Genomic DNA, 143305 nt, shown 5'->3' on the forward strand with positions numbered 1-143305 from the left:
TTACGCACTACGGTACTGAGTTGCATATCTATATATAAGATATCTATGCTCTAACCCTAACCCTCGCTGATTGCAGTTTCAGCAAACCTTTTTCCGCAGTTTCCGCTAACTTTTACCCTAACCATAGAGTGATCTACGCTCTAACCCTCGCTGATCACAGTTTCCGCAAACATTTTTCCGCAATTTCCGCTTACCCTAACTCTAACCATAGAGTAATCTATGCTCTAACCCTAACCCTCGCTGATCGCAGTTTCCACAAACATTTTCCCGCAGTTTCGCAAGTTCCGCTAACCACCGTTTCCGCTAACCCTCGAGTTTGTTTCAAATTGTTTGGGGAAACTCCGATCAGCGACTTCGGCTTTGTGCTATTAAAATGCGATCAGCGACTTCGGCTTTTTTTAATTTTTTCTCTCAATGTTTTCAGGGTACGAACTGACTGTACGAATGGTTCAAGGTACGAACTAGGTTGCACCCGCTGAAAGTCCTGTCAGCTAACCAACTTACGTGACAGGCAGGCTTTCGCGCCAGAGAGCGGGCAATTCAGCAACAAAGTTTCAAACAAAGAGACGGAACTAGGGCAGAAAGTTACGCGCACGCGCTACAGCTACTAAATGCAATGAAAAATATACAATTACCAAAACAATCTAGACTTGTCTAGACAGTCCCAATTTGATTCTAAAAATTATTCCAGATTCCAGATATTTTTTTTCCCTACTAGACAGTTCGTTTTGATTCCAGATCTGGAATCAATTATTCCAATCTGACATCCCTGCTGGCAGACTTGTAGTATCTTTTTCAACACCTTTTCCTCTTTCCGCCTAAAACAATCATCCGTCAATTAGTGCGAAGCATAAATGCGATCTGACCTACTTTCGATAAATCTTAAATAAATTATAATCTGCAATACGTAGCACTTAAATTTTACATGCATCGGATTCAGCATTAAATTACCTTTCCAGAGATGTGCACCAATAGGTGAGAATCTGGTAGGAACTCCCAGCAGAACGGTTGAAAGATGGAGGATATATCGACATAAAATCAAGAAAATAATGCAATTTTTGCTTCATTTTATTGCAATTTTTGCATAATTGAAACCTCTCAAATAAGTCTAAAAAAACGATAATCTGCAACACGTGCCACCATAGTTATGGTGCCACTTAAATTTTACATGCATCGGATTCAGTATTAAATTACATTTTCAGGGACGTGCAACAAAAGATTATTAAAAAAAGTGTCAATCTGGTGTCAATTATGCAAAAATTGCATTATTTAGTTGATTATCTTCAATATATCCTCCATGTTTGAACCGTTCTCTGGGAGTTCCTACCAAATGTCCACCTGCTGATGCACATCCCTGGAAAGGTAGCCTAATTTAATACTGAATCCGATGCATGTAAAATTTAAGTAGCACGTGTTGTGGATTATAGTTTTATTTGAGATTTATTGGAGAGGTTTCAATTATGCAAAAATTGCATTATATTCTTGATTATCTTCAATACCGTAAGATGGGGTGGATAGGAACAATTTGGAGGTATTTTGTAATGCTGTTTTGAAATTACCGACTTAACCAATACCACAATAGTTCCAAAATGTGTACATCAACACTAGGTATACGTGTAACAACCAGATTAGTTGGAAAGTAACTACGTTTAGAAAGCAGAGACAAATAAGTGATGTTCCTATTCACCCCACACTTCGGGGTGAAAAGGAACGCTTTTGCTTTTTAAGTATTTGTTCCTATAAAACCCAACTGATGTTGCTAAAAGAAACATGCTTCGACTTGTGGCTTATAATCTACAATATGACAACCGCATGTGGGAGTTGTGGAGCAACTAATGCACACATAATTGCATTTAAACGAAGTTTTATTGTTACTCAAGAAATAAGTTCATGCAGTCAATCAATCAATATCAGAGTTCAAAATCTCCAAACGGAATCGAGTTCTGGTACAGCGAATATGCCCCTTTTCCTGACCAGTGGATTTTCCTTTTGACATCTGAAAAAGGATAAACGAGGATGTCTTCGTCTTTCGGCCACTTCCAATGGAAGCCGCTTTTTACCATAGATTTAATTAAGCAGCCTTCGCTTTCCACAGCTATGATCTGGCCAGGAAAAACCTCCCCTTCATAATTAAAAATTACATAATCTCCTGCCGCATTTATCTCAACAATATCATCCTCCTCAAAATCGTCCACTTCTGTTGATTGGGTGTTAATACAAGTTTGTGCCGGTGACACACCTTGATCAGAACATGAAGGAACATCGGCCGTTCCTACACTTCTTCCGGGTTCCACAGTTAGCCGTTTCCGTTTTTGAGCTTTGTGTTGCGCATTAGCTTTGTAACGCATTCCTTCCAATACTGAAATTAAGGTATCATCCACTGCAGAAAACGAATCTCCATCATTTGGTTCGGTACCGGTACTGCGATGTGGAAGTGAGGAAAGAGCCCTGTCTTCATTTAAAGGATAAATTCCACACTTTTCAAAACCAGACTTCAGATTTGACGCAGCATTGTTATACACATCGTTGTGCAACGTATTTAGGAGGGAAGGGAATGAATCCTTAGAAAGGCCAGCCGAACCTTTGCAGTTGCGCTTTTCTTTCTCCAGTATTTTCCTCCAGGAACGTTTAAGAGTCCGAAAAAAGGAAACATCAAGAGGTTGGAGGATGTGGGTGGAATTTGGTGGCAAGAATGCAAACGCAATGTAGTTTTCTTCGCACTGTTTTATGACTTCAGCAGACAAGTGAGAACTTAAGTTGTCTCCGATCATTATTTTTTTCCCTTCCAGATTTTTCAGATACGGAAGCGCAATGCTCACAAACCAGTCCTCAAAGGTTTGCATTTCGAACCATCCTGAACTAGAGCGATTATATCGAGCACCGGATGGCCCTCCAACTGTCCACGATTCATACAAATGAACTGCTTTGTAGCAAACGTATGGCGGAAGCAAAGTGCCGTCTGCACAGCCAGCGTACATTATCGATATTGATGATTTGCTATGATCCATGATTCTTTCTGGATATTTGATGCCTCGCTTAGTGATGACCTTTTTTCTCCCTGGGTCATTGCTTAAGTTGGTCTCATCGTAATTCACGATGTTGGCTGGTGGAATGCCAGCAATCGACACTGCAAGATTAGAAAAATATGTCTTGACAATGGCAGGCGACAACGATGCTCTTGAAGGCTTTATGTTTTGACAAATCCGATAAGACACAATCTCACGATTTCTTTTAACAAATGAATCGGCCCAATCTTTGCTTGGCAAATTGTTTTTGAAACGTGGAATAGAAACACCACGTCTGTCTAGATGTCCTTTTACCATGAATCTGATGTCGAAGTTGTCCAAAGGAAAGCCCCATGTAGCACACGTAGCTACTCTTTGTGCCATATATGTCTCCAACTCTTGATCTAAGGCAGTTTGCCCCCCTTGAGTCTTCATTTTGGGATTGTTGGCTCTTCTGCAAAGGACTGCAATCGGAATCCCATATTTTTTTGAGCATGAGCGAAAGGACATTCCACGACGGTGATCTGCCAGAGCTTGATTGATTGCTTCTGGAGTATGTTTCTTGTATGTTTTTCCTCGAGGATCCGATTTATATGTTCGTGGCATGTTCTTTTGGCGTGTTCCTATTCTCCCCGAAAATTTCGAAAATTTGTCTGAAAAAAATGAAATCCATGAGCACAAAATTTTGTTAGGATTTTAATTGAAAATTACCATGAAGCGTAAACTACTTACTATGGCCGAGGTCTTTGGCAATATGAAAGTTCTCCACCTCTGCTCAACATCGTCAGGGAATAGAAGTTTTTCACGGTTGCAAAAAACACTCCAAAAAGTTTCAAGAAAAAATCTCTGCTCAGCAGTAAGTCTGTCGAAGTACAGATCAAACACTTGTGCTATTCTACACTCTATATAATGCCTAACCAAAATAACATGCGAGCCTGCAAAAATATATAAACAGATATAAGGAAATATGCAAAATATTCTAAGTCTAAAATTTGTTCCTATTCACTCCCATGTTCCTATTCCCCCCGTTTTACGGTAGGCTACATCTTCCATCTTTCAACCGTTCTGCTCGGAGTTCCTACCAAATGCCCACCTATTGATGCACATCCATGGAAAAGTAATTTAACACTGAATCCGATGCATGTAAAATTTTGGTGGCACGTGTTGCTGATTATAATTTAAGATATCAAAAGTAGGTCAGATGGCATTTTATGCCTCGCACTTATTCACGGATGACTTTTTTTAGCGGAAAAAGGAAAAATTATTCTGCCAGATTGACGGTGGTTTTTCAAGCGCTATTTATGCATATCTTCAACCATTTAATTATGCCATCTTTTCTTTTTGTAGGTGCTAAATTTTTGTGTTTACTTTGTAGTTTCTACATGCTGGCGCCAGCAAAGAAAAAATAAATAAATACAATTAAATTGAATTGAATATTGTTGAGCTGAATGTTAAATAAATTTTAACAGGCAACTTTGTTCTTCTGACATCATAGTGTTGCCAGATAATAAAATTATATGAAATTTAAACAAGGTCGTTTTGAAAGTAATACTGATTGATCGAAAGAATGCTTGTCATACAACTAAAAAAAAACTTTTTGAAATTTTATTCTTGGAAGTTGTGCATGCTTGTAGGAAATTGTATTTAAACAGTTGGTATAAGACCAATCATCAATATTGACAAAGTGAATTTTCTATTTTCTGAAGTGTGATTGTCTGTGAAGTATTCCATGCACTTGATTTTGTGTAATGATAAAGTAGCTATGTGAGAAATTTGGTATTTTTTTAGGTTTGGCGTGGCCGAGATTGCTTTATCTGAAAAACTTTTTATTTTTAACACATCTTGGTTCGATTAAGGTTGATGCACAAATATGGAAAATTTTTCGAAATTTTTAGGGTATAGAAATACAATGGTGAGCTTCCGGCAACACCGATTCATCTCACAAGTCTTAAAAAGTTCAGAAATCAGACTTGCATTGATTGATTGATTGATTGATTGAATCTTTATCCTCGGACTGGGAAAGCTTCTTGCAGAGCTTAATCCTGGCAGTTTCGCATACTTGTAGAGGCTTTGAATCACTGACGCAGGCCCGGTCACCGAGATTGACAGAGTGAAGCTTTCGTTTGTTGAAGTCTTGTTGCCGGGGAACTATTCCATCCATTAGATGCCGCTGAATAGAGAGCAGTCCTTAACGTGCGTTGCTCAAGCGCACACCCCGAGAGTCGAACCAGCGCCGCTTGAGTTGGTTTTAGTGAGATTCTTAGTAATTTTGTCTAGAAATGTTAGTTGGAAGTGAATAGGTCATTGCAGTGTGGCAGCTGGTGATCATTTGTAATGAAGGGGCTACAATCTTAGTTCGATTTGTGTATTGACTGGTAATGATCCTAAGAGTGAGAGAGAGAAACCATTTATTTTGTCTGTTGCAACAATTGTACGGTACAATTATACACAATACGAATAAAATAGTACGGTACCATAGCTACGATATCTAAATACCACAACAGACAGGAAGCAGCGAAAGACTATATCAGTCATTGAGTCAGCTGCTTTCCAGTTTTTGTTGTGACAAATGTCAAGCATTGGCAAATTACGTTGAAACAAGACCAGATTGGAAAGTTTGAACATTGCGCGGGGGAGAAGAGTTTTAGCTGCTGCATTTGCGCGGCTGTCAACATCAAAGGCTGGAAATTGCGCGGTTGTCAATATCAAACGCTGGAAATTGCGCGTTTGAAAATTATTCACAAGAACGTAAAGAGAACGCTTACTGAAACCTTAACTTTGCAATTGCAATGCTGTCCTTCCTCGCTGAGCTTCTTTTGGAAATAGCATAACAGCTCAATAACTGCGCTAATCTTGACCACTGTATCTATAATCCCACGGACCACGGTAGGCACTTTAACCTTTAACATAATCCACTGGTCGACGCAATCATGCGTGACATATGACATCACTGATGTTGGTAGCGCTATCATGCGTGACATGACTGATTTGTGCGGAAGCTACTGTGACAACTTGTTGTGTAGGTGCATTTTTTGGTTTTCTCATAGGTTACTACGACATTTTTTGATATCTGAATAAGGCTAAAAAAGCTAAAAGTTCGGAAAAGCATTCAATTCTAACCTTAAATCAATAAAAATAACCAGCCCTAATCAACTTCGACTACCGTTGCGACCGTGCCAAATTTTTTTTTTTCAACTCAATAACTTACTTCGGTCACAAGCACGTTTTTAACGTTCGCGTTTTGTCGCTTTTACCTTTTTCTCGACCTTTGCTATGTTGATGTGTATTGTTTTGATATGATGGTCAGAAATAAAAACAACTGAACTGAACTGAACTGAACCGTACTTCCTTTTAGTCAAGTATATTTCGTAATTCTGTTCTTGATCTGGTAAACACGAGTGTTGTAGGAGCACGTCACTACTTTGCACTCCAAAGGCGATGGATAGAAACGAAACAAAGGCTATCACAAGCAAACAAAAGGCCAGGCTTAAAAAACTGTGTGAAAGGATGCCAAGCTAGCTTAGGCTACTAAAATATATCTTTTAAGTTTGGTTTGGAAAACAAGTTGCCTGAAAATTTTTACTTTCCACAAAAATTTTTTCTTCGGGATTGTGTTATTTTTTTGGAAGGTGCTTCGCGGTCCTAGAAAATTGTCTCGCGGACCCCAAAAGGACCGCGGACCCCAGTTTGAGAACCACTGGTATAACGTAAGCTGTGACTTGATTTAACGTGCCATAGGAGCAAGGCATGAGATGGGAGGCATATTTTGGGATGGAAGATCCAAGGATAGAATGGAAGATTTGGATGATGGGATGGAAGAAGGTCTTCCATCCTCATTCCATCATTTATTTTTAATCTAGGCTACGTATCATGGCACAAAACAATTTTTAACTTAAATGCGTAAAATTTTGATATGATGGTCAGAAATAAAAACAACTGAACTGAACTTTCTATCCAAAACTAAATTTTGTTTCTTGAAAACAATGAAATTTTTCCTGTTTTTTTTAACAACGCGACCGACGACCGTTAGGCGTTGCAGTAGAAAACATTATTTCGCACGTAATTTCATTGCGGTTCGGTAATTTAAATGTGCTGCAGCGCTCTTGCATGATTCGACCAGTGCGCAAGACATGGGGCTACATAAAAATATTAAGAATGGCGTGCACAGTAACTTACAGTTTTTTTTTAATATTGAGCAGTGTGTAAGGGCATAGCTAGGGGCCCGCCCCCCAATCCAACAACTCTATGAGCGATATATTGCAACTTTTGTACATTTTGGACAAATTTTTCAATAAATTGCGGCTAATTGAATTCACTTTAACAATGATTTAGCTGATTACGAAGTAAAACCAATATTATTTAACATCATGCCAATTTTGAGGAAAAATTTTGACATTGTTGGTTCAAAAATGACTACCAAAAAGGGCTATTTTTGGTCAAAAATAGTCAAAATGTTCGGGGGAGACAAATTTTGCTTGGCATCTGTACTTCAAACTTTGCCCCCCCCCCCAATCGAAAATCCTGGCTACGCCAATGGCAGTTTTGTAGCAAAGGGTTACTATAATAAAACAGGCTACAATAGGTTTAATTACGTGCTCTTCAATCTCATAATTACAAAACATAATACACGAAAGAATTTATTTACATTGCCAGACCCGGCATTATGACTTGCAAATTTACGTTCACATAAATGCACTGTTAAATATCATATTCATCATATTATAACTTACTGCGTCTGGTTACACTGTAATTGTAGGCTAACTGGTAGAGTATAGTACGGTAATGAAATTAGTAGCCTACAGTCTGTACACAGGGAGACCACAATAATAGCAAAAAATTTATGTCTAATGTTATTTAAACACTCAAGAGCCAGATATGAAGGCGGCAGGGTAGGCTATTCATGTTTTGCATCGATAAATCCTGGTAGGCATCATCCACGTTGTTTGAATCAGGCGGTGATAACTTCTTTAGTGGTTTTGTTGGTGATTTCGATAAATCAATGAATGCCGGATTGGATTTGGATGTTGCATGTTGCTGTTTTCGGGTTTGTTACTTTCCTAAAAAGTGGAAGTAGACACGAAATCATTAACCGAATCAGCCGCGACATGTAATCAATCTCCTAAAAAGTTGTTATCATTATAGCCTATACTATTATACAAGATACATTCTATAAATCTATAAGTTACAGTTATACGTTGGTCGTCGAGTTATTGTATTACTGTTACTGTAAAATTCGTGAATGTTACATAAATTGTCTTGTTTCTCTGAGTTTGTCCTGTTCAAAAAAACAGTTTGCGCTGCGGGGTAGAAAATGATGGTTCGGCACAGACTAAAAAATATTTGTTAGCAACAAGGCTAAGCTAAAACAAAGTTGAAATCAGAAACATAGTTTGACCACACTTCAGCAGAAAAACGTACGGCATTTTACCAGACTTAGGCTAAGCCTACTTGGAAGTGAGGGTACGTTGATAAGCCTTCAACGCCTCTTTTGCTAGCGGGCTGTGTTCTGAGACAATTTGTCCGTTGAGACATTGCAATTCTTGTGAACAGAACCAATGTGTGCTTTTGATGTTGAAGTATTGAATCTTCCCAACCAAAATTTACTTTTGTTTTGCTCAAAGCAAACTATAAGCAAAAGGACATCAACGTTTTTTCATGTCCGCTTTTCGTTCTTTTTTTACTTACTCCTCCACAGGGCTGCGATTTTTGCCTTTTTCGGTGACGAGGTCACTCGACACGCGCCATCACTATTCGACAAACGCCATGCGTTACGGAAAAAAAAAAAAAAAAAAACGAAAAAAAAAATAAAAAGGAAAAAAAAGCGAGAGAGGACTAAACGTCGTCAGGTCGAGGAACAATCGGGGGGTGGGGGGCATCACGTGATGCAATCATAAGAGTGCTGACTTACGTAAACTTTCTTGCGCCAGGTAGCCTACTTCAAAGCAAGGTCTAAAAGCGACGCTTCACACGAGAAACTCCCAAGGCGTCAGCGCCGCCATTTTGAACACTGCGGGAGAATGCTTTGATCGAAGTTGCAACGCCTGGCATTAAACATTTCGCAACACACGTTTCGTGCTATTTGACACAACGGGTTTCTTTTATAGATGAAATAACCTAGGCTACGTTGAGTTGTGAACGTCTATGCCAGTTTGTATTTCGCCGTTTGAACCAATTAACAATATTGCTCTGGTAAAATGGCTGTTGGATACTTGCTATGAAAGTTATTCACATGTAGAAAACAACCTAGTTTCCGACCAGGCGTTCAGAAATACAGATGAAAAAAGCCGCTATTTTTATGGAAAGGAGTTCTCTCCCAGAACATTTTGAACACTGCGGAAAAATGCTTTGATCGAAGTTCTAACGCCTGCCATCAAACATTTCGCCACACACGTTTCGTGCTATTCGACACAACGGTTTTCTTTTATAGATAAAATAACCGAAGTAGGCTACTTTTAGTTGTCAACGTGTTTGGAAGTTTCTGCAGACGTTGAATCGAAAAAACGAGACGCGAAAAATATACTAGAGTAGTCTATCACGACCACACTGTTTGATTTATTGTGATGTAATAATACCAAAAGTAGCGATACGCACGCTGTTACGTTAAATCACGTTAAATAACTCAGGGGGAAAAAGTAAGTTAATTTTGAGTTGATTCAACGTTCGAGTCAGCACAAATCTATTTAATTTTCCTGGCGGGTTACATTGCTTACCCAAACAGCAAAAATCATCATTTTTACATTGATTCAACGTCTACAGACGTGAAGTCAATGCAAAAATAACGAATTTTGGTGCCTGCGTAACAATGCCCAAGAAGAAATTTACGTTTGTTTTACATTAATTCGACATCTAGTGACGTTGAATTATCATAAAATAACGTTAATTGTTCAACCGGGTACCGGTAACAAATTAATATCTCACTGCGAGATGATTGCCTCGATTTACGTTTACACTAACATAATTTCGGCACAATTGCGATACTTCGAGCAAACACGAGTCTGTTTGATAAAGAACTAGCTGTCAGAATCGGAATCATCAGATGCTGTATCGGAGGATGAGGTTGTCGCGTCGTCACTGGAATACTTGAAGACGCAAAACTGCCCGTTCATGAACGCGCGATGCCATATGATCAGAAGCATTATTTTACTGCCAAAGAACCATTTATGATATAGAATTTTGTACTACTTTCATCACTGGACCCCGTAGCTTTTCTAATTCCGATTTGTTTCCGTCATAAAATTCTTTACAAATTTTTCAAAATACCACACTAACTTTTCCTTCTGTTTGATAATAGCAGAAAAATTCCACTTTTTAACTGTATCTTCTTTCACCATGATTTATATTCGCAACGACACCGGTAAACAATAAGCATTCGATGAAAGAATAACTTTTGCGTAACAATAAGCCAGTATTTATAAGGTTGCAAACTTTTTACAGTTCACAAGAGCATTGTCAGCGCATAAAATAGCTTGCGTGATGCTCTGGGCTACCACCGTGTAACACGCGATGAAGAAGCGCATAAAATTTCGTTTGATTAAACATTAAAGCATACGACAATTGTCGCCGCAATCCAAGGTGTGTTGATTTGGTAATGTTTTTGCCGTCGTAGATGGAAGCTAATTTCGAGGGCTGTATACATGTCCGGTAGGTACATAACTTAGTGCTTGATACTCCTTTGCAATCACTCAACCAGCATGCGATTAAAAACTTAGAGTAAGTGACTTTGATACCACACAACTTGTGTGGTACGGTAACTCGCTGCCAAACGCTTATAATATAACTCTTGTGACGTCATATTACTATTCGACAAACAAGCGTAAAATTTTTGGTCGTTCGACAAGAAAGAAAAAATCGCAGCCCTGCTCCTCCACAAATATCCTGTTTTGATCGCCTTTTAAGAATAAGTACGTCTGAAAAATATGAAAATCATTAAATAACGACACCAGATTGTCAATGGGTAGCCATCATAGGCGTAAATTCCGGAGAGAGGACAATTGAAAAACTTCAAGATACTAGGCCTATTCATGATACTGACTCAGTCTGTGTACAGTATCTATGCTGTAGGCCTAGGCTATAGGCCTACACAGCCTAGCTAGCTCTATTATTATGACAGCATAATAGGTTAGCATAGGCTAGGCTATAACTAACTTTTCTAAACCGGAAGGATACCACTAGCCTAAGCTTATCATGCCTAACTGTAGCCTACGTCGAAGAGAGAGAGAGAAACCTTTTATTTTGTCTGTTGCGACAATAGTAGCCTACGGTACAATTATACACAATACGAATAAAATAGTATGATACCATAGCTATCTAAATACCACAACAGACAGGAAGCAGCGAAAGACTATACCATTCATCGAGTCAGCTGCTTCCCAGTTCAGTAAACTTTGTCATTGCTACTCAAGTTCAACTGTAAATCAACGGATTACCTAATTTTAACTAAAAGAATTGAGAACTAACTCACTCACTGTACTCACGTCCAATTCCCAAAATGGCGAAAATAGAAATCAATCGACAGAAAGGCGAGAATGGGAAAGGGAGTGAGAGGGAGTTCCTGGTGGCGAGTGACGACGGAAACCAGCTGATCATCGTTATTCCAATCATTTTTAGAACTTTTAAAAGGGAATGTTAATAATATTTTCTTTAAAAGTGCTAAAAACAACAATTCCCTTTTTAAGACAAAATTTCCTTGTAAAATTGTTAAAAATCCTTCCGATCTTCATTTCCTTTTTTTATCTTTCGAAGCGTTGAAAAATCCCAATTTCGGGATAAAATCCTTCAAAGTGGAAGCACTGCAGGGGTGGGCAATTTTTGTTGTTACGTCACATAAGGTGAAACAATGGAACATAAATTGTTGATTTTCTCGATTCAACAAAAACTCACGAGTGGTTTTTGCATAAAACGATAGAATTGTTGCGATTATTTAGTTGCATTCTCGCGGCTGGCCGGAGTGATTTTGCGCGGCTGAGGTTGTGATTTTTAGTGAATTGCGCGGCTGCGCTTGTGATTTTTTGTGAATTGCGCGGCTGACACCGCGGCTGGAAATTGAAGTGCGCGGGGGATTTATCCCCCGCGCAGGCCAAACTTTCCAATGTGGAAACAAGATAGGCTGATGTTCAGTAATATTAATGAAAGAAAAGAAATCATGTGCTGCTGCGATCCTCAAGTGAAGTCCTGTGGTTTTATTCAAATATAAAATTTATTCCGGGTGATTAAAAATAGGAAAAACTTTTGAAATCAATAAACTCTTGTAGCAAGGGCGTTTAAACTTCAGTGCAACCAAGACAAGTTCAAGCCAATAAATAGTACAAGGCTACGAGTAAAAACATTTTCAGTAACAGTATTACAAAACAAAAATAATCACAATTTTAAAAAAGGTATAGGCCTATTGTTTTGTCATGAAAGAAATGGCTGAGTGACTCTCAGTGTGACCAGTTAGGCTGCATGAAACTAGCGCAATGTGACCGTATAATGTGACAAAGAAATTGAATAGAATGTAAATGAGAAATAATTGAGTGTAACCAAATAACACAATAGGTCAATATTGTTTTCTTCAGACGAAATTTAACAAATCAAATCAAGGCAACGTATCATTACAATACAAAGTTTGAACCCAAAATAACAATTTTTGTCATTTTTCCACTGACAAAGCAACAAAATTTAAATTCAATTAAAAAAAAATCAAACACTTTGCATTGAAATAAAAGCAAGAAGAGAGAAGTTCTTTTATTTGCATCAACAGCACATGTGGAAAAAACAATACAAGATTACAATGTGAACTAGGTTGTTTTGATGTTTGCTGATGATGATGGGAGTGGCAGAAGGACCGAACTGGTCATCAAGTCTGCCACACCCGTGTGGTGTCATAACTTATTTGACATGGAACGGTGTCGGAGTTGAACGCAAATATATATTGTATACATTACAACATAAAAAACAATACACACACGAAATTTAACAGTATAATACAATATAAAACAGGAATACAAGAAGTGATGCAGAAATACAAAATGGCATAGGCTATACCGTACATACAACACAGCATACCGGTAAGACAAAAGCGAATATACAGTAATTAGCGAGATACGGTGAGAATAAGTAAAAATAGTTTGATGGCACTATATCAGTTACTTATTCCCAGACATTAAGTGCAGTTTTAATTTTTTAGAAAACATACTAATTGTTTGAATTTTTCTTAGCTATTCCGGTAATTTGTTCCAAGTGTTTGTTCCAAGAAATTTAATTGAGCGTTGGCCAAGCTTTGTATGCATTCTTGGTTTAAAAAGTATATATAATATATCTTTCATAGCACCTCTGGTATTATAGTTATGAGTTTCGTTACTAGGACGAAAGTACTCAGAAAAAATTGCTGGTTGATTTCCTTTATTGCTTTTATAAACAAACTTACATACTTTTATTAAAAACATGTCTTCGACTTGTAGCAAGTTGCTTTTATTGAACAGAGATTTGGTGGGAATTCTGTCCTTAATCTTGGTGAAGTTTAAACAGCGAATGATGCGATTGTGTACCAGATTTAAAGGATACAGTTCCGTTTTGGACGCACGACCCCAACAGATGATACCATACATTAGGTGGGAGTGAACTAGAGCATAGTAAACTGCTCTTAATGTCTGGGAATTTACGCACTTTCTTAGTCGATATAGAGCACCACAGCTTTGAGAAAGTTTTGTTGAGATTGTATTGATGTGCTGTTTCTATGATAACGACTCATCAAATGTTATTCCTAAGTATTTGTAGGTGTTTGTGCGTTGCAAACTGGTATTTTGAAAAGTTATTTCTAGATTTGAATTTTCTCGGACAAACTTTGACCCAAACAACATGTATTTGGTTTTGCTTACATTAATTGTTAACTTGTTTGTATGCATCCAGTTTTGAATCATTAGGAGGTTAGAATTCACTTTTTCTTGCAATCTACTAGGGCTTTTATCCTTAATACATAGTAGTGTATCATCAGCAAACAAACGAGTCTCAAATTCAGAAGCGTGATTAAGGTCATTAATGTAGATAATGAACAACAGTGGACCAAGAACTGAGTCTTGGAGTACACCACATTTGATTTCTTCATACAGTATGTAGAATTTGTAGTACCAATCTGCACAAACTGGTAACGGTGATTTAAGTAAGACTTTAATAAATTATAGGCATTTCCTCTGATGCCATAATAAGCTAGTTTCTTTAAAAGGATTTCGTGGTCAACGGTGTCAAATGCTTTGGCAAGATCAATAAAGATACTACATGTAGTAAAACCATCATCGCAATTTTGTAGTAGTTGTTCATAGATATCCGTAGCAGCTAATGTGGTTAAATGTCCACCTCTGAAACCAAACTGTTGTTGGGACAAAACATTGAATTTTTCAAAAGAAAAAACAAAAGAAAAAAAGCATTTTTGTCGATTTAAGTGCGATTGATCCAAACTTGTCTGGCAGCCCTGCTTACAAACTGACTAGGCTTGATTGTTGGCCAACGTTCTATTTTTATATCAAAAACTAAGTAATTCATCATTATAAACTCTTGCGCTGGTTTAATTAAATTGATTTATACCGATACAACACACACTAATCCAGAAAAGTTTAAAAAACAACTGAATTTAATACAAAAAATTTTAGGACAAACTTTTAACCGATTTGATAATGGGCAGCAAACAAGATGTTACACAATAGAATGTAAAACAATTAATCCACATGGCTTACTAATCGTTGTTTGATAAATTTTCTATCGTACTGTACTTCAATTGCTTCACTGGATAATAATTTACTTTCCTCATCCCTATTCTTTGAAAGCTGAGGCTGGCGAGTCAATTGCTTGTTTGCTACATGCGGCAACCGCAGACTTGGATTCTTGATATAGGTTTCTTTGAATTGTTCTGTCTTTGCGAATTCTTTATCAATTTTGAAAATTTTTGGACTGAAATGATTACAATTAAATTCCTTTCTTAATTAGTCTAAAATGAGCTATTCTTCAGGCCTAAGTTTTTCTTTAATCCAATTTATATATTTAGACCTGGAGAGCAAAATCTTTGCTGCTTACCCAGGCCTTAAAACTCGTGTTTTTTTCCGGCAGCCATTGTGGCCTACCGAGAGCTCCTTCTCGGCGGCCAAATCTGCGTGCTTGGAGGCCAAATTACAATAACGATAGCACAAGTAAATAGCATTAAACTTGCAACAATGTTAAAATGATCACTTAGCGTTGTTGAAGTCTGGGCGACGTCCTGCAATAGAATCGTTGTACCACGCATTAAATGCTTTATCCAGATTGTAATCCGGTATTGCGGGACCATCTACCGGTAACGACCCTAAATTGTTTTAACTGCTCGCAGCTCAGTAAATTGTTTCAACTGCATACCGCCTTTCATAAAACCTGACCATATCTTCCGTTATGATGTCACCATTGAGGGTGTGAAGTCACTAACCCACAGCGTTCTCAACTATGAAGACATGTGTTTTACCCATGGATGTCAACTAACCTAGTTCTCCTTTTTAACAACGATTCAATGTCTGACAACATTAAATCGATATAAAAACAACAATATTGCCAGCCGATGTAAATTAGCACTTCGGATTAACACTTCGTTAAAATAAACATCGGGAATTGCAAACAAGACTTACAGCGCTGGTGGTCGCAGCTGGATATATTCAATATCATACAACAGTAGTGACTATGATGCGCTGACCTAATTCTGCGTCACTCTTTGATACTACATATTTTCGATATTTAATCCACGATCATTCTATTGCGAAATTAAATAATTGGCTAGAAGAAACTGGCGGCCAAACTTGGCCGACGGAGAAGGTAGCACCGGCGGTCATTCAAGCACTACTTAGCGGCCATGGCCGCCGGCTGCTTTAAGGCTTGCTTACCTCTGTTCTGGAAAGTGAGTAAAAGTTTTAAAATATGTGAGTTTTAAAATATGTGCAAAAAAATTGGTAAACTGTTAAGTAGCCTATAGCTTAGCTATAAAACACTGTCATTAGCCTACGTTACGTTGCCAATGCTACTACAGCTAGAAAATTCCAACGCAATTGCGCCCCACTGTCTTGCTTCTTTTCTGTGACGGCAGGCTACATCACAATGAGCAAAAGTCATTCATAGGGGCTGTCATGCAATATTGCCCACAATTCACGTTTTAATTGAAACAACACATTTTCGAATAGCGAAAGAAAGAAAACATATATATATAGATAGAGTTAGCCAAACAACAATAATAAATCGGCAGTCTAGCATTGAGAGAAAGAAAGTGAAGTTCGGTTTGAAATGTTTGGGAAAACTCCGATCAGCGACTTGTTGTAGGTGCTGATGGTTAACGATAAAAAAGCTCAAAGAGTAGCCTATCAGTCCACATTAGCAAATTACACTGCAATCAACTCTATTAGAGTTAATATAATTAATTTAATTATATGTAAGCTAGTGCTAATAATAAAATAGCAGTCTAGCATTGAGAGAAAGAAAGTGAAGTTCAGTTAACTTTGAAATGTTTGCGGAAACTCTGATCACTGACTTCAGTTTTGTTCTATTTTTTTCTTGATCTTTTTAGGGTACGAAATGAGGGTACAAAGTGTTCAGGGTACGAAATAGGTTGCACCCCTTAAACTCACAAATATCGAGCAAAGTTGTGCTGTTTTACTTAACATTAGATAGGATTTGGTTAGGGATTTCAGATTTTATGTAATTTAAAACAATTGATACGTTCAAGTAGCATGCTATTAACTGTTTTTGTCTAATACTGCGATTACATTATTTGTTCTAATAGGTCTGTTTAACCATAGGTTGTAAGAATTTTTATAAACAATTTCAGTCTTTCAAACTACAGTATTGAAATTTTAGTTTCAGGAAAAACGTAAGGCCTGTATATAGTTGTTCTTTAACTGTGTTTCCATTCTTATCTTCCAGTGGTGTGGAAGCACACATTTCAACTTAACAAGTTTGGCATGGATAAGCCAACATCCTGCGATTATATAAGTGGCAAGGCCTTCTTGTTCTCATCAAACAAGAGTTTTGAAATTTCAATCAAATATATTTTTTTAATAATTTTTTTTATTGTTGGCGTCACGACACAAGATACAAACTTTCAAAAACATTATGCCAATGAATGGGCAGTGGAAGTCGAAGGAGGCGATACTATTGCTGATGAGATAGCACTTACACATGGATTTATAAATCATGGAAAAGTATGTTTCTTAATTTCATTTGAGAGTCAGTCCTGTTACTCCACGCAACAAACAGTTTACCAGCCTCATTTTTGTAATCACTCAAACTACAAAAATGAGGCTGGTAAACTGTTTGTTGCGTTGAGTAACAGGACTGATTTAATGATAAGAGACAGTCAACCGCCTCAAGTGGACAGTTTGCTGGGTTGGTTCACAAAAGCAGAAAAGTTTTATTAAGTCAATTTCATTTGAGAGTGTAGAATATTAAATACCATTAATATTTCACATGGTGCATTACTTGCAAGTATTTGTTATAGCCTATGTAACATACCGTATTTATCCGTGTATAAGTCGCAAAATTTTGCACCAAATCTTGCCCAAAAAGGTTGAGGTGCGACTTATACACGAGGGTGCGACTTATACACAAGGTTCTGAACTTCTGACAAACGAATGCTACAGATCGCGTGTTAGCGCTGCTATTAAGCGTTTATATTTTGCATGCAAGGATTGCGAGCATCGCATTAACATGCATCGCATGAGCATCGCATTAACATGCATCGCATGAATTTTAACGCGAACATCTCGCATGTGAGGTTGAAGGCTTTTAAAATTTTGATTGTTGTTTTTCAATAAAATTTGCTAAAAAAAATTTTGTACAAATATTTGAGCCAAATTTTGGGGTGCGACTTATATATACACGGATGCGACTTGTACATGAATAAATACGGTAGTAGGAATTTTAGTTGATAACTTTTACATTTTTTGTGTTTGGAGCTTGGAGAAGACGTGGTCTAGTAAACTGTATTTCTGTTTTTAAATAACATTTTTTACAAGTTCTTGAAAATTACCAGCCACCAGACCAGAGAAATACACCACCAGACAAGATTTAAAAGTTGATAGGCCTAGTTTACTTTTTAACTCTTGTTGATATTTTTGATATATAGGCTACCAAATTTCAGAAAAAACAAGAAATGTATATACTTTTTAGAAACTTCCTACTTAGATATATATTTTTAGAACATAGAGTAATAGGCTAATTGAAAATGATATATAGGTATAATATAGTATATTTTAAATGTATATATATAATATACTTGAAAATATTGTAAATTTGACTGCGTAGTTCAAAGTTTATCATTTTTTGTACAGTGTCATAAAACAAATTTTACTTTTATACCTACTTGATTTTGTGTAATTAGTTATAGCATGGGAAGAACACTTTATTGAATAGAATATAGAATTATGTATAAATCTATCCGCTATATATTTATACGAGTAGAATACATATCTACAATTATTTACTCTTTCCAGATTTTAAAGAATGAAAATTTTTATATCTTTTCTCATCCGAAGTTAAGAAAGCGGTCCATTCACCATAGCTCAGAGCATCACAGTAATCTCGCAAGACAATCACAGGTTCATTTCTTTCAATTGTTAAAGTTTCTGTTAAAGTTTCTTAAAATTTACCTTGGTCTGTAATGTCAAACTATATATAACTTATTAACATATATATATATATATATAAAAGGGAAATAAATAATTATCACCAATATTGTAACAGTTCATTTTAAAATTAAAGTTTTATCACTCTTGATATCTTGACATTGTTTTGTGTTGCTTGTAAGTTATTTAAAATGACTACCAGCAGTGTAAAAAACAAATATTGTACAAGGTAAGGTATGAAGTAAATAAAAGAATTAAAAAAAAGCTTTTCTGATATTGGTGAAATGGGTTTGCTTGGTTTTTATGATCTTTGCTTAGTTATATTGCTTAGTGTACATCTTTTGTTTAGTGTATAGATCTTTTGCAGTTTAGTGTATAGATCTTTTGCTTAGTGTATATACCACTTGTTCTTGGCATTATTATTCTTTAAATGTGTTAATTATTTGATTATCATATATATATAATTAAAGGTTGCTGCTGCTGGTGTGTTATTATTTGCTTCACAAAATCATTATTAGTGCTATATTATTACCATGATGTCAAATGGATGAACAAACATTGAAAATGTAGATAGAGTGTAGTATAGTATCCATGAATAATTTCTTGAGTTTGTTTTTGAATCATAATGATGTCATTGCCTAGAAAGGATCTTGTTTTGTGATTGTTGGTTGTGGTGATCGTTGTACAGTAATTAAGACTTCTCTTGCTTTAAGAGATGTATCACAGAAAGTAATTTCTCCTTATTTTGGTTTAAAGAGTTGTGTTAATTGTGGTATTTGTAGCAAAACAAAAGATTACAGCATTTTTAAGCTTTCAAAAACATGAGACAAGAATACTCGACAAAGGTGAGATAAAGAAATCTTTGATGTGTTTATTTCATCTTGTTGCTATCATGTCTCATGTTTTTAACTGATAAATGAAAAAGTGAGTAATCTCCTACCATGAGGTTTAACATTTCTGGCTTCAAAACCCACAAAGTAATCACTTTTTGCTTGCCACTACATTTTGTAAATGCGTGTTAAAATGTTGCCATTGTAGAACCCAGTCATTAAGAATAAACTGCAGTGCAGTCCGGTTGCTGGTTTATATCTCAAAATTGTATTATTTGAATTTAATGCTGAAGAAGTTCATATTCCTTGTGTTGTGTTGGTCACATTACATTTATTGCTTTTTACAAAGTTATTTGAGTTCAAAGGCAACTACTGTATATACTTGCAATAGCTCAACTGCAGTGAATTCCTTGAATTCATATTTTTTTGTTTATTCAAATTCTCATCGTACAACACCAGGCAGTAGCAACAGCCAAAAACTTGTTGAAACATCAAACCACTTTGGAGAAGTCACGAATACAGTTTGTTGAAATGCTTCCGGTTTTTCATTTTTGCTTTTTTTGACAGACGTATTTGGAGTTGAAACCAGGGCTTTGGAGCCGGTATAAAAATGAAACTGCTCCAGCTCCAGAGCTCTTTCATACCACTACTCCGGCTCCAACTCCATTACCGTATTTTCTCGATTAATATACGACTTCATTAACAGTGGCCCTCGATCAGTAATCACCCCTAATTTAAAGTACCGGTATTACGAAATAACAGACGCACAACAATTATCCAACAATTAAAATACCAGCCAACAAGTATCAATTTTGTAATGGATTGCTGTTAAACTATATGAAATCAACCAACAGCAATGGCATCTCATAAAATTAATTGAAGCTGGAGCTGTCCGTTAAAAACTGGATCCAGCTCCACCTGAATTATACATACAGCTCCAGCTCCGTTTGAAAAAGCAAAGCTTCGAGGCGAGGGTCCAGCTCCAAAGCTCTGGTCGAAATCACTGACGTCCTTAACTATGGTGATTCAACTTTTAAAAAAAAAGTGGCGCAAAACCACAATTAATCAATTTTTATGGGATTGATTTGTCAAACTAAGCACTAAAGCAGAACAGTCGTGACTTGTATGTGGATTTGTTCTTTTAGACCGGAAGTTAGCCATTTTCTTTCAATCATTAGCTGAATGTAGCTCAAGTATAAAAGCATACAACTGTGACAATGTGACATTACAGTTGAAACTTACGTAAACAAAGGAAACATCCTAGTTTTATTATTGTTAAACCAGGTCTGGTTAACATACACCCCAAACTGTGCCACGGTTGATATCAATAGAATCACTTAGGCTCTGTTACGTCATGGGACTTGAGCTGACGTTGATTTTGGTTGCCTAGGAGTCTTTTGTTTGCACAAGTTGACAACTGATTTGTTAGATTAGGAAGTTCATATCTTTATTTTTGATATACAAATACAAGAGCCTACCTGTTACCCAAAGCAAGTGAAATTTCATTAAGTGCTGAAAAAAGAGCCGTACAATATCTTCTATAAACTTGTCTAAATTGCTTTTTTCAAAGACTACAGTACCCGGTATATGCAAAATATTTGCATGAAACCTCAACAAATAGGAAAAGGTCCTTTCTATTTGGTCAAAGTAAAATTAAATAGGTGTTTTTAAGTTCAAATTAAGACGACCCATGGCCACCTGGAGATGCGGCCTGATTTGTCACATTTTGCCAATTTTGATTACAGCTACTGCTAGTGCTTGACTGACATTTTTTGAGATGTTTTTACTTTTTGCGGTTTTCTAATGACATAAAACTTTTTTGTTGCCTTGGGGAAGCAGTAGCAAATGAGAAAAAGTAAGTTGAAAAACGCAAAATCAAACTGTTATTGAAAATTAACAGTCTGACTAAAATCTTCGAAATCAAAATTTTCTTTGTTTTTCAACATGTGAGAATGTTAAAACCTATTGTGTCATCTGGGGAAAAGAATAAAGAAAGCGTAAAAATCTAATTTTTAGAAAAATTTATTTAAACGTTCGCCCAAAGTTAGAAAAACCTGGAAATTTCTGCAAAATGTGACAAATCAGGCCGTATCTTTAGGTGGCCATGGACGACCCAATGCAGTAATTCCTTGCTTTCGTCATTTTATGGTAGTTCAGTTTGGAGAAAAGACTTTCAAACAAAGGAATGAGTTTACTGTTTGGCTGATACTTAATTTCAAAAAAGGTTTAATACTATGCCCACACACGGCATGGGTGACTACTAACACCTGTTTTGACCATGCTCAGAACGCTGGCTTTTGAAAAGCATTGAAGTGAAGGCTGTGTACTGTATATCCATTTACCGACACCGTACTTTTTCTTTTTACGTGTCATATTATGGGAATGTAGGCTATACACTATACAGTATTGACAAAGTGAGTAACTGAGTAGTTCTTACGGGACAGTAAACTTCAGGCCTTAAAACTCGTGTTTTTTTTCCGGCAGCCATCGTGGCCTACCTAGAGCTCCTTCTCTGCGGCCAAATCTGCGTGCTTGGAGGCCAAAATACAATAATGATAGCACAAGTAAATAGCATTAAACTTGCAACAATGTTAAAATGATCACTTAGCGTTGTTAAAGTCTGGGCGACGTCCTGCAATAGAATCGTTGTACCACGCATTAAATGCTTTATCGGGATTGTAATCCGGTATTGCGGGACCATCTAACGACCCTAAATTGTTTTAACTGCTCGCAGCTCAGTAAATAGTTTCAACTGCATACCGCCTTTCATAAAACCTGACCATTTATTCCGTTATGATGTCACCATTGAGGGTGTGAAGTCACTAACCCACAGCGTTCTCAACTATGAAGACACGTGTTTTCCCCTCGGATGTCAACTAACCTAGTTCTCCTTTTTAACAACGATTCAATGTCCGACAACATTGAATCGATATAAAAACGACAATATTGCCAGCCGATGTAAATTAGCACTTCGGATTAACACTTCGTTAAAATAAACATCGGGAATTGCAAACAAGACTAACAGCGCTGGTGATCGCAGCTGGATATATTCAATACAACAGTAGTGACTATGATGCGCTGACCTAATTCTGCGTCACTCTTTGATACTACATATTTTCGACATTTAATCCACGATCATTCTATTGCGAAATTAAATAATTGGCTAGAAGAAACTGGCGGCCAAACTTGGCCGACGGAGGAGGTAGCACCGGCGGTCATTCAAGCACTACTTAGCGGCCATGGCCGCCGGCTGCTTTAAGGCTTGAACTTGTAAACGGTCTTAAGCAAATGCTCGTGCAAAGAAACGTTTGTTGCATGTAATGTGTTTCTCCATTATGGAATTTTGTATGTCAATATGAACAATAATTTTAATCAACAGGTGAGATGGGTTGAGCAACAAGTGATCAAGAGAAGAGTAAAAAGAGACTTGACATATGACCCCACCCATGCTCCAAACGATCCTACCTGGTCAGACATGTGGTATCTGGTGAGTAGGTTACAGTAGACGCAACCTCTATCGCATTCTATTGTCGCAATGTTTATAAATGTACTCCTGCGTTGCATCATTCAACGTTGTGAGACCGTGTTTGAAGAGGATTTTTGAAATGAAGCTTACACAATCTACATCACCCACTCGTCGAAGAGTACCTGCTTTTCAATGTGAAATTGCTTTGTGTTTTAGTCACAATTTCGACTTGTTAAAGTGGCTACCATTAAGATCCTTCTTGCACTCAGTTCAGTTGCAGAAAAAAAAATAATATTAGCAGAGGGTGGGAATCGAACCCACGAGATCGAAATTACTACTCCTCTGCCCTAACCATTAGGCAACGGTGGTTGTGGTGAAGCATTCAGTTAAACTTCTTTGTATCAAAATTTTTCGATCAGAATATCACGTGTCGAGTCGCATGACTGAAATCAGCTGAATCGCGAATGAACATGTCACGCATGATTGCGTACTTTTTCGACGAGTGGGTAATGTTAAAGTGCCTACCTCTCTTGACAACTCGAGTGTGACTTGTTTGCATCTACGTGTGACCTTTGTGTTTATATGTGTTGCTTTAATGAAAAAGTAATGTTTCACACAATTTCAAATTAAATGAAACTATTCTGAGCAGTTTGAAATCGTCTTCATTAACATTTCTTCGTGAATCAATTAATTATTTATAAGCGTGTTCATATAATTTTTCTGTATTTGTGTGTACTTGCCATGCAGGTCGTAACGCAGTGACACTGGTAGCATTTATTAGACTATGATTGGCGTGCTGATAAAATGCAGTTCACTTTTGGCTGTTTTAAAATTAATGCAGTAAAGTCGGTCTTACAATAATGTTAGCATTTCTTGGCATTGATCCTCTGTCAGATCAAATTGTTATGCCGGTAGACATAATCCGTCCTGTTACATTGATTTAATGTCTTCAGACGTTGAATCAATGTAACAATAACAAATTTTGCTTGCCGCCATCGTACTTGTTCCCAGCCATCAAAACTGCCTTTTTACATCGTTCTAACGTCGCTAGATGTAAAAGCGGCAGCTTTGCTTGCTAGGCTACTGTTCGAGCCCTACGGTACTTTTTGTCGCTTTTATTTCACGATTGCGTTTTATGCAGCTTCCAGCCACCCATCCAAACATGAAGGTTGTGGAGGCCTGGCAGGAAGGCTACACTGGGAAGAACGTATCCGTCACTATCCTTGACGATGGCATAGAACACTCCCATCCTGATTTGAATCAAAACTACGTAAATAGCCGTTGTTGCAATGTAGCTTTGTTGATAGTGCATTTGTTGTATGTTACAAGTTAAAGGTCTTTTGCTTTCGTAAGCTGAAAAAAGTAAAACTTACAAAATGTGTCTTGTCTGTTTTTACTTCATTTTTTTCTATCGCCATGAAAAAGAGTCTTTTTCAAGTTGTTCAAAATGTCGTATGGTGTGCTCCTCCGCAGCAATGGTATGCTCCTTCCACAGGATCCTTTAGCTTCCGGGGACATAAACAATCATGATAACGACCCCGCTCCCCGTCTTGACCCCACCAACGAAAACCGGCACGGAACTCGTTGTGCTGGAGAAGTGGCTGCTGTGGCTAACAACAACATCTGCTCCATTGGAATAGCTTACAATGGAAAGATCGGAGGTTTGTTCTTTTTTGTTCGAATTCAGTTCTCAACAAATTCTGCAGTTTATTTTATTTAGCAAGATGTCCGAATACGTTTAACTACCATAATAGAATCTCGATGAACCGTCATCGACCCATACTTTTTGTTTAATACCAAGCTCAGAATGTTTTCTGTGGTTTGTTTCTGTGTACATTCGTCTAATATAACTGACCTTTTTTCGTTGGGCACGCGTTAATGTCATTTCGTCATGAAAGTTTAATGTGAAGGCTGTAATACCACGAAGACGAGTAATAATATATTTGTCCTTTTAGTTTGTGTTGTAATCATCCTTGACATGCGGCCCCGCTCATGAAGTATTAATAATTGATTAGGTAAACCCCGCTAGAAAAAATTGGCGTTGTTGCCGTCCCCCGTAAGATGTTGTGCATAGGTTAAGTCATGAAATCGCTTTTTTCTTTACCGCATCCCAGGCAGCAAATTCCGTCATTTTTACGTCATTTATTTTACTTTATTTTACTATTAATTTATTTTACTATTTTACTAGTCATTTTTACGTCAATTCCGTCATTTATGACGGATTTTGCTGCCTAGGTTATGCTGCGTGGTTAAAGATTTAGGTTAAGTTGGCGTGAAGATGAGAAAGCCAAGTTGTGTATATATCCTCCTTCAGGGTTCAAACTTGTCATTGAGTGCTTTGCCAGGACACAACCCCTCCAGCTAGCAAAATCCAACCTTTTTAAATTGATTTAACGTTGAAGGACGGATTTTGCTTGCGGTCAAACTTTTAGCAGGTGTCGATCCAACGTTGTGCTGACACTCTCACTACGCTTCCACGGAGCCAACACTTTGTGACAAGGCTGTGTAGTGTGTAGTCGATGGAATTTTGGCATGTCTGGAGTTGGAGTTGGCGAGTTATAAATTGAGGAGTCTGGGTCGTACATTTTTCGTCCGACTCTGCTTTGCTTTTTGATTCTTTAGTGTGTAATTGCATACAACAGACACCATAACTGCTTATGCTTCTGTATTTAATTTTCAATATCGTTGGTGCGGTAACTACCGCAACTTGCTTGACAACTTTTCTGCAAACGTACACGGGGAATAAACTTTACCAGCTGGCCTCATAACGTTTCAATGAGTAGAAAGTTTTCCATCTAAAATTTTCAGACGTTGAGTCAATGTAACAAAACCGACTTTGGGAGCTGAATTAGTTCTTATTTTATTAGAGTTTGTTTATTTCGTGAAAAAAGCAGCATCTTGTAGATTTCCGTCATGCGTCAATGGTGGAGGCGAATACAGGCTGTGAGAATTTAATATTTTCATGGTCTTTTTAACAAAGTCTGGTTTGAAGTATAATAATGTTACATATTTTATCAAACTTCGTTTTATGAGTATTTTGCAGTTAAACCTGCATGTCAATGTTGTCGAACTGGGGTGACGTCAGTTTGCGCGCTTCAGTTTTGGGACAGCGAAATGCTTGCTTCAGTTTTTCTCTCTTTTACTTAGATTTTTGCAGCATAAAAAGAAACGATACACGGATACAGCTATATATCCTTATCCCTTTCAGACTTGTTGAAACGTTTGTAGAATGCGTTGGTTTTCGACAGTCGCAAAACTGTACTTTCTAAAATGACTTTGTTCGAGTCAATCCTGCACTATTGCCGGCAGGTGTGAGAATGCTCGATGGTCAGGTAACCGATGCTGTGGAAGCCGCGTCTATTGGATTCAATCCTCATCACGTGGATATCTATAGCGCATCATGGGGACCGGATGACGATGGCAGGACTGTAGATGGGCCAGCAAAAATGGCCCAAAAAGCGTTTCTCAACGGTGTCACCAAGGTTAGTTGTGGTTCAATGGACTCATGTTTTGATGTCAAATAAAAATTGTATTTTTTTTTTGTATATTACTAATTTTATTTGCATCATCACATTATCAACGTAGCCTGCGGCCTCGTTTGTAGAATCACTTTATTAAGTTAGTTAGTTCCAGGTAGCAATTTCCGTCTTTTTAACGTTGTATCAGTGTAAAAATGCGGGTTTTGCTAGCTGGACAAGCGTTCTGCTCTTGCCATAAGGCAATGTCAGAACAAGAAAAGTTGCAGCGGTTTTTCTGAGCTGTTTGTGGAAGACTGGTCTTCCTTTAGTTTGTGCACAACACATAGAGCGTTGCTTTTATATTTTAGCAAAGTCATTCACGGTTCCACTTCATCTGTGGATAAACTTTAAACAATTTGTCTGTTCAGCTTACGTTAAGACTTTGTTTCTTGTAAATATGCAATTTCCTCAATGTGTTGGCAATACTTAGTGTACCTACAATGATTGTTAGGTAGCACGCACGTGTGCCTACCAATTACCGTTGACACGTCGCGTCTTCAACTAGACTGCATCACCTCCAGTCGGTGACAAGTCAATTCTTGAATATCTCTGCTGCTAATTTGGCTATTGAGATGGTTGAATATTTTTTCTCCTTTTACACAGCTGTCACATGTTGTTTGCTTACTGGTGGATTATATACAGAAATAACAGATACTTTCCACTCACAATAAATCACTGACAACAGAACGTACACTGTACACTGTACAGCCGGGTAACTTTCCGATGGTCATCAAAAGACGAAATGGTAACCGGCCATAAGCAAGTCATGACAATAACACTTCAAAACACTACAACAACCAGTATATTGCAAACTTTTTAATACATCTTTACAAGCGTTCAATATATTGTCTATTTGATGAAAATCATCCTGTTAATCACAAAAGTCCAGTTTATGAGACAGAAGTTTTGTTGGGCGAAAAATAAAGTCACAGCGCACTCCGTTCTTATTTTTAGGGCCGTGATGGCAAAGGATCGATCTTTGTTTGGGCGTCAGGAAACGGAGGTCGTAAGCTTGACAATTGTAATTGCGACGGCTACACCAACAGCATCTACACGTTGTCGATCAGCAGCACGACACAGAGGGGCACCAAACCTTGGTATTCCGAGTCGTGTTCATCTACGTTGGCAGCGACGTACAGCAGCGGGTCACAAGGCGACAAGCAGATTGTAAGTGTGACGTGTAAATTGGTTGTCATAATCCTGCTTACTATTTCAACCAATCGAAACCTTGGTGCTTTCACGTGGAAGTAACAGACTACTACCGATGTCAGCACGTTTACCAAGCCTCAGGGCTCGTTTGTACAAGAGAAACTTCGACCTTGCATCAATTTCCCATATAGCAAATCAACCGTGTTTTACATTGATTCAACGTCGTCAACGTCAACGTGTTTTACATTGATGTAAAAAACGGTTGATTTGCTGTCTGGTTGCAGCAAGATTTGCTTGTCGAGTTTTGTTCTTTCATCCATGCAAAATGATTTCTCTGTGCCTTTCAGGTCACAACGGACTTACGTCACGGATGTACATACAAGCACACAGGCACATCTGCTTCGGCACCCTTGGCCGCCGCCATCTGCGCTTTGGCTCTCGAAGCCAAGTAATTTGTTTTGTTGTTGTACTTTACAGTTTGAATAACACCATTCCTTGTCTGAAACTTTAAATTCAACTCTTTCAACCATATTGGGAAAAAATTGAACAGTTTTGTTTTCTGATGCTTGGACGTCACAGTTGGTGTGATATTTTTCTATTCATGTGGAATCGTTTTTATCTAAATGCTAATCTTATCATATGTAGTTAGATCATATTAATTTTTATTTAACGGTATCAGATCAGCTGATTAGGCTACTCAATGTTTCGACAGCGACATTGGATCAAAATTAACTAATATATATTTAGTTTGATCTTTACCAAGTTAATAGGTTGTATTTTCACATCGTTTCAAAGCCTGGCGATGTTAAAACAATGTGAAAAGTGGGGTTTGATAGCTGGTGGCAGTGAGTTGTTTTTGCGAGACTGCTTACTTGCTGCTCCACCGCGTAACCGAAAACATCTTGAGATTCCTGAAAGTAATAACAAGTTTCGTCATTTCCTTTCGATCTGCACCCCGACAACACAATCTGTCATTTTTACATTGACTTTAAACATTTCGATTGACATTTTCATATTGACTAAATTTTCACGTTGAATCAATGTAAATATGACAAACTTTGCTGTCTGGGTCGCAGCTCGCAAAAGTTGCCATTTTAGCGTTGTCTTAACGTTCAGCGACGTTGAAACGCTTCAACGTTATTGCAAATAGCAATTTTTGCTGACAGATATATTCTCCTAACTAAATTCCCCATTCTGTCCACAGCCCCAACTTAACATGGAGAGACATGCAACACCTTGTTGTACAAACGGCCAACCCGACTGGACTGCAAGTGGACGATTGGGTTGTGAACGGTGTTGGGAGAAAAGGTAAACTGATTTTTTTATATGTTTCTCAGCAGCCGATTATAGCAAGAATTGACAACGATAGACACCGTGTTCGCCCATGAGGCTGGGCTTGTCAGTATCGCACCACTAATTCATGCTACAAGGGTTCTCGACCACCCCCTTTACTAATCAGTTTAAAACTTATTTTTTTTTCCTGATACGGCGCCAGTTTTACTGATCCGAGCATTTGGCAAATGTTTATTTCAAACCATTCATGGGGTCGACGAATAGTGAAACCTGTAACCCAAGTTTGGATCACGAAACCTTCTGCTTTGGTGCGCGATAAGATTGCATTTAATCTTGATTTGTAGTGTTCTGAACAAGCACGCATTGTTCGCATGAGCTCGATAAAAGGCTTATATTGGTAGACACCTGAGATTTCTCAAGTGGCACATTTGAAAGTAGCCTAGCGCGAACCTGTGGTGAAGATAGTGTCCGATTTGGTCTTGGAAGTTCTTCAACTGTACTTTTCATTGAAAAATAAAGATTGTTTTTTTCTCGACCATTTTCTAATCTTGTCCGTAACCGCAGTGAGCCACGCATTCGGCTATGGGATGATGGACGCTTTCAAGATGGTCACCATGGCTCGAGAATGGACTTTAGTTCCGCCGCAACGCAAGTGCACAAAGTCGGTCATTTCAGAAAGTCACACCCCGAGGGTTACGTCTTCGAATGGCCCAATCATTGTCCCCATTGAGGTGAGTCCCCATTATTAGTTTCCATTTGTCGGTGGTTTAGGTACACAAGACGATGAAATTGTGTTGGCACATATGTATTGCAACTGGATCCAAAAAGGAGCTACGTTTGCGATGGTTAGCTGTAGCCGGTACCTTTCTTTTCGTTTCAAACGCGCTGATGATGTAAAATACTATGTGTTTGTGCGCGAGTGTGTACTATGTCATGTATTTTCAATTTGACAATAGTAGACACGAAGACTGCCTTTTGTCCACTTAATGTAAATTTTCAACCACGTAACCAGTCTGGATTGGCAGTTTCGCAAATAATCTTGATTCAACCATCCATGGTTCAACCCAGACCGAGAAGGAATATGAACATTTCCATCACGCTTGTCAACAACGCGAATCGTTATGCGACTCCCACCACTTGCTGCAGCTATATTTGAAGCGAAAAGTTATGATACTTTTCTACAGTTTTCCTCGTGCGACGATGCGGACGCCATGATCGAGCGACTCGAACACGTCCAAGCCGAGCTGACTCTACGCAACGAGCGCAGAGGCGATCTGGTCATCTATTTGACGTCACCATCTGGTACCCGGTCACAACTTCTAGGCCAAAGGTACGAGAGTGCTTGCATGACATCAATGTTATAATCAATTTTTTTAGTCATTCGCATTTTTATACGGTTTTTGCTTATGGAGGGTGGTGAAGACCCAGACAGGAAAATTTGTTATTTTTAATATTGATTCAACGTCTGCAGACGATTTTGATTTTGCTGTCTGGGGATTAAAGGCTAAAAAAACGACTTTTCCGTTCGTTTTAAGGTTTATCAAGCATTAACTAATATTGTCACGTAACCGGCGAGAAAACGTCTCCTGCATCATTTCAACGCTTGACGTTGAAACGATGTAAAAAGGGATCTTTTTCTGGATGGGCTGCTGTATGCTCTCAAACTAACTCACCGTCAACGCTGGCTCCATGTTGCGTGCTCTGTAGCTCACCTAGCAAAAGCCTATTTTTTACATTGATTCAACGTCTACAGACGTTCAACCAATGTAAAAACGACGGGTTTTCCTAGCTTGGAGACAGCTGGACGTAGGTTGGTATAATAAAGGCTGCCTTGGTTGTTGGATCAAGGTTCATATCCTTTCTGTCTTTCTAAAAATTTTACATGCTCTTTAATTATACTGTTTTGCTAAAACTACCCAGACAGCAAACAGCCGTTTTTTTACATTGATTCAACGTCTGCAGACGCTGAATCAATGTAACAAAGCGATTGATTTGCTCTTTGGGATGGTACGTCTAAGGAAATTACCTTTCGGGAAATTAAATTAAATTTAACCAATACCGTTGCCTCCCAACAGAAGTTGAAAGTTTATAACCGGTTGTACCCATTGCAGGAGGATGGATTTTTCTTCCCAAGGATTCACGAAATGGGCGTTTATGTCCACTCACACTTGGGATGAGGACCCACGCGGAAGATGGAGCCTGGAGGTTCATGACAAAAATTCAAGATCAGTTTCTGGTGAGCTTCACCGTAGGCAAAACTCAACAACAGCACGACATTTAACATCATACATATAGCAAACGTTTTCAGCTATGCATCTAGCCCTTGTCAATCCTGTAAAAGAAACTAATTTTACATAAAATACGAAATACTAGAGAGCATACAGTGTAACACAAAACGATGCCCTGAACATTTGAGAGCTGCTTTACCTTGCTCACTTCTTTTCAGGTACCTTGTCTTTGTACAATCTGGTCTTGTATGGGACGAAGCACTCCGATTGGCCCGCAAAAGCAAGGACAGGGACAACAACCTCCACAACCACAACAACAACTACAACCACAACAACGACCACAACTACAACAACGACCACAGCTACAACAACATCAACTTTGGCCCCTAAAGTCAATGAAGCACCCAAATCCTCGATAATTAAATTCTTGTCCACAGGAACCCCAGCGCCACTTCAAAGTATAGTAATGTTTTATTTTATCAGTCAAAACGCAATTTCGTTATACGCAAGATCAAATCATTTAGACAAATCTCGATGTACACATCAACGGCTTTGAAAGTATGAACTTGGTAACTATGCGCATTGTTTGTCTTTGGAAATTGTAATGCGCATAAATCGCATATTGCGCTGCTTCTACTGCTCTCATTACCACGGCTGCACAGTTGTGTATCTTGTTACTTGTCTACGTCGTTGAATCAATGTAAAAATAACGGATTTTGCTGTTGGGATTATTCCAAACTACTTCCTGGATGGTAAAAGTCAAGAAGCAACAACATTCAGTGGCATGTTTTTGTTTATAACGTCATTGGTGCGATCCAACAGGGCGTCGGACCCATATCTACAATTTCTAAAGCGGACAATGTGTTCACCGGTCCAGCAAGGCGGCATACTAGCTCATCTATACAAAGAAAACCTGTTTTGAGGTTTAATTTTTTGCAATTTTGCGTGTTGCGGCAGAGATTTAAATTGCTGACAACGTTCCCACCTCCGTGGAAGTTTTAGCTTGTGCACAGAGCATACGTCACACATAGCAACTGTGACGTCACTTGTTACTTGGACAAGTAGGCTGAGCGATTTAACCATGTGTCGAAACCGATACCTGCGTCTGGTGCTGCGGTGCATTTGTGGAGTTATGGACGCTTAAATGACAAGACAAGTACGGATCAAATAAATTGTGTTGTGTAACGTTGATTTAACGTTGGCTTTGTTTGAACGCACCTATCTACTGCAGGTCAAGACAAGAACTGCAAGACTCCAATTGCTTCTGGAACCCTTTGTCTGGGTAAGTCTCATGTTTCAGATATAGTTTTGGTTGATGTTACATCAACAGCTGTTTGATCAATATGTTGAAATGTATGCTTATTGCTTATATTTCTATCTTCTTTCAAAAGTACTGCCATATACTTAGCTGTTGATCTGTTTTGTTTCAAATAAGCTTTGTTTGCATGATCGAGGCATCTGTAGATAATTATGTGTGGTAACTTTCTCGTGTGACAATGCCTGTGAGCTTACATGTTGTCGGGCTCTATGTTTGAGATCTTCACCCTCGACGAGATGATTTCCTTCAGTAACTTGCATGACTTTGTGTGGGAATGTGTAGTGTAGTACATAAGTAATGTTGGAAGTCCAAGAAAATTGAAATGATTCACCGATAAGTTGATGTAAACATGTGATAATAACAATGTTATCAATATATAACCAAGAGAAATGAACTTGTCACGCACTGTTAGTTAGCCACCAATTTAGATTGCGTCACAATGACGTCATCTCTGGTATGACGTCATTATCGCGTCAGCGGAGCTCCAACCAATCAAATGATTGGTTTTCTTTAGCTTGTTTAACAGTCACCTGAGGATCAGCCTAACAACAAAATGCCGCCCATTCGCTAATGACCAGAAGCACGAGGTTTTGATCTTGATTTCAGTCACCAAACCAACTTTTTTTTTATTAATTCAGCATTTAAACTGTTAACAAATGGTCGGTGGCTTTAAATAACAGTCAAAATAACAAGCATGTTATCATTGTTATCTCTGTCACAAGCTCTTGATTGTTTTGTTGCGGTGTGAAGTTGCACTGACAAAATGTTAGTATAGAAGTTTCACTGGTTGGTTGAGATCAATCAAATTGACACGCCATTCCGTGGCCGATATGAATCATGAAACTAACTTTGCATGCTTTTAACAGTTCATCTTGGGGATGAAATGAGAGTGTGTAAATAACACGATTGATGCGTGGGAAGTAATCGGACATTAAATTAGTTTCATTGGATTTTCATCGATTCTAAATCCTTGTTTTTCATCTCCAGCGCCTGACATTGACTTTTGCGCTCTCTATCATTACGTTCATATTCAGACAGCAAAATACGTCATTTTTACAGTATAAATATGACGAGTTTTGCTATTTGGGTGGTTGTCAAGTAAAAGTCATCTTCACTAAATCAAGACAAAAACTTCGCTTCTCAAATTTTATGATAAATTGACTTTGCTGCGTGGACTGAAATAAAAAATGACCACAGATTTGAAAGCATCTGCCTTGGTGGCCGACTAGCAGTGCAATCTAACTCCCATCTAGTAATGTGTTTGTTTTTTGCTTTTCTTCTCTTGTGCGCGGATTCCATCGATATCGCCATCTTCAACTCGACCGGATCAACTCAATCCATTTCCCGCTGAATAAAAAACGAATCATGATCCAATCGACAACTGGAATACTGTGCCGCGTACTATCTCATCTGTTGTTCGCTGTAATTAAATGCGTTATATGTTGACGTAATTTTGCTTCTGTCGCACTGTGACCTTTTTACTGTGATATTTATTTTATAATTTCTGTGTTTTTCCCTGTTTTCGATCATTCAAACATCGTATGATTTCTTTTTTTTGAAATTCTACAGCTTGTAGACTTCCAAGTATTTTAGATCCAACCAGTTTAAAGTGCATTAGATCCTGTTGGAATGGCCACTTTTCCGCCGTTGAGATTATCCCCGATGAACCAGCTCCTAACACACCGTGGGACCCTCGTTCTGTTCTCGCGGACAGCGAAATCCCCCAGAAACTTGGCGACAAGTTGAGACGTGTGTGCAGACCATGTTCGCAAGATTGCCTCAGGTGCTCGGGTCCGATGCCTGACCAGTGTCTGCAGTGCGTTTCCGGGGCGATCTTTCGCAAGAGCGACTACATGTGCGTGCGTGTCAACGTCACCGGTCAACCTGGCAACGAGGTTGTTTTCTCGACCAACTTGTTTCGGGTTTTCGTTCTTGTTATTCTTACTATTGTGGTGGTGGTTGTCTCCATTTTCTGTTTCTGTCGCTCGGTGGTATCTAGTTTTAATTTGTTTGGCGCATCTAACGATTACACCCCCGTGCGCTCCGTTGGCGCAGAACTTGCTTCGTCCTATACTGATGCCAGCCTCGAATATCGCGATAATCCTTCTGACGTTATCCTCAAGTCGTCAGGGTTTAACAAATTAGTAATCATGTGAATTAACTTGCAATTGACTGTCAATATCTTGCGAGCAAAAGTTGTTCCATTTTTTAGACGATTTAACACTCAGCTAGCAGTTGTGCTACTTTTTACATCAATTCAACGTCCGCTGACGTCCAATTGACGGGCCTGATCCTTTTTGGCCAATTTGTTGCTTTTTCGCTGCAACGTCTGTCTGTTTTTTGCCAAAGCAATGAAAGAAGAAATATCTCTGTTCCGATTTTAAGTTCCCAGTTGTGACAGATGTTTAAACCTAAGTTTTGTTTTCGTTGTTGGGAGCGAATATCTCGCAACTGTGGTGTGCTTGCCGAGTTAATTTCTCGTTCGTCGAAAGACAATCTTGACAGTATTAAAGCCAAGGTCCGTTCATCGAGTTTTAACTTTCTTGTAATAAAAGGCGCTTGTGAAACCAAGTCACTATGTCTTTTATTGTTCGTGATACAGTAGAATTCGCCTTATTCGTTGCCTTAAATAAAAATGACGAATTAGGCGAACTGACGAATTAAACGACAACGAATTCGACAAATTTTATTGTATCTTTAAGGCTTTATTTGGTTGTCATTTCGCGCTGTCGTGAGCTTGAGAATTGCATTATGTTTCAAGATAGTTTTTCCTTTACCGACACTGATTACCTAGTTTATACGCAGTATCAAATTTTGTATTGAAACAACGTCTTGAATTGTTGAAAAGACATAATTGTGGCTTATGTGCACTGCCTCTTCAGGTTAGAAGATTATTTTTTTGTTTTTCTCTGTACACAGATTTTGTCTTAAGACCGTTTTATAACCTAGTGAGACAAAGCAATACTGAGACCATGGATTTATTGTCTCTAAATGTTAAATTAACGCAACCTTGCAAACTGCGTCCCTTTGTGTACGCCACCGTTAGTTCAGTCTCAAGCGTTTTAAAAAATGCATTTTAGCCGACAAATCAGTGTAAATGTGACCATGGATACCTAGAAACACGGCCTGATTTGTTACTTTCTGTAGAATGTTCCAGATTTTGCCAACTTTGAGTATTTGAATGAAATTTTTTTTAAATATTATTTGAACGTATTTTTTACTGTCTTTCCAGGTAACAAAATTAGGTTTTAACATCACCAGGCTTTGAAAATCGAAGACTATTTGATTCAGAAAATTTCGCTCAGATTGTCAGACGCTTGCTAACAGTCTGATTGAACGTTTTTCAAACTTTCTCTAATTTTTTACAGCTACTCCAAGGCAACAAAAAGCTTTTATACCATAACGACTAACAAGTCAGCCAAAATTCAAAAAACTCATAGAAAATTTCGGTCATACAGTGGTGGTGGTCAAAATGTGACGTATCAGGCCGCATTTCCAGTAGCCTAATCGATGTAAAAATGGCGAACTTTCCTACTGGGATATCTAAAATAAAACCTAGGCTTTGAGAATCACTTGAACTTGACTTTTCGTCGTTTCGATCCACTCTGAAACATGGGTCTAACTCAGTTAGCACTATCCGCCCCTTTTTCATCGATTTAACGCTGCAGTTGTTTTTGAAAGCTCATTGTCAGTGGTGTTATGTTCCAGTGGTATTTCTTGTGTTGTTTTTCTGTAGGTCACAACTCTCTGTTTTCATGTGTAGCCTAATCTCAAACGTTATGCACTTTTTTTCTGTAAATTGACTACAGCCCAGACAGCAAAACGGTCGTTTTTTTACATTGATTCTTCTGCAGCCGTTGAATCAATGTAAAAAAACTACTGATTTGCTGTCTGGGAGTAAGCAGTGAGAAAACTTCATTGAAATTAACTTTAAATCATCTCGGCGTTTATTTATCAAGATCAATGCTTTTATGTGTGAATCAAATATATTGCTTCTTTTACGTCGGAAAAAAATGCTTTTTGTTAACGGCTTAGTGATCAGACAAGGTTTTTCAGTCGTGTTGTAGACCAGCTGACGTGGAATAGTTTTTTTCAGCCATTGTAAAAAGATTTCATGAAATCGTTTTTCTGGTGTGAAGCCATTGCATAGGTTTTCCGAGTCAGTCACAATATTTTGAGTCGATATCTTAAAAGTTGGCTATGCATACCTACCTGACTCGGCTTAGGCTACTGGTGTTGAACAAAAAAAACTATTTGTAACCATACACATTTTTCAAGCCGCAGAAGCATCAGAACTTAAGTTTTAAAACATGACTTTTAGGATAAGATGATCAAGTCGTGTTTGCGTGCCAATTGCCTTATAAAATAACTCTAAATTTTGAAACTACTCAAGATGGAGGATTTCAGGTGATAATGTTGTGGTCTACTGGTACTCGGTGTTAGGGGCTCCGAGAGATGGGAAGTCGGGTAACTTTCCCCAAAGCAAAGGAAAAACAAGTAATTTTTTTCGCTTTTGAGGGGGACCCATTTTTATCACAAAAGTAAACATTTTGGCTACCAACTTACGAAGTAATTTAAATGGAACAAGTGCATTTTCACTATCCCTGTCTATACACCACGGTACTGTAACTTACATCACTGATTCTCAACGTGGTCCTGGTAGTCCACCTGGAATGTTTAGTGGTTCAAAAAGATTTTGAGTGTTTACAGAATGGACATCAATAACAAAGAAATTATCACATTAAGGCTGAATAAGTTTGTCAAAAATTGGCTGTGAATTTTTGTGTCAGAAACATCAAACAAGGGCATCACTAGATTGCAAGTTGCTGCATTGATTCTACAAAGCATGAGCATGATCTTTTGTCCCACCTGTAGCGGCATATAGAGAGGCACGTAGTCACTTGCCTCTCCTTCCAAAATCCGTGCAAGACACGTAGCCTAAATTTTATGTGTTTTTGCAGAATTTTTCCACTCTCAATCCTATCTTATTAACCCGACCGGTGGCATTGAAAACATAGTTTTGACAGTGGAAAACCGTCAACAAATAATTTTCTGAAATCCTTTTGTGGCAGTAACAGAAAAAAAACATTCAAAACGTAAATTCAAACTAAAACTTATCACTCAGTCTCAAGAGAAATCCAATATTTATTTGATGAATTTGGTCAACTACAAGGTGTGCGTCTTGACAAAAAAGCAAATTGATTATTATTGGGCTTAAAAATACACAAAAGTGAAAAACACGAAGTTTAATTTGTCAAAATTATTAAGGGTTAAACCCCCAGACATCTTGCTACAATTGTTTCTTTTCCACACCTAAACTTTTCATTGCTTATTTAATCTAGCGATTTTTGATTCTTTCAAATCGAGGGCTAAATGACAGAACGAGCTAAGTCCATTTTTGCATTTTTTGTGGTTAGATACTGGAAAGTGTTTCTCAAGCCCCGTATTTTTACTGACAGAAAGAGCTAAGTTCTAACCTGAACAGGTTTCTCAGAACTGACTGCTCATTTTAAACTAAGTCCAGAGGGCTATACGACACAATGAGCTATTGCTACATAGCTCATTGTGCCGCTTCTGCATCTATACCATCTCTATTGACAAAATGAGCTAATGTGACATAGCTCATTTTGTCATCATTGCCGACTTGCCGTCACAGGTCCAAAATATAGTCACACAGTAAAAAAGAGTGGTTTGACTTCAAATTTAAAATTAAAATTTTTAAATTTTAAAATGCCATTTTCTCAAAACTACTTTTGGGTGACTTGGCTCGTTCTGTCATTTAACCCTCGAAATATCTCTAACCCTTCCCTCAATTTTTTTTTTTCTACATCCGCTACTGGTCCCCACTCAGCTTGTAGTTGTTTAAATCGGGCAAGTAGTTTGGCTGAGTCTAGTCTACAAATTAGAAGATATGCTTAGGTAGGCCTAAGTGGCAAAGAACTGACGCTAGAGGTCACTAACCTATGCGCAATACAGTTTCCACAAATGGCCTTCTTGGGGTGTCAGCAAAAAGTGGTCCAAGGGATTTTTCTCTTAAAAAATGGGACAAAAAAGGTTGAGAACCACTGACTTACATAAATCTGAAATATTTTAACTCAGCCGATGGTTGTTTTATATGTTTTTTCTGATTTACAAAATAATGTAGCCTACTTTTTATGGGTTGGGCTATAAAAGGAGTGAAGTTGGTTTTGAATAAATTTAAGATTTTTAGTTGAAAACAGCGTAAAAAATGTCAATTGGCAATTATTGACTCTTCTAATTTTGCCGAAAAAGCGGAGTTGCGCTTCCCGTTATGTAGCCTACTGTTCCTAGGAGTAGGCCTGCAGCCTTTACTCTATTAACCTATTCATACAGAAATAGGCAATCAGCTGATGAAACTTAAGAAAGATGTAATCAAAGTTATGAAATTCTGGGATGAGTAGTCATAGTCTACTACTAACAAGATAAAGTTGTAGCAAGTATGAATTTAAAAGGAAATAATTTTTCCCTCCTGAAAACGGGACTCTCCAATATCTCCGCTTCACTAGCTGAATCATTCAAACGAGAGGGATTTGCCAGCTGTAAAGTGTATCAACAAACATGTCGTTGATATTTTTGAAGTAGGCTACTATAGCATTTTCATCGCATGTCTGCTGTGCAGTTGAGGGGCTGAGGGCATGCGGAAAAAATTAAACAAGTTGCACAGCAATGACATTTTGGATCAGTTGGTGCTTTTGAAAGAAAGCTAGGCCTATAGGCTATACGGTAACAAACTTTAGTTGCAAACACGAACGCATCGCTTCACAATAACCAAAAAAAAATCTTTCATTGCATCTGTCTTGCAAAACGATTTTCCAAATACTGTAGTTTTCTTGCTTTGTAGCTTGTTATAAGTTTTTTTTTTATGTAGGCTAAGCCAGGGTTGTAGAGTCGGAGGGGTTATAGCGTGTCCGGAGTCGCTCAGTTATGAACCGAGGAGTCAGAGTCATACATTGTTTGGCCAATTTCACAGCTTTTTCTGGGTTATGGAATCGGATTTGCAGGGATTTTGGCATGTCTGGAGTTGGCTAATTATAAAGAACTTTTTGCGCTCCACCATGACTCAAAACCTATTGAGCAACTTATGCAGCCTATTTTGTGTAATGTGTATCATTTCAAACATTCAAAAATGTTTATCAAATGATGCTGCGATTCGTAACTTTGTATTGGAAAAGGTCCGGAAAAGATTGTAGGCCTACTGAATGCTTTTTTTGAGCTAAATTTGTTGCCTGCAGGCCTATCGTTTGTTTACAATTTTTTCTAGAGAAAAGAGTTAGAAACTGTGGCATTTTTGCTGCAAGTATAATCGAGTTAGTATCCTATTTGAAGATTTTTACATCGAAAGAAAGTTTTTCACATCGATACATTGTTATCTTTTATTGGGATGAACAAGTGGAGTCTGGTAGTGTTTGGCTTTCATTTACATTTATAGTCCACTCAACTAGCAACAAAAATGTTTTGTCCGTCAGCTTCGTTGAGCTGCCTGTGCGAAAGGGTGACTTGAGTACATTCGCAGCTGCTCCGTGCTCGTTTGAGGGAGCAGAGACTTTTGGAATGAAGAAGAAAGTTTGGCTCCAATGACCGAGAGACGGCTTTTTCGCGAAGAAGCTCACTGTAGGCAGATGGAAAGCTTCTGCTACGGTCTTAATTTCGCTACGTTTCAGTTTCTATTTCTGGCGATAAGCTGATAGGGTTTTTATGTAGGATACGGTAGCCTACTTCAGTAAGCTACACATGAAAAACGCAAATAGTGTAACACGAGCTGTTTGAATCAAAACACACAAAAAACCCAACGCAATAACAATAATTATATAAAAAATGCGCTTAGTCTAAGTCTGCCCTTAGGTTCAGAAGTTACCCAAAGGATGGGGCACGGGGAGCCACTTGTTGTTCACCCTAAGGAAGGGAGGGGAGTCACTGTTTATGCCATGCTGGAAGCAGAGTTAGATCAATTAGAATTGTAATTAAATGTAATTAATTACACCTTTTCGTGTAGGCTAATTGCAATTGAAACTATTTGTTGTGGTGTAATTGAACATAATTTTGGTCTAAATTAGCTTAGGCTACACTTCTTTTTACAATAACATTTAGGTAAAAGCTGCAGCATTAGCCCCAGCAGAAAGACTTTCTTCAATACCTGGTAACTTTTATACCGGTACGCCAAAAAGGAACTTAATGGCACAGACAATTTTCACAACCTCATCTTTATTAAATGCAATTCCACTACGGACTATCTATTATCAATTTTTACAAACTATAAAAATCATCAATGAACATAAAAATTGAAACTTTTAATTTTTGTAATTGAAGCGTGTTGCCTAATTAATTGCATTTGGAAATAATTGCAATTTGAAAATTTCAGAACAATGCAATTGTCTTCTTCTTTCGTTTGAGACTAGATCAAATTTCAGGGCAGGTGATGGAGAGCCAGGTGAGTGTAGCTTCGTCCAGCGTTGCTATACCCTGCGTTCCGTTTGGTGCCTTGTAGATGGGACATTCGAGAACGACATGGTCAGCAGTTTGTTCCTCCGCGCCGCATTCGCAGGCCGATGAGAGAGCCAGGCCCCACTTGTGCATGTTGGAATGGAAGCGACCGACTCCGGTTCGGATTCTGTTGAGCTTGACCCAATTCGGCCGAGGCAGGTCCATACCAGGGGGGCGCGCCACCGGGTGAGGTATAAAACCATGTAGTTTGGTGTCGGTGGTGCACCACGCTGCATTCCAAGTGTCTTCCATGAAGTGTGCTGCGCTGATGGCGTGATCGCTGAATGGATGTAGTAATTCAGCAGCAGCTGGCACAAAGGGGTGTCTAAACTTTAATTGCCGGGCAGATTCCTGAGGTGGGATGTTGAGTTTTGCATGAAGCAAGTGGTTAGGATCTCTTCTTTTTGCATCGAGTCTTTCCAGAAGAGCCTTGGCGGCTGAGGGTGTTGTTTGATCATCTGAAGAGCTAACAAAAGATTGGTAGAGGCGCTCGTACTCTGCATCCCAGCACGAAGTGTAGTTACTTTTACGACCGCGAGGGATGGCTTGTTTGGCACATGTTAGGATGGTGGTAAAAAGTTCTGGTAGGCCTCGTCCACATTGTGACAGTTAGGTGGAGGTAACTCATCTGTGAACTTGTTGGTAAGGAGGCTAAAGCGATTCCAGTCGGCTTTACGGAAGTTCCACCGCTTGACTGGTTCACTCGGAATTGGTGTCTTGAGCGGTATTGCGGTAAGGAGAGAAGGTCGGTGTTGGGACCGAGGGAACTTCTGTAGCATCCGTCTGTCCGGAAGCTGATTCTCGTTGCCAGTGCCAGCAAAGGCCATGTCTGGGTTTGTTCCAGTGCCCCATCGCCGGATGTGAAGCTGGCTTCGTCTTTGGGGTTGTACACTTGTACAGTGGGGCATAGTTGTTATTTGATGCCCAGTTAGCCAGACATGCACCAGAAGGGCTGGTGATGCGGTATCCCCAGTCGACGTGCTGGCAATTAAAATCACCAGCATAGAGGCAGGGGTGGGGGTACACTGGAACGGTGGTTGGGGTGAATGGCGAGGGAGGTGGCCAGGGGCGGCGCCAGCCAAAAATGAGTGGGGTGGACAAAAATATTTCGAGGTAATAATATACTACCGTAAAGTACGGTCACTAAGATTGCCGATTGCGATGTGACTCACTGCAGCTCGGTTAGTCGGTTGTGAAATTTATTGAAAAATAAACAAAGGAAATTGAAAGGGGGCAAAAGCTCGTTTTCCATTGAGCGCACTCTAAATTATGAACAAAAGAATAGAATGGGGCCAAACGCTCCCATACATTTCCTCTGCGGTCCCTAGAACTGCCGACTACGATCTTGATGTTAGCAAGCTTGTCGTTATTTTATGTCATGGAGCTGCTGCAATGATAGGCGGCCTCATAAAAATTTATTGGTTGGCCCCATAAACAGAATTTCAAAAAACATGGCTATTACCCAATAATACCCATAGCCATAGGTTAAGAATCACTGCACTAAAGTTTTATTTTGCGCTAGCAGGTCAGTTTAAAAGCTTTCGCCAATTTTTGAGGACCAGTGTTATCGACAATGTCTCGCTCACTGCTGATCTGCACCAGATGTTCAAGTCTTTGTGATGACATGGCAGGTCGCACATAATAGTTTATTGTCTTAACTTTGCTGTTGATACGTTCACAAGGTGCCACAGTCATGGGCAAAGTAGCAATAATTTGAAACAAATCGCTGTACAAGTGATTTAAGATCGTTTTGTCCACACAATTTCAAAAATGAAGGCAAACACAACCACGCGGTCTTGGTCAATTCACTTTGGTGCTTTTCTTTTCAAATTCTAGTTTCCACTTGTGACAATTAGCTGAACTCAAAAAAAGAAGATCCTATTGCTGCTCAACCCGATTTTCATCGAAATTATAGAATTTGACTAAATATTCAACTTTAGGAAAATTTGATAGAGACGTGTACGTGAAATAAAATCCAGCTGCATTTGACATTAATTCACATGCTTGATCCGAGTAACGCTTTTTAAGTTCATTTAGCATTCTGTAAAGCTTAAAGAAAAATCTCTTTTTAGCTTTTCTCTAATGGATTCAGATTCACTCCACCAGGGGCTCTATCCACTTTTAGACTTCGAGAGGGGGTGATTTTTTTACAGTAGGCTAAATTCCTCATAGTCATTTCAACTTTACTCCATTGAGTGGGGGGTGATCACCTCCCTCACCCCCCTTTGGATATAGCCCATGCACTCCACGGAAGACTGTTGCAACCTATCATTATATCTGACCATCTTGGAAATAGCTTGGTGGGTAGCGGCATCACTTAGTCGGCGTGGTGGTTTCAGTGGTAATTTGATTTCTATCTGCAAACAGCGATGAGTTGAAAACCAATTTGTTAAAATTTTCCTCTGAACGCAGTGAGTCAAATGCTCTTGTCAAGTCGTTGATAGCAGCAACCTCAGTGGTGAGATCTATTTCTTCACTTTTTAAATAATCTGAAGCCTGTTCACTTAACGAAAAGCATTTATGAGGAATAAGACTAGCAGTAACAAATTCAGTTTGCTTGATGCGGAACAACAAACCAGTAGCTACACCATTACCTTTGTTTGACGTTTGTTGGAACATTGACAGTAGTGCTGGATATAGGCCACATACATTAATAACAACATCCACATCTTTTAAACGTGCAGACCATCTAGTGGCCTATCAGATAACGAGTGCAATGCAATTTTTCCAGACGTGATTCCCCCCTTTTTCAAATGCTCTTTATACAAAAAATGTCTCTTGGGAGAACAGTCCATAAAGTGGTGGGCTATAGATGTTATCAATTGTTTCAAAAATTGTTTTGACTGTCGCTACGTTTTCAACACTGTGCTCAAGCACAAGATTTAATCGGTGTGCAAAACAATGAAAATATACCGACAGTTTAGCACCTGCAGCTAGGTGTTGCTGTGCACCTTCATCCTTGCCTGACATGTTGGTGCTAGTCCCATCAAAACCTTTGCCTATTAGGTCTTACAAAGCTTGTGTCTCAGCTGTGATGAAAGCCATCACCTCAAAATGGTAAAATTAGACTACAATCAATCAATACAACAGAGCGATAGCAATGAAGATTCTTCATTTCTTCGTAATGTCAATGTTGCAAAAGTAATTCATACGTAAGAAGTTGAAATTAATTTATGACGCAATCACTAGGCCCCCTAACCCCTTGCATACACCCCCCAAGCTTTCTTATTGGATCTCGACGAATTACAAAATTGCCCCTAAATAGGAGTGGGGTGGAGATGTCCACCCCAGTCCACCCCGTGGCGCCGCTACTGGAGGTGGCTTGTAGATGTTTACGATTTTGTAGCCGTTGACGTCCACACTTAGCCATTCAATCTCTGAGTCTGAAGGGGATTGTTCAACCAGACTCCAGTGCAGCTTCTCGTGGACAAATGTGGCTAGGCCGTGTGTCCTGCTTAGGATTGACCCAGCTAGTGAGTAATTTGGGATCACTAGCCTGTCTGCGCTGTGGCAGTGGGTCTCCTGGAGGATGATGATAAGGGCCTTTTGTTGTTGAGCTACTCTTTGTACGACATCGATTTTAGCAGTCGTAAGGCCTTCAACGTTAAGCTGTAGGATGTTGGGACTTCTGGCATCTTTCTTCGTTCTCTGGGGCAGGCCCGGATTTAGGGGGAGGCAGAGGGTGCAGGTGCCCCGGGCCCCCCTTTTGATGGGGGCCCCCCGACGTGGAAAAAATGTGATTTTGTGTTTTTTTTTTTCTTTTAGCCTTTGGAAAAATGCTGTGCAGTGCAGGATTAATGCTACTGTAGACGTAGAAGTAGTTTTTCGCGCCGAAGGCGCGAAACAATTTTTTCACGGGGGGCCCCCCGATGTAAAACTGCTCCGGGCCCCCCATCAGCTAAATCTGGCCCTGCTCTGGGGCCGAGGGTTTATCCTTTTACCACCCCAGAGACGCCCTGATGTGTCTCTGTTTGTTGTCATTAGCTTGTTTTGTACAGTTACCGGGACTCACCGCGAGGAGGTTGACAACATGAGTCCCAATGCAATTGTAAAATTGCACTGCAATGCAATTGTAATGCAATTAAAATTTTTAGATGAAATTGCATTGTATTTGAATCTGAAATTATTCAATAAATTGATTGATCGATTGAATCTTTATCCTCGGACTGGAAAAGCTTCTTGCAGTGCTTAATCCTGACAGTTTCGCATACTTGTAGACTCTGTAGAGGCTTTGAATCACTGACGCAGGCCCGGTCACCGAGATTGACAGAGTGAAGTTTCCGATTGTTGAAGTCTTGTTGCCTGGGAACTATTCCAATATTCCATCCATTAGATGACGCTGAATGGAAAGCAGTCCTTAACGTGCGTTGCTCAAGCGCACACCCCGAGAGTCGAACTAGCGCCGCTTGATCTTGAAGCTTCTTCGTTCCAGAAGTGACGCGCTAACCAATTGAGCTATCGGGGCGGACTTGATGGCGAAATTGATGTAACTCTGGCTGGAACAGCAATGTGCAGCTTCATTGGCTGAGGAAACTTCAAGCGTTTTTATCCCAGCCAAAAAACATACCTTAGTTACATTTATACAACGTCTGCATACGTTCAATCAATCAAAAACGGCACCACTTTAGCCGAGATGCTAGCCACTTGACATAACCGGTGGTTGAAACTGCTGTTTTGTTATCGTCTGCGCAGTGCACAGCAGCACAGGCATCGCATCAGCTGCGAACGAGAGAGGTAAACAAATGTATGAGAAGAAGGTTTGCACCAAAACATGGCTCCCTCTTTGACGTCATTCAAAACGTTGCGTGGAAATTGTTTGGTGTCATCAAGTTTTGCAGCATTTTACCTGAGCAGTGTTGCGTACGCACTGGGGTACAAAGCATCATTGAGAATGAGAGAATACCTCCCTCGACAACAGTGTAGTTTCTGTTTTCGTCACAATGGTTTTGTGAAGTTTTGATTTGCTTTAACGTTGATATTGTAATGATAGGAATAAAGGTCACCAAAATGCAAGTGCAGCTTTCACTGGTCAGTATTTATACCGAAAGTTGTAGGAAACAGCTAAACCCATCTAGTTGCTACAGTACTGTAGTTTTGTCTTGACTTTAGCTTCCGATCTGTAGACCTACGGTGTTGCAAAACTCTTGAGTCAAGGTATGGTAATGTTGCACAGTACAGTAGTTACCATCCTAATTGAAAAATGTGATATTTTGCTAGGTTGGCAAAGTTGTCTAAAACTTTAGGCATCTTGAGTTGAAAGTGAAGTTTTAGGTTATAAATCTCCCAATGTCTGTGGTTGTTGCACCAGCTCCTGAGCCATTTTCGGACTCAGAGTCTGATGATGATATGAGCATGGGAGATGATGGTCAAGATATCTGCTTATTTGATTATTACGATGATGATGACAAAGATGTTGGCATAGAATCTGCAAGTTCTTCTGAGGATGATAAATCTTTGTAAGTTTTTGTTATTGCTTTGTGCCATCTGATAAGCTTAGCATTATTACTAAAACATATGATACTGCATTACAGAATAGTTTTCTCATTTAGTGTTTATGTTAATTAGCCATAGAATGCATAGACGGAAAACATCAATGAAAACCATATCTCCACAATAAAACTACATTTTATAAGATATATGAAATTGAAAGGTAGGCTATTGTATTGTTAAGGAAAGTAGTAGGCCTAAGACTTGAAAAAAGTTGTTTACATTGATTAAATTATTACAGAAAATAAAATATTTGGATCAAGATTGGTGAATGGTGATATGTGTTAATCAACACATTTCTACAAATAATTACAGAAAATGATCTTGTCCAGTGGCGTAGCCAAAGGGGGGGTTTTGGGGGTTACAACCCCCCCCCTTTGGCACGTGTGTGACGTCACGATATTGAGAATGATGCTTTCAGTCTAAAAAAAAACTGCCTAGTTTTAAACAAAATTGCATTAAAAGAGCGAGTTTTGCCAATACCAAACATTCAAACATCTCAGCCAGGAATTAGCAACAAGAAAACACAGAGACTTTGCTTTTTTTCCGAAAAATGCCGAAGAAAACATGATCTTATCCTTTTGCTATGCTACCGGACAGCACCATTTTACAGGAATATTCTTACCCACATTTTTGTTGAAAATGTTCTCAGAATGCACCAAATTCAAAGTAATTTTTCAAAAATTTCTGGGGGAGGCCCCCAGACCCCCCGCCGTTGGGTAGTCAAAACCCCCCCCTTTCAAAATTCCTGGCTACGCTACTGATCTTGTCACTTCTAGTGTTGAACTACATTTGTATGAATCTGATTTAACGGCTACATTGCGTTTTCATATGTGGTGAATCAACAACACGTACTTCTGTCTGAAGTACTCCTCAAGTTATAAACATACATGTTCAGGATATCTATATATATTATTGTTGTCCAGTCTGCATATAATCATTCTGTGTGTTGCTCTTGTGAAGATGGCAGGTCTTGTCTTTCTTTTTTTTTATACTGACATGGAATATTTAGAAAAATGTTTTCTATGATGTTATGATTCGGAACTGAATGCAACATTTTAACCTCACTTATATTTACTGTCACATGCCATAGTTTTAAAACTTTCTTTGCAAATTATATAAGCTATTGAAAAGTATTTATGCTAACAGCTAAAGTAACCATTAGGCTTGCAAAGAAGACAAATAAAGAAGTTTTACGACTGAACCATACCAGATCTCTGTTCAGATATATTAAAACAAGACAATATAAATTTCTCAGCCAAGTAATAAGGGAAAGTTGGAGCATCTTTCAATGACTGGTAAAATTTTTAGAAAGCAGACACCTGGCAAACAAAGACAAGCTCATCTGAAACAACTTAACGACAAGGCAGAAACAATCATTCATACAACACATCATAGGAATACTTGGTTTAATTATTCAACCGAGATTGTCGATGCCTGGTTCAGGCAAGGCAATTGAAGAAGAACCATTAGAAAAGGCTATTTATATTTGTGCACTGCAGTTACTGTTTGGATATCACTGTAATACTTATATATGGTAGATGTTAGCTTACCAAATCAACTTGGTGACCTGTTTTTGTGATCAGCACTGCTGCAAGTGAAAAGAAGGACGAACTGAAAAGTGAACAAATTGAAGATAATTTACGCCATCTGGTTTTTCATCACATGTCGAACCAGGTATATACATCTACAGTTCAGCATTGATATGATGTCATCACTTCTATTTACTTCAATGATGTAAAGGTCTTCGATGTTTATTATTATATGTGTGTGTAATGGAAAGACTCCTTCAAGGTGTGGGTTTTGCAGGGAGCATAAAACTTCTTGCTTCAGTAAAACATGCATAGACTTGAGGGATGTGTTGCGTTAAAAGCAATGTAAAACTTTTCACTTCAATCACACAGCTGACTCGATATACAAATTTATGTCTTGAAAGAAAAATAGGGTAATTCACAAGCGCAACCAAAAAGTCATGTTTGAGATATCGGTGCGTTGATAAAGATGAAAAATATTTATAACTAGTGTTGCTAGTTTCACACAATATCTTTAAATGTTGTAGTTAGATAATTATCTCGTGCTTACTGCTTATTGCTTCATGTTATGCTATGACTTGACATAGTCTGATGACTGGGCTTGCCAATTTCATGCTTTGGTTTTAGCGAATGAATTTTCAATGTGCTGCTGTTTTAAGCAACATGTGCTTATATGAAAGTCATAAGTCTTGCAAAGGTTGTGAGAAAAAGCGCACATTAAAAATTTAGACATAAATCAGCTTAATGCTTTTGCATGAGTTTATATTGCCTGATTGTGCAACTCATTCAGAACATTAGTCCTTTCATTGATTCTATGTCAATTTATGTAAAAAAAAACAGTCAATTTCTGTAAAAAAGGACTGATTGACTGGCTAGGTATATTTCAAGTCATTCTTTGATATACGATTAAATCTTCAATCACAGAAGAGCAGTTAATGTTTTCACAACAGTTCTGAAATATCAAGCTTGCTTGTGGCATGCTGTTTTTAGCTGTGTGCTATCAGTTTATTCAAAAACTAAACATGTTTTCCTTATTCAGACGATCAAGGAGCACGAGAACGAACTTAATGAGGTGTTTTGCGTTACATTTTGTTCAATTTAGATTAGAATAGTTGATTATACATAATCTAGTCAGTATTGCACGATGCTGTGATTGGTTTAACAACAAAGCTATTCATGTTGAATGCATCGTCAATGTATTTAACTGCATGCTGATTTTTGCTTGCATAGTCTTACTCAAAAGTAGTTTTATTGTTTCACTAGAAAGCATAAAGTCGTTTCACCGGTGTTCACTGTTCAAACAAAATGTTCCGAAAAAGAGCCTTCAGTTTCTCACCCACGCCGTTGCAAAGTTGATTTGTGCCAGTGCTTTCGTTAGAGATCATACTGGGGTATTAGGGAACAAATGAAATTACATACGAAGAGATAACCAATGATGTTTATGTTCCACTTCGTTAACTTTGGCTCACAAGAACCAAAAGCGCAACGGCCGCAAGCCTGGAGAGTTTACTTCACAAATAAAGACATTTCAAACCCATATAAAACGGTGTCGGTGACTCCCGTGCTCCGTATCAGCGTAGTCACCATCGTCCATCACAGCATGAGTCATATGGTCGATTAGTTTTTCACCAACTTTGAATGTACAAGGTTAGTTTGTAAAACCCTTTCACCTCTTTTTTGCATGCTAATGTAGGAGTGAACTTTTTTGTTGTTTAGCACAATGTTTTGTCCAGTTCATGTCTATGTCGGTGCTGGCTATTTAGTAAACTAACACTCATAGAACAAAAAAGCAGCGCATGATTCAGTCACCATCGGCACTGTCGTTAGAACAGTAAAACTTAAACTAGACTTTAACAATGGTCGCAGATCCGCAAACTGCCCGATAAATCGCAACGACCAAAAAGAATGTGGAAACTCTCAGCCTCACACCTGCAAGCCACCAAGCACGATTGCTGGCACGAGATCAATGACCTCCCCACCGAACGTGCCAAACGTTACCGGTACAGTCCTCGCAAAGGCACTTGGACCGAAGACGAAATCCAACTCAAAATTGAGAACGAGGTGCAAAATCTCTTAATGTTTACGCTTGTCTTAATTCTGTAAATTCATACCAAGAGTGTTGTAACTTTTTTATTTTGAATTGCAGCCTTTCAGCAAAGGAGCCATGAGAGAATGCTTTCGAGCGTGAGTAACAAAATCGTGACTTTTCTTTGTTGTTTATAAAGTTGCAAAATAAAAAAAAAATTCTCATGAGCATTTGGTACACATTCTTATGCCGTTGTTGAGCTTTTTTTCAACGTTATAAACTTAATGTTCTTGATAAAGACCACTGCTTGTTATGAGTCTGACACTTCTTCTTCTCTCGTTTGACTTGCAGTAGCTTAGATTGGCAATGCCTCCTCGTGCAGCCAAGATACGGTAGTTGGGTCCAGTTGTCGAATACCAGTGATTCCACTTGGGGGTCGTAAGATGGGACATTCGTGGAGTATGTGTTGCATTGTTTGTTCTACCGCTCCGCAGACACATATCGGCGAATTATGCAACCCCCACCTAAACAAATTAGCTCCAGTACAGCCAACGTCACATCTGATCCTGTTCAATGTGACCCATGCCTTTCTTGAGAGGTCTGCTCCAGGAGGGATGGAGAGTGCTGGCATAACTGAAAACTGGGGAGGGATATGTGGCAGCTCGTTCCATTCTTGGGTCCATGTTTCCATGCAGCTGAAGTTCTTATCCACAAGTTGTGTAGCATATCGATGGAATGGGCGCCTTGATGATAGGCGTTGAGGTCTGACTGGTCCATTTGTTTGGGAGTGACTGTAGAGAAGGTGTTGAGGATCGAGTCTCGCATGTAGAGCCAGTTTGTGAGAGGCTTCTTCCCTACGGACATGAGCAGGAGCAATGCCAGCCAAAGTTGGCAGATAAGCAGTAGGTGTGGGGCGGAGACAGCCAGTGATGATGCGCAAGGTGTCGTTAATGCACACATCCATCTTTTTTGTGTGTCTGCTGCGGTTCCATACAGCTGAGGCATATTCGGCTGAGCTGTAGACCAAGGCTAGTGCACTTGTACGCAAGGTTGATGCTCGGGCTCCCCATCCTGTTCCTGCTAGGCTTCTCAAGAGGTTATTTCGCGAGGTAACCTTGGCACGGAGTGACTCGATGTGGGGTCTGTAGGTCAACTGCCGGTCAAGTTTTACTCCAAGGTAAGTTGGGTTTGCAGTGTATGGTAAAGGATTTCCTTTTAGCGAGACAGACAGTTGACGCTGAGATTCCCGATTATTTAGATGGAAAGCAGAGATTGTTGTTTTCGACGCATTCAGTTTGAGCCTCCACTTGTCCAGATAGTCAGCCACCAGTTTCAGGTCAGTTTCAAGTTTTCTTTCCACCTCATGCCAGTTCCTGTGAGCATATAGAAGAGCTAGATCATCCGCATAGCCATACTGTTGCGATGTAGTGCATGGGAGATCACTGACACTACATGTTAGCTGCATCAACCTTGGAGCGGTCAAGGATGACAGAGTCTTTTCCCCTCATTTTCACTTTAATTAAGCAGTCGTAACAGCTTATCTGTGTACTAGTTTGGAAGAAAATTAAATTATTCATCAGCTTTTTTGTTCTTCTGTTGTTTAACACGATAATTAAATTTATGACTATAGAAAAAAACTATCGACTGTTGGGAACAACACCGATTGGTCGAAAGCGACCAATTGCGTCACAAAACAGTACATGGATTCAGTTACTAGCAAAACACTGTACGAAGATGTCCGATTACAAATGGACGCTAAGCTATGGGGAGAAGAGTACAACAAGCACCACCCTCCCAAGAAGGTAAACAAGGCTAGCTGCTAACGAGTGTGTACTTAACATGACTTTGAGCACGACTTTGAGCAAATTGTCAACAATGCTCGCTTTCAACTGGTGCAACTTTGCCTGTGTACGTAGATACCAACCACAGACGTTGATTGTTATTTCTGTGTGGGCATATCCTGGTGGGGAGATTGAATTGGCCATGAACAATATGTCAAAGAGTTGCATGTTTTACAAATCATTTTTCAGGTTGACATCATGCAAATGTGCGTCATTGAAATGTTGGATCGGCCAGGCAAACCACTGTTTCATCTTGAAAACTTCATCGAAGGAGATTACGTGAAGTACAACTCAAATTCTGGCTTTGTACATGATGATGACGCCAGATGTACCCCTCAGGTGTTTGCTTAGATACTAGACAGCACATTACTATCATCATTAGTTCAATTGCAAAAATATGTTTGCTTAACAGTTACAGTAAGTTTTAGCTGCTGTTACTGGAATTTTGCATAGCAATACCATGGCTGCCTGGAGATGACTTCACCCTTCTAGGTAGCCACGGTAATACTTATTTTTGACAAATCAACCACAATCGAGACTTGAAAGCTTCAGATCGGTATCTACGTGATGCCAAAGGCAAGCAAGGTACGAAGACACCAAATTAAGCTTTTTCATGTTAAATAAAGTGGATGAATTGTAATGCCTAATCTTTATTTCTTTGCGTCGCCTGCTCTGAGCATAGAAAATCAAAGTCTCTCCCAAAGTAACTCAGTTGAGTAAAACAGTCCAACCTTATCCCCACCTTGATATAAACAGTCTCCATTGCATTTGTTGATAGGCCTTCAGCCACTTCACCTTTGAGTCATCTCAACACAGACTGATCGTGGTCGACATCCAAGGTGTCGGGGACCTATGGACCGACCCACAGATACACACGTACAAGTATGCACAAATAGGTTTATTCAAATTAAAGTGCAATTTTTTTTTGAAGGAAGTGTTTGGATCACCTGTGAAATCCATGACTTAACCTTTATTCAGTTTGGTCTAATACCATCAGGTCGTAGGTTGCATGAAGTCTGCTTTCTTTGTGAGTATCACAACAGGTTTCTGTGAGCTGCTTTGAAACGTCCGGTTGTGCTGACAACATCACTAAATGTTCCTTTCCATTTGATTTCCACGTTTCTTTTCATGATCCCTGGCGCGGTTGATGAAAACTGACTTTATTCTGCATATTAGAGGTGTCCTATGCTAGAAGCTGAATGCGTTCGATTTTGTTTTTTTGCCAATTTATAATAAGATACACTGTGATGTTAATTGGCTTTACATGTTGTTTGCACAATGATAACTACCAATGCCTTTCAACGGAGAGGTTAGTTGCGATTGCAAATGTCTACGTAAAACCAGTCATCATATTCCAGGAACAGACAGCAACGCAGACACAAGTGGTTTAAATATGAACATTGAGTGCTGTGCTTCGCCCTTAGGGTGACATCAATATGCGAACGCACTCGTACTTTGCAGCCGGTACAAGTAGTGGTGTTTTTTTGCAATCACCTTTTGTTGAATCAACGTTATGTAACGTTGTTGATTTGATGATATCATTTACATTTTGTGTTGCTGACGGATCATCAATACCATTTAACAAACATTTTTATGTTTCGATATGTAAAGCTATCATGACATTGACTGGAAACGTGACGTTGTGAGTCACGTTCGCTGAACTGGTTTTTCATCCGTGCTTCGGGCAATCCAGACAGGTTTCATGATTTTCAATGCGTAGTGTCATTGTTAAGAACACAAACAAGTCAAAAGTTGAGCGTCAAAATTGTTCTTCAAGTAGAGTACAATGACACACGGCTAGTGAACCGAAACGAATTTCGAACATAACCTGCAACAAGTTTTTCTTAGAATATTACAAAAGTGACTGAAATGTTTTCTACTTCAGAGGCACGGAATATGGTGACGGGAACCTGGGTACCAAAGGAATGGGTCTATTCTTCATCTCACATACCTGCAACAAGATATGCCAGAGTCTTAACCTATCCGCCTTTGATCTGTCCCATCACGAAAGATCAACTTGCAGACGCGCTTCCGTATTCGCGGTCAGTTTGTGGTAGTGGCATGGGAAATCTATAATATGTCAATAATGAATATGGGAACTTGACTTAATTATTTAATAACCATATTAAATCCCTAGTCTTAAAACCCGCCTTGTTTACATTGATTCAACGTCGCAGACGTTCTAATCAGTGCCGATTTTAGCAGCCAGCATGTTAATGTCTGACACTGCCAAGATAGAGGACGAAATTTTTGGAAGTTTTTGTATTGTTGTGTTTTGTGCATTTACTACATATGTAATGCACATTGTCAAACACCTTAACTGTTTGACATGAACGTTGCAGAGACGCGGGACGCTTCCGACGGGGTACGAAGAACCACTTTCACCCATGATCAAAAACTCGACAGATTTGTTTAAAATATTGGAAGAGTCGTCAGGGTACCTTCCTCCGAGATACAGCGAAGGTTAGTCGCCTGACCATGGATGGTCTGACTAAAACTTTTTTGTTGGCATTTTTTCTACATCTGCAGACGGTTAATCAATATAAAACATACTGATTGGTTGGCCGGGTAAAGTTCTTGCGCTCACATTTATCTGCACTTTAAAGCACAAGTCGTTCAATTCAGGTTTTCCATTTTTATTTCTTTTTGTTTTTGCGAGATTTCTTTGGTAAGACCGATGTTTGCAAGGCTACTTATGACAAGAGGTTGAACCGATTATTCTAAAACCACTTCCTGCTGCTACCAGTGCTTCCACTTTTACAAAGCTAGATTACCACTTGTATTACCACATTTGTCCTCAGATTACCACATTTTTTACTGAGATTTTTTACCCGATCTTAACCGTATTTCGACTTACTTTTACATTAACACAGTGGCTATTTTTACCCACTTGTTGCCATAGTTACTATCAGGTGTTGTCAGAGTTAGGATTAAAGTTAGTAAGGGTTTTAAGGTAAGACTTAGGAATAAGGTTAGGGTTTTGATCTTTACCCAGAACTAAGAATTTTTCTAAAATGCAAGTTTTTGTTTTCAACAGCTTTAAACTTTTCTCAAATTACTACAGAATTCCTTATCCGGCAACGCTATTATTTGGTTATATTTACACTATATAGTGTAAAATAAGGCCTAAAACAACTACTCAGTTTATTAGCAGAACGTCCGAAATAAGAAAGCAAAGTACCAGTAGCTTAGCCAGGAATTTTGAAAGGGGGGTTTTGACGGACACCCAGCGGCGGGGGGCCTGGGGGGCCTCTCCAGAAAATTTTGAAAAATTACTTTAAATTTAGTGCATGCTGAGAGCATTTTCAACAAAAATATGGGTATAAATATTCCTGTAAAATGGTGCTGTCTGGTGGCATAGCAAAAGAATAACATCATGTTTTCTTGGGCATTTTTCGGTAATAAAGCTAAGTCTTTATGTTTTCTTGTTGCTAATTCCTGGCTGAGATATTTGAATGATTAGTATTCGCAAAACTCGCTCTTTTGATGCAGTTTCGTTTAAAATTAGGCAAACTTTGTTTTAGAGACATTGAGACTGAAAGCATCATTCTCAATATCGTGACGTCACACGCGTGCCAAAGGGGGGGTTGTAACCCCCACCCCCTGGCTACGCCACTGCAAAGTACTGTACTTGACACCGCAGCTAGAATCTGAAAGACATCTTGACTATGAATATGATCACATGGTCACCCTACCTTCAAAGTCAAAAGTCAGGACGCATTCCAAAATCAAACCGAAAACAGCGGAACATGCTAGTCACATGCTGTTATAAGTAGTTTTTTGCATATCTGTTCGATTTTGGAGGACAGCAGTTTAAATGCTCTTATTTATTGATAGTATTTTATGTCAAATTTTCAAAATTTATAATTTCCACATTTTGGCAACATTTCCACACAAAATTTCCATATTACCACATTTTTACCACAAATTTTTCATTACCACATTGTTACCACAAGCATGATGAAAATTCCACAATTGTGGTAATTACCACAAAAGTGGAAGCGCTGGCTGCTACTGTCCCTATTTAACACAAGCATTGAACTGTAGAAGCTTTGCGTAATTACTTGTTTGAAGACGCTGCTTGGCGGTTTAAGTGAGACCTTCAATAGATTGAATACTCTGACTCTTTCTCGCAACCTAACTAGGATGTCCTTCTAAGCTGTGGTGACACCCCAAACTGTTACTTACATGCTACAGTGGTTGTTCTGTGATAACCGGCTCACTTACCTTTGATACCGGATCCAGCTCGCTAAAACCGGTCGGAAGCGGTCACTGGTCTAGCTCGATCAATGATTTGAACCAAAAAGCTCGAGTCCTGCCTCAGATAGCAAAATCCGTCGTTTTTGCATTGATTCAACTTCTAGACGTCAAAGTAAAAATGAAAGATTTGCTGTCTGGGGCCTTGCCAACGTTTGTAGCGACTTGAATCAATTTATTTTCATTCAGGAAACGATGACTTGTACATCCTACAAGAGGAGGAAGAAGAAGGAAAGAGCCAGGTCAGCTCTTCTTTTGAAAACAGCAACAGTCTGTCACAGAGGAGGTTGTCCAGGAAGTTGAGTTCGGAGGACGATTTCGATGGAGCATCGAGCGGTTATGGATCCGTCCGACGGACGCGGACCATCAGCGAGTTGTCTGATCATACCGTAAGTTATCAAAATATCGTATCTACGTAAATCCAAGGTGTTTGCAAGATTAATTTTATTGAAGTCAAAACCATGCTTTGGCGAGCTTGTGTTCAGCCGAAACCTGTGAACAAGAAAAAAGTGCGGCTGTTTTTGTTCTACTTCTGTCTACATCAGTGACTCCCAACCGTGGTCCTCAATCATTCTTTCTGCGGCCCTCGTCGATGCAGCAAAACAATATTATTTCTTATTTGTGCTAGAAGAACTGCCCTAAATGGCGAGAATACATCGTTGTCACGTAACTTTATTGCTAGCAAAGAAAACGCCTTATACTAACGCTTCTCCACACTACCGATACAAAGCAATTAGCCGTATTTATCAGGAGAGTTACGCCAAACTAACAATTGCGAGCAATTTCTCATTTTGCGTTCCATTCACGGCACAACAAAGGAGATACGCTATGTTCGGTGAATTTTGTGCGAGCCTTCTAGAAGCACATTTGGACCCATCAAAGCTACGTTCAGTTTCACAGATGAGTTAAGGAAGAATCAAGCTCTTTATGGACTTATAGACGGCGTCAAGAGGATAATCTTACCCCTGTGATGTGGCACCACTGCGTTTTATACCAAAAAGATATCGTTATAAAAGATGTCTAATGTGATAAAAACCGTACCATCAACAGCAAATTGGGTTCGTGCAAATGCGCTTGATCATCGCTAGCGGATATTGATGCTGACTATGGAGACGTGCTCATGTTCACAGCCGTTCGGTGGTTAAGTCATGCTATGGTTAAGCCAGAGCACCAAGTCAACGGATCATTCGAAAGTACACTAGGCTTATTAGCGACATATTTGATGAATTTGAAAGTCGCATTGACAGCATCAATCCTTTCCTGCCCCTGATGAAAGTTTTGCAACACCTATGGCAATAGACGCAGCCATTGCCCCCACCCCCCAATGATTTTCAGCTGGAACTGCTATAGATTTGCAGTCAGATATGATGCTGGCACAGCATGCGAATGTGATCATCTATTTCGCTTTTGGAGTCGAGTCCCAGAAGGAAAGCATAGTAACTTAAAAGCCAATGCTCTGAGAAATGCTTTTGTAGTTGGTTCAACATACCTTACATGTGTGAAGCACTTTTCAGCAAAACGGTTGGTATTAAATCCAAATATCACAACCGATTGACGAACCGTCGTTTTAATTAGCTTTTGGGTACTGCAACTGTCAATATTATGCTACTCCTTGTTTTGGGAAACTTATTAAAGAGTCAAAGCCAACATCAAGTTTCACATTAAATTGCATTTGTTTTATTGCAGCCCTTTACGAAATTTAGGTTTTAAGTTTGGCCCCCGTACTGAAAAAAGGTTGAGAACCACTGTTCTACATAAAAGAGATTAGAGCTTGAAGACTATTTTATCAACACTGTGACTCAGACAGCAAAATCCGTCATTCTTACATTGATTCGACATCTACAGACCTTTGTCTTCGATGATGTGTCTCTCACGTTTGCAGACGTTGAATCAATGTAAAAATGGCGGACTTTGCTGTCTGGGGAAGGTCGAATATTGTTTTCTTTGCTCTTATGCTTCTGTGCGCTCTCAAATGTTTACAATAGTTGTTGCTCTGTACCAGCAGATCGAGTGGTGACGCATGGCTGCTTGTTGAATGTGTGACTCACCCATCTACTTCACTTATGTACTTTTCTGCATCGAGTCCACTCTAAGTGTGACATCATTGGGGCACTACTGACCTTGCCCTGTTGCAAGCCATCTCGGCAGTAACCAATAATAATGATGGTTCGTAGCCTCGTAGGTTCCTACAACGTCTTCTTGCTTCACATATTGATTTACTGGAACCTGTTCGTGTCGAATTGCAAATGGATTTTCTTTCGATGCTGAATTAAAATCGCCATTAAGCTGAGTGATGACGATTGTAAACTAATGACACCAGACATTAAAATCCGTCGTTTTAACATTGAATCAACGTCTGCAGACGTTGAATCATTGTAAAAACGACGGATTTTGTTGTCTTGGGCGAAGTATCTATTATGTAGGCCACTGAACGTTGTTATTGTTCAAGGCATCGACACTTTTGCTGTAGAGTTCTAAGCACTTTTGCCTTGTCATGGCCCTTTCAATAATCATTTGACGCTTTTTAGCGGAGCTTGTCAAAACTGCCATATTATTTAATCTAGCTTAACAGCATACCTTGCACGATTTGAAGAAAGGCAAGGAAATCGCGTATTGTGGCATCATTTTAATCATCCTTTTGTTGTGACTGTTCTGATTCTCCAAGGTGTCATATTATTGTTGAGCAGTGCCTCGCCCGGTTTGGAGAAAGCGTAACTGAAAACCAGCTTTTCAGGAATATCGCGAGATGATTGAAGCTTTGAACGGAAACTGCGCCCACCTTCTAGCCTCCGGTGGCCCTCCCCCAACAATTCCTGGAGTCCTCCCTAACCTGGTCAACAACTTCGACTTGGTCCGACGGGCGTCCTGTGTCTCCTGCGAAGTGGCTAGGATGATGTGTCAAGTCTCCAAGAAGATCGCTGTTGGAAAATCTATCCTTGGAAAGGTTTGCTGAAGTTTGCAGCCAAGATAACACACTTTCATTTCTATGTCATCACTTCATTTCAAGAATCAGTCGTTACTTTTAAATATTCTATCACTCACAAAGACCCTAGTTTGTTAAAAATAGCTTTACATGGACGAACTGTGTAATACCCAAAATATCTTGTGTTATGACAGTTGTGAATCATTTAGCGAATTGTTCGTAGGCTACATATTTAAGAGTAGAGAGGAACATCTCCTTCTTTTGAATCTCCTGTTCTCCCTAAAAAAGAACTCCCAGTTGTGTAAACTAATGTCAGGTCTTCAGCTACAACCCGAGCAGCTCCCAATAACCTGTAATTGAAAATAGGACACAATGTTGTTTTTTCGTTTATGGGCAAATTGTTCGTAAGCAATTGTTCGTAAAACAATTGTTCGTAAACTGTTTTTCATAAAATGAAATCCGTGAAACAATTCTTCGTAAAGCATTTCTTCGTATACATCAAATTTTAACTGCATGCACGAAAAAATGCTTTAGGAAGAATTGTTTTACGAAGAATTAATTTTACGAACAAATTATTGTTTTACGAACAATTTTACGAACAACTATTGTTTATCGAACAATTTGTCGGACACTTGTTTTTTCAGTTATAAACAGGCAACACTGATTTAAGATTGGCGTGTTTTATGTGTAACTTTCTACCACAGATCCATTATGCGATCGCTGTCTATTACGACCTCGGAAGGTTCGACTACCACGAAGACTCCGTACTTTTTCATTTAGAAATCGCCAGCGAATGTGGATCGCTGGAAGCCATATTGCTGATGGCTCACATTTACATGGGAATGCCTCACGACGTACTTCCTGACCTGACGTTGCCGGTCAGTAGATTCCTAACATAATTCTATCTTGATCATTAAACGCTTGTATGCGTCATGGTCCCTTAGTTTAAACTACCGTATTATCCTACGTACGTTCGATCCTATGTAGGATCGAACAAAATACGCCGATATGTGATTGCTTTTTTGTTTGACCGCACGCACTTGAAGCTAAAATATTTTTATTAAATGATTGTTAATTAAACTAAGGTTGTGATACTGTATTTTATTATCTTTATAATGTTTTTTCAAATATACCGTAGCTACGCCACTATTCACCTAAAAACCTTAACCTGTTTCACTCTTATTGGAATCATCATGAGGTTCTTATTCAAATAGAATCGTGTTGTTTATTTTGTAATCTTCAGCAAAATGAAGAGAATGCGGAGAAAGGATTCGATCTCATGGAACTAGCAGCTGACGCTGGAGATAGAAATTCGATGTTTATTGTCGCAAAGGCCTACCACAACGGGATCGGCCTGCCCAAGACAAAGTAATTATTATTTGAAGCTGTTTTCGCCTGGATCCTGTTAAAACTTTACCTTTGTGCAGAACTGACTAGGATGGTCAACAGTGAATGGTTTAAACCGGGCCAAACAACCTTCAACTAGTTGAAACCAGTCACAACTGGATATTTGAAAATGAAATGAAAATGTTTCATTAATTGCTAGAACTGTCGACTTTAAGAAGTCGTTGGGATTGTTGGAGAAACTTCTCTCGAATGAAAGCAACGACGCTGAAGGGGGTTACGATGCCGTGCTCTCCCGCCTCGCTCCGTCACATGAAGTTCTTGCACAACAGGCGGAAATGTATTTGGAAGGTGGAAAGGGAGTGAAGAAAGACCCAAATAAAGCAGGTAAGGTACAGTGTGAAAATTGTTCAAAACAAAAAATAAACATTGAGAAATTATAGGCCTCATCATCATAATCCATCGTCGGTTTGTTCTCCACTAGTGGGGGTGGCCGATTGTTTCCGCGCAGCAATTGTTTTAATCCCTTTTCTCCATTTCACCCTGTCCCTTGCATCTTCCTCCTTTAGTCCGACTTTTCTTCCTTGTAAAAACAGCAACTTTTTGGCTGTGGTAACTGGCTCTAACTGACTTTCTCGTCTGAAGGCGAGTTGTACAATGAAGCCGCTGAGGCCGCCATGGCAGCGATGAAGGGGAGACTTGCGAACAAATACTTTGCCCTCGCTGAAGAGGCCTGGAGCCAGGTGGAAGAGTGATGGTCAGTGAGACTGAGTTAGGACTAAATACTTCCAGGTGATGAGTCTAGATGGCGTCACCAAGAAAAGCTGTGATATGTCTCCTACTGCGTCACCAATAGGTATGATCTCGATTGTAAACTGAATGCTGTGTCTTTGTATTGCTACATTTTCGTTTTTTGCCAATGCTAAGGACGTCCTGATGTGATCGTGCAAAGAGACAGATGCGATAGCACATTGAAGTCAAGTATGAAATTCAAGACTTTTAAGGGCAAGAAACTTTACGATAATTGCCTCTACCCGGTGATCGATTTCGAGTAATGGGTAGTACCAAATTTAAGTCATAAGTAGAGTAGACAACCGGAAACAGACATTGCAGTCGGCTGCAGCGTGGGTCAGGTGTACGTCGGAAGGCGTACACCGATGCATAGCGCTCAAGTCCGCTTTCCCGCAATGCAGGATAAAGATAAACAAACAAACAAACAAATCTGATTTTTGTTGCATAACACTATGCATGATTATTGATCGACACTAAATGAAGATCACCGAGTTACTCAACACCATTTGTCAGCTAATTACTCGGCGGCGTATTTGAGGCGTAGAGGTGGTTTTAATTTTGAAGACTTGTATTCGAAAGTTCGGCGATTGGTAAGGGTAAGAATCACTTTTGTATATTGCTGCTGGTGTGTGTTGTGGTTTAACTTCGCCAATCTTAAATCACACTTCCAATGCTGAATCTGTTCCAAATATTGCGTTTGCAACAAATCTGTGTACATGTTATCACCTATTGTTCATCACCATCCAGTTCTTGCTTGCTGTGCTAATGTAAAATTCACTCGCCAATCTGTACATAAAGTTCATGTTGTTGATGCTACCTCGTCATGGCTTTGTACCAACCAGGGATATCTATAAGTAGTTATGGATATCCCTGGTACCAACTTAATTCAGTTCCGTGATTTTGTTTACAAATTGATTCAAGTCGGCATGTGAAAAAGTTCTTTTGTATATAAAACTTTTGTATAGGCTAATAGAGTGCAAACGAAAGTTTTTTTTAACAACCCTAAGGGAACGTTCAAATATTACATAACGCTTTTTTTCCGAATTTTTGACCCCCCCCCTCCCCCATGTAACGCTTTTTCACTACAAATTCAGCACAAAAAACCACCATTCCGTACTCGAAAGCGTTACGTAACGTTTTGCTTGAACCCCCTCCCCCCCGATGTGACGCTAACGTAACGCTTTGCATAAACCCCCCCCTCCCCCTCGAAGGCGTTACGTAATATTTGAACGTTCCCTAAGCTAAAATTTCAAAATTGTTTAAGTTACCCCTCCCGTTTGTTTTGCATTGCTGGAATGACATCTGGAAAGTTTTTTTTTTTTTTCAATCCTATAGCGCGACTTGCTAAAAGTGCTAAATATGATTTTGTTTGTATGTGTTTGATGTAAATATGCAACTTAAGTATTGCAGACCAAACCACGGGTGATGTATTCAAGTTTTATTGCTACTAGAGATACAAAGTTGTTCTTGGTCGGTGTTGCATATTTGACTTTCTTCGCTCCTAAGTTGGGCTTCTCTCTCCGTAAGAATGGCGATGGTCTCTTTCTGCTGCTTCCTCAACATCCCGAAAAGTCGCTTATGATTCTTCGACGTTGTGTGGGCTGCATTACGCAAAAATAAAAATTAACGAAAGAATCTCCATGTTTCAATGTGTGCGCTGGTTCGAAAATGATCTCAGCAGATTGAAGCCGGATCGAAATTTGCTGACGTCCAACCCTCGACGTAAAACCGTGCACTAGGGTGTTGCTCAACGCAGTTGGCGTGCACTCAGTACGCCCGATCGAAACGCTAAGTTAGTTAAACATAAAATACCTTCCCAGTGTTTGAATGGTATCAGCATCCCACCACAGATCTGGCAGCTCTTAAGCACTTTTGATTCTTCCGAGCTGGCCTGGTCTTCCTGTTTTACAGGCTTCGGACAAGCTTGGTCCTGAAAAGAGAGCCAGTTCATTATCAAGTCTTGGGGGCAGTTCATAAAAGACGTCAGGGGGGGTTGAAAATTGCGGACTTATCATTGCGACGTGGAGGGAGTCTTTTCAATTTTATGAGGAATTTTTTTGGGGACAGCCCTTTATGATAAGAAACTATTTGACAAACTACAGAGGATTTACCTCGCTGATTACGTCACGCAATCTCGGGCCCACAGCTGAATTTGAAGAGTAAAATGAAAAAAGGATTTGTAAAGCAGGAGTGAGAACACGTTCTTCCCACAGGGCAGGGTCGGATCCGTCCACAGCAAACACAGGAACGGTGTTAGAACCTGAACAAAGGCAAAAGCATGATGAAATGCAAGAACACCTATAACACATGCAAGGCATCGTTCCCAATAGCAGTGCCTAGACTTACCAATATGATTCGGCGCTAATAAAACAGCCACAGCTTAGGATGTAGAATATTAGGGGCGTTGAGACGATATTTGGTAAGATTTCCGGAGTCCGGACCCTCATAACAGCATAACAAGACACTTTTCAGGTGAGGGAAAGTTGTAAATACCGGTGTAACGGTCCAGGAGTTACTGCGGTCCAAAAGTTACCGGGCTACTGCAGCGTGGCAGTGTAGAAGTGACGTCAGACCACAAATGACCAAAGCTGCCCGGCGCTTCCGAAAGCAATATAAAAACAAAAATTTTACAAGTAAGTTTAATTGAGTAGTTGCCTTTAAGCTAATGCATACCTTTTCATTTAAGATTAATCAATACTTAAACTTGTTAATGTAACTTTTTTAGTAGTAGGAATTCCAATTATTTTCATAAAAAAAATAATAATTAATTCATCATCATAATCCATCGTCGGTTTGTTCCTCACTAGTGGGGGTGGCCGATTGTTTCCTCGCAGCAATTGTTTTAATTCCTTTTCTCCATTTCACTCTGTCCCTTGCATCTTCCTCCTGCAGTTAGACTTTTTTAAATTCATCCTTCACTTGTTGTTTCCACGTTCTTCATTATATCTGGCAACTCTTGGACTACGGTCACTCCTGGAGTCTGGACCGTTACACCGGGTACGCGTTTTTTTTTCGCGCCCCTAACATCATCCAGGGTTTGTTGTAACCCTTGTCAACACTTATGGGCGTCAGTTGGTAATTCGCCCCCAGATCACCTCATTTACCTTCCAAGTGGGAAGGTGTAAGACTGCGGTCACTCCTGGACCGTTACACCGGGTACGCATTTTTTTTTCGCGCCCTTAACATCACCCAAGGTTTGTAGTACCCCTTGTCAACACTTATGGTCGTCAGTTGGTAATTCGCCACCAGATCACCTCATTTACCTTCCAAGTGGGAAGGTGTAAGACTGCGGTCACTCCTGGACCGTTACACCGGGTACGCATTTTTTTCGCGCCCTTAACATCATCCAAGGTTTGTAGTACCCCTTGCTCGCCGCCAGATCACCTCATTGACCTTCCTAGTGGGAAGGCGAAGAATTGACATATTGCATTAAATAAGTGAATCACAAATTTTATAAAAACAAGCATCACTGATATTTGAACAACCTTTGTGTGCACTTGGCAAGGACAAGCGCCAGCATACTCACGATTGACGATCCGTTTCTTTATCCATTTCATCTGGTACTTCGCATACTGCCATGTTGAGACTTTCATTCGCTCGATAGACTGACTCAGCATCTTCTCTTTGCCAACGTCAGACGATGTTGGAGATGTGAGGTAGTCGTGAAATTCTAAAGTCACAACAACATCGTGATTGAAGTATTCCGCTGAACTTCTGTTTCAAAACTATAGCACATGATGATGATAATGTGCCTGATCTGAAGCAAACGTTGGTGATCATTGTCTTCCAAACTTTTCTGCCATTTGCCATTTAAGATGCGTACAAAGAGCATAAATTTAGCCATAAATACAAGTTTTAACTTTTAACCATTGTGGGCACCGTCGTATGCACAGCATTCCCGAAATTTCATGATGTACATTATTGCCTGTGAGGATGCGCATTGTTGTGTTGTGCCAAACGTGAGTTAAGCAATAGATCTTTTCGCTTTTACCTTTTAATCACAGGATAAAATCATTCTGGTGAACCTCTAAACTTTTTCGAATAACAATCAACATGATATTGGAAATAATAACAATGGAGTCGCACCTTTAAAACCGATGCTTTGAAAGATTCCATGTTGATAATCAACTTCTAAATCTTCTTTTAACCTGCAATGGAACTCATGACAGTATGGAGTGGTGGCTTGCTAGGGGAAAATTTAGGCTTTATGGCTTCCAACAAACGCAGCACTAAATGAAAGGCATGTTTCACTGTACCTCGCTTTGTTAAATTCCTGGTGAAAATCGGACAATTCCTTCAACAAACCATTTGACATCATTTTGTCGACTCGTTTCTCGACTCGTTCTTTCAGGACTAAAGTGAGCAAAAGATTGTGACGAAAACAGTACAAACCACGTGATATAACTTAGCAAATCAGTTCTTTTTTAAATTGATGCAGACGTTGAATCAATGTAAAAAAGGGACTGATTTTCTGGCTGGTTATTGACGTATGTCAAATGTCGAGTGGCCGACCATTGCAAAACTGCGACGACCATAACACAATAGTGGTAGTTTAGAAGTAGCTGAAGCATTTAGTCCCACACAACAGTTTCAACCCAACTTACCGTCAGATTCACACTGAACCCAGACCACGCATGCGCCAGGGAATCGTAGCGGGCCACCGATGCAGCTACCACCGGCCTGCTTCCGCTGGGTGACGATATGTTCGCTCATCGGCTTCCCTGTCTGGTAGTAGACCTGGTTGCAAAAACGTAGAAAAATGTTTTGAGAGATACAAGAAGCTAAAGCTTTCGGCAAACACATCTGATAAAATAGTTTACGCTTTTCAGCGATAAAAAATTATCTTTGGTTCTTAGTAATTTTAAAACGTCCTCGTTACCTAATTCAAGAAAACGTTGTTCATCATTATCAACCAATTTTGATTATACAGGCCATGAACTAATCCTCATGTCGAGGGTGTGGACGGTCTGTCTGTCAAGAACGAAGTCTTCCCCTCCACACCTCGCGATTGATTGGGTTGGCAGAGTCCATGTCCAGGGCTACAAGGCGCTGGTGGAAAGACTTTTCGTGAAGAAATGAACAAATGTTTCACACTTCACTCACCTCCAAACCTCTAATAACCTTCCGTTTATCTTTGGGGTGAGTCGTGGAGGCGAGCTGGGGATCCACATCTTTCAAGCTCTTGTATAACTCTGTACATGAAAGTTGATACAAATCCTAAATAAATGGGGACATGGTAATTGATACAGTAAGGACGGATGAGTTCACGTTCTCTTTGAAGTGATGGGTTTCGAAACAGCCTTGATGGGTGGTTCAACAAAATCAAATCAAGATAACTTGTTAACGTATAAAATGCTCACAAATGATTACCAATTACCATCCATGGTTTAAGATTTTTTGATTGGTGGAAGATAAAGCGGGTATTTCATGTGTTTATAAGTTAGAACAGTGGTACAGAAGATTAACAGCTGAAACTTCATACAACGAAAACGAGGAATATTGATTAAATCTTCGCACCTTTCTGATTTCATCTACAGTTTGGACCAATTCCGGTTTCGAGCCTTTGCTTTGTATGAGAAAGTCCCACAGAATCGCCTCCACGTAATAATTAGTCCCACCAACGAGTATAGGGACCTTGTTTCGTTCGTGAATTTCATCAATCTGTAACAACATAATTAAGATCTCACTATCTGCGCATGTCACCGGTCTCAATTTGGGCGAGTTGGCTCAAAATCGCCACTCTTGGAAACAATTGACCCAATCTGCTGCAAGCGGAGATGGTGACTGATGATGATCTATACGCATGCGCACAAAGTTTTTCGCGTGACGGTCCAACCAGCTAGATCAGGCGTGCACAACTCAAAATGGTATAAGGGCCGCAAAAAGAAAAACTACATTTCGTGGGTTGCCAAACTAGTAAGGTTTCTATAAAGTGACTATCGGATAAGAGATATTATTCAGATAGGAAAAAAAAATGAAACCAATCGTCCGAAAGGTAACTGCCCAAGGAGCGTACCACACTATGGTAATATAATTGTAAAATTTATTTGAATCATTTCGCGGGCCGTATATTGCGCAGAGGCATGAGTTAGATTGATATGACCCAATAGAATCCGATTTCACCAGTGTCGTTTGGCATGAAAGTGCTGTAGAATAGCGTTAAACTTTATTCCTAGCACGATTTAGATTTTTAGACTGCATTCTGTAACAAAAATGTAATCAATCCACGTCGTTTAAGCCATAAAATTTGCAATTGTGGTGTTCTTACCGTTTTCAATGCTTGCTGTTGGAAATCAACGACAGTAAACTGATCTCCTGGTGAGAGGAACCCTATCATGTGATGACGACATACCTTCAGTTCGTCTGACGTCACTTTGTTGGTGACTATATCAAGACCTTTGTACATCTGTGACGCAAACAATGATTGGAACGATAGTTGCGAGGCATTATTTCGTTTACACTCCGAAAGTTTTCGGGCAAAAAGACGGAGCAGCCACAATATGCTAAATGTAAAGCTAGTTCAGATGAGTAAAAACCCTACAAAATGACAGGAAAAAGTTTTGTGAACTGATCATAGGCGTAGCCAGGGGGGGCGAAAGGGGCCATGGCCCCCCCAAATTTTCCAAGTTTAGATTCCAAAGTTGATTCCTTTGTTGAAAATATAATAAAATTTGTAGAAATTTATAACGTTTTCCAAGACATCTGGCTATTAACACCCCCAAGGACTTGTTTTAGACACACAGAAAGACACCAATAAATTTTGCAAATCGTAAATCGCGCAAAATTTACGCGATTTACGTTTCTTTTAACTAATTTGTAAAAGCAATTTCAGAATGGCTTACTCTTTTGGGTTTTTTGTAGTTATTGAGTTTTTGTGTAGCTGAGTTTTTGGTGTTCTCTAATTTTAGCCGCAGTTTTTGCCCGTTCGTGTGTAAGTTAACAAGTTTTTGCCCGTTCGTGTGTAAGTTTCTACCTTTAATAAGTTAATAGCTGTTTATCTGCTAATAAATTTCATACAAATATTACCTTATAAGTGTTTTCAGAAAGCGCTATTAATCCATTATTCGAGTGTAATTTTGCAAAAATTTTCCGGGGGAGCATGCCCCCGGACCCCCCTAGAATACGCGTGCCTTCGGCACGCTCTAACCCCCACCAGCTTTATTGTTTTCCTTGCTCAACCCACCAGGATACACCGCTGCACATCAGGTGGCGATGGCTCAAATTAAACACTTTGTCGTTCTTTTCAATTCATCAAATATTTGGCCCCCCCCCAAAATTTTTTCCTGGCTACGCCACTGGAACTGATGTGACTCGCTCTGAAAAAGACCATTTTAGCTACTTTGAAGTGAAATATAAATGTAGCTAAGAACTAGACATTTGTAAAAGTCTTTACCTGCATAGCATCGGCATTGATGATTTCGCCACCCACACGCTTCGCAATGTCAATAGATAGTTTGGACTTCCCAGCCCCAGTAGCCCCGAGCAACACGACCAACGGTTTGTCATTAGTGGAAAACATCACTGGCTTGGTCTTTGATAAGAGTTTTCCCATGCAACAAATGTCTTGGTTTTACTAACTACAGACACAAAACCTGTTCAGAAAGGTTTCGATGTAAAAATCTAATATAAAATGCATATTAGACAGAAACAAAACAGCTCTACACCAGAGGAAAATTATACTCCTCCAAACCGTATTGAAAGCGTTGTAATCATTGAAAATAAACGCAGTTTTGGAAATAGCACCAACATTATCAAAATACGTCACGGCAAAAAGTTGGTGCGTTGTACAGTGGTAATTATAATGGGACATACAATAAGACTAGGTCTGCAAGATTGCACTTTGACGATCAGGCTACCACAGCAGCAGCTGTTCACCACAAACCTTTGACTCAGCGCCACAATTTACTAAAACCGACCCTTATTTTACATTGAATCAATGTAAAAATGACGAATTTTGTTGTCTGGGCAGCTATGCTTTACACACATACATACGTTTGTATACTTTACACCTATGCTTTGTTCACACCATATTCCTGCACCCTATTCTACACATCAACACAGTCAAAGGGTAAAATAACAACCTTATTTTGTTTAAGACGTTAAAGTTGAAAGTTGCTGAAACACAACCTTGACATGATGTGATGTAATATCAACTGACAAAGCCAAATTAGCAAAAGCTTCTCAATGTTAAATCGGGGTAAAAAGGCCTTGTAAGCTGGAAGAATCAAAAGGCTGTGTAGTGTGTATTGCTGATCAAGCAATCAAATACTGGGTCATAAAACATAGAATTGTTAAAAGTTTGGAAGTCAGTTATTAGCAAATGAATGCGTGGCTCAACAAAAGGACTAAAAGTTGAAAAAATAGGCTACAAAAGTATCAGCAGCAGTAAAATCGCAAATGAAAAATTTTTAGCAACTATTTGCAAAGCGCTATATTTCCAGGTACATTTCCAACGTTATTGGCAGCTATTGAGCAAACGCAGTGTGAAAAATTATACAGTTTTTAAAACTGACATGTAATTAGCACAAACAATTTAATATCGATTCATAAATCAAGTATTCAATTCGTGCTTTCGTTTACAACCCGCACACAAGCTTTCACACCGTATTTTACTTTACAAGGTTTACCCTTGATGAACAAAACCTGCTCCATGGGTGAGTTTACCCCGGATGAGAAACCCCCTGATAATCAAAAATAATAATATTGCAATTTCTGCGATCAGTGCTAATTATTGCTCAGGAGATACAACGGCAACATCATCACAACGCTTGAAGAAAAGGCAAAGTCAACTATCAGCTTGCTAACAAATCCCTCTCCAACAATCTGTCGTGGTTATGCTCCACCGACCACAGCAGAGGAAGATGCTTCGGCTGCATCCTCGAGAGGAAGTGCTCCCTCCATCTTCTTTCAAAATCCACCAGACCCTGATGAAAGAAATTAGGTTGGGAATCAAGGGTATTAATATTTGATAAAGCTTTGGTAGAGAGTTCAACTTTAGTCCGCTTTTCTGCACCATAGTTGTATGAATAATTTAATATATGCAATTATATCGATTGGCTATGGCGAAAAGTTATTCCTGCCGTATAGAACTTTTAATCATATTTCAATACAACTTAATCTTATGCTGTAAAAAGGTAAAGGTGAGTCCCATACTTGATCCAAGCATTGGGGGATGAGAAGATAAGGTTCTCATTATACTAAGCCTTTGACACTAACGAGAGTAGAGTGGCCCGTTCTTTTCTCATAGCCGCCTTTCCTTCACCAACTACGCCCACACAATTTATTACACCCTGGGTAGAGGTATTTTTCAAACAACCAGCTGAAGCCGAACCAGAATTGCATAATTGGAAAGCAAGCGCTTTATCCTCTGCGCCATCCCACCGCTACTTATACTGTAAGTTTATTAAACAAGGAAAATAGCCAAAAACTGAAATTTTTTCTTAATTTGTAGAAAGTTGAATTTTCCATTTTCTTGCCACTAAAATTTCATAGAAGTTTCTCTTTGATGAAAACAGAAGAAAAAAAAAACAGATCAAAGATTGAACTGCATGGTCTGAACAGCAATGTACTTCCCTTCGACAAAACTATGGGCCCAATAAAATCTGTACCTTGAACAGCTTAGTGCGTAAATGAATCAAAATTTAACGAAAGGGCTAAGAAAGCAAGTGGAGTTCTGGGTCATGCTTACCTGAAGTTTGTGAGTTGATAGGATGGTAGAGACAACCTTCTCACCGTGGCGGACGAATGATTCATTCTTGTACCTTGTTAAGATATTTTGTTTGTTAGGGATTTCGTTTCAATTCGACGTCAAAATGGAAATTTGACTGCGAGTTTAGAATCGTTGCACATCATAAAAACTTACTTTTAGGTGACTCTATCATTTTGTATAACTACTAACACATGGTGATCGAGAAAATAAATATCTTCTGACAGGTGTCGAACCCACAACAATGCTTGATATGAACGACTCCGTTACATGTCTTGTAATGCAAAGGAATTTATTCTCACACGAGTCAGCTCAATCATAAATAGCGTAACTAAACACGATTTAGCTACTAGCTGATCGAAATCGATTTTTAGCTATTTATGATTGAACTGACTCACTGTGAGAATAAATTCCTTTGCATCACATGATGATTGGTGATATTTTGACTCTTTGAGTATCAATATCCTTAGTGTGATGGTGTATGTAGCAAATTGACAAAACGAATTTCGATGGTTATTTAAAGCTATGCCCACCTTGTCTCCAGCGTCGAAGCTTCGGTGATTAAATCGTTTGAAATGGCTTCAAATTGGAAAAACTTCAAGATAATGCCTTCAAGTTCGCTTCGTCTTGGCTGAGGTATCTTATCACGAGCCTTCGCCAATGCTCGACCTTAACGTGACAAAGGGTATTGGATGACGTTGCAAAAACGTTTTGTTACAAATAACATAAGCCAACAAAGGCGGGCCTCACTACTGCAGTCGTAGTTGCAAGTAGAAAGAAATTGCTATTGAATTATAAGCTCTATTAAGAATAACACTTTTATTTGATTTGTCATTTTTTGCAGCGAAACAACAAAAATTACAAATACAAATTGGTCAGGTTATACAATTTTGATATTCCAGTTTAACAACGCTAACACACGTGAGTTATCCAGTAAAACAACACAAAAAGTAAACCGTTCAAAACAGGCTAAAGGCCATTTTCTAATGATAACGCAAGAAATTCCACCAACAACTCACCAGCAGAGCGCACTGATCGTCTCTCTGGGTCCTCCAAGAGTTGGACAGCTTGAATTGAACCCTGCGCAATAACAACAAGCTATTTAGTGTCAATCCACCAGAAAATCAGCCTGAAGATGTTGAATTAATGCAAAAAAAGTCTGACTGGGATCCCACTCATTTGGATGCGCACTCTGGATGAATTCATGGGTCATTTTTCCATCGCTCTTTCTAAATAAAATTCTACATTTTGCTGACATTTCACTACTTGCTAACGTTGATTTGAGTATTTGAAACACCCATAAATCATAAAGACATAAACCAACAAAGTGTAAAAACCCATTAACTCAGCTGTGGCAACAAATAGTGTCCTACCAACGGAGCTTCATATTCTTCGCCTATGCTTTGGCGTAGCATATGATCGTAATACCCGGCACGCTGGTGGCACGGCACACACAGGGGCACAATATCATGCGACACGTGATCTTTTAAAACAAGAGGAAAGTGCCTGAAAATAAAAAGAAATCTAGCGCGAATGCAAACAAATCCATATTCTCATTAGATAAACAAAATGGAAATTGAAGTGATACCACTGAACAGTGAACAACCCGACGTCACAAGCTCCTGTGCGCAGAAGCTATGAGTGAAATAACATTATAATTATGCAAAATTTGCTCGAGCTCTTTAATTAATCAGAAACTGTTTAAATTAAATCTCGTCACAGACAATATTTAGACGCATAGAACAGAATTAATCAAACTAAGAAACCTAAACATCAAGAAACTTGCGCCCGTTACTTTCTATATTCGTGAGGAACGACATTCTTTCGCACAATGGAGTCGGAGTCTCCACATACGACACAAACATTGTCTTTGTCGTGGAGGTAGTAATCCCGGTTCGAGTTTGGTCTTCCGCCTGGTTCAAATCGGAGGCGAACGACGAAGGGATCTTCGGACACAAGATCTATGGAGAAAGATGGATCCTTGGCTAAACCATTAAGAGGAAGCCTTAAGTGGTAACCTTGCGCCAACTGACAATGGTTCCATGAATTGAACACGACAAAAATTGAAGTAGACTAGTATTTTGTAATTGCCTTTAAGATAGTAAGCATCTCATATCGGTACAACACGTCAAAGCTATTTCAAAGAACAACCTCCTAGTTTTTTCGCTATGTACCAGTCGGCCTTCTTCTTATCACATGTTGATAGTAGCTGACCATCCGGCGCTTCAAGTTTGCAGTTGTCATACAGCGGCAATTTCCTATTCAAAAAAGAGATTAAAGTTGTTAACCAATAAAGTGCTGGACTGCTGGTATAATTAGTTCTGAACTTTTCGTTTCAATATTCACATTTAAACTGTGCTAAGATACAATCGACACTTTCGGGTCTTATCATCGCAAAATACATTTCCCCAGGTAGAAACATTCAAAATCATATTTTGTAAAAATTTTTTACAAACACAAAGAAAAAAATACCTTGTAGAATAAGATTTAAATGGATTATGACATTGTGCAACGGTTTTAAATTGTCCTTTGGTTTTAACACCGTTCTTTTTTCTCACTTCGTCTTTATACTTGACATCTTTCAATCCTTGGCAATACGAGCAAGCTTGCGACCACATTGCAGCAGTTACCGCAGAATGCACCATACTCTTAAGATCTGAGTTGCACTTTAACTTTTCAGCAATCATCTTTGAAAACAACCTCACGGCTATATGCGCGTCGTTAGCAGCATACCGAATCTGTTAAAAAGAAGACAATTGCATAAGGTACAAAAATCTGGACTGTTGAGTGTTGATTATAAGTTAGTTTTCAAAATCGATTATTTTTTATAGTTTGTGTGAGTTTTCTCGAATTAAGAAAGCCTCTTCAAAAGCTCACCAACAAAAAACAGTTTCTCATGCTTGTAGAGGCATTCAACACCGACACAGATCCGACCACTGAAGATGGGCTGCGTAAAGGTTTCTGATGATGCTGAAGCTATGTTGACAGCAAATTGGAGGTCTAACCTTGAAGCATGCTTCTTAACTTCACACTGAGAGCTGAACCATGGTTGTTTGATCATGCTATTTATTATTTTCACAAATCCACGTAATTATCTCCTGAACCAGGGGTTCTCAAAGTTTACTTGCCGGGCGCCGGCTGCCGCGACCCTTTCATGATTTTAAATGTAGTTCCTCACAGTATGTCTAAGCAGCCATGAGTTCAGATGGAATAAACAGCATATGAAGGAATAAACAGCACATTTAGTTGTTATTTTACAACAAAGCAAGAAACCTGTTTTTCAGACAAAACTTCAGCATCCCAATCACTGCATTGAATTCTTTTAGACTTCTCCATTGCAACATTCAAGTATGTCAGTGCAAGGCCCTTTAAACCAAGAGAGTGAGGCCTGTAAGATGCATTTGAGAAAAAAATGTTATCAGCATGTCAGGTAAATAGTGTAAAAGGAAGAATTTAAAAAAAACGTGATGTTAAGCATATGTAGGATTGTATTTCAAAAATTTGAATAATTTTTTCCTACACTGCCAAAAATAAGTGTACCGTATGTATTTATTTAAGTGATCTTAAGCAACAAACTGATTCCATACAACACAATTAGAAAGCATAGTTGTGTTAAGAAACATTTTGGTAACATTTTTAGCATACAGATACACCATCAACTACTGACTTATAGCTACGTCTATGAGCTTACACAATTTGTCTGTTTCTTGCTGACAAACTTCGTAAATCAACACAACCTGCTACCACCAGACCATAATCAGACAAAAGCTTTCTTGCATCATCATGTATTCCAACACCAACCTAAACACAAAGTGATCAAACTGAACAAACAATTCAAATGCATTGTGTTCTACCAACAACCTATCTTGGAAAATTCTTGAAAACAGAGGATAATGTGAGTTTATCTTTTATAGTATGATACTTTCTTTAATGCAATTGAAAAGGCGTTTAAATCATATAAATAATTTGGGCTATGCTGAATGCTGATGACTTCACACATGTTTTCACACACACTGTGCTTTCACACATGAATGGCTGATTTAACTATGTCAGAAAGCTTGGATTGAATACTAAGAATACGATACATCAAGACACACTCCAGTGCTTCATTCTGCAGTTATTTCTGTATATGATGAAAAAATACAGAAAAGGGGGAACTACAGTAACATATACAACACTATGAAAATGTGTAGGAAAAATAAAAACTCATCAAATATTTCCTTATTACCATTACTATATAACATATCAGCTTTTCAATCAAAATAAGAAAGACACTTGATTATATTGATTGAAATCATCATCAGCAAACCTTTAATACGTCTTTATCTTGAAGCAAATTAATGATGTAATGCGGCAAACCTTCCTTAATCTGACCAATTCTAATAAGAAGACAACAACCGGATATAGTGGCAATTTGGATGAGAGACACTGGTTGTTTGCCTTCCCTAGTCGATGACCACTCACAATCAAAACCCAGCAATTTGATCTGCAAAGTAAAATGTACCATCAGATTTATTGTTTATACACTAATGATACAACAGGATAGGATGTTTTTTTAAACCTGCAGTAATCTTTAGTAAAGTACAGTAGTGCTCTAAGTTTCGTAGTTACATGCCGTATTTTAATTTTTGTGAGTCTTTGGGGTCGCATTAAAATTTTCACTCATTTCTGTTGTCGAAATTTGGTCTAAGCTTTAAGATTGTATAATATATCGTAGAGCCCAGATGGGATTGTTCTCATACATCGCATGCATCACAAACACCTGAGCTCGACATTAATAAAGAAAAAAAGGCAAAGTCAAAACTTCTATTTGAAGAATATTTTGAAGAAGCCACTTTTACCATGGAAAAACATTTTATTAATAAATTGTACAAGTTTCCAAAACAGGCTGATTGTGTTTACAAAATTTGACTGAGTGAACAATAACAAACACACGGAGACTGCATGCAACTTTGTTTGACAAACATGGGTTGTTAGTTGTTACCCTACTTATATCTACTCTTCCTCAACAAAAATTCGCTAAGAGAAATTCTCAGATTTCAACACAATTAAACATTACAATAAAAATATATTTTCATAACAGGACTGCAAGTGCAAAGCTGACTTACCTTACATAAGTCTTCTTTCAGAATAGGTATTAATTGTTTTATGTCATCTGCTGCGGTTGCAATGTGAATTTTATGTGGAAGTAGTTGTTCAGACTTGATAAAATATGGCCAACAAGATAAAACATTAAAAGATTCTTTATCACTTTTTTTAGATTTTATCCACATCAACCCACCCCCAACCGCAACACCAGTTAAAACACATCCACTTGCAAATATGCATAACTTTGTGCTAGTCGATAACACCATTACTTAGCACTAAAACTGGCAAAGTCACTGCAAATTTCAAAATTTGGAGCTGGTATACACCCCCTTGGTAAATGACAAAGACAGTCCTGACTCAACCAAACATACGTATAGGGTGAAACTACTTTACCTTTGCTTTACTGTTCACACACTTCAATCTACATGTTTTGGTCAATTCCTCTTTGTCATGAGTTGCCAAGGGGGGGGGGGGGGGGGGGGACTTGTATACCAGCTCCCAAAATTTATATAAGTGAGAGAATATCAATTGATATGGTGCTGTGCAGTTAGGTACAGTACCGGTAGGTACCGTAGTATGGTACCATACATAATATCTAACAGACGGTGCAAACTACCGTAATTCACATTAAAAAAAACTAAAAAAAAAAATAGAGCAGCCGCAGCAGTGAAGTCGATTTTTTCCTGGTTTCTCACAACTTCCCTCATTCATAAATTTTGCTGAGAAATTTCCCCACAGGTGGAAGCCAGCAAATTGTAAAGTAAAATCAGTAACGTCAATCAGGGTTACCAGATACTCGAGCTATAGTAAGGCCAAATTCATTATAAAATAAGGCCAAAAAAGGCCAATTTTTTTTACTTCTATTAAGGCTAAATAAACTCTAACAACTTAATTAAAACATTTTTTTGTAAATGCCATTTAACCATCAAGCATAACAGAAAATAATTTAACACTGTCAGAGCATAATAACCAGTTCGTTTGCATATTAAATCTGTTTAATAAACAATTACTGTAGTAGCAGAAAAACTAGAAACCATTATCACTTTAATTCATCATCAGTTGGAGAATAGGCCATACCTTAACCTTTCAAAAAATGATTAAAATACAACTGTTTCTGATAAAATTGGTTCTTTCTATTATTATTACTATTACCCTATAATCAGCATTCAGCAGGTCTATGAAGTTTTTAGATGGTCTACACATCAGTTGCTTACACCTTACTATGCTGTTGGTTTGGTACTATGTACTGACTGCTGACTAAGCTAAGAGACTTCACTAATTAGGCTACGGTACTTGCAATAGTCCCGAAACCCGGTTCAACTCTTGTTAGATGGTCTACAAATCAGTTGCTTACACCTTACTATGCTGTTGGTTTGGTACTATGTACTGACTGCTGACTAAGCTAAGAGATTTCACTAACTAGGCTACGGTACTTGGCAATAGTCCCGAAACCCGGTTCAACTCAATAGAACCACCCTGTCCACAGCTAACACATTCTCTACTCTCTATGTCTCTCTCTCTACTTAGTAATTAAAACGGATAGAGCTCAGGCTTTAAGTGATGATACTTTTATTTGCAATTTACTTAAAATAATACTTTCTAAACCGGTCAAAATTTGCAGCCATAAAAAGAGCCAAATAAGGCCAGATTTTCTGGCCTTATTTGCATCAAGTTTTTTAAGCCAACTGCAATTTAAAAAGGCCAGATTTTTGGAATTTGGCCTAAAAAAAGGCTATCTGGCAACCCTGACGTCAATCAACATGAGCCTCATGTTGCCATCAAACTTTCTATTTTGTTTTTAGTGATTTTCGACATATCAAATCATTCAGCTTTGTCAATGATTACTCACTGACGAAAAAGATAGTACAGGTACTAACTGCAGTATCAACATGTCAATTACCCGGAAAAAGGTGACAAAACTTCGAAAGATTTCAAACGTGCATAAATTAGGCTAGTACTTGTATTTGGATAGCAATAGCAAGATACTTGCTTGTCCCTGCTCGCTGAAACGGTCACACAACCCCAAAACAAACAACAATCAAACAGAAACAGAGACAAGAAGAAAATAAATACTAATTTTTACAATATTGTTTCTCTATAAATAATTCAATGATCTAAAAAATTATCAATAATATAGGCTGTGATAAAAAATGGAGTTTGAAGTACCGTACATTGTTGCTTTTTTACTTTCTAAAATATACGACAAATCCATGAAAAATTTGGCTATGTGGCCGAGTGACAAGGACTGCAGTGATCCTGATGTTTATGTCCATTCATAGGCTCATAGCTTGTCACGGGCTTGTGTGTTCTAATGGACCAACTTTAATAAAGCTGCTTTTTGAAATCAAAGAGCACATAAATCTTAAATTTGGTGAAGCACTGATTGGTATCCCTCATCTTCGAATGAGGAATACCAATCTGAAGAATGAGGGAATTCGAACACACCGTACTGGTCACAGCGGTAAACCATAATCTCTTCGTGGGAAAATTGTAACGTAAGATTCCCAAATCCGTTCGTCTGCATGCAATGACCCAAAAATAAACACACTTTCGAAACGTCTATTCAAAAGTGTATTCCAGTAAAATTAGCCCGAGGCTATCGAAATGACTGGTGCAACGCCGTACACCTAAAAACTGTCACTACACAACAGATTACTTGGATAAAAGACGGAACCTTTGTCCAGCTAGCAAGCACTAAGCCAACAGTTAAATGTGCGGCCAACTTTCAAACAATCATTTTACGAATGACCAGAATAGATATCAATATCTCAAATTCACGTAGAAAGTAACTGTGACGCAATAAATGAAAGACAATTATGAAGTCATTCCAACAGGTGTTTAAAGCTGATGTAATATTTCCTGTTTAAACAGGCCCAAACAAGTCCAAACAAGTTTGACACAAGTCTATGAACGATGGTGCAATTTTGGCACATTTTCTAGCAACTTCCATGACGTAATATTCAGTAGACTTGAACGGTTTTATATGACGTTTGATTTGTACAGAGATTGGCCGTAACATAGCGGCCCCTAGTTATGACAGTCTAACATGGCATAACTAAAAAAGAATTGAAGGACAATCGTGAGCCAATGAATAAAAACACATGATACACAAATTGTTTGAATCACTCACGTTTAAGTTAATACGCAAATACAAAGGACATGCAAAGAATGAACAGCAATAAGAATAAACACGACGATACATGAAATTGGTACCATAGGTAGTAGGTACACGCAAAAAATGATGCTATATACAATGGTTGCGATAATAACCGACTGTTCTGGGCTCAGACAAGTGTCGGCCATCGCAGACAAAACCAGGCTCAAACCCTAACATTTAGGTGTTCTTTACGGGGGCGAGGCACGAAATATCCCTCAACACATAGTCTACTTTCACTTTCCCCGTACTCTCATCATAGTTGCAGACGGCAACTTTAGCTCTACGAACCACAGGCTTCCCTTTCCTAATTTGTGGAACTACCTCATGCACCCTCCCAAGTTGATACTTCCCACGTTTACCAATGTCCTGGAGAGAACCTACCACTACAAGTTGACCAGGCTCCAAATTCTCGGCCATTTTTAGCCATTTTTTTCGGCCCTGAAGACCTGGCAAGTAAAAATCGATCCATTTACTCCAAAACTGCTGAGAAAGTGACAAATTGAACCGATAATCCCTTCTTAATTGGTCACGATCATGTGGTTGCCCAACAGCACAGTATGGGTCTAAGTATGGGGTCAAAAGTGAGGCAGGGGTGATGACAGTAAAATCCCTAGGGTCGTCACTCAAAGGTACCAAAGGGCGTTCGTTCACGATCCGAACGGCACTGCCTGTGTACGTAAGCAGTTCAATAAAATTGGGCTTACGAATTGAAGAGTCCAAAATGTGAAAAAATGCAATTTTAAATTGTTTAACCATTGCCTCCCAGGCGCCACCTTGCGCCGGAGCATACGGAAGTATAAATTCCCAGTTTATCTCTCTCTGTCTCAGGGCGTTGTGAAATTCAGCTGATTCTATCAACTCGGGTAACTTTATTTGAAAGAAGCATTTAGTCACATCAGCCATGAGACCAAATCTACCAAGCCGAAATCTAGCCAAGACATCTACCAGAGGGTTTAACAAGTCAGGACCCGAAAACATTACATCATTAACACAAGTTCCTCGGAATTCAGACTTGCCATCGTAAACAATGCGCTTTTTTAATTGTGACGTAACAAAGTACGGTAAATACCATTCAAATCCCTTGACATTTCCTGCTTCACCAGTACGCTCAATATAGCCATTTGATTTAAGATCTTTCATGGTGTCAGTAAGGAAATCACGAAGTTCAGGTTGTTTTAAAGCTTTCTTCCTTAAAGCAGCAACTCTATCTGACGCCAACACAAAATTGTTAGGTAGATCAATATCTTCCTTCAACGGAACAGGTATCTCAAATCGACCATCTTTCAACTCAATATTCGGTTCAACAAGTTCTCTAGCCAACTTATCATTGCGAGACAATTCACAGGTTTCATTTTGCAACGTCAAATCCTGAATGACTTTATTCAGGTCTGCTATTTCCATATCACGAGACTCAATTTTACGCTGAAAGCCAGAGATGACATCCGACTCTGAAGACGTCTGCACTCTGCACACTTTAGCAACGCTTTCATCTAAGGGTGACTTACCACCACAAGCCAACCAACCGAGAGGAGTGAGTAAAGCATGCGGTTCACTACGATTTTCACCAACACGCTCTTCTTTTGCACACATCAAATAAGCGTTGTCGTTGCCAATCAGTACATCCACAGTACTACAATCATTCAAATGAAACATATTCACGTCATGAAAATGACGGAAACTACTTAAATCCTGCTTATGTGGTAAAGTCTTAACATCGTCAGCCCAAGCTGGGTTAACCACCGAGGTTATATCACAAAACAGTTCATCAGTCTCTAACGACTGGATGTTGAGTTTAACAAGGTCAGCACAAGTAGGTTTCTGACCAGCCAGAGTATCCATTTTAAACGACGCTTTATCATACGGTTTAAGACCAAGTTCGCACACCAAGTCACTCGAAACAAAGGTCAACTGCGAACCAGGATCATGCTGACAATACACCAACTTCGATTTGCCAGTCATTGGATTCAAAACACGAGCAGCAGTAACGCGGTTAAAGGCTGCTTTAACATTTCCAATCTTAACATTACGCACAGGAACTCTGGCACCAGCATCATCTTTACCGACCAAATCCAGAGAATCACGTGACGTCACATAAAAATCATGCAGAAGAAAATAGTGTTTCCTATCGTTGGTAGGTCCACACTTACGACAGTTGTTTGCATGATTACAGTCTCTAACCATATGCTGGCGCAAACAGTTCAAGCATTTTCCAGCTTTCACAATGACATCTCTCCGACGTTTAGGTGTCAAGCGCAAAAATTCTTTACAATTAGACAAAAAATGATATTCAACTTGACCACGTGACGAACAACAAAAACACGCCGGTATGTCACTATGTCTGGCCACACCGCCGCGCGGTGCGCCAACAGCAGTCGAGTACTGCGAACTCCCTGAAATCACATTATCATGGGGTTTTACCGACGTCTGCCTAACCGGACATGAAGGCAATTTTCCTTTGCCAAACTTTTTAAAATGCTGCGACTCACCAGAATCGCCCATTAGCATAATGCTAAAATCAGTCGACTTGCGCGTTTCCTCCCGTACTACAAAATCAAACAAACTCTGAAAAGTAGGTTCCTCAGTGCTACCATACTGATCACCTAAAAAGTCAAGATAACGCTGCTTAGCGTCAAACGGGAGTCGCTTAGCCAAATCCAAAACAAAACGTCCTTCTAATTTATCACGCTGACCATAAGCTTTCGCGTAAAGCAAACACTGCGACAATTCATCTTTAAACTCTTTCAAATCACTGGAAGAGATAGAAGTCAATTTGCTACCATAGCGATACTTTCTAATTTCTGGTTCTGCGAAAAGACCTCCACGAACTCCAAAACGTTGGGACAAGCGAGCTAACGACATTTCTATCCTGTCTTCCTCTGACAAGCCAGGAGTGTCAGAAACCAAATTAGCAATCGTTTGTGCAGCTGTTCTAACACAAGCTGCTTGCAACAAAGTCAAACGAGTTCCCTTAAAGGGCGAAGCTGCCATCAAGGCCATAACACGATTTTTAAAGAAGACAAATGGCATATTATTACCATCGTAACCAATCAAGGCCGCCTTATCGAAGAACGTCCTACTATTTTGGTATTCAAAAAAGCAATCCTGCTGTTGAGAACTCGATTTAGCGGGAGAAGACAAGCTATATCCCTTAAGGGGCTGAGTGGGCTCAGTCACATGCACAGCCCGATCACGATCCTCACACACGTTAAAATCAGGAGACGCGATACGCCTCTCACAACCACCCAAATTACGTGTAGCTGGGCGATCAAAAACTAGCGGCGCTGAAAACTGTGAAGGGGGCAAAGCATTACTGCTAATGGCGGCCCCGTGACCTGTACGCTCTGGGGGAGGAGTTCGGTTGTAATTTGCAGGCCTTGGCTCTACAGCCTTCGGAAGACCCTTAGCCGCGGCCCCGAGACCTCCTGAAACAGCTGGAAAACATGTGGATTGTACAGGTCCACTTACGGATTGAACAGGCGTCTGGAAAAGGTTAGGTAAATTAAACTGTGATTGATGTTCACTTCTGGAATGCCTAGAAGAGCCCTTCCTAGAACTACGCCGGGAGCCCAACTCAGAACGATATTCAGCTAAAACTACCTCTTTACGTTGTTCGGCCCTCAACTGAGCGTCTTTGAGTGCGAACTCAGCAGCTCTAGCTTCGGCTCTCGCGGCGGCCTCAGCAGCTCTCGCTTCGGCCTCAGCTCTCGCGGCAGCCTCTGCTCGTGCGGCCTCAGCAGCTCTCGCGTCGGCCTCAGCTCTCGCGGCAGCCTCAGCTCGTATGGCTTCAGCAGCTCTCGCGTCGGCCTCAGCTCTCGCGGCAGCCTCAGCTCGTATGGCTTCAGCTCTTGCGATGGCCTCAGCAGCTCTTGCTTCGGCCTCAGCTTGGATCTGGAGCTCCTCTCGTCTTAACTGTAGGTTAATTTGTGCAACTATCCGTGACGAGCTCTCAGACATCCTAGTGCTTACATTTGAGGCGCTATCCTCAGGATGTATGTCAGCATCCAACCTATCTGAGAACTCACTTTCTTTTTGTTCGAAGTTATTTTTTAACGAGTTAAATTCGGGATCTACCCTATCACGAAGTTCTGCCAAGATTGCAGAGTTAACAATTTTACTCAAAAGAGCATGGAAATGCCGTAATTCCTCTTCTAAAGTAGATAACTTAGATCTAAAAATTAACAGTTCCTGCTTATCACTCAAAGAACCTAGGGCTACAGAAAGTTTCCCAATTTGAGTCAAAATATCCCGTCTAAGATGCCGGGCCTCTCGAACTGACTTAGCCTCATCGTTAATGGGTCCCTCCCCAGAATGGCCTGCCCGACCGCAAAGAACATCATCAGGCTTAAACTCAGTCGAGTCGACGGCGGTCGAGTCCCTGTCACCACCGAGTGTAGACATATTAAATGTTAGGGCTAAATTTAACAATTAAAAAATTAAGTTACACAAACACACAAAATTACAGTAGTTATAAAAAACTTAACTGCAAAGACCGTAAAAATACAAAAAAGAATTTAAATGCACGATACCGTAGCTGTACGAGTATGTGAAGTCCAAACGTCCACAAAACTTGCTTGGATTCTTCCACTTGAATCTTCAAGCACAGATGGATTGCCTTTAATCTTCTTTCTTGCCAATGAATGTCAAAGTTATTTTTTTTCTGTACCAAACTGAGAAGAAATGTCTTTAATTTTCTTTGCTTCTTTAGACTACCAACCAACAAGATCTTCTTTTATTATTTCTTTGCTTCTAAGTGCTTCTTGGCCTACCAACTAACTAACTTCGTCTTTTATTTTTTATGGTCACAGCGGTAAACCATAATCTCTTCGTGGGAAAATTGTAACGTAAGATTCCCAAATCCGTTCGTCTGCATGCAATGACCCAAAAATAAACACACTTTCGAAACGTCTATTCAAAAGTGTATTCCAGTAAAATTAGCCCGAGGCTATCGAAATGACTGGTGCAACGCCGTACACCTAAAAACTGTCACTACACAACAGATTACTTGGATAAAAGACGGAACCTTTGTCCAGCTAGCAAGCACTAAGCCAACAGTTAAATGTGCGGCCAACTTTCAAACAATCATTTTACGAATGACCAGAATAGATATCAATATCTCAAATTCACGTAGAAAGTAACTGTGACGCAATAAATGAAAGACAATTATGAAGTCATTCCAACAGGTGTTTAAAGCTGATGTAATATTTCCTGTTTAAACAGGCCCAAACAAGTCCAAACAAGTTTGACACAAGTCTATGAACGATGGTGCAATTTTGGCACATTTTCTAGCAACTTCCATGACGTAATATTCAGTAGACTTGAACGGTTTTATATGACGTTTGATTTGTACAGAGATTGGCCGTAACACGTACTAATACTACTTTTTTTTAATAATTGAATAATATATACCCTAGGCATAATTATTAATCTATATTAATTTTTATTGCAGCTGAAAATAGCTTCGCTTCCACGTTTTTTCAGACTCCTGATATGTTTTGCCAAGTAATATTTTTCGCTTTGATTGCCGAAATAAAACATTAAACTAACTGAATGATGTTTCTTTTTAATTTTGATGCGTAACCTATTCATAAAAAAACAGTTGAAAACTCTGCAACTTCTTCTTGCCCAAACTTGAAAAATCTGAATTAGATTACGTACTAGTTCACAAACTTAAATTGAGGCTTGCAAGCGGCTTAGTACTTAGTAGCTGTTTTAGTGACGAACAAACTTTGAGATGATAGGTTCAATACGTAGTTTTTTATCAATAGTCAAATTACAGAAAATGGAATTCAAACGAATTATGAAATTGCATCCAGTGGACACTGAAAAGTTGTCAATGTGTCGAATGACATTGATATTATAGGAATCTTTATCCTCGGACTAAGAAAGCTTCTTGGAGAGCAGTCCTTAAAATGCATTGCTCAAGCGGACATCCGTAGAGTCAAACCAGTGGAGCTTTATTTTGTAGTTTGTTTATATACAAAGTTGGGTGCTCAATCAACTGAGTTATTGAGACGGAATAATCTGAATCCTTCACAAAGTAAGCTACACGTAATAGTGTTAGTATGTCAAGCAGCCAACGCAAAATAAAGACAAGCAAAATATTTACAAATTTGTAAAGTTGATGCAATTATCTTGACGGCCGCAAATACACACATCGACTCTACATCTGAAAAGACATATGTTTGTTGTTAAATACAGTCTCAGGCTACCTACCGTATCTAAAAGGCCAAACTTTTAAAATCAATTGGACCTGGAAATTGTGATTTTCTTTTTAAAGATCATGTTTGCTTTAACTTGATTATATACACCCATTTGTTGTGCAACAATATGCTTGTGATTATAGATTTTTATTGATTTATCCCAATTCATTAATTCAAAATTTACTGGTTTTTATTAATCCTATTTTAGTACCGTACCATATGAAATTTGTGAAAATATAAAGAAATAAAGTACTTTATTTGGTTGATTGTAAGAGTTATTTGATGTCACAAATGGAGGACAGGTTGTTATCTTCCAATGACGGCATACACAACAAACCTACTACATCCAGTATGAATGAAAATTCAGGTTTGCATCGAAACGCATTTTTTGATATGTCATCAAACAAACATCCAGAAAATGACACTGCAAGCAGCTCGCCATGTCTTTCTTCTCATTTAGTAGTAGTACCCAATCAACTAACAAAACCTCGTTCTGCTGGAGATATTTTAATGCTTGAAATGAGATCACAGGAATTATCAAGACCCAATGAAAGTTTACTACCTCCTCACAGTTTTCAACCTGAAAATAATAGGTACCGTATATCCACTTATAATTGCTTGCTTTTTTACCGTTTTAGGTAAATTATAACACTGAATTGTTTCAGAGTAGTATATTATCCTTGTTGCAGCTAGAACCATAGCTCACTATCTATACATAACATATATTCTAAAACACGGCTAGAACCTAAAGTTCTGCATACACAGTTACAGCCCTCGAAATTAGCTTCCATCTACGACGGCAAAAACATTGCCGTCATCAAATCAACAAATCATGGATTGCCGCATGCTTTAATTTTAATCAAACAAAATTTTATGCGCTTTATCGTGTGTCACGCGGTGGCCGGCGGTAGCCCAGAGCATCACGTAAGCTATTTTATGTGCTGACAATGCTCTTGTGAACTGTAAAAAGTTTGCAACCTTATAAATACTGGCTTAACAGTTACGCAAAAGCTATTCTTTCATCGAATGCTTGTTGTTACCGGTGTCGTTGCGAACGTAAATCATGGTGAAGGAAGATACAGTTGAAAAGTGGAATTTATCTGCTATAGGTTATCAAACAGAGGGAACAGAAGGAAAAGTTAGTGTGGTACTTTGCAAAATTTGTAAAGAGTCTGATGACGGAAACAAATCGGATTTAAAAAAGCTACGGGTCAAGTTAAAAAAGTAGTACGGTACAAAATTGGATAAATGGTTCTTTGGCAGTAAAGTAATGCTTCTGATCATATGGCATTGCGCGTTCATGAACGGACAGTTTTGCGTTTTCAAATATTCCAGTGACGACGCAACAACCTCATCCTCCGATACAGCATATGATTCCGATTCTGACCAGTTCTTTATCCAACAGAGTCAGGCTTTGTGTTGCTCGCAGTATCCCAATTGTGCCGAAATTATGTTAGTGTAAACGTAAATCGAGACAATCTTCTCGCATGGAGCTATTAATTTGTAACCGGTATCTGGTTGAGCAATTAACGTTATTTTATGATAATTCAACATCGCTAGATGTCGAATAAATGTAAAACAAACGTAAAGTTCTTCTTGTGCATTGTTGTTACCTAGGCAGCAAAATTCATTTTTGCGTTGATTGCACGTCTGTAGACGTTGAATCATTGTAAAAATGATGGTTTTTGCTGTCTGGGTACCGTACACAATATAACACGCCGGGAAAATTAAATTGATTTGTGCTGACTCGAGCGTTGAACAAACCCAAAAGTAACTTACTTTCCCCCCGTGAGTTATTTAACGTGAATTAACGCAACAGCGTGCGCATCGCGCAGTTGCTCATGCTGTTGGTCACGCACAGTTGCTCATTAAATGCTCATTTTGCGACGGCAGTTTTATTGCCGTAGCAGAATGGCGATTATGACGTTTGCGGCAGCATTTACCACGGCAATTGCCGTGTGCCGCCGCTAATTTCGAGGACTGCAGTTATAATGAATTTCCTTTAAAGTATTTAATACTTGGATTAGCGGTAGGTATGTGATAGCTCATTTTTCTAAATATGTATGTAAGTGGGTTACCGGTAATGCTTTTGTTTTGTTGTACAAAATTAAAGAGAATAAATTTCTTAATAGAACTTCTTGATCTTTCAGAATTGAAATCGGTAAAGATGTTCAAGATTCGGTTCCATGTCGGCCAGTGAAGGAGAAAAAAATTCCAAAAGATGAATGTGAGTGATTTTTTATCATCATTAAATGATAATTGAAAATTAATTAGTGCTTGTTATATTTTATTTAAACATTATCACAATTTATATACATGTGGTATGTCATATTCCGCATGCATGCATGGTACACCAATATAATTAGTGATAATGCTTGTTACACTAGTTAGTGCTTCCTCAACATTGTTAGCTGTATGTTGGTGACTTTGCTAATAGCCACTTCATTAGTGTAGCACGTGTGCCATTTGGTTATTAATTTCTTTCAAATATAATATATGATTTTAGCCTCAGCATCAGACTTGGGCAATTCTACATCATCTGAAATAAGATCCCAAGAAGGCAGCAATGAGGTAGAGATATTTTGCTCAATGCGTATTGCATAATCACAAAAGATGGATTGTACGTATATACTTGAATAGAGATCTACTTTTTGTATTGGTCAACTCATGCTTTTGAGGTGAAGTTAATTTTTTATAATCTTGGGCTGGCTTATGCTCTAATGTATTATATACATATGATCCATACACGCCGACTTACGGGGGGCGGTGCCCCCCGTAAATTTATGGTTGAGGGGCAACAAAAATGGCTATTACAAGTGGTGTTTCAAAGATAAAATACTTTGCGTAAGAGATTAAGATCATTTAAACGGACTTAAAGAATGCCGATTCAAGTGAAAAACAGCCTATGTTGCTTTTGCCCACAAAACAGCAGCTGATTGCATGGCTTTCTTTGGAACGTGAATTACTACTGAGATGCGCACGGCACGCACGGTCACAGCCACACACTGTTTATCTTCCCACTCTTGAGGAGCAACTTCAAAGTCAAAACGCGTGGTAGCGAAAATACGAATGCGAGGTTGAATGTTTATACTCATTTCACAAGTTATCCAAACATCCATTACATTTTTTGTGACTTCAAACATGAAATCGATTTTAGCAAACTTTATCAAGTTGAAACTGCAACACAACGAACAATTACGTGAATACAGCTTAAAGAAAAAATGCATTTTTCACAACTGTCATCAGTGTTTTGCTTTAATAAGCATTGTATGATCCCTCTTTATAGTTTTACCAAATACTGTACATCGTTTTGTGAGGTCTGTACGTGGCTGCATTTTTGGTACCCGCTCAGTTGGTCGACAGGACAATTGGTCGACAGACATTTGGTCGACAAGACAGTTGGTCGACAGGACGTTAGGTCGACACAACGATTCATTTTAGGGTTAGGGTTAGTTAACTAACCTTAACCCTAACTCTAGCCCTAACCCTAAAATGAATCGTTCTGTCGACTTAACGTCCTGTCGACCAACTGTCTTGTCGACCAATTGTCCTGTCGACCAAATGTCTGTCGACCAATCGACCGTGCACCGCATTTTTAAAGTAACCTTGGTATGCTCAATTGCTCCAGCACCTTAATGCTGTGTATTCATTGTTGGAATCTTGTAATGAAAACTTTATACCGGTACCACAAGTTTATTTAATAGATGGCCCTTGCCAGTTAGTACATGCGGACTTTAAAAATTTGTAGGTTTATTTTAGAAATATGTAATAAAAAAAATACCTAACAACTAGGTGTCTTTCAAGTAGTATCAGCAATCCAAATGACATTTTTTGTTTATAAAACACAAGTGATAAATCGCAGCATTACATAGCACAGAAGTTTGTATCAAAAGTTCTGTTTTCTCACAGGCTTAGGCACCACAATGTTTAAAGGTTTTAATTTGTACTGATTCTTGGTTAATTGCAAAATTTTAGAATTTTAGAACGTTTTAAAAAATCGTTGTGTAGTGCTAAATCATACACTCTAAGTTTTGAAATAGAAGAGTAAAAAATTATGCTGCAACAGCTCTGTTTCATTGTGGTAATGTCACAGCATAACCATATGTGTTGCAGGCAGTTGAAAAAGCCTCATGCTGTGAAGTATTTCATGCTTTGCTGGAATGGAAGTATATTTTCACTGACTACACATTTCTGGATTTATGTATGAATGTTGGTGAGATTTCATTTTAGTAAAGAGGAAACAAAGAAAGCTTGTCGTGATCTTAGATCTCCAACAACTATAATCAAATTCATGCTACAGATCCTGAATTTGTGTTCCCTGACAAATGACAGATTTTACCACAATGCCAAGATCAGTTGCTTATAGCTAAAATTACTTTTCGCTGTTTAGTACAGTAGGTACCGTACTTGTATGGCAATTTGTTAATTGCAAAAAACAGGTGAAGTGTTTCTTACTGGTGCATTGTATACTTTTTTCAGGAGGCATTGCTTTGTATATCTTTGACCTTGTGACTGACTGGCTAAATGCGTTTTATTACTTGTATCGAGATGAAGAAGAGGACGATATGTTTTATTTTGTGCTATCTGTAATATTTATTGTCATCCCATCCATCCTCCTGCATGTGAGTAAAAGCTGATCTGCTAGAAATATAATGTCAAATGAAGTTTTTTAAATATGGTTAGCTTTTTCTTGAAGTAGGTGTATGATGGCTACTTACACAGACACTGTAAAAAAATCTGAAAAAACTGTATTTAAAAGAAATTTAATTTGTACAATTTCGTATAATACGCAATTAGGTAGATGATGAATATAGTAAGTGAATGAAGTGATTATTATATGTCTTTCATTGAAGGGTCAAGGGACCCACCAACGGTGAGTGTCTGAACATCTGTCCTCTATATATACAGGTTTTTTCTATGTGGTGGGAAGTAGATGATAACCAGCAAACCGAAAGCCAGCAAAGCTCGAGAAATATTCTCAGCCGTTGCCCCCACATTGGAGTCATTTTGTTGCACATTTTTCAAGTTGCACCGGTCTACAGGTGAGCTGTTTCCTGGCATTAACAAGTTCAGTAAGCTTCATCGTAGTGTAGATTAATGTTGCTGAAATCTGTATAATATTGTTAACTGCTGGCATTCACCACAATATACTAAAAGTCTATCACTGTAAACTGAAATAAGTGCTGTTCATTAATGATTAACAGTCGCTGCTCGATGCGTAGTAGTTTCAATATATGTTTTTCGTTTAAGGTATTGTCGCACGGTGTATTATGGGGTGAATTCCCGCAAGAAAAAACTTGAAAACGATCTTGACGGAAGTGAACGCTATTACAACAAGGTACACTTTAATTAAATCATTCCATTTTTTAATCTAAAAGTCTGTAGCACTGGTGAAAACTTGGGTTTCATTGCATTAGTGGTGTACAGTTTTTCAATGTTGTGTTTTCTATCGTTGCCGAATTTAATTCTAATGTGCAAAACATAAAATAATAACACACTTGAAATGCTTCAGAGTTACTAAAGATGTTATCTCACCGGACTCCATTGCTATATAGCTAATTGCGAGCAAAGCGTTTTGAAATTTGTTAGTTTGAAAAGGTCAAGAATCTCTTCTCATTTTGCAAGTTTTTTGCATGGAGATTAGGCTCGGACAGCCATCCCAGCCACCCAATGTTCTTTTTTACATTAATTTAATGTCTGCAGACGTTAAATCGATGTAATAAAGGACTGATTAGTGGATCTGGGATCAGAGACATCATGACCGTTTTCGCAGTACAAAGATGAACTTCGTGACGTCAACTTCATCCGCTTGAAAGAATCATTGTTGGAAGCTGCGCCCCAGTTGGTCCTCCAGTTCTTTATCATGGTCACCACTGCTCAGGCGCCAACTATCACAGGTACGCTGTTCCACGGCAAATCAGTCGTTTTTTGCATTCAGTCCAAACAGAGTTTTTGCATTGATTCAACGTTGAATCAATGCAAAAACTCTGTCTGGTCTGAATGTATAAAACGACTGTTTTGCTGTCTGTGACTTAACAAAACCCGACCATTTTGTATTAATTCAACGCCTGCATACGTGGGGTTTGTTTAAATAGAACGGATTATCGTATCTAACAGCAGCAAATAGACCCAGATTGTCAATTCAAAATGCTGTTTTTTACTTTTAAGTTTTGGCTGCGACTTCCCAGGCAGCAAAATCCGTCTGCAGACGTTAAATCAACGTACAAATGACATATTTTGCTGTCTGGGTTTGGAAACATCTGTGCTTACCCAAACAGCAAAATCCGTCATTGTTACATGGATACATCGTCTGCAGACGTTGAATCAATGTAAAATTGACGGATTTTGCTGTCTGGGTATGACCTCCATAAAACGTTATTTAATGTCTTCAACAAGTGCACAAATGGTTTGCAGTTTTGTCAGTCTGTGTATCGCTGTGCGGAATGACCATATCGTTTGTAACCTACCAACGGGCTCTTCGAAACACTTTGCCCGAGAAAAGGGAACTTGAAATAATCCCAAGCTGTGTGCTGTTACTTTATCGGTTCTTCACCAACTTATCTCGGGTAAGTTTGAGGGGATTGTATTTCTTTTGCACGCTGTGCTTCCAATCAAATATACTGTATGTCAAGAGAATTGCATCACATTTATATGAGTATTTTTCGACCTGAACCCCGGCTTATATTGGTTTATTCTTTTGCTAATATTTGTTAATCAACAAAGCTTCTTTATTTTATTGATTTTACAACATCGAATGTTTAAATAAAACTAATCGCATATTTACTGGAGAGGTGCAATCAGGCATCGTCTTTCTCATGCACATTGTACTTCGCTTCGGGATAGATCGTGATCAGGCTGTGGTCTTGCATGCCTAACATTTTCACTCATTTAAAGCCCTAAGACACATAACTGTTTTAAGACAGTCCAGTTTGATATAAATCATAATATGTCTCTGTCATCGCTGTCCCGTAAAATGGCTTGTGAATTATCACAAAGGTACATGTTAATTTATTTCAATTTTGATTTCTCATAAGCGTGAAAGTAGATTTAGGTTTGCAAAGTTCGTTGCATTTTATTCGTTTGGTCTTACACGCCTTAAAGGGTGAGATATTGTTAAGGTGTTAAGCTCATGTGTATAATCAACCCCATAGAAATTATTAATGCTTAGATTACCTTGTGGCTTTAGGTGCTTGCACTGGCTTTACTTCTCAACATCAACGCTTGGGTTTGGATAGGCTTCTTTCTGTTCCACTGGTTTGCTATGTTCGTCGCTATTGCTGTCCAGAAGACAAAGTTCTACACTTCGAAAGCCAAAGAAGTCACTTACAACATTGTCATCGGGTGGGTGGCGATAGGCGTTCGGGCAGAGCTTTCAGAGCGCTTAGCTTTCACTTTGTTAGATCTGAAACTGCATCATAGCTCAGTGGTTCTCAAAATTTTTCCCTGGCCCCTTTTGAACCCGTATTGAAATCGGAATGGCCCGTTTCGGTGAGTCCGATTCGGTTAGTCCGATTTGGTGAGTCCGATCCCTTAACGGGGGATTTTTTCAATTTTTTTTAAAAATTATCGGGTACCGTAGCCTAATTATCATTGCCGTTTTAGGGTTAGGGGTTAGAAGTTAGGAACTCACCGAATCAGACTCACCGAATCGGACTCACCGAATCGGACTCACCGAATAGTAGCAGACCCTATTGAAATAGTAGAGGACCTATCAAATTTTAGAATTAGACAAATTTAAAAAAATAATTGTGCGATCATAATTACTAGTGTTCCAGTACAGCGCTTCCTCGATTACCCTTACCTCGTGTAACCGGCATTCGACCGGTCGCACTATTTTTCCACAATGTTTCAAAGTTAGATGACTTTTTGAAGTAGCTGTTGCACGAATCGCTTTCGAGGAACGCGAATCTTCCCACAAACTGTATAAGATTAATTCATTTTAGCAGGTCTACTGTTGCAACATATTAGTTACTACTCACTAGGCGATTAATTACTTTTCAAGACGGCTAAATCTCTGATCTGGCCCTGTGCTTGACACCGTGATGTAATCTAACTCAGTTTTTTCAATGTTTTCATTTTGAAACCTTTGTGGAAAAGTTATAATTTAAAAACAGTGAAAAAATGACTTGCTGTGTTTGGACAGTCAATTTATTTTTTGATTCAATAGCGCCACATAAAAACAAACAGAGTAAATAAAAATTAAAAACAATGCATTGTTTGTAACTTACAGCTGTTGGTTAGATTATGGCACAATAGTGCTCAGGCAAACAGCAATAGACCTCCAGCAGACGGCAATAGATCTAAAGCAAACGGCAGCAGTGCCCTCACTCTCAACAACTTGTACTCTGACCGCTTGCCGAAAGAGCAATTTGTTGAAAATAACTTAAAAGTGTATAGCAAAAAAAGACTAAACATTGAAAGGCTAATTGGCCAGCATAATTTGTTAGTGAATGAAATTGTTAAGCCTTGAGTTTGAAGATTTAATAATTCGTACCTCGTGAATTTTTGTCTAGAACTCGTACAAACTACGTCTCTGGTTGAGGAGCCTAATTTCAAGAACTTTTTTGCAATCCCGTTTATTAGCAAGGAATCCAAACGTTTTGCCACAAATTTGTCTGGATTTATTGCAATGAAATTTAACGTCAAGATTATTCCCGTCTATAAAACATTTAAAGCTGGTCACTATTTTCGATTGAAGTCTAAAACTCCTTTCTGCTTATGTTGGAACGTCGTGTATAAGGTCACTTGCTCGCATGATGCCAGTTCCACATACATTGGTATGACCACGAGAGTGGGGGAGCACCTGATTATGGCTACTGTTAGTAAAAATAGTGCAATTAAAGACCATATTCGAAACTGCCAATCGTGTTCTAGTAAATAAACTCTCATTGAAGTCTTTCGAGATTGTTTGTCCAAGTTCGACACTAACATAGATCTACGAGACACTAGCCTAATTACTAAAATCTCCAACCCAAAGCCAAGCAACTGTTGCCGGCGGAGCCTCCTATCTCTTAGCCGTATCTTTGATGGAATTGTCACGTGTGTGTTTCACTCACGTTTGTGTAATTATCTCGCTTTATGCTTTAGTCCATCTTGCGCAATCTGCCTGGATACTTCTCCTCTGAACTTAATTCTTTACTTAATCCGTTGTACTATAATCCGTTGTGTTGGGTAGTCATTTTGCATGTGAGCAGGGTAGGCAGTCTTTCAATGTTTAGATTAAACAATATTTTTGATGTTATACTGTGTTTCTCTAGTATTTTCTCATGCAATGTATATTTATTTTTTTCTTTTATAGGCTACATGTATGCTGTATTGTCGAGAACGTTCGCTTTATTTTATTTTTGTGGTAAAATGTTCAATGTCGTATTGTTGCTGAGCTATACCAGTATGCCTGTTTATAACACATCTTCCCAAAACTACCAGTGGTTACTTGAATTAAAGCTTGCTTGTTTTTATTTCCAGATTATGCTACAATTTCGCATACATCAACGTCCATGCAGACAATTACAACAAATACAAGATGGCCGCTTATTATTCCCTGACATTTATTGCCAACACAGTAATCGCTGTTTGCTGGTTCTACTTCCGCAAAGGCGGCAGTGACAATATCCTCCACACTTTATTGGGGAAACAAGACGATGTTGGCACCGTAGAGGAAGATGTTCTTCCGTCTGAAACTGCTCTTATTCTTGTGGTGACAGTGATCAGCAGCTATGTGTATGGAATGGTTTTCTTTTTTATGTATTATCTTGCCTGCCATCCCATGTCTAAAGGTGTACCCTGTTGCATTAGAAGCGACTCTGCTGTGAACGACAACGATCGAATCGAACTCAGAGAAACGCTAGTGTAACACGGATCCGAACGGAACACAGTGTGTCTGTTTGATATTGCTAAAAGTTACCCTATCCTAAACTTTCCTCAGCATCTGTTGATTGATCTTAAGTTTTTATATTCTTGTCGAGCTTCCACGTTCAGTTGTGCAGAGATACTTTTAACTGATTTATTCGAAAACTATCACGTCTAGATGTTCCCGTCTTTTCGGATTCATCCCAATGATGTTGAGAGGTGCTGTGCAGTTGGTAAACCATTTTAATGTAGGTGCTTTGCATACGCTGTATTTCTTTTAATTTTCATAAACTGCACGACAAATTTATCTTTTTATCCGAACCTCTTTGTCAGTAGTAGCAAATTAGAAAAAATATTTATTGCATTTGACGTAGAAAAATTAAGTTCGCGTCGGCGAGCTTGTTATCCAATGGGAAGTGTCCTTATGGGCTAGCGCCGTGCATGATAAACGTGGCGAACTCTTTTGTAAAATTATTTTCGTGTAAAAACTCTATTTTCTAGTTCTTATATACGGCACTGCGGTCAAATGGTGAGTGAATGCTATTATTTGCTGAATAGAAACGTTCTCGGAGATTCTACACTGCGCTGAGCCGCGAGTGCGAACATTTGTGATCAATGTTAGATTGCTTATCGTGCAATTTGTAAAGGTGATCGAATTTTAGTACTGCACATCCTCACTGTATGTTTTGTTTCAATGTCTTCAATTATTATAATAGCTGCGAACAATAGAAATATCGATTCGAAGCAATGTTAGTCTTCCAAGAAATTACGTTTATTTAACAACTGTTGTGAGGCTTTGATCGGTCATACCTCGCCCTCGATGTTGGTGATATTGTAGCGAAAGCCGCGTATATCCGAATGGCAGTTTCACGCGTTCAACTCGAAATTTTATCAAAAGTATTTTTTCATCGCGGACAGTCCGATATCAAATCCAACTGGTTTCCGAAACATTCCATGGGTCAGGTTGTAGTGAAGTAGATATTTTCACAAGCATACGCGTTGCGCAAGGATATTTTAGTCAAGCTTTAGTAATTTCGCCTGACGCAGTGGTTCCCGAACCAAAGTGGGATTGCCAGAATTGTTTTCTGAGTCACAAGTTATTTTTCGAACAAAAAAATTGTTTGGTGGAAAGCCGTACGCTCGGGTTCGGATCCCGTGTGCACCACATTCTATTGTATTTACCCACTAATTAAATGAGTGGACGCTATTTGTGCGAAAACAACTCCCCAATATCTTCAATAGTCAATTCCCGAGACAAATATACAGAGTGTCCAACTGTCCATACAGTCCTGTTACAATTTCAAAATATTGAGAATTTTAACAGGACTTTATGAACACCTTGTAGCCTATATTGGCCAGAGGGGGGCATTGGGCCATCCCCCTTTAAAATGTTGATTTTTTTCAGCGTTGTTGTGATTGTGTAGTGCAAACATGTTATTGTTCAAAAGTAGTCTTGGATAGCGGGCCTCATATTAATTTTCCCTTGCACCCCCAGGGAGGGAGGAGGCACGGCTGTTTAGGAGCCCACTCATTTCAGTTTGTTTAATATTTTTTTTGGCTATTTGAAATTAAAAAAAATGTTATAAATATTGCTGTAGAAGCTCGATATTCAATAGCTTAAATCAGGGTTGTCCAAACTTTATGGGACGCGGGACGCATTCGGCAAGGAAATTAGATCGCGGGCCGCAGTTGACATTTTTCCTCTTATACACTGTCTCACCGTACCAGATGTAAAGTAAAACACGTACATGTGTAAATGAATCTTTATATTTATCATAAAAACATATTGGGGAATAGATTAAAGAAGCTAAGATGTGAATACTACGAATAAGAGAGTTTTGGAAATTTTAAGCAACGTCAGTAGACCAGGAAACCTTATAAATAACTGACAAGTATGAATAAGAATAAACCATAAATTTATTCGTAAAAAATATTTAAGGAAGTACGTAAAACGGTACAGTTTACTTAAAATTCAGTGAGATGGGTGTGCCTGCATTTTGGAAGCCAGCTCCTTTGTGTCAATGTCAACTGAGGTTAAGGCTAAACGAAGGCAGGCTTCGAGAGATGTTTGTTTAAGTAGATTCCTCTCTTTGGATTTAATCGACTTCATTGCGGAAAATGCTGCTTCACAAAGGTAGGTACTGCCAAACATTGACAGCAAGTGCAATCCAAAACGGCGTAAATTAGGATAATGCTCTTCAGAAAGAAGAGGCCAAAATTGAGTGATTGGCAGTGTAGCTTTGCTTAATAAAAACTGGTCACTTTGCAAGTCACACAATTCAAGCTGCAAATCGTCATCGGCTTCTGATATAGTTATAGTCAGCGGAGCATTGAATACATTGAAGTTTTTTGGATTTAGCCATCAAAAGTGATACATCATAAGAAGCAATGGTTGTAGAAGACGAAGGCTTCACTAATTGAAACATGTTTTCTTGACGCTTACGCAGGTTTGATTTGAGATCATTGAGTAGGGCTCGCCGCGCCTCACCAGTGTATTTATCATAGCCAGTGACATGAAGAGTGCTGTTGTACATTGTACTCTTTCATAACAGATATCATTTCATTACAAATTAAACATAAAACTTATATGCGGATTTTTATAAATTTACCATTTTAAGGTTGTTTTTCTAGGGTCGGCTTATATGCGAGGATATACGGTAATTTTTAAAAGTTTTCGAGAAGAGGCGGCGGGCCGCATTGAAGGAGGTCGCGGGCCGCATGCGGCCCGCGGGCCAGGCTTTGGACAACCCTGGCTTAAATCATGCAAGGCCCTATTTACCACTTCCAAAACCCCGGTTAGTGGTCCCACATCTCTGTTAAGGGCTCATCTATATTGTGTTGGTGTAGCGTTTTACGGCAGTTGTGACAATACTGCTACAAAACTCGCTATTTTATAGCTTAGGCTGCATCTATCAGTTTTGCATTGTTAATCATCATTTGAAATGATTTTTAAATCATCGAAAACCTATGCTATTTTATTGGAGTTTAGCCTACAAAAGAAATAATACTACGCTCTCGCTTGCTTAGAAAGTGTGTTTCAATGGTTGATAGCATAAGACTACCGGTATGCTCAGGCCCGGATTTAAGAGGGGGCAGGTGCCCTGGGCCCCCCGACTTTTGAAGGGCCCCCTACGTGGAAAAAATGTGATTTTGTGTTATTTTATGAGCCTCGTCCTTTCAGCCTTTGAAGTTTCTGCAAAATGCTGTGCAGTGCTGGATTGATGCTAGTGTAGACGCTGAGGTGTTTTTTTTGCAGAGGGACCCCCGATCTAAAAGTGCCCCGGGCCCCCCATCAGCTAAATCCGGCCCTGGGTATGCTATTTTATTGGAGTTTAGCCTATAGAAGAATTAATAGCCTACTATGCTCTCGCTTGCTTAGAAAGTGTGTTTCAATGGTTGATAGCGTAAGAATTGTCCAAAATTAAATGTTCCTGGAACGAGGAAGATGTTTGATCCAAGACAATTTTGTTCCAATTAAAAATCTTTTTAGAGGGGGGGCTTGCATACGGAAGGAAACTCCATGTCGACAAAATTTTCGTAACCACCCTGTTAAAATGAGCTGTTTTGCATTCAATCCAACGTTTTAATTTTTTTCAAGACAAACACTAACGCGTCATTCTTTTCCCTAGTTTTTGTGGAACAACAAACTGGTATAAAGAAACACGCAATCGATTAGATTGGCAAGAAAAAGGGAACTCGTCGCTCAGCAGCGGGATACCACAGGCAGAAAATAATGACGAAAATGTTTTAGTTAAACTCCATAATCCTTTGAATTGTTATGGAGTCTCAACAGATCGTGAGATCCACTGGTGAATTTCGAAGGGGGGAGAAATGGTGCTCACACGGCCCTATAGGGTAGGCTTTTGTGATAATTTTTTTTTTGAAATAGGCTACCAAAATAAATTGTATTCGATATTTAAACTTTCACAGAGAGGTTCGATTTATGTGTTTTATATTCACATATCTAATAATTTAATCCAAAAAGTACAGTGACTTACGCAAAGATGGTGAGAGTTTATATTTCAGCAACAGATACCCTCGGCTACTTTAAATCTTGGTCAGACTATAAGTTAAAGTTGCATTAGGCTGCTCTTGATGAAAAAAAAAGTGTCAAGTTATATCGAACGGTCTTCTCCCCAGTAAGAAAATCCTGCGTACGCCACTAAACGTAAGCTACCCTTAAAAGTCAATACGCGTGGTTCATTGGGTTGAGTAAGCCAACTACGTCGTCTACGAAAAACATTGCATACGACATCCAGTGTCATATCACTTGTTTTTTGTTTTCAATACAACTACAAAATCTATCCAAACAAGTCAAGAAGTTGGGGCAAACAAATTGCAAGCTGAGTATGCTAGGCTAATCTTGCACATGACTTACTCAAATGGGCGTTTTTTTTCTATTCGTTTTGATTCGAAAAAAATTTTAAATGCTCCCCCCCCCCTTTAAAAAATCGTGCGTACGCCACTGATATTGGCTATGAGACATAACAAAATAGTTCGCGTTTTGTCGCTTCTACATTTTTCTACACTATTGCTATCTTACAGCAAATGATATTTTTTGCTTTGATGGTTGAAATGAAACTAAAGTATCACTTCTTTAGACAACGGATGGGTTGCTGTCTGACAGCGGCATGAAACGTTTACTCGCTGGAGGTGTCAAATAGATATAATTGTTAACTCAGAATCTTCTACAAGTCAGAAGTTGTGAACTGAGCCAGCAACATTTTAGCAAGCGGCTGAATTTGGAAAATGATGAATCTGAGCAAGCCGAAGCTTGGCGTGTCACAAGCCAGCAAAATAACAAACGATGACTAAGCAAGTCTGGACTGAGAAAGTAAATATCATTTGCTGACTTGGCAGCAGCTCATATGTACTTGCTGAGTGACCTCATGCCAAGTGGTCTGACGACCTACTCATAAAGTACAAAGACGTAGAGTTAAGTTCCTTTAATTCAGTATTGGCTGGTGACGTTTGATTAAATTAGACACCCCAGTGCATACAAGTCCAAATATAGTTCAATTACAAAAATTTCAGATCTTTGCGGCAAAGATGCCTTCTTCTCGGTGAGCGTCGAATCGTTCTTTCCATTCGGAAGGGCAGAGGGATTCGTAGCATTTCTTGAACCACTGACACGGATACGTGTCCTTGCCTTTTTCAGTCATGACTTTTTCACATCGATGAAAATCGAGGTAATCTTGAAAGCAATGCCGTGCTTGATTGCATTGAGGAAATCTCGGATCAAACGGAGTTGTTCGAAAGTACTTAATCCTCTCTTCCATCGATGCCATTATTAATATGCAGATTGTTTTACCAATTCCACAACCTACAACCTGTTTAAACAGTGCAGGTATACAAATTAGCGTTTCAGGAGCAAAATATGCATAAAGCATATGCAAAACCATACAGTTACCTGTAAATTTACTACATGGGTAACAGCTGTTCTATGGTGTTTCCTTCAGACTTACAAAACTTTGTTAGCTTGGCTTTCACAATCAGGAAATTATAACTTGGAATCTCAGAGCTTGGAAAAGCAAAAGCACACTAACAGAGAGAAAACAAATTGTGAAAAATCATCACAATTCCATTAGCACCTTGACTGTGCAAAGCGACATTCAGTTAGACATTAATTGACTTACACAAAATAACGTAAAAATGGCGTTAAGCAAGGCCGGTTATGCACAAAAAAAACCTAGTACAAATTCGGTGCTAGCGAAAATGTGTCGAGTTAGGCAAATCGTTGAGTCAGTTAGTGGCAAGTTATGCAGATTCTACTGCAATATGTAAAAACTTCAATGTTGTAACCTGGGTATTTTTTTCGCTGAGACTTTTCGGTCATTTATCCGAAATCACTTGAAAAAATTCGGTCATTTTTTATTTATTTCGGTCGTTTTTTCTGATGAAAATATTTCCTTTTAAGTAGCTGATACAAACCAAAATTTGCACTTCCTGACTAACTACAACATTAAGTTTCGCTGAGCAACGTTGTCGCGTTTTATCTAAGTCTAAGAGAATTGACTGTATATTTTTTTGGACATTTTGACCGAATTGACTATATTTTTTTCGGTCATTTTGCGAAAAAATCAGTCAAGGACCGATAAATGACCGAAAAAAAAACTCAGGTCGTAACCAATTTCTCTCACTTGATTATAGCCAAGAAAATTGTTCAGAAAAGATTGTAGCTAAAACGTTTACATATATATAGTGTTTATCAACCTTTCGTTATGCACAGAACACTTCATGCATTAAAATAATCTTGCGGAACATCAAACAAAATTTCATAATGATGCCATAAAATAAACAACACAATAACAATTTAGTTTTCATTTTCAGTTTTTCTCAGTGCGACATTAGGGTTTGTTTGCATGAGCAGAAATAATCATTTTAATCGATGACATCATTGCGTTTTGGATCAGAGCGGAGACTTGTACACCAGCTCTGAATACCTTGGCTTACAGACAACACTCAAACAAGCCAAAACTTCACTCTGTCAATATTAAGTAATCAGGAGGGTAACATTAGCTATTCAAAGCCTCTGCAAGTGTGCGTAACTACTGGGATTAAAACTTCTGCCAGAGCCCAATTAAACGTCAAAGCAATCAACCAATCAGAAGACTATGTTTTCCGTGATGTAAAAAAGCCCGAAAAGCAAATGATAGAAAGCAAATGAAATGATCCTTTCAACAACTAGCAATAAGGCTTTTGAAACTAGCCATTTCGATGATGTGGTTCAACTCCTACCCCTACCATTACTCTTGTTTCTTCTGTATTCATAATTACCAAACAAACTTCAAAACAAGGATTAACTCTCTAGCTGAGTGCTAGAAGGTCATAATGAATTAATGATGATAGCCACTTAAAAGATGTTCTCATTAGTTGATTGGTTTTGTGTTTAATTGGGATTAGGCAGAATTTGTTCATGTGAAAGTGGCCACCTTGGAAAAAAGTATGGTTGTTAGTGCAGTCACTACTCTACAAATATGTGGCACTGCTATCGCTACCAAAATTAGAAGCCCACTGCACTGCTGCCCATGCTAGTACCTGTTTCAAATGTAGCAGAGAGGAGCTAGATTTGTTTCAGTTCTACTTCTACCATTTTCCAATTTAAAGTGAAAAAAATAATTTTTTTTAGAGATTCTTAATGGAAACACTGGAGAATAAGAATAAAATTTTACCAAAAACTTGTCTTCCATAAAGACATTGAAATGGCAGTGTAAACAAATCATCATCATCATCATAATCCATCGTCGGTTTGTTCCCCACTAGTGGGGGTGGCCGATTGTTTCCGCGCAGCAATTGTCTTAATCCCTTCTCTCCATTTCACCCTGTCCCTTGCATCTTCCTCCTTCAGTCTGACTTTTTTAAACTCATCCTTCACTTGTTGTTTCCACGTTCTTCTTGGACGACCGCGTTTCCTCTTCCCATCCAACTTTAGATCTAGTGCCTTTCTAAGAAAACTTCCTTCCTCCCTCCTTATCACATGTCCATACTATCTTACTCCATTTGCCCTTGCCAGTTGGTCTATGGTCTCTCTCATCTCTAGCATATCCAACAATTCTTCAGTCCTTTTTTCCCTTCTCGTTTTCACCCCACACATTGCTCTCACCATTGACCTTTCCGTTCTTCTCAGGATTGCCAGTTCACTCTCTCTCAATACCCATGTCTCGCTACCATATAGCATTGCAGGCCGCACACAGCTCCGATATACTTTTCCTTTCATCCTTAGTGAAAAATTTTCTGCCATACAACATTTCCCCACATTCCCTGAACTTTGCCCAGCCCAATCTTGCCCTTGTTGTCACCGCTGCTTCACATCCACCACTTCCATTTATCCGATCACCCAGATAACAGAAGTCTGTCACTGTTTCGATGCCATGGCAGAACTCATTATCATGGCCTTCCACTTCATGCCTTCCTTTATTGCATTTCCCACAAACAAAACACTTCGCCAATCTTGTTGCGGCTCTCTTGACATTAGCACATCTTGCATGTACCCACTTTCCACATTCCTTGCATTGCATTGAATTTCTCATCACTCTCTTGCCACATATTCCACAGGGATCTACTTTGCTCTCAACAACTGTTCCTTCTGCTCCACTCACCATCACTTTTGTTTTTTCAAGATTCACCTTCATACCCTTGGTTTCAAATGGTTTCAAATGTAAAGTAAACAAATGTAGTACTGAAAGGTGATATTCATATTCAAGGTCATTTTAGATCATTCTAGATTAAATTCACAAGATACTTCAATAGAGCTTTCCGGTGTCAATTTACGATAAAAGTAGCGAGCGCTACTTTTGGTCCAAATAGCGGTGCATAACACGCTTTGTGAGAGCACTGCTCTTTTGGCATATTGTAGCAGTAGGGGTGGAACCTAATTCGTCCCTCGATTTTGTCCCCTGAAAAAATTGAGAACAAAATACAACAAAGCCAAAGTCGCTGATCGGAGTTGCCGCAAACATTTCAAAATTTCTCTTAATCTTTCTAGAGATGAAATAAGCTGCATCCTTATTGACTTGAGGGTTAGGGCTAGAAATGTTTCTGTTTCTTACCCAGGATTAGGAGTTAGGATAGGGTTACAAATGTTTCTATTTCTAACCCTAATCCTTAACAAGGATTCAACCTATTGGTTAGGGTTAAGGTCAGGGTTAGAAATGTTTCTATTTCTCACCCTAACCCTTAATAAGGATTCAACCTATTTCATTCCCTGAACACTTCCCCATTTGGGGGAAAGAAATGGGTTGCATCCAGCAGTGGCATGCTACTTTCAAAGTAGCACATGCCCACCTTTGTATAATTCCCTTGGGTGCAACCTAGTTTGTACCCTGAACAGCTCGTACCCTCAGTTCATACCCTAAAAAGATTGCGAGAAATTTTTTTTAAAAAGCCGAAGTCGCTGATTGCAGTTTAATAGCACAAAGCTGAAGTCGCTGATCGGAGTTTCCGCAAACAAATCCAGGGTTAGGGTTAGCGGAAACTGCGGAAAAATATTTGCAGAAACTGCAATCAGCGAGGGTTAGGGTTAGAGAGCATAGATTACTCGATAATTAGAGTTAGGGTAAGTGGAAACTGGGTTAGCGGAAACTGATTAAGCGAGGTTAGGGTTAGAGCATAGATTACTCTACATATGGTTAGAGTTAGGGTAAACTAAAAGGTTAGCGGAAACTGCGGAAAAATGTTTGCTGTAACTGCGATCACCGAGGGTTAGAGCATAGATTACTCTAAGGTTACCATAAGGGTTAGCGGAAACTGCGGATAGCGGAAACTACGGAAAAATGTTTGCAAAAACTGCGATCAGCGAGGGTTAGAGCATAAATTAGTCTATGGTTAGAGTTAGGGTTAGCGAAAAGTGCAGAAAAATGTTTGCGGAAACCAGGGATATCTAGAACAACGAGATTGCTGACTGTTTTGAAGTGGACAATAGGAGGGTTACTGCATCATTACTGCACAAACTAAAATGTGGATTTCTCAACATATATACAACCCATTTCTTGTTTTTAAAATGATGCTTGAAGATGAAATAATTTTACAAAAACATAAAAAATTTTGAAAATGTGGTCGTTTTCCCCAAACCGCCACCAAGTGGTGAAAAATACACAAATTTTAAACACAAATATTTTTAATACCACTTACTGGATTTGAATCAAATTTTAACAGAATGTTTATAAGTATCAAGACTGAAGCTCTATGGAAGGAAATGAAGATATTTTGGGAAAATAAAAGGTTATTCGAATTGTTGCATTTTTTCAAAAATTTTTGATCCTCGGACATGAAACAAATGGGTGCCGACAGCATCATGGACAAAATTTCCAAAATTCTTTGACCAGAGGCTTTGCATGTTTACTCTGTCTGATAGTGTTAAAAATTTGAAAGCGATTGGCAAATAAATGAAAGAGATATTTGGGATTAAAATTTGGTACTTGGTCAAAAATCACATTTTACGAAAAACAACAACAAACATTTTCAACACCTTAAAGCCTTCTTTATCATAAGTCAGGGTTGGAAGTCGTTAGTCAAAAAGCAATGACTATTTCACTATTCGATAGTGCCCAAAAAACCAACAACTTTCCGCTATCGATACTTAAAAAAAGCAATGAATAGCAATTACTAAAAATTGACTTGCCAAAAAATAAGCAACACGTAAACTAAAAAAAAATACGCAAACTTCTAAAAAAACAAGCCCAAACTTGCGGGAAAACCGCAAGGTTGGCAACACTGTTAACGACTCTCACTGGCATGGTTTTTTCTGAACTGTGTTGCCGCAAAAATTTCTTTAATCCTTTAAAGTTCGAAAACCGGAAGGGAACTGGATCGGATAGTAGCCTAATCCGAAAACTAAATCTCGTAAATTTGTTTTGACGATCAAGTAAGTGAACAAAAAAATGATTCAGCAGTTCTCCTAAATATCGATCAGTGAAAAACGAACAATGATTTCGTTGCTTGCATAAAAAAGCAGTGAATAACACGCATTCGATATTTATTTTTAAAAGGAATGGGTATAAGCATTTGATATTCAGAAAGCAACGAATAACGCTATCGAATAGTGACAACTAGTCGTTACTTCCAACCCTGTCATAAGTAGACCCTTTTTTTCCTCTGCTTGGGTTAGTAATTTTTTCTTAAGTGCTTTTAATGTTTTTCTCCTGGCCTTGGATGTGTCAAAGCTTCTTTTTCTTAATTTGTCAAGTCAAAACTTGTCGAGTATTTGGCAGATTTCTGAATATGCAAAGATTTTGCTACTGTCTTGTTTTCCTAATTTTTTTTTGCTGAAGCAGAAGGTTGGCAAAAAGGGCTTTGATCTTCTGTTTTGGATGGCTTTCTGATGTTACAGGAAAGGTTACACTTGTGTTACAGTAACAGTTCATCAAGTCTACCACCATTGTTAGACTTACAACCAACCTTATCCAACTTTCTTTGTTTAGCAATACCACGAAATTGAATTTTCTTACTTCTTTTTATGTTTTTTTATTTCCTATTTTTGATGACTAAAACTTGCCCAAAAGTGATGCAATAATCAATTAAATATGAAAACTAAAGCTGTGTTCAATACTCAATAGTCTTGGATGACTAACAGCAAAAGTTTGCTTTAAAATGATGATCTTAGTTATAGACAAGGCCAGCCATTAGTTGTTGCTATGGGCGTTGCCCAGGAGTGCCACTTTCAAGACCTTATTTTAGCTTCACAGCAGAGGTATCTAGAAAAGGCGACTTCTCAACAGCGTAATTGACACGCGCTTTTGACTTTTTCATTTTCGGGCGTTAACAGCGCTGACCCTTCTAGTGTCCATCGCTTGATCAAAATTTGCAAAGTCAGCAATCCCGTTGTTCTAGATATCCCTGGCGAAAACTGTGATCAGCGACTTCGGTTTTGTGCTATCTTTCTCTCGATCTTTTCAAGGGAAAATTTTTAAAATGTTTGCGGAAACTGCGATCAGCGACTTCCGCTTTTTTTAATTTCTTCTCTCGATCTTTTCAGGGTACGAACTAGGTTGCATCCAATTCCCTTGACTGTAGACTAATATTAATTATCCGCTCTGATAGCTCAGTTGGTTAGCGCATGACTTGTGGAATCAAGAAACTTCAAGATCAAGCAGCACTGGTTTGACTCTCAGGTTGTGCGCTTGAGCAACGCATGTTAAGGACTGCTCTCTAGTTTCCATTCAGCGGCATCCAATGGATGAAATAATTTCCTGGCAACAAGACTTTAACAATCGAAAACTTCACTCTCTCAATCTCGGTGACTGAGCCTGCGTCAAAAACCTCTACTAGTATGCGAAACTACCAAGAATAGCCTATCCAGGATTTGTCCAGTCCAAAGATAAAGATTCAAAACCAAACCATCTTTTGTTACTGAGCATACAGACCAGAAAATTTGGGATTAGGTATCTTGCCTACTTCTTTGTGTCCAAAAATTTAAACGAAAAAACACTTCTCTATGTGCACATAATGCTTTTCTGATCAACGCTACACAATGGGAAACTAATAGCTTGGGTAAACTTAACTTTAGAATTAGACACAGATCAACAATCATAGAGACTTGAGAGCAATGCTGCCACAGCAAATTTGGAAAAAGCACAAAATTTAAGAAAAAAAAAGCACAAGATTTGGATACAACAGCACAAGATTGCAAAATTGAACCTTTGCTACCCATTTTGAAGAAAAACATGACTCTGAAATCAACAGTTTAGAGAAGATACATGCTTAGAAGATGAAGATACCGTACATGATACCGGTACATACTAATCACTGTTCTCTTTCGATTTGTGGTCTTTAATTTAATATCACAAATCTCACAAAAGGCAATCAGTTTTGTCTTCTTGTATCGAACTTTTAAAATCAGGATCATTCAATCATTAAAAGGCTATTTATACCACTTTTTCGTTTTGGCACTTGGTGAATGATTGTCATTATTTGATACCAGTGGCGTAGCTTCAGACCCGCGCCGCTGGGTGTGTCTTAGGTGAACACGCCGTCAGAAGTTTTAACTCAAAAATCCCCCTTTCAAAATTTCCGGCTACACCACTGTTTGATGCTGATGTACCGGTACTCTTTTTGCTGTTCTTGTTATCTAGTATCGAGCAACACAACCTCTGAGTCTGAGCACATATTGTACTCTCTTCAGATCAAGTTTTTAGCTAATCTTGTCAGGCTTGATCACTCAATGAGGAAAATTGGTCCATATACGTATAAGTAGTATGGTACCAGAAACCATTTAGTTCCAGTCCTTAACTCTCCACCAAACTCAAACCATGGTAGCAACGATTAATTTGACTTTGATCAAAAAACACAAGATTTAGCCAAAAATCGATCGGAAAGCACAAGAACACAAGATCAAAAGTAAAAACAAAAGATCTTGTGCTAAAACACAAGCCGTGGCACCACTGCTTGAGAGCAACCTTTCATTTTCATTTGACCTAGCAAGCAGTGATGCCCTTCAAAAAACAAATAATGCCAAATTTCACAAGTTCTTTCCACAATGTATGCAATATAGTATACAGAGAGAGAGGGAAACCTTTTATTTTGTCTGTTGCGAAAAATAGTATACGGTACAAATATAAACCGGTGCAAGTACTGTATATTCAACAACAGACAGGAAGCAGCGAAAGACTACATTAGTCATCGAGTCAGCTGCTTCCCGTGTTTTAATGTGAAAAATGTAAAGCATCGGCATTACGTTGCAAACAATATAAGCATAAGTTCCACAAAAATGTAATCAAAAAAGTGGATTCCTGTGGTTTTATTGAAATATGAAACATTAAACATATCATGCACTGCAAAAGTAGCATGAGAAAAAAAACACCTATGCAAAAACAACAACTGTAACTGTTAGCATAAAGGACGAAGCAAAAACACTAAAAGTAGGTCTATCGTAGTACAGTAGAATTCGCCTATAGCAGTGACGATCGGTGAGGGAAAGCAAGGAAAGCAGTGCTTACCTGAGCGAAAACTATGCAAAGTATAATGATTGAATTCTAGGTTTAACTTCTTATTATTTTTATCATGTCTATTTTAACTTGAAAATTACTGTATTCGTGACTAGAATTACTCGTAACGCTAGTGAGTAGTCTAAATCCTCACCAAACCGCATGTCTTGCCTATAAATGCCAATTAACGCAAACGCTTCTGTCAGAAACAATCACTGAGGCTCCAAGGTAAGCAACTATCAAAGTTGCTTACCCAAATTCAAAAATGTCAAAAAACGCCTTCGTTTTATCCAATCATCACTCGTTTTGCAAAACGTCACCAGCTGCTTAGCCAATCAGATGTGTTATAGTGAGACCAACGAGATATAACACAATGAGTGGAAACTCCTCTTTTTGCTCCGTTTTACTTGTCGGCCGTCACGCTTCACTACAGACACTTGCGCAGTAGATTCAGGGTTGCCAGATTGGCCTTTTTACGGCCAAATTTCAGAAATTTGGCCTTTTTGAAAAGTGTTTGGCCGGACAATTGTTGTTTGGCCGCTTGGCCTTTTTTTGGCCTTTTTTAGTTTCCCGATTGGCATTTGTTTGGCCTTTTTTTCGTTTGGTTTTCATAGTTCTTTTGGTTATCCCTAGCAACAGTGAAAAGTTTTGGTGTAGCGTTTTACATCATGCCCATTTCAAAGACCTTGCTAGCTATGCTTTAACATGTCTCTGCATCCCTGTCAGTAATGCAGTAGTAGGCTAGAGAGGATTTTTTCATTACTTACTGCAGTGAAAACAAAACCACAAAACAAAATGCAGACTGAGCTTTTGGAAGCGATTTTGCGAATACGAACGGACATGCTGCTGAATGGAAAATGTTGCACAAACTTTGATGCCAGTGCCATAATGATAAGGCGTTTCACATCTGATATTGTTTATGGTGAAACCAGCAGTAACGAAATGGCAGAAGCGCTAGCATTCCTAGAATAAGGAGTGTTCATTGTGGAAGGATGTTGAACATAAATGCAATGGATTTCTCTGATTTTGCAGTGTTGGGAGTTTAATGTAGCCTACAAGTAATTGTATTGGGTATAAATATCGTATATAAAAACAATGAAAACTATTAATACTACAAAAGTGCTCAATGCTAAGCAAAAAGGCAAAGCAGAGCGAATTAAATCAAATATAGTTATTACTATCTGAAGCCTTTACAAATTGTTTCACCTAACGGATCATCAGAAGGTCTTATTCAAATAGAATTTTCTATTTAAATAAGACCTTCTTCTTCTTTTTTTTTCTATTTAAATAAGAATTTCTTCTTTATTTATTATAAGATTCTATTTGAATAAGACCTTCTGATGAACCGTTGGGTGAAACAATTTGTAAAGGCTTCAGATAGTAATAACTATATTTGATTTAATATTGTAAATATATACTATTTCATATTGCATTAAGTGATATGCCAATATTAACTCCTTTTTCCTCTGCTTACTAGTCACCAGAGTCTCACTGGTGGACATTAATGGCTTTTTAGTCTACAGGATGATGCTTAGCCTAATGTTATATACATATTTCAATTGTATTGTAATTGTTTCCATACCTTTCTGTTTGTATTTTATGGATTGCATTTTTTCAGGAATTTTACTAAGCAATTCTTCTTTAACAGATAACATGTAGAACAATAGAAACTGGGTAAATATTATCTAATTTGTTGTTGAAAGTAAGTGCAAAAACACCACCGATTTCAACAAAGAGAACAGAACCTCAGGTTTGGCCTTTTTTTCTATAATTTGGCCTTTTTTGGGGATGCATTTGGCCTTTTTTGTTTTATCAATCTGGCAACCCTGAGTAGATTAAACGGACATCACAAGAGTTTTAGATGGGATGTTCCTTCGATTTTATGTGCGTTGAGCTCTACCACTGAGCTATCTCACCGCCTAAGGTGCTTGGCTAATTAGTAACATAGTTTTGTACCATGGGTAAGGTGCTATCCACATGTTAGGCTATTTTCAACCTATTATTTAACATTATGTTATTGTAAGAAGCCTAAAATTAAACTCTAGTGCAGCCCTAAAGTTAACCCAGCCAGGCTACTGTTAGCCTGTCAGCAACTTAATCAATTTTGAAGGACCTGAATTTCTAATAAGCCGTCTAGACTAGCGTCGTAAGTCTTGCAATGTTTTTAAAACCTTAGGCTATAGTCTTGCACTGTTGCTAGTTGAATCGTGAAATTATAATAATAATAATAATGATAGCATTTATATTCCGCTCAGATTAATGAATGATTGATATCAGAGCGGCTCTCAATTTATTGTTTAGGTATAGAATAGTAGGTAACAAATAAAACAGTGAAAAGGCAATAATTGATAGGTAGAATCACAAGCTCAGAGATTCAATGCCGATAATATGCTGTATGCCTCAATGTAGTAATGGCACACCACGCCATCACTTGTTTAGTGTGCCTAGCAAGAATTATTGTAAAGAAAACAAGAAAGAATGGGCTGATAATCTGGAAAAGATAGTGTTGTCATATAGACAAGATGACAACGTCAAGAGTTTGTTTAAAAAAGACAAAGTGAAAATCTGTGAAGAGCACTTCGAAGAAAAGTACATTTTAAACAGTAAGGATGCATTTAAATACTAGTAAATGTGCCACATATTACAGTTATGCAGAAGTAGGGTTGCCAAATTGTTTTCATGTGAAAAGTGAACATTGTATGATAGTATTATAATGTATATATATTTCTAATAAGTGGACATTGTGATGCAGCGACACAAGTTAGCAAGAGGCAAAACTTCTCCTGTAAATTTGTCTGACACTGGTATGAGATAAGCACATAAACAGCTATCGAGCTACAGTAACAAACTAAGCAGAAATTTTGTGAACTTGACTGCTCTTGTTTCAAATATAAGTTTTTGAAATGTTGGTCAAATATTCAATTGTTGGTCGGTAAAGACCAGTCTCTACATTTTACATTAGAACTTGTAAGCGAATGCATTCACTCTATGTTATGTTCTTTCAGAGGGAACTCGTAAAGAGCTAGTGATTGGTGCCCTGCCAACAATGCCCAAACAATTTTGCATTTCTCTCGCCTCAGAGGGAACACTGAACCGGATGAGTTTAAAAGAATGTTTTGTTGTTGATATAAATTTTTCTATGTTTATTGTTCATGTTTGATGTTTATTTGAGTATTCCAACAAGTTAATTTACAACGAAAACAAGCTATGTAAAATATTTAGCTAAAAGACAGTTTTCAAAATTCTTACTGCCTTAAAAGGACACCTAACTAAACATATTTTTTTTTACAATATCCAATAGACAAGTTTTAAACAAATTCAACTCGTTTGAGTGAATATTACGTTCATTCTATGTACATTATACTCTGCATAGGTCTGTTGCCTGCTGTATTTTTACATGCGATCATGTAAAATGCTTAAATTGCGAGCTGGAAGATTCCAAACCAGCAGCGAAGAGCAAGAAAAATACGAAGAAAACGTCAGTGCGATTCCTCTAAAACGTTTGCGAGTAGCAACAGCAGTGCCTTCGAGAATTAAAGCTACTATACAAGTTAAAGATAAACGGTAATATATGTTTACTATGGTATAATAAATAAAGAAAGAGTTATGAGCTCTAGGTGAAATCTGCCCTCAGTGGAAAGTAATTAACGTCAATAGCCATAAAAATGGCTTCCGGTGGGTTAGCTTATATGGCCATGTCCTTACTTCTGATTATTTACTATGGTATGATGGCATACCTTGATAACTAGAGCCAATATCGCTAAGCCGATGCCATTTTTGGAATCAGCACCCCCAAATTACCATGAGATCACTCTAACATCGTAGGCATCAGAGAATTTTTTATTTTTGCGCATTGTAACATGACAGGCTGAACGAATGGCTCAAGTGAAGCATATCATAATTTTTGTGTTTACTTTTCAGTGAAGGAGAACCTGGCATATAGTGTCTCCCAGGATACTACGCGAAACAACATCGCATCCAGCAGGCCTGGTGGCCCCAGGTTATTGCAGTATGGCAGCAAGCAAATATTGTGGGAGCATTTCGTAAAAGTTCCACATCTCTATGAAAGCACCGAGCTGCGTTGCTGCAAGCTGACCAGCGCCCATTTTAACTTACAAAGTTACTCAAAAATGAGAGTTTGCTACGCAGCTCAAGTTCTATCCGGAACAGTCGGCCAGTTGATGCAAAAACGAGGTGGTCCTGAAATGGAGCGAAGTGCCTGGTTCGCCGGCATGATGAACCAGTGGTTCGATGTAATGAACACCAGGGTGGCATATGGATACAATAAAAGGTTGGTGCCATATCGTACAACAGACGATCCACGTCTAACTTGGCTATCTTCAACCTTTGTAGCTGAACTGAACCAGTGGAAGCAAAGCATTGTAGGAGACACTGCTGCTGTACGAGAAAAGAAATTCCTATCTTACCAAACGTTCGAAGGATTGGTTATGTCATCAAAAGCCATGGCCGAGTTGATTAAGTTTTTGCTCGAAAATAGCCCTCCTAGCACTTATGTGCTGTCACGGCGAATCAACCAAGATCCACCGGGATGAAGGATTGACAATTGCTGTATACGGTACAACTAGTATAAATCTTAAACCACCACCACTTGAGAAAATTTTTGAAGAGCTCAGAAATTGTAGAGCTTTTGTAGATTACGGGACATGAAGTAAAACAAAGTAAAACACAAAACAAAGAAGAACAAAAAAACGAATTAAATTATTTACATGTCACAAAAATTTTGGGGCTACACTAATGATCACTTGAAGCAAGCTAACTGGGCTAATAGAAGATATAAAATCAAACAAAATTCGACTGAGTAAAGTTTGTTGCACAGTAGCCTTGGTGTAAAATCACTGGTATTGCCCACAACACTAATTCGGCGCTCGCTAAAAGCGGCCACTACATGAAAAGTACCTTATAAAAAATGACGTTCCATGAAAAAAAACGTAGTCTAAAGCAATGGGAAGGCGTAGCACTACAACATAAAGTACTTTCATTTACATTTTATTGTAAAACAACGAGCAATATTCCGTACATTAGTGTCTTTACTGTAACGCTTTACGCAGACTGATGTTGTTTTTCTGAACATCACCAATGACTTTGAGCTTTAAAATCTTCGTTTTTTGATAGGTACGAATTTTAAAATATAGCTTGCAAATGTGGTTTACAATATATGACACAATGTCCCAGTCGTTGGTTAATAAATACAAACTGTTTATATCAATCTCCTTAAACACAGTCTGCATTGTATTACGAAAGCTGAAATGTTTTCGAAAATCCACTTCCAGCCTCAGCAAAATTTTCATCAGAGTAGGACTTGGCTTCAGTAATGTTCCGTATTCGTCGTTTTGTAGTGTGTCAATCATAGATGAACCCGCTGTGCAACTGGTGTCACTTTCTAGTTTACACAAAATGCCTTGTTGTTCATCTGTGGCACTGCGCTTCAATTTTCGTAACACGTATCCCCCAATATATTCTATTATGTGTATTTCATCAGTTGTAAGCACCGTATTAGTCGTTTGTTGTTGTTGTGAAACTTTGCTATTTTCATCTCTGAAATGTAAATTTCAAAACGTTAATTCGTGCTATTTTTTACGGTAATGTAGGCAAAGTTAAAATATGCATCTTGCCCCGTTTTATGCATCTTGAGTATGTCTCATTTACTGGCTGGTATAGACAATTGCGTTATCTATTTGGCGACTTTATATGAAGTTTTTGGATATCGACCAATAAATGCAGACTGAATTAAGACAAGTTTCGTACTTGAAGATAAGACGGAGAGATTGGGATTGGCTCAGTCAACAGCAATCCCACGAGATCACTGAATAAGCATATTAATCATTGAAGGCAGTTTCTGAAATCTGGCAGAACTGTCGTTCGTCGTACCAGACATGATTGAAATAAATGTAAATCACTGTTGATAAGCTACATTGGTTAAACAAGCTATAGCATCGGTATAGAATGAAAATGCCACTATATGTTTGGTTTTTACCTCAGAAACACATCAAACAATTTTCTTGTTTGCTCCACTGCTTCCATACGTTGAAGTTTTCCGTGAAATAAACCTGGGATCACTTCAATTGCATCACAGCTAAACTTGTGAAAAAGTTCGCTCCCATTTGTGGTGGATTCGAATGCACGAATGTAATATTGAAGAGCTGCATCAGTGAAATTATCAAGTGAACCACCAATTTGTAACCACATCTTCTGTACTGTTGATTCAGACACTAAAAAAATACAAAGTGTGTAATGAATACTACATGTAGTGGCGGATGTCCCGGTAGCACCTTTTGAAAGTGTACCACAATACGTTTCCTAAAAGGAAACTTGTCTACAAATTCCCAAATCAAAGACATCTTAACCAAAATAGAGGATTCAAACCAACGACCTCCAGTCTTCTGGCCAATAGCATACTCTCTACGCCATGTTGGTTGGTCGAAAACTCGATCTTAGCAACTATATTATTAGGCCTACTATCCTTTTCCCTAACCCTCTGATTGGTCCATTCCCTCTATACACCTATGTAATGGTACATTTTCAAAAGATGCGTCCCGGTAGCTTATGTTTCCATTATATATTGGTGTAATGACGCTATTCAGTAGAATCTGGGCTCCCGAGAGGGGGGTCAGGGGGACCAATGCCCCCTTTACAAACGAAAACGAGATATATGATGTCTTAGTTGCAACCTGAAGGGGGTATGGGCCTCCGTTTCAAGAAATTAGGGGCCTCATTTTGCTATTTTGACGTCTGGAATGTGGTCTAACAATTTCCCCTTTTTACGTGGATTCGACGTAGGCAGGTGTTGAATAGATGCAATATTTGCGATATGTTTTAATTTGGCAGACTGGATATGCCTACCACAGCAATTGTTACACACAAGTGGCTGACTGCAGTCAGATTTTAACGTTGATCCGTCGTCGCCAGACGTAGAAACAATGTGTAAATGGACGATTCAGGCTATAAAGTTGTCTTGCCGGTCTACAGGCAGGTAATATGCGGAACTGTAGTACCATACCTTTTCTGGTGTTATTACATGTGTTTCCAGCGTGCTTTGACTTGACATGAAAACGCAATCCCCCGTTGGTTTTGTAAGTTTTCGGACATAAGTGACATCTGCAAAAATACCGGATAATATATCCAAACAATTTTATTCAGCTTTCAACACACAACTGCACAATTTAATTAGAGGTGCGAGGTCCTTTGAAACGCTTTCTTACCCAAATTCACGTTGCACTGTAGACGCGCTCGTTGAAATGGGAATACTTTGAAATTCTTCATCTTCGATTATTTCCACAAGATACTCGACGGTTAAATTATCAGAACTGTTTTCCATTGCACTGTTATAAAAAGCCAAACTTCTTCTAGCCCTGTTGGTTGTTTATAGCTGGATAAGATAAACTTTGATAACCATATAGCCTACAGTCAGTCGTTTTGTATCGTATTTCGTAGACCTTTGCTACCCTATACTAATTTAATATTGTTGTTAGCAAGAGCCTATGTATTTACCCTGCTTATTGACCTGTAACATCCTGATTAACCTACTTCAAAATTTCACACAATAATCTGAAAAGACAAGCGGTAACGAAAATAAACTTTTAAACCACCTAACAATAATACTATGGTCGGAACAGTCCAATTACTTCGTGGTATTCGCCGTCACTTTAGCCTTGCTTTAGTGCATTCTTAGCACGCCGTACACCCGTACGGTCGCAGTCTGTAGCCTTTCATGTGCATGCAGTGAACCATGAAACGAACCACGTAGAGAAACGAGAGAGATAAAAGAGAAACACTAAGAGAAGAGTGAGTTTCCACTCATTGTGTTATATCTCGTTGGTGAGACCAGGTGAGTCTTGCTTTCCCAGTGACGTTAATGCATTCATTCGCTAGAGCGGCTAGACTAACTCGTCAGAATGGTGCTCGTCACGGTACACCGCACAAGCATCATAATGCCGAAATAATTGTTGCTGTTTTTTGATGTCTCCTCGCCATATACTGTACTTTAGCCTACTAGCTTTCATAGTCATGCCTTTGCCCTTTTTACAGCGTTGATGTAACGTAACTTCGCCAATAAACGTTCAGGTGCGGGTGCAATATTTAGTTTGTTAAGCTTCTATACGCAGGAGGCAAACTTATCCAGCTTTTTGTACAAATTGCTTGCGGTTGTAATGTTTAGACCTAAGTGTTAGTTTTTGTAAGGTAGGCCTAACTGAATATCTCAGAATGAATATTCATGACGAATTAAATATTTAGACAACTATTATTCCATGTCTAACACTGGATTTTGGTCCTGCAAGCTGCAACGTTAAAATTAAGATTGTTCATGACTTCTAAACATTAAATGGATGTATGATCACGACAAAGGCGAAGCACAATTTGACAGATTTTTTTGTTTGATTTGTTTTGAAAATGCTCTCAGAGCGCACCAAATTGGAAGTGTTTTTCAAAAATTTCTGGGGGAGGCCCCCCAGACCCCCCGCTGGAAGTGTTGCCTTCGGCAACACGCCTTCGGGCTTCGCCCGACGGTTACGCCCTTCGTGCCTAGGCCTACTACCTTGCTGCAGCATATTTACAAGTTGCTTTCCCAACGGTTTAAGCCACCGAACGTCACTGGCCTATAGTGACTTTGGCTATAGTGACACTTCGCCTATAGTGACACCTGTTGCAAAGTCCCGTTTGCAAACCATATGTTTTGCATAGAAATGACTTCGCCTATAGTGATTCGTGTATAAGAACACTTTGCTTACAGTGACACCACATTTCTGTCCCTTGGGCTCAAAAATTTCCGTATAAGGACACTTTGTAGCGATCCATTATTTCAACATAATAAGTTTTCCTGCCTTTTACTAAAGTTTCTGTAATTTTCCATGCAACTGCTCCCAAAGAAAATAGAAAAAAGGGCGCACACAATAAAATGGTTTGTTCGTCCTTTGACGAGAGCTCTATCACATCAAACCAGCTCAATTAGACAAAGAGCTCTATAAAATCGGACGAGCTCTATCACATCAAACCAGCTCAATTAGACAAAGAGCTCTATAAAATCGGACGAGCTCTATCACATCAAACCAGCTCAATTAGACAAAGAACTCTATCAAATCGGACGAGCTCTATCAAATCGGACAAGCTCTATCAGATCAAACCAGCTCAATTAGACAAAGAGCTCTATCAAATCGGACTAGCTCTATCACATAAAACCAGCTCAATTAGACAAAGAGCTCTATCAAATCGGACCAGCTCTATCACATCAAACCAGCTCAATTAGACAAATAGCTCTATCAAATTGGACCAGCTCTATCAAATTGGACCAGCTTTATCGAATCGGACGAGTTCTATCAAATCGGACGAGCTCTATCAAATCGGACCAGCTCTATCAAATCGGACTAGCTCACATCAAACCAGCTCAGTTAGACCAGTTCAGCTCTTAGAAAAACATTAAATTGATTGTTTAATTAAAATGTAATAACTCGTGATAATGTTTCACGATCCTGTAATTTCATTATTCTGTACTGTTTAAATTCAAATTGTGTTATAGACCTACACCATTATACGAACACCTTCTGATAACTTAAAATTATAATTCGAATAACAATTGTGTGGAAATTAGTTCATGGAGTCGGATAGCCAAACTAGATAAATTAGATAGATAGAAATTTCATCAGGTAGTCAGACAGCCAAAAAAATTCAACTCAACTTATAAACAAACCATTCTCATACTTAAACTCATACTTAAATAACCTAAATATAATATTACCACATAAACAAACCATTCTCATACTTAAACTCATACTTAAATAACCTAAATATAATATTACCACATTTTTATAAGTTACGCTAAATAAAATATTACCACAACTTTACGGTGTATTTCCAGTTTAAGTTGGAATCATATTTTGTCCTTATCAGCATTCGCCAGTTCCCAGTCAGCAAATCCATCTTTTTACATTGATTTAACGTATGCAGAGGTTGAACCATAAAGGATTGATTTGCTAACTGGGTTTGAATTAAACCAACATGGGATGCGCATGCGCAGATACTGCACAAGTGACGTTATCATCGACGTCATCATTCGGCCATAGTGACACTTCGCTTATAGTGACACTTTTTCCGCGGTCCCTTCAGGTGTCACTATAGGCGAATTCTACTGTATATAAATTCATATTTTAACAAAATCAGTCAGTTTATAGGCCGACATGAATACAGATAGGCCGACTTGAGTACAGTATATTGCCCTTGAAAGAAAACACTGACCAAATTTGTGTATGTGACTATTTTACATTGAGATTTATGCTTATCATTTCTAATTGCAATGTGTGAAAAAATTGATGTATTTAAAAATTAATCACAATATGAGCAAATATCGCATTAAAAAGTGCTTCTCGAATGCTGGCCAACAAGCAAACTTTCATCTAACTGAACACAAAAGTTTAATCTAAATTATTCATACTTCATAGATTGATTGATTTGGGACAGGGAAAGTTTCTTTGGGAGCTTAATCTTGGCAGTTTTGCATAATTGTTTAATTATTTTTGCTCAATCTTATGGGCTTGCTGCTGCTCTTTTCTCTTCATCATTAGCTCTATTCTAGGCTTGATTTTCCACCATTAAAAGAAATAAAACCTGATGTCAAAATTTTGCATTTTGTAACACAGTAATTACAGTCGTTACTTTCTTTACCTTTGTTTGCTGAAAAGTGGCCCAAAGAACAATTACCATAAAAATAGTCCCGCATGCTTTTTGAACCTCGAACGACAAGCTAATTATTTTTATGAAATCAGCACTCTCGGACCAAAGCTGCAGCCTAACTTAAATGTTTTTTTTCCCCGGGCTTTTCAAAGTTAAGCTGTAAAGTTTTTGCTCTCCAGGTCTAATCTAAAAACTGAATTCGTGATAAATTGAGACCTGGAGATAAACTAAGTTTAGTAAAATAAAAAAGATAATTCGATTGTGAATATTTTAATATCAAGATTTTCAAGATTGATCATAAACTCAAAGAAAAATTATACACTAATATCAAGAATCTAAGCCTACAGTAGCCTACAGTTTCCGCCGGTAAAAACTTCATGCAGCTTGTCACTTTTTCAATTTCTTTTGTAGGCTACATTGTAAAGTTTAAATTGCTCTTGCTACACTTGCAAGTGTTGATTGTAGGCTTATTTTTACAAATTACAACCGACGAAAAAAGTTTTTTTTTTTCTTTTTCTTTTCTAAGTTTAGTGGCTGTGCATTTTTAGTGTTTTCCAAACAGCATGGGCTCCGTTAGAGGGGGGGGGGGGGGGGCCGCGGGGTAATTGCAAAATTACCCCCCCCCCCCCCACTAATGTAGAAATAAAAATTCTATTTTTAATATTTTTTTACTTTTGTGTTTTAATTTCATGTTTTTATTTTGTTGCACAACTTTTGAGGTGGAAAGTTCGACTCGCAAGACAACGCCAAACTAGGCTACGTAGCCTACCCTGTCAAAAATATACGCATCACCAGTGGCGTAGCCAAGGGGGGGTTTGGGGGTTACAACCCCCCCTTTGGCACGCGTGTGACGTCACGATATTGAGAATAATGCTTTCAGTCTAAAAAAAATTGCCTAATTTTAAACGAAATTGCATTAAAAGAGCAAGTTTTGCCAATACGAAACATCTCAGCCAGGAATTAACAACAAGATAACATAGAGACTTAGCTTTATTTCCGAAAAATGCCGAAGAAAACATGATCTTATTCTTTTGCTATGCCACCAAACACCACCATTTTACAGGAATATTCGTAACCACATTTTTGTTGAAAATGCTCTCAGAATGCACCAAATTTAAAGTAATTTTTCAAAATTTTCTGGGGGAGGCCCCCCAGACCCTCCGCCGCTGGGTCGTCAAAACCCCCACTTTCAAAATTCCTGGCTACGCTACTGCGCATCACAATGCGCGATGTGTGACGTCATAGTTTTCACTGCCACAAACTGTTTAATTTCGCTTTTACTACTCACGAAAGAAACCCACTTTACAGTTGCGCTGTTTCAGTGTTTTTCTATTTTTAGTTGTTGTAAAAGTTAATGCATTTTAGCTTTTATTTTTTTCTGAATTGAATGTAGGCCTAGACTCCAGATCAGGGCTACTCAACTGGCGGTCCGCGGTCCGAATCCGGACCTTCTCGGCCGGTGTTGATGGTGGACCTTGAGCTTCAATGTTTTATTTGTCAGTAACAGGAACACAGGTACATGTTTGAAATATGCAATATACACAATACAAAAGTTACACAAGTTCCCATACCGACAGGGAGACAACGAGACGACCATACGGTCTACTTGTCAATTGACCTTGAGCTTTTGGAAGAATAACCTGATTGCCACGTTTCAGGGCCTCTTTAAACATATTTCTACTTAGAGGAAAGAATTTTTACTGTGATTATCCTAGTTGCTGAGGGCTTTGACTCCTAGACTCCCCAATATTTTCTCAAAAATCTCGTGTTTCGTAAAAAGACGTGTTACGTTTTAACTAAAAAGTGGTTTGGAACAGATAGTTTAACTTCCATGGTAGTTTGTGAAATAACTTATTCACCGGACCGCTAAAAATATTCAACTTGTCAAACTGGATCGTCGTTAACATTAGTTGAATAACCCTGTTCCAGATGGTGAAATTTTTCCTTTCACTGTGGATATTGTGGCACAGGTTATCATGTTGTATTCATGTAATTGTAAATTAAGTTATAGAAAGCTTTGATCTTGACGCTTTTGACCTTTTAAATCTAACCTTTTAGCGTCTGCAGTGAAAAATTTGGAGGACTTGAGCCAAAGACGAATACAGAGAGGAATTTTGCGTAGGCTACGACCCCTCTTCCACTCAAAATTGTCTCAAAACCTCAAAAATGTGGCAAATGTTAAAGAGCTTTTGCTCGCGATTTTAGATTCGTTGAAATAATTTTTTGATTTTAAATTGTGCTGAAAGGCAAAAATTTTGCGCGTTCGGCGCAAAACATGCCGCATAAGACGCTGTATAAGAAATTGAAGTTTTCAGTATTGCGAAAGGTGTTCTGGGGAGTAACCCCCCAGAAGTAACTTATAAGCTTAGGTGATGCGATAATCCAATAAGCCCCCTGTCGATGTCAAAACATCGTTCCCGTCCCTGCTTAAATTACCCCCCCCCCCACTCTCAGGAAGTGTCCGGAGCCCCTGCCAAACAGTGTTTTATCGACAGACGATAGGCCTCCATATTTTAAACTTTTCGGTTTCGTCATCTTTTCCTTTTGTTGGTGCAAAATTCGTGTATCTACTTTATCGTTTATCTACTTTATCAGTCGAGAGCCTGCATGTTCGACTCCAGCCACCCGCACTTGCTGTTGTTTCTCTGGGCAAGAAACTTTACGATAATTGCCTCTACCCAATGATTGATTTCGAGTAATGGGTAGTACCAAATTTAAGTCATAAGTAGAGTAGACAACCGGAAACAGACATTGCCGTCGGCTGCAGCGTGGGTCAGGTGTATGTCGGAAGGCGTACACCGATGCATAGCGCTCAAGTCCGCTTTCCCGCAATGCAGGATAAAGATAAACAAACAAACAAAAAATGATCGCGCCAGCAATGAAAAATAAATTGAACTTTTCTCATCTAGAGTAGGCCTATGACTATTCAACAAAAGTAGATTTTTTTTAATTTTTACTCTCGTTATCATGACATCAAAAATACAACTGCAAAGTAGGGTAGGCTATAGCCTACGTAGCAAAAATTCCCAGTTATGAGTAGCTTATAGTTTTAGAAACGGACTCAACGGAGGGTAGGTCTAACGTATTATTATTAATTCATTATTACCTTTACACCTAAGCCTACTTATGGATCACGTACCGTAAAATTACACAAAATAAAGCGTAGGCTATAGGCCTAATATTAAACAAAACAGCCAAAAGTAAACACAAAAACAGAGCAGCACAGACATGCCCCATTGCCCCAAACACAGGCTAATCTATGGTGTTAAACTTTTAAGTTATAGGCTATGGTAGGCTACATTGGTTTGCCGTTAACTGCGTTAACCTATATCACATAACCTATCACAATGTATGTCCCCTCTAGGGCCTCTAACACATTCACAGTGTTTTAACTTTTACTGATGGTCGGTGGATAGGCAGCTATTGATTAGTTTTGCCAATCTAAAGAGGCAGTTGGATAAATTATTGCAATATTAGACTAACTTGCACTATCGGTTATGGTATAGCTTATTCAAAAAAGCAGCCAACACTATAGTAGGCCTAACAAGCGAAATAACACGAAGACACTGCTACTTTAACAGCAATAGCATAAAGTACCGGTAGCGAAATAGCACCCAGCAAAATATTCTCAAGAAAAATGTTCATGGCTTATAGATTTTAATTATCTTGTTGAGCTTTTGTCTGCATATTGGACAGTTCCTAATTGCTGATGCACATTCAACACAGCAACACAAATGACCGCACGGAAGGAAAAGAGCATTAATTTCGCGATCTAAACAAACTTTACAAGTCTTCTCATCCATCAAATATCGAAGTCGTTCGTTAATTTCTTTAGAGAACATAAAGTTTCGACCTGATTTATCAGATGCACTGCCAAATAAAGTTTGTTTTTGAAGAAGTTTTTTTCTTGCAGTTGCTTCAAGTGATAACGTTGGCATTGCATTAGCACTTGCAGTTAACACACACAGTTGTTGTGCAGCAGGGCACAGCCAATGATCATCAACTGATTGAGTCGATTTAACAATGCTTGTTTCCATAGAATGATGTGTCTCTTCTGACGAAGTCGCCATCTTGGTTTGCATTGTTTCTTCTATTTGTAGGTCCTTCACTAAACTCATGACAGATTCATACTCTGCGTCTTCTTTTTCCAATTTTCTGTTCAAAAAAATAATTATTTGAAAACTTATCCAGCCTAAAAAGTAATTTTACGTCTTTTTTTTGAATAAGGTTGTAACATAGCCAATTATTATGATTTTTAAGTGTATAAATATTTGAAACCTTGGAGAAGGTTAAATTGGCACCGCCCAATTTATTCTCTTAACCACTTGCGGACGGAATTGTTTACCGACAGCGATGTCGCTCAGACGGGATTAAGTTTAACATTTTCCCGTGTTTTCCCTAAAGAACAAGACATAGTGTTTCTAAAAATAATTTAAACATTTGAATTTTTCGAAAGATGTATATATCTGCCATTCGTCTTTTCGTCATGTACCAAAATGCGTAAATATACGTCCGCCGTCTTTTCGTCATGTACCAAAATGCGTAAATATACGTCCGCCGTCTTCTAGCAATACTTTTTTTTGCGTACAAGTACATCATCCGAGCTGAAGTGGTTAACAACCCAGCTGAGGGGTAAGGGAGACAAAGCTCTTTCGTTGGAAAGCTGAATGCTGAAACTTCCCTGCTCAAGATTGCTTATATTTAGCGTTGAAATAAGTTATTTATGTTTAACATATTGTGGATGCGGCCTTTTTAGCTGTGATTATGAATATCAACAATTGCAGAGTGATCACATTTTAGTTAGCTTACCTTTTAACCAGATTTTCAATCATTGCCTCGCTAAATCCAAAAGGTAGCGTCGCCGTCACAATTTCTGATTCCATGGCTGCATTCAACTTCGCTTTCAAATCTTTTGATTCAGACGTTCTTGAAGACGTAGAAGGTAAATGTCCAACTTCATTAGCAGCTCCGTCTGACCTCAGTGTGTTCAAATAACTTGCTGATGAATTGGAAGGAAATGGGTTTGAATTTCGTTCAAATTTAGAAGAAATGTCTTCAATTATGGGACGATTGAGATTTGGAAAAAAGCTGCTAACTTGTTGAACAAAACGTATTCCTTTCACTCTCAACAAATATTCACAACTGTGGAAAAAATGAAGCAAAATTTATATCAAACTGCTACAGTTTTTCTTTTATAACGAATTCGATTTTTAAAAACTATAGGACAAGTAGGCCTAGTGGTAGGCTACTACACAGCCTAAAATAACTTACTTTGGATACCATTTGGCGTGTTCAAACCACGGATCTTCATCGTATGTCCAGTTTTGCAAGCCGCCATTGCAGTAAAAGCATTTCAAACGATCGTATTCACCCATGTATATAAATCCTGCTTGTGCTAATTCAGTTGGAGTTGCTTTAGTACGATGAGAAGGCCAATTGTCGTAAGTACCAAGACGATCGTTAAATCTGCACATGTTTGAGTTTCTGGGATTTCGACAGGAAAAAATTTGCCAGCGCGTATTCTGATCCCTGAAACGCATAATGAAGTTGTCAATTAGATGTGCATTGCAGTTAGGCTATTTCAGGTTCTGTTGTTAATTTGAATTCACAATAGGACTTTACAAAATTCGTGTAGCTTATAGGCTAAAGATGGAAAATCTTGCTGAGTTGCTTGAACTTTATCAACAAAACCTGGGACGTAGGCACATGGAACTTGCACTCGCTCCACCAAAAAATTATCTTCCCAAAAACATGTTTTAATACTATTAGAACGTTTTAAAAACATTATATTATATGTTGAATGACGTTTAATAAATGTTTGGTTGCATTCAATAGCTACATTGTTTAACACACTCTTGTTTCAAACATTAATATATTTCCCCCCATCTATTGTTTTGCCCCCTTAAATTTTTCTTTTTGGTTACGACACTGAATAAAACTCATAAACTTTTCAAAATAAATATAGCTGAAACTGAATTTGTTTATTTTTTCCAATACGATTTTCAAAACAAAAGCAAAGTAAATTTGTTTGGGGTTGGCCTATGCCTAATGTTTACAAAGTTGCAAAAGTGTTTGCTTACATTTCCTCTCCCAAGCAAGAATTCTTCACATTGGTTTTGACTTTCTTCAGATTGCTGTAAAAATTAAAAACTTTTATGAATCCTGTTGATAGCTAATCCTATACAATTGCCAAAATGCCACCTTGCACTGGACTGAAAAACGTTTCAGTTCAATTTCTTTTAAAATATTTTCGGCTGCAGCATTCGAATTACCTTGCATTGCCTTCCTGATTCTGGTTATTGTTTCTGTGCATCTTTTCGATCAGCTGATCCAAGTTGAGAAACAGTTACGAACAGAGTTTTTAAAAAAACGCCAGTTTGTTCAATGCATCGTTCGCTTTGAAGAACCTTTTGAGAGCTTGTGATATTTATTTCGAAATGCTTCTTGATTAGCACAAAAAGGTTCAGTAACAGGGGAAATCCCTGTTGGTGCGCCCGCTTGAAAGGGAGATTGTCAACAATTTAAGCGGCACGTTTGCAGAAACAAATTTGAAGAGTAAGGTGGTGAACGTAAATAGTTGTTCACAAGATTTTCAAAGCAGGGGCTCAACGAGGTTTTTATAATTATATATGTCGATGTCATAGCGACTTTATTGCGATTATAAACCAATCTTAATCAAAAATAACTCCGCACTAAAACTACCAGGTATTGCACCATGAAGACAAAAATTTCAACTGACGCCAATGTGAATTTATTGTTCATAACTTCCTCTCTCATTTTTATCTTGCATCGTTCTAATTACGATTCATTTCCACATTAAAGCAATACAATGTAATGTCAAAAACCTGCAATAAATGTAATGTCAAAAACTTTTCCACATTTTTTCTGGCAATGTTCTAATTATTTTCATGGGTCTTTCTTCTTGTGAAAGTTTGTTGTAAGTTTGCGTTTATTATTTTCATAAAAAATATTGTGTTGTTCAATAGAACAACATTAATTCTATGAAACGCTTTGCAGCGTGTTCTTTAAGAAAATTGCAATGATTGTGTTGCCACACGATTAATAATAATGTTTCGCTGTACAACAGCTAAGAACTTTTAGCGACAAGACTCATTTTAAATTTTATGTCAGGTATACGAAGTCATCACATTATTACCCGACTTATTATCACTGTGTCCTGCACAAAAGAACACAATCGGTACCGTTTTTAAAGCCTTCAGTTTGACCCGACCTGAATCGATCTCACTGCCAGCACAAGAGCTGAAGGCGATAACATCTAGGTCAGTGAGCTGATTGTTGCAACAAGATTTCACATAACGGTGCTTTCCCTTCGATTACAGCACCGTGCTATTGCAAGCACGTGCCCAGACTGTCCAATAATAGAGCGACGCTTTTTCAAAGGGCAAACAGTCCTCTCAAATTAGTTTGTTTTTCACCAACAGTGACGATTACAACACAATGTGCAAGAAAATGCCCCCCAGTGGGAGGAACCATTTCTGAGACTTGCCTTTTTTTGTTAATCAGACACTAATCAAGCGATCGACTTACAAATAGATGCGCATCGCAAGTCCGCAAATACACAACAAAACAATTGGTAATTGTTACTGTAGCCGGCGAGACCGACGCACTGTTTTACAGATTTGTACCTGTAGGCTACTATCACCTCCATTACGTTTCTACCTTCACACTTCATTCGTCGACATTGCCATGTCGACTATGCGTTAGCAATTAGCATTAGGCTACATTTAGAACTATTTTGTGTCAAACTAAGTTCTTCATTTTAGTTTTGTTGCGTAAGAAAAACAACTTCATTGGATTGTAAACCATAAACAAAATGCCCAAAAAGGATTAGTAGGCCGAATGATTACTCAAACTTGTGTTGTGAAAATATTTATTTAGGTTATATTTTTTCAACAACGAAAAAATGTTTGTCTTGATTTCGTTTCGAACATTCCAGACAAGTATCAGCAAAGAGGCGGCGACACCATGCCACTGATGCAACTTACCTATTCCGCGATTAAAGAATCAAATATTCTGACTTGCTAATGACGATAGCATATGACTAGGAAACTGTGTTCCGAAAGTTAGTGCAAACCGCTACTGCCACAGCGAACTCGCAGCATCAAGCTAAAACAAATCGTTAATATCTACATTGTAAAGTAAGCAACGATCAACTGCTAAGAGCGAAACTCAATCTATTTCAAATATGCATCCGTTGTCGCACTGCACAGTGCACAACCTTGCCTTGTGATGCAACATATCGATTTTTGTCGAAAGATTTGGAACAAAAAAAGTCTATGCAGTGATCACAATAGGAAGCACATGCTGTTGTTAGGCAATTCAGGCTCTTACGTTGAAGACGTCTTTGAATGGCAGTCAACTTCTGGGTTTTGAAGGAGTCCTCTTGGTTTTCGGAATCGCAATTCGCAGGACAGCGGGCTTACTCGACACCGAGAGCAGTATGCTCAGTGGGAGCAAACCAAACGACGTCAGAGAAGTACGTTAGAACCCACTCCTCTTCTGAGTGTCAAGCAGGAATGAAGTTTAGTATCAGGTTGAAAAGTCTTTGGTATGTCCCGATGGGAATTTTAACCCACATCTACCGATGCAGAGACAGGTACTCAACACTCAACCAGGCCCGCAACCAGGGGGGGGCATTGGGGGCATTTGCCCCCCCCGAAATTTTTTGAAAAAATTTTAAGCGTTCTATGCAGTATGAAATGTACTATGAATAGTACGTCGTACACGTAAAGCCATACTATCGAAACCGAAAGTAGGCTACGCTGGTTGGAAGCCATGCTAACGATTTTGTTCGATAAACTAGGCTGGCATCCTCATTATCTGTTACTCAAATTCCAAGCGCGGAATTGGTGTTAAACAAAATTGCCAAATCAAGTAGAAAGTTAGACATTATGCTCTAAATTAAAATGTCATTTTGCATTTGCAAAGTCAACTTCTTTGGGCCTACAAACATAAAAGCTTGTTGAGCCAACAAAATGTTTCAGGATTGTAATTTGTAATTACCGTGTTGAGTTTATTCATATGTATCTGTTTGTTTATGTTGATGTAAATATATGTTATTGATTAATTTATGACTCCAGTCGTGCCAATGCAGTTCGTAGCCTACAAATGTTGTATTTTATTTGTAATCGACTGAGTCGATTACAAATTCGACTGAACACATTACTGTATTATCGTAATTTTCTTCCTCGGGTAGTCATAGCTAAATGAGAAAAGGTTACAAAGGCTAGTTTCCTTTAATGCTGTACTAAACAAAAACGTGATTGACATAAGTTATGACCATTTAACCGTAACATGGTAGTGTCACACATAGGCGTAGCCGGGGGGGGGGGGCGAAAGGGGCCATGGCCCCCCCAAATTTTCAAAGTTTGAGTTCCGAAGTTAAACCCTTTTTTGAAATATATAATATAATTTGTAGAAATTTATATCGTTTTTCAAGACATCTGGCTATTAACACCCCCAGAACTTGTTTTAGGCACACAGAAAGACACTAATAAATTTTGTAAATCGTAAATCACGCAAAATTTACGCGATTTACGCTTCTTTTAACTAATCTGTTGAAGCAATTTCAGAATCGCTTAGGCTACTTTGTTGGGTTTTTGTGTAGCTGAGTTTTTTGTGTTCTCTAATTTTAGCCGCAGTTTTTGCCCGTTCGTGTGTAACAGCTACCTTTAATAAATTAATAGCTGTTTATCTGCTAATAAATTTGATACAAATATTACCCTGAAAGTGTTTCCAGAAAGCGCTATAATCCATTATTTGAGTGTAATTTTGCAAAAATTTTCCGGGGGAGCATGCCCCCGGACCCCCATAGAATACGCATGCCTTCGGCACGCTCTAACCCCTCACCAGCTTTATTGCTTCCCTTGCCCCACCAGGATACGTCACTGCACATCAGGTGGCAATGTTTTAAATCAAACACTTTGTTGTTCTCTTCAATTCATCAAATATTTGGCCCCCCCAAATTTTTTTTCTGGCTATGCCACTGGTGTCACACACTCTTGTCCCTTATCAATGGGCGTGGACATTAACATAAAAATGTTACAATGCATCATTTTAATGTTTGTTCTTTGATAAAAATTAAATGCCCCCCCCGAAAATATTTGCTGGTTGCGGGCCTGACTCAAACTAATCCATTGAACCGGTTGTTGTGGTTGTGGTACTGTAAATTCGTCATGACTGCTCAACTTTTTTGCACAAGCATTTTAGCACTTACGCTCTATTTCTGTTGGGCTTCCAACACTTTAAAATTCTAAAAACGTTTTCAAGTGTTCTCTGCGCCATTCAATGCAGACGCTGTCAAAGCTTTTCTTTAACCAGCCCAGTCGCCGAGAGGTTTCTCTTCCGCTTTAGTGCTAGTAGATTTGAGATTGATTCCAGGTCGGAAACGGTACCGATTGTGTTCCTTCTTGCATAATGCTATGAGGGTATGTCGGGTAATAATGTGATGACGTGGTAAACCTGATGTAAAATTAAACATGAACATCATCGCTACAAGACCTTAACTGTTGTAGAACAACAAGTAATAAAAACATAACATGATGATCTTAGGAAGAGTTAACTGTAGTGTTCTGTTTTTAGAATAATGCTAAATTGGATAAAAAATAAAACACTTTCCCTTTTCTGTCAGCCACCAACACAAATAGCCTAATTGGTTAATTGGCTGCAAAACACAAATTTTTTGAATTTCGAAACATCTGTTTTTCCGTTTTCCCAATTTTAATTTCGAATGTTTAGTTAATTGACCAACAAGGTAAATTGGTCCAAAAACACATCAGTTGGCTTGCCTAAAAAATTTGCATCACCTAGTTTAATCTCCGCTCAATCTTCACTACATTGATTGCTTGTTGTTGTGATATGAAAAATATTGAACCCATAGACCTAAAAACATGAGTCACTAAAACAAATTTAATTTGTCATTTTTATTTTGCTTGCTTTTCAGACAGTACCTCTTACATTGTCCATTTGTCTTACAAAATTTGTTTCGTTAAAACTTTAGTGCCCTCTCGATTTTTTTCCGCTGCTGAAATCACCATTTGGGTCGCCACCGCTCGTACAGATAAGATTTTAGGTGGCACAAAAAAGATTAAGAACCACTGCATTGGGGTATAATTATTGTTCAAACCCAAAGACTACATAACTTAGGCTACTGTGTCAATTTACAAGCGATAAACTTATTAGAAAAATGTTTCAGTTTGCCCACCATTGCACCACCTGAGTGATCCGTTATATTGACCTAATTCTATATTTAAAAAAGGTGAACAAGACTACGTCCATCCATGAAATAGTTTTACGACATGCGACTCGACAGTAAGTTAAGTAGAAAATTTTGTTTTTTTAATCTGGCAATTGTGCTACCGCGGACGAATCGCTACAGCAACAATTGTGCCCTTGTGCTTCTGATATAGTGGTGATGATATTCGCCCTTTGTTCCGAAGATTGCCAACTAGAGTGAAAGCGATCACCACAATGAGGCTACAAATCCAGGGACGAAGCCACGGGGCTTGGGAGTGCAATTGCCCCCTAAAATGTTATCTTGCTGCCCAAAAATTGTGTTTTTAATACTATTACAACGTTTTAATGACATTGGATTAGATGTTGAATGACGTTTCATAAATGTATTGATGCATTCAGTAGTTATGTTTTTTAAACAAACTTTTTATTTAAAACATTAAAATATTTTCCTCCCCTCAACAGTTGCTTTTGCCCCATTAAAATTTTCTTTCTAATTACGTCACTGTACAATTCAAAGTACTCTTCCTATGAAAAAACATGACACTTAAATCTTCCCCATGACAATCTCTGTCTACGCCACAAAGTATTGTCAATAGTAATACGATATGTTTCAAATTATTTCATTGACTTTACGCACATTTACTTACAAAGAGTGTAATTTAGGCATAGCCTACTAAATAAATTTCAACTGGTTAATTTCGTGAATAGGTGCAGTTTAATCTTTTTGAAAATCTATGAAATGCCAGTCTGTATCTGACAGAATTTTCTTCAAAGTTGTTCTCGAACCATGGACTCGAACCCAATACAAAATCTTCTCGACAACATGACGACTTTCATCATCTTAGCAGTTCGAGAATGCAGTTGATAACATTACACAGGCCTCACATTCCTGGTTGTAATGATCACTCAACTTTGTTCTCCCCCTCTGTAAAATAATTCTGGGTTCATCCAATGTGTTATAATGTTTGCAGCCAAGTAATAAAAAGAGTTTAATATATTTAAAAATAATGTGTTAAGTTAGGAGAACCTTTTAGATACGCATGTAAAAAAAAATAACAATTTTTTAGAGCTGTTGTTGTTGTGAAGTAAGTCGGCAGGTATGTCGAAACTTTTCCACAGTTTTCTCCGCAAATTACGTAAATTTCCGTTTCGTCATTTCCCGAACGAGAGAAAAACAAACTTGTAAAATTACAAGTCAATTCACGATCCAGCGATGGTTGAATCATCGTCACAAGAATGTGTGTTTATGGTTGTATAATCTTAAATCAACGCACGTTGTTTTTTACTTGTAAATAAATAATATTTTTGCTGGTATATAAACGCTGACTCTCAAAACCATTTTCATTGATGCGTGGTAGGGCGGTGAAATGCGTTTCAGTATTGTCTCCAAAGCTCACTGCAGGCGCTTATCCACCAATTATTGCGACAGTCTTTTCATGGGTTACAAACAAGTATTTGAGTAAATGGTGCCGACTGCCGTGCTGTGACCTTTTTCAAGCACACTTTTCAAAAGATTACTTTGGCAAGCTGTGTTTTAAGAGCAAACCAAACAATCAAACATGTTACAAGATTTTCAGACGTGTAATTCGCAAGACATTGCAAGTGTTGATGAAACGAGTACCAAATAGCAGAAAAGCTGAAAGCTGGATTTCTTTCAGAAACTACCTCAGGCTAAGTTGTAACTTGTAATAATGCATTTTTTTGCTATGCCTTATCCGATTATGGCAGAAGTAAGCTCCAAGCAAATACGACCGAACAACTTTATGTTTTATTGACGTTTTTATTCATTATTTTAGCCCTTTGGGCACTAACTGACTCAAAGAAAGCGCAAGCTGACAACAAAGTGATACAACGTCGATGACGTAAAAACACAGACGAACGTCAGTGAAACGGACAAAGTCAATAGACTTGCATGAACGTCATCATGCGCGTCATAAAGTAAACATCCATCAATGCCAAGCAAACCAAACACTATATCAGGTTACTCCGTTTCGTGAATTGCCATTGGCAGTTGAAGCTGAAATTTCCCACTTCAATTTACGCAAAATAGCCTGAGGTGTTCTTGAGAGAATGCTGACTAATTTTAGCATGAATAATTCAGAAATGAAGTTAGCCTATCTTTTCAGCTTGTAATCTACCGACCTTCAGTTACGGTATCTACTCTTGTCACGATGTGGAAATTAGGTTTGATTTAAACATTGAGGTTGTAAGGTTTAGTACTGTGTGAAATCATGTAAAAAATAAATATGACAGTGGTAACTAGGTCAACCTTGGCAAGCTAAGCATCGAAATCAGAACGTTTTTTCCAAGTTTGACAAAGAATTTTCTAAGGAAGACTTGAGCAGGAATACAATTAGCTAACAATATGAATTTGAAAACCTATTTAAGAATAAATGAACATACACAGGACAACTATTTATAGAACATTACGTTCTTCCGGTGACTGTAGTGGTTGAACGAAAAAAATTAACCTTTATAATTTACAGTATAATGCCTGGTGAACAATCCCGTTCTGTACAGTATATAAAACCAATATCAGCTAGCTAAAGATGGTATTGTCAGGGCAAAATCAATTCTAAATTAATTTGCTAACGAACGAGGCTAATTATGTTGAGATACCAGATTTTTGTATGAGATACCAACGTTTGAAATACGAATTACTGTACATATAGCTCATAGCTTCTTTTAAATGTTAAGAACCCAAATCTATGATGAGCCCTACAGATGATGCTGCGGGAGACATAAACTAATTACCTACTAGATGTCTAAAGGCTGTGGTTATACTGTATTGTTTTTCAGTCAATGCTTCGATACTTTTGCATTAAATCTACCGTGCCAGATATCAGCCTCCACACCTGGAAATGCACGTTTTCAAAATAAATGATTGACAGAAAGCTTGCAGCCATGAAAGGTTTTAATAAGCTTCCTTGATCTAACAACATATTTGGTGGTTTATAAGACATGCCTCTAAATCAATTTAGTCAGTTGTACAGCACACAGGTTAAATACATTGCGTTACAGTGATACTGACACACATAGTGGTGTTGGTAGAAAGTTTTCATGAAAAGGTGAAATTTCATTATTTTGCAAAGGCCATGTGAAATTTAAAGGCTAATACTGTATAATAGTACCTTACTTTCTAATAAACTATTGTGAAGTTTTCGATATAGCTCATCTTAAAAATCAAAGTTAGATCGAATACTTTTCGTCGCTGGAAGAATGTCTAACTCTAAACCGTTAAACCAGAGCCACTGGTTAAACGGCGAAAGCGTTGACTTCAACAAGCGACATATTCAAAAAGCTTCCCTTTGTTTCGCAGTCTCTATTTCGCCTCATTTAAAATGTTTTCGTTCCAACAACCGCACAGTAACCCAAAGCTCCTTGCATATGTGCCGCTGGGCGGGAAACAAGCGGAGCTGTTAGGCCTGGTTTGTCTATGCATTATGTGGGAAGTGGCTGAAACTGACGGTAGCATACCTAATTCTAAGGAATTTTTATCACTGCACATTTTTTTAGAAAACGATTGCTAATGCCATGTAGGCCTATTGTATGGCATTAAAAATGAAATTGCAAAATTAAGCAAAAGCGGCTTTTCCGGTTAAGCTCGCTCTTGATTTTGCTTGCTGTGCATCACAGTTTCACTTAGGAAAATTTCTGTGCAAAAACCTTTTGTTTTGTGAAATTGTGGAGATCCAATCAAACTGCATTTTGATGAGTAAAACAGATCAAAAATATTAATTTTGTTTAAGCCAGTCAAAGCGCTTGATCGGTTAAAATCGCTCCATCCACCTCAAAATAACAGCCACTGGTAGTTTGACGTAAGGTGCGAGCGATTGTCTACAAGCGGTTTCACCGCGACCACTCTCGTTCACTGCGTAAATGACCTGATTGAAGCAACATCACTGACAAATTGAATGGAGCAAACTAGCTGAAAGTTGAGACTATAAAAATCGCATAATCTTATATTTATTTTTTTAGAACTATAATACTTTTTGCGTAAACATGAATGTTACCAAACGAGTGCTCCTGCTTTGCTTGACCGTGTTGGTGGTGATGTACTTACACAGCAGCTTCACTTTCGGAAAAGGTGGTGGAGGTAGAGGCGGAGGTGGAAGAGGTGGAGGTGGGAGTCGTGGTGGAAGTCGTGGTGGAAGTCGTGGAGGAAGTCGCGGTTCCAGTAAAGGAGCATCAAGGGGTGGTCGATATGGTGGCTCAAGAATGTGAGTATCTAAAATGTTGGCTTTCAAACTCAACTGGAGACTTTGCATTCAGTGGACAGCGTGTTATCTTATATTTTATTTATAACTACAGTACACTGTACCTTCCATACAACGAAAAAAAAACTTTTCGATAAAAAATTTAATTCAAAACAACACGAAATGAAACTAATGCGTTTAATTAATTTTGTGTCAGAGCAAAACAAATTGAACTGTTTCGATTCGATTAAGACCCACTGCAGACGGTGCTAAAATGTTTCCATATGTGGCCTTTGTGATGGAAAATGAAACTTCCTGGATGACAAATCATTTTAACATAGAGAGAAAAAGAGCAATGCCCAGGCATATTCTTTCACTTAGTGATGAAACATACAAAAATTATCTTGCATGATTGCTTTGAAATGTGAATTTAAATGCTTCCTGTGTTCTGAGATGCCTGCAGTTTACGTTTCGTTTTGAACGTATAACGAAACGAAACTGTTTGACTGAATTACTTTTTGACAAAGAAACTTGTTTCTAAAGGAAACAGAACCAACAAAAGGCATTTTGCCTCGAAACAAAAGGAGAAATTTTTAATTTTCTTCTGACGAATATAATTTCAAAGGAATTGCACACACAGCAGTAAATCAAATCTTTCAATAGCTGAATCAACAAGCCAAGTCTTTTATATTGAAATATTGCCGATAGATTGAGAACCATTGAAGCTAAACCCATGCCTTTCTTACATTTATTTGCATTAAAGTGTAAAACAGCCTTTTCGAGAATAAACATCCAGATTTGTTTTGAAGCTATTTTTTATTGAAAGCTATTTCAGTTGGCTCTAATAAGCAAAACGTATTTAGTTGGATTGCATGCCCACACCCACGGCCTACTAGAACACGATCGATTATGTTGCTATTTGGAAAAATTCCTAAAATGAGTAATATTTGCATCTGGACGCATTTTTGACGCATTTAGCCAGAGATTATAGGTATGTACAGTACGTTGAACACAATTCAAATACGTAATAATAATGTAAAATATGTAGACTTTTGCATTCTAGAGGTTGTTTCATCATGCAGTCGTTGGGTTTTTGCAATGTTCGATCTGTCGCCAATAGCCATATTTTACCTGCACATTTAAAGTTGGCGAAAAACAAAACAAACAAAAATTTGAATTTGTGTATCAAATGAACATCATCTTGTAGAATCCACAAAAAAAACTTTGATTTGAAAATGCAGTTGCACCAAAAGTGATATATAAAATGATTAAACTGTCTTCAGGGTGCAGTTGGAAAGTCTTACAACTTACCTACATTGTTATGGCGTTCATTGTGCTCAACGAGCATACCTAATATCCGGTTGAACACGCCAAATATATGTCCAGGTGAAAATATTGATTTTTTTACATACTTCTGGAAAAGGGAAGATAGCAGGTTTGTCATGGTTATGATTGCAACAATTAAGACTCATAGAAATTTTCTCAATAGCTATATATTTGACTGTGTTCTAGTAGGCCGTGCCGCACCTTTAGATTATTATAAGTAAGTTATTATTTTTTGTTGATTTCAAATCTGGATTTAGGCTACCTAGAATTGTCAGTTTGTTTCCTTAGTTCCATGGCGCCACGCCAACGTATCAAAAAGATAGGCTACATGCTTTTCGATACACCAAAATGTTGGCTAGGTCTTTTCATCTCGGCAAGCTTGGTCAGGTTCCCAGACGGCAAAATCCGCCATTTTTACATTGATTCAACGTCTGCAGACGTTGAATCAATGTAAAAATGACGAATTTTGTTGTCTGGGTTATTATCCGTAGCCTACCTGGCAAGTGTGAAGTGTATGTTGCTTTTGGGCATCTGCGCAATGATGAAGAGGTCAACGCTTTCTCTTCTGATAGCCCTTGGTTCGATTTCAGGTCCAGTCGCATAACATACCTAGCGTAACGATTGTATTTTTTCATGCAGAAAGCAGTGGGGATGCGTCAGAATAGCATGTGGTCAACGGTTGCATGATGAGCATGATAGAAATTTAACAAAAGCAGCTTACAGTAGCTAACACACGTCAATGGCTGTAGAGCCACAGTAAACAAAGCATACAACAGTAAATATACCGTAATTAATTTTTACAGACGGCCTTCAACGATCGGAGCTGGGTTAGCGTTTACCTATTTTGCCACAAGCAGGCGCAGGTATTCTAACGGAAGATCAGTACCAACTACGGATTCAGACTACGTGTAAGTTTTGTAATCACATTTATGAGCATGACACATGTTGTGATTATAAATCTGCATGGCCTGTATTGTTAGACAGTCAATGTATATAGCCTATTTCTTATGCAAAAGAGTTATATTGTTGATTTTTATGCAGATACTTTGCATCATCAGACCTCAAAGATTCTTTTAACGTAAGTGCAAATGAAAACTACACTCCGTTTATCCTAGTGTTGGATGAAACCACAGCATATGACTGTTTGATAGTCCCAAGAACAGTTGGTAAGTTGCCTAGGCGCACTATAAGACTACATCTGTAGCCTACTAACCAAACACATTTTTTACAAGTTAAAGCTTTGTCTGGTTTAGGCTGCGATTAAAATTGTTTTCCATTAACAAACATAAAGCCTACGAACATTATAAAGTTGGGCGATTACGTGAAATAATGTTGCATCTGTAAACAATAACTGAGAAATTACAATTGTTGGAGTGTAAATAATATGTGACTCTAGTTTGCTGTCAGCTTTGAATATATTGTAGTTTAATATTAAGGAAGGTTTAACTGCTGAAAACTTAAAAGCTTTTCCAATTCCCAGTGGCTCGGCTAATTGAAAGATGGGTAAACTATTTCTGTACCTTATGCTGTAACAGTTGTCACCTATTTTGATCCACTAAGTATTGGTTTGACTGACTGTATTACGATTATACGCTTACAAACTGCTAGACTGCTGGTATCTGTTCATAGCCTAAGTGCCACTGAACAATATGGCAATAGGCTACTCACACACTCATAGCTAGGTTAGCGACTTTCATTCAATTTATTCATTGGCGACATTGACATCTGAAAACAAAAGCATGTAGATTGTAGGCCTACTGTAGCCAAAGCATTGCTAGTACAGCAACAAAGAAAAAATAGCAGCTTAAAGCAAGGCTGTGTAGTCAATGCCGTGGAGTCGGAGGGATTTTGGTGTGTGCGGAGTCGTAGGTCGTTAAAAAGGGCGACTCCGGCTTCATATATAAAACGATGAGCAAACGATTTCGACTTTGCGCTCTAAATCTTGAGCAGGAATTAGAAGTGTTTGTTCTTGTCAGATTTTGTTAAAGTCGCCCAGAAAAAGAACAAAAATTAACAAAAAGTCTGGCAATCCTTTAAAAATCTTGTAACACTGAAGCTGGAGTTGGCCAATGGCCAGTTATAAACCGAGGAGTCGGAGTCGCACATTTTTGGCCCGATTTCACAGCTTGGGCCTAAAGATTAAATGGTTCAATGAAAATACTTAACGTTGCACCGCAAAAACGACGTTATACATAAACGAATCTGACAATTTTATAACTTGAAATTAAACAATTTTAAGCATTACTTCCTTGTCCAGGAGTGACCGCAGTCCAAAAGTTACCAGGGTTGTCAAATAAAATTAACTATTTTTTTAATGAAAATAATTGAAATTCCTACTGCTCAAAAAATTACATTAACAATTTTAAGTATTGAATAATCTTAAATGAAAAGGTATGCATTAGCTTGAGAGCAACTGCTCAATTAAACTTTGTTGTTAAATTTTTGTTTTTCCATCACTTTCGGAAGCGCCGGGCAGCATTGGTCATTTGTGGTCTGACGTCACTTCTAGACTGCCACGCTGCAGCAGCACGGTAACTTTTGGACCGCAGTAACTCCTGGACCGCAGTAACTCCTGGACCGTTACACCGGGATTCAAACAATAACAATACGCTACAGTACAAATTTAAAGCAACCCATAAAGATAGCTATTTTTACAGATTAACTAAAGAGTTGGTAATTAAGCCAATGCCTTTCCTATAAACTTTAGTAAAAGACGTTCGCAATTAAACTTACAATGTTGGTTTATTTTCACCAACTGTGTAGCATCGAATTTTTAGTTTAATTTATCATTTGTCGTTTTTAATTATTCAGATGCAACGGAATGCCCCACCGTATTCAAGAAATATGTCACCAATGAAACATATTTCAGATTTCCTCACGAATTAAATGTAACATCCAGACACCGCATTCGATCCAAGAACCTCATTGCACTTTGCTGCGGATGTCACAGACTGTATCCCTCCATCGCATTTATACTGTTCCTATCCTGGCTTGGAACTAAGATTTCGAGTCTGTAAACAATCTGATAAAAAAAACATCATCCCACTTCAAAGATGCAACAATTTATTTACAAGGATGCTTCTGTTACAGTTTTTTTTTTTAGTCTATTTTAAATGGCAAAGTTATCATCGTACGGTAGGATTAGGGACGGTACATTACGGGACGCGCAGCTCCGTTGTTCCTTCAACATTAGAAGGGTCAATTGCCAATTTGACATTTTTTTTATGCTTTACTGCAGGCTCGCTTTCAACTAAAAACCTTAAATTACTTTAAAACCAACTTAACTCTTCTTATTTAACCCATAAAAAGGAAACTATTTTGTAAATTAGAAAAAAACGTAACCCTTCTAGTGTTGCGGATAAGCCAAAAGCGGATAAAGTTTCGCATCCCTATGATCTAAAATTCCTAGGTAGGATGGCAATTGACCAGTAGACCGTGTGGTCGTCTCGATGTCTGCCTGTCAGCATTAAAACACTTATTAGCTTGCACGTTTCAAACATGTATTGTTCCTATTTCTTGCAAATAATAATCCATTGATTGATTGATGGTTGCCAAAGCCTAAAAATGAGATATTTGAACTACTTGAGCAGGCTTCATGACGAAACAGTTTCTATTGTCTTTTTCACCTGAATGGACTTTTTATTGTTGTTATCTCGTATTTTTAAGGCGCTTATCTTATGTATGAAATAAATCATGGGCAGTTTTTATATCAAAAACGTGTGAAATGAAAGAAGATGCAATACGGTTTGCATATTTGCATTCTTTAAGACACTGGATTAAAACAACGTAAACAAGAGGTGATGAATGGCAGTTGCAGATATATAGCTTATAGGCCAATGATTCTCAACTTTTTTGTCTTGGCGAACCCCTTTTGGTACCTTTGAAGCGGTCGCGAACCCTTAAAAAACTTTTATCTGAAATTTTAGTAGCCTGTATCGCGTCTCCTAATGGAACTAATTGTCCGCCCCGATAGCTCAGTGGTTACGCGCCCGGCACTGCTGGTTCGACTTTCGGGGTGTGCGCTTGAGCAACGCATTTCAGGACTGCTCTCCATTCAGCGGCACCTAGTGAATGGAATAATTTCCCTAGCAACAACACTTCAACAATCGGAAAACTTCACTCTGCCAATCTCGGTAACCGGCCCTGCGTCAAAGAGCCTCTACAAGTATGCGAAACTACCAGGAATAACCTATCAAGGCTTTGTCAGTCCGAGGATAAAGATTCAAAACCAAACCAACCAAAACTAAATGTTTCATAAGAACAATTTTCTGAAATCACTACGCACTTATGACGATTGATGACAATGACGAAATTATATTATGAGCAATATGTTCGCACACAGGATCAAAAATCAGTGATCCATATGCTGATTTAATGTTTTTCTATAAATTTTATCAAAAAGTAATAGAACTTTTACGACCGCTACAAAGAATTTCTCTCTTTTTTCATTTGTAATCAATATTATAACTTGTTATACTGTAATCACAGTCATTGCAAAACTGTGAGTGATGATAGACTGCTGACTAACGTTTGCATTTCCAAGTTAAACATTGATCAACAATCTGCTGTGTCAAAAGAATGAAATTGAACATAGCCTTATTAAAAAATGTAATTCATTTAGTGTAGCCTACCGCAAATTATATTTTTAGTTAAGAAACCAAACCTTTGTGCGATGTTCTTTGGAATTTCAAACGGCGCACCACTTCGTTGCGACGTACAGTTTGAGAATTGCTGTAATCGGTATAATTAAACCACAACCAATTTTTAAATTTTGTAATTTATCAATCATGCTGCAAACTCGGAAACTTTCATGGCCCCCCCGGTTGAGAGCCACTGGTTTAGGCCAACACCGAACGTATGAACTAGTGGTGCGATACTGACGAGCCCAGCTTCATGGGCGAAGCACGGCGTTTATCGCTGTCAATTCTTGCTACGCTCGACTGCCGAGAAACATATTAAGTACACGGTGCGATACTGATGCGAAATAATACGGGATTACCACACTGTTTTAAAGATCACATAGCGCTCTTGAGAAGAATAGGCCAGAGCTTCTGAACAAGTCTAAGACACACATCACTTCAGACGCGGCTGTTTTAACAACTCCAAACAATGTGAAGGAATACTCCACTTCCTATATTTGTTGTTTATTTTTACGGCAGATTTAATCAATAAGTGTTTTTCAATAAATGTTGCTAGTGAATGGATACCTCCTGATTGTCGTCCCTAATATTCTTAACGTAATATTAGGACTTTTGCAGTGATTTGAGATTGAGTGATCATACTTCGGCGATTTGGATTCTCAAAACTATCATTTTAAAGGGATATAAAGTGAGTTTAGCTTGAAGTAAAAAGTCGAAATTATATTGGCCTTCAGTTTGCAAGGCCCTTGTAGCCCATATAGATAGCTACGCTATAAGGCAGTGACGCAGGCGCCGAATGTTTTTTCCTTAAAAAATTACTGTATAACTTAAATACAAAATAATGAACCATTTTGCGTTTTTTATCATCGCCGTATTATTAACTACCCTAAATGGCGACCTCAGATCGCTATGCTACTATGGTTTTTGGCAGCCGAACGGATGTTGGCAGATTTTTAATGCTTTTTGCAAGAATTTTAAATGGCAATTCTGCATAATTCATTAGGCCATGCTTAGTTTTATGGTTTAGTCAGCGAAAGAGAGCAACAGGCCGTCTGAAAATCAAATGGCTTGATATGATAATCCAAAACACCTGGCTGGCTTAAGTTGAAGGAGGTTGCTAAGGGTGAGAGTGATGGAGATTGGAGAAGGGTGAGCCAGAAAGTGTCCGAGTCGATCATAACAAAAGGACCGGAGAAGCATGTCTTAAAATGATATCTATAGAAGACTAGGAACTCCCACTTTTGGATACTAACCAAATAACATTGAGCCACTGTTACCCCGCCTTACCAAAATAGCTTTCTGTAATTATGTTGCACATTGATGCTCTTTACTCAGAGTAGGTTTTACTCGATAGGATTTTAAGTATCTTTCTTCGAGCTAAACGTTGCAAACCTTTGTTAGATTGTCACCAGGTCATGAGAGTAACAAATGTGGTAACACTTGAATTAACAACTGTTAATATAATTTAACAATGTTAATAACAGACACGCATTGAAACAAGCTTGATATGTAAAAAAGTACATTGCCAAGAAAAGCCAGTTCATTCTTGAATGAGATCCATCACTTTTTGTTGGATCATGGCACAATTTGTCTTTCCAAATATCAATAGAATTACATTTGGTGCATGGTTCACCTGGAGTATATAGGTAGGGAGGAAAATTCCCTCCAGGGACATAATTGCAGACGACAACTGTGGCCATCTTATGCACAACATTGCCTATCTGTATGTCCTTGCAAGTTGTCATCCCACATCCTACCAAATGCGTAGTCGCCCAGGCCACTTGGGTTAAATGAATGCACACCTTGCCATTAGCACACTGTCTTGATTTGTAGTCGAAGTGAATGTTTCATCAAACCATCTTTGTACCACATCAGATAGAAACATTTCATCCAGTGGAATATTTTCACTTATGTTAATATTTTGTCCAACCCAAATATAATCGCTGTGAGAAACATTGCTGTCAATAATGGTGGGACATCTCCTTGAATAAACTAGTGCCCCTGCTGCTAGCTTATCGTCCAAAGTGAGAAACGTAATATTCGAAGAAAAAGGCTTCACTTTTCCTCGTAATTCATTGTGCTTACGCAAAAGACTTTGCTTATCAAACGCAATACTGATGAGAAATTGCGATATTACTACTCTGAAATTGAATTTGCACCTGACTGATATCTTTTGAAGAAGTTTCTTGAGCCACAGAACTGCTTAAAAACACAAACAACACACTAAAACTAATATGTGTATTTGCCATATTAACGTTATACTTATTCTGCCGCTAGGCATTAGGCAACTAAATTATTGGCTAACAACTAACGTAATTAATGAAGCAGCGTTACCAAATGTACAAATAGCTACTTCTTGTATAAAAACAAATATTTTACATAAAAAGGACTTCGCAAATAAGCTACTCTAATTTTTCGAAGTGACCACAAAAGTACCAGGCACCCTATTTTAGAATTATGCTAGTTTCAAATTAAAAAAAAATATATATATAGGCCCAGTGGCGTACGCCCAGTGGCGTACGCAGTGCGCAAGAAGCTTAGACAGCCAAGGGCGTAACAACCCACCTTTAACCCGTCCCTCTCACTCATCTACAACGGCCTGATGCCGGAAGAGTGATTGCAGCGGGAAATCTTTAACCGTCCCTCTCCATTGTCCCACTCGCTCTG

The 143305-nt window shown here is 38.6% G+C and overlaps 9 protein-coding genes and 1 long non-coding RNA gene across 12 annotated transcripts; 5 read left to right on the forward strand and 5 right to left on the reverse strand.

Annotated features, from left to right (window-relative positions):
- Positions 1 to 16855: 16855 nt before the first annotated feature.
- LOC145785074 (proprotein convertase subtilisin/kexin type 4-like) lies at positions 16856 to 36420 on the forward strand. Its single transcript, XM_082596776.1, has 15 exons — positions 16856 to 17188; positions 18479 to 18583; positions 22820 to 22927; positions 24048 to 24176; positions 24402 to 24567; positions 26216 to 26388; positions 27379 to 27591; positions 27921 to 28021; positions 28778 to 28881; positions 29431 to 29597; positions 30051 to 30196; positions 30978 to 31102; positions 31313 to 31552; positions 32326 to 32376; positions 33982 to 36420. Exons 1-15 carry the CDS (start codon positions 16949 to 16951, stop codon positions 34566 to 34568), a joined length of 2655 nt encoding a protein of 884 aa, XP_082452902.1. The 5' UTR covers positions 16856 to 16948; the 3' UTR covers positions 34569 to 36420.
- A 9716-nt stretch (positions 36421 to 46136) lies between these two features.
- LOC145785595 (eukaryotic elongation factor 2 kinase-like) lies at positions 46137 to 62849 on the forward strand. 2 transcript variants are annotated; one of them, XM_082597262.1, is made up of 16 exons: positions 46137 to 46370; positions 47988 to 48078; positions 48973 to 49005; positions 49800 to 49994; positions 50080 to 50117; positions 51590 to 51761; positions 51990 to 52139; positions 52579 to 52682; positions 53686 to 53842; positions 54143 to 54263; positions 56247 to 56446; positions 58792 to 59001; positions 59685 to 59858; positions 60224 to 60348; positions 60527 to 60711; positions 60970 to 62849. In XM_082597262.1, the coding sequence occupies exons 1-16, from the start codon at positions 46201 to 46203 to the stop codon at positions 61077 to 61079; spliced, it is 2235 nt and encodes a 744-aa protein (XP_082453388.1). In that variant the 5' UTR covers positions 46137 to 46200; the 3' UTR covers positions 61080 to 62849. The 2 variants fall into 2 exon arrangements, with proteins under 2 accessions (XP_082453388.1, XP_082453389.1); XM_082597263.1 differs by lacking the exon at positions 48973 to 49005.
- On the reverse strand, positions 62548 to 68702 carry LOC145785596 (tRNA dimethylallyltransferase-like). Its single transcript, XM_082597265.1, has 11 exons — positions 68510 to 68702; positions 67385 to 67522; positions 66634 to 66777; positions 66220 to 66333; positions 65721 to 65853; positions 65373 to 65469; positions 65203 to 65264; positions 64643 to 64786; positions 63228 to 63376; positions 62929 to 63046; positions 62548 to 62717 (listed from the first exon to the last, which is right to left on the reverse strand). The coding sequence occupies exons 1-11, from the start codon at positions 68666 to 68668 to the stop codon at positions 62548 to 62550; spliced, it is 1428 nt and encodes a 475-aa protein (XP_082453391.1). The 5' UTR covers positions 68669 to 68702.
- Positions 68703 to 68726: 24 nt separating this feature from the next.
- LOC145785597 (exonuclease 3'-5' domain-containing protein 2-like) lies at positions 68727 to 76179 on the reverse strand. Its single transcript, XM_082597266.1, has 12 exons — positions 75931 to 76179; positions 75132 to 75308; positions 74514 to 74623; positions 74096 to 74210; positions 73295 to 73560; positions 72974 to 73080; positions 72618 to 72783; positions 72196 to 72328; positions 71842 to 71902; positions 71356 to 71491; positions 70805 to 70877; positions 68727 to 70040 (listed from the first exon to the last, which is right to left on the reverse strand). Exons 1-12 carry the CDS (start codon positions 76174 to 76176, stop codon positions 69909 to 69911), a joined length of 1722 nt encoding a protein of 573 aa, XP_082453392.1. The 5' UTR covers positions 76177 to 76179; the 3' UTR covers positions 68727 to 69908.
- A 9308-nt stretch (positions 76180 to 85487) lies between these two features.
- On the forward strand, positions 85488 to 95858 carry LOC145785739 (XK-related protein 9-like). Its single transcript, XM_082597440.1, has 11 exons — positions 85488 to 85860; positions 87418 to 87494; positions 87774 to 87838; positions 89381 to 89480; positions 89747 to 89889; positions 90176 to 90309; positions 90518 to 90605; positions 91041 to 91164; positions 91682 to 91833; positions 92454 to 92608; positions 94733 to 95858. Exons 1-11 carry the CDS (start codon positions 85550 to 85552, stop codon positions 95118 to 95120), a joined length of 1737 nt encoding a protein of 578 aa, XP_082453566.1. The 5' UTR covers positions 85488 to 85549; the 3' UTR covers positions 95121 to 95858.
- Positions 95859 to 100047: 4189 nt separating this feature from the next.
- On the reverse strand, positions 100048 to 100471 carry LOC145785713 (cytochrome c oxidase subunit 6B1-like). Its single transcript, XM_082597407.1, has one exon. The coding sequence runs from the start codon at positions 100402 to 100404 to the stop codon at positions 100147 to 100149; it is 258 nt and encodes an 85-aa protein (XP_082453533.1). The 5' UTR covers positions 100405 to 100471; the 3' UTR covers positions 100048 to 100146.
- A 10371-nt stretch (positions 100472 to 110842) lies between these two features.
- LOC145785654 (uncharacterized) lies at positions 110843 to 114294 on the forward strand. Its single transcript, XM_082597338.1, has 3 exons — positions 110843 to 111140; positions 111543 to 112101; positions 112459 to 114294. The coding sequence occupies exon 3, from the start codon at positions 112668 to 112670 to the stop codon at positions 113088 to 113090; it is 423 nt and encodes a 140-aa protein (XP_082453464.1). The 5' UTR covers positions 110843 to 111140; positions 111543 to 112101; positions 112459 to 112667; the 3' UTR covers positions 113091 to 114294.
- On the reverse strand, positions 113168 to 116158 carry LOC145785655 (uncharacterized). The gene is made up of 3 exons (XR_014291203.1): positions 115758 to 116158; positions 115556 to 115653; positions 113168 to 114093 (listed from the first exon to the last, which is right to left on the reverse strand). It is a non-coding gene; the product is annotated as an uncharacterized LOC145785655 (long non-coding RNA).
- A 6007-nt stretch (positions 116159 to 122165) lies between these two features.
- Positions 122166 to 125621, reverse strand: LOC145785566 (baculoviral IAP repeat-containing protein 8-like). 2 transcript variants are annotated; one of them, XM_082597225.1, is made up of 5 exons: positions 125493 to 125621; positions 125301 to 125354; positions 124492 to 124749; positions 124030 to 124362; positions 122166 to 123375 (listed from the first exon to the last, which is right to left on the reverse strand). In XM_082597225.1, the coding sequence occupies exons 1-5, from the start codon at positions 125531 to 125533 to the stop codon at positions 122862 to 122864; spliced, it is 1200 nt and encodes a 399-aa protein (XP_082453351.1). In that variant the 5' UTR covers positions 125534 to 125621; the 3' UTR covers positions 122166 to 122861. The 2 variants fall into 2 exon arrangements, with proteins under 2 accessions (XP_082453351.1, XP_082453352.1); XM_082597226.1 differs by lacking the exon at positions 125301 to 125354 and having other exon boundaries at positions 125493 to 125608.
- An 8821-nt stretch (positions 125622 to 134442) lies between these two features.
- Positions 134443 to 139790, forward strand: LOC145785425 (uncharacterized). Its single transcript, XM_082597082.1, has 4 exons — positions 134443 to 134696; positions 136802 to 136906; positions 137040 to 137164; positions 138810 to 139790. The coding sequence occupies exons 1-4, from the start codon at positions 134479 to 134481 to the stop codon at positions 139013 to 139015; spliced, it is 654 nt and encodes a 217-aa protein (XP_082453208.1). The 5' UTR covers positions 134443 to 134478; the 3' UTR covers positions 139016 to 139790.
- The last annotated feature ends 3515 nt before the right edge of the window (positions 139791 to 143305 follow it).

This window comes from Aplidium turbinatum, chromosome 16 (assembly GCF_918807975.1).
Source record: "Aplidium turbinatum chromosome 16, kaAplTurb1.1, whole genome shotgun sequence".
Classification (NCBI taxonomy): Eukaryota; Metazoa; Chordata; class Ascidiacea; order Aplousobranchia; family Polyclinidae; genus Aplidium; species Aplidium turbinatum.

What these genes read in the sequence shown, in the direction of transcription:
- LOC145785074 (XM_082596776.1), top strand. Translation starts at nt 16,949, where the DNA reads ATGGATAAGCCAACATCCTGCGATTATATAAGTGGCAAGGCCTTCTTG. An exon ending in CTGATTTGAATCAAAACTAC is followed by an intron (nt 24,177 to 24,401) that starts GTAAATAGCCGT and finishes CTCCTTCCACAG; the next exon opens with GATCCTTTAGCTTCCGGGGA. An exon ending in CAATCATTGTCCCCATTGAG is followed by an intron (nt 29,598 to 30,050) that starts GTGAGTCCCCAT and finishes ACTTTTCTACAG; the next exon opens with TTTTCCTCGTGCGACGATGC.
- LOC145785595 (XM_082597262.1), top strand. Translation starts at nt 46,201, where the DNA reads ATGTCTGTGGTTGTTGCACCAGCTCCTGAGCCATTTTCGGACTCAGAG. An exon ending in ACGAGAACGAACTTAATGAG is followed by an intron (nt 49,006 to 49,799) that starts GTGTTTTGCGTT and finishes CAATGGTCGCAG; the next exon opens with ATCCGCAAACTGCCCGATAA. An exon ending in ACGCCAGATGTACCCCTCAG is followed by an intron (nt 52,140 to 52,578) that starts GTGTTTGCTTAG and finishes ATTTGTTGATAG; the next exon opens with GCCTTCAGCCACTTCACCTT.
- LOC145785596 (XM_082597265.1), bottom strand. Translation starts at nt 68,668, where the DNA reads ATGGGAAAACTCTTATCAAAGACCAAGCCAGTGATGTTTTCCACTAAT. An exon ending in AACAGCAAGCATTGAAAACG is followed by an intron (nt 66,778 to 67,384) that starts GTAAGAACACCA and finishes ATGTTGTTACAG; the next exon opens with ATTGATGAAATTCACGAACG. An exon ending in CAGGAATTTAACAAAGCGAG is followed by an intron (nt 65,265 to 65,372) that starts GTACAGTGAAAC and finishes GTTCCATTGCAG; the next exon opens with GTTAAAAGAAGATTTAGAAG.
- LOC145785597 (XM_082597266.1), bottom strand. Translation starts at nt 76,176, where the DNA reads ATGGTGTTATCGACTAGCACAAAGTTATGCATATTTGCAAGTGGATGT. An exon ending in TGAAAGAAGACTTATGTAAG is followed by an intron (nt 75,309 to 75,930) that starts GTAAGTCAGCTT and finishes TTTACTTTGCAG; the next exon opens with ATCAAATTGCTGGGTTTTGA. An exon ending in AAGAATATGAAGCTCCGTTG is followed by an intron (nt 71,903 to 72,195) that starts GTAGGACACTAT and finishes GTTATTGCGCAG; the next exon opens with GGTTCAATTCAAGCTGTCCA.
- LOC145785739 (XM_082597440.1), top strand. Translation starts at nt 85,550, where the DNA reads ATGTCACAAATGGAGGACAGGTTGTTATCTTCCAATGACGGCATACAC. An exon ending in GGATTTATGTATGAATGTTG is followed by an intron (nt 89,481 to 89,746) that starts GTGAGATTTCAT and finishes TACTTTTTTCAG; the next exon opens with GAGGCATTGCTTTGTATATC. An exon ending in CAAGTTGCACCGGTCTACAG is followed by an intron (nt 90,310 to 90,517) that starts GTGAGCTGTTTC and finishes TTTTCGTTTAAG; the next exon opens with GTATTGTCGCACGGTGTATT.
- LOC145785713 (XM_082597407.1), bottom strand. Translation starts at nt 100,404, where the DNA reads ATGGCATCGATGGAAGAGAGGATTAAGTACTTTCGAACAACTCCGTTT.
- LOC145785654 (XM_082597338.1), top strand. Translation starts at nt 112,668, where the DNA reads ATGAGAGTTTGCTACGCAGCTCAAGTTCTATCCGGAACAGTCGGCCAG.
- LOC145785566 (XM_082597225.1), bottom strand. Translation starts at nt 125,533, where the DNA reads ATGCACAGAAACAATAACCAGAATCAGGAAGGCAATGCAAG. An exon ending in AATCAGGAAGGCAATGCAAG is followed by an intron (nt 125,355 to 125,492) that starts GTAATTCGAATG and finishes TAATTTTTACAG; the next exon opens with CAATCTGAAGAAAGTCAAAA. An exon ending in CACGCCAAATGGTATCCAAA is followed by an intron (nt 124,363 to 124,491) that starts GTAAGTTATTTT and finishes TTTTTTCCACAG; the next exon opens with TTGTGAATATTTGTTGAGAG.
- LOC145785425 (XM_082597082.1), top strand. Translation starts at nt 134,479, where the DNA reads ATGAATGTTACCAAACGAGTGCTCCTGCTTTGCTTGACCGTGTTGGTG. An exon ending in CGATATGGTGGCTCAAGAAT is followed by an intron (nt 134,697 to 136,801) that starts GTGAGTATCTAA and finishes TAATTTTTACAG; the next exon opens with ACGGCCTTCAACGATCGGAG. An exon ending in GATAGTCCCAAGAACAGTTG is followed by an intron (nt 137,165 to 138,809) that starts GTAAGTTGCCTA and finishes TTAATTATTCAG; the next exon opens with ATGCAACGGAATGCCCCACC.